This window comes from Desmodus rotundus, chromosome 3 (assembly GCF_022682495.2).
Source record: "Desmodus rotundus isolate HL8 chromosome 3, HLdesRot8A.1, whole genome shotgun sequence".
Lineage (NCBI taxonomy): Eukaryota > Metazoa > Chordata > Mammalia > Chiroptera > Phyllostomidae > Desmodus > Desmodus rotundus.
This window is the reverse complement of record NC_071389.1, coordinates 172,053,757-172,191,063: the sequence shown is the minus strand read 5'-3', so window position 1 is coordinate 172,191,063 and position 137,307 is coordinate 172,053,757. Positions and strand designations below refer to the sequence as shown.

Here is a 137,307-nt window from a genome sequence, read left to right as displayed (position 1 = left end):
CCAATCAATCAATCAATCTCTGTAAATGTTTACTGTTTCCCAATGGTCACCTCCTGGAATAACAAGGAAACAGACTCATCCATGTGGAGACAGATTTGGAAATTAGAGGAAAAACATGAGGATTTTTTTTTTCTAGCCCTACTATTTAACTTCTGTGAAATAATGGCATTTAAATGAGGAATCTATGTCAATTCAGTCAGCTTGTTGAACTCCAGTGCCAGCGAGGCCAAGGGCTTGCCCCAAGGGGCCAGGAGAGTCAAACAGAGGCAAATTTCCTCCCATCATTAACACCCAACCCCACTTTGCCATCTCAGAAATGACTGCTGTAAGTTCCCGAGGGCTTTCGAGGAGGCAGTGTAGGTGGGGCCTTTTCAATTTTCCTGGGCAAAGTGTGTCCGTATATATTTTTTAATGAATCAGTAGCATCATCTTTATATTCAAGGGATTGCTCTACCATAAAAAAAAAAAAGCAAAAAACTGGAGAGGCTTATATTAAGTGGATAATGTTGAAGTTCATGTTCAAAGGCAACATGCCTCTTGAGAAAGGAGACCTGGGACACGTTAAGAGCCTCGCGTTTGTAAGTGCTTTAGATCCCGATTTCCTCTAGGTCACAGGTCTCTCTTCCCTTGCCAACCTCATACATAATGCAGTGGCATCCGCTTTTGGTGAAAGCTTGATTGATTTCTTCTCTTACAAAAGCAATCACGAGAATGAAGCAATTAAACTTAATAACAGTAGAAAGAAAACAACTCTGTGTTTCAGTCCTTCCTCAGGAAGATCATGGAGCTTTTGCATAATTTTAAAGAATTTTATGACAATAGTTATGTGGGTTTTTTTAATATCCTTAATTGGATCAATCTGTTCAAACAGCTCACAATTTATGAAGTTAAAGTGTTCTTAAGTAATTAAATGGAAGGTTTCTTAGGATTTAAAAGGCATTTCGAGTGGATAAGGATGGTGGTGTAGGTGCGGCTCGGCTCGGACTCACCTTACAGCCTAGTGGCACAGCCCTCGCCCACTGAAACAGAGCAGTAAACTATTGTCGTTCATGTTAACCAGCCAATACTGGTGAACTTCCTGAAACATTCCTTCAAATTTTTAATTAACGTCCTCATTTAGATTTTCTTACTAACTGACCTGCAGGTATACGCAGTAAGTAGTTCTTCCTTGTCCTTTCCAGTCTGCCTATATTGTGCTTGTTACAAGAACATAGAGAATACTTGTGTATTAAGTGAAGCCAAATACATAAAAATCTAATCTTATTTCTGAATCTAATTTTACTCAAAGTTTTAGAAGTTTGGAAGTTCACGTGTCCCGCGGGCCCGACTGCAGGTCTCTCCTTGCGGCCCCAGCGTGAGAGCAGAGTACGTACTGCGGTGGCCGGAATCATGGCAGGACAGGCATTTAGAAAGTTTCTGCCCCTCTTTGATTGTGTACTGGTTGAAAGGTGTGCTGCAGAAACTGTAACTAAAGGAGGCATTATGCTTCCAGAAAAATCTCAAGGAAAAGTATTGCAAGCAACTGTAGTAGCTGTTGGATCGGGCTCCAAAGGAAAGGGTGGAGAGATTCAACCAGTTAGTGTGAAAGTTGGAGATAAAGTTCTCCTTCCAGAATATGGAGGAACCAAAGTAGTTCTAGATGACAAGGATTATTTCTTATTTAGAGATGGTGACATTCTTGGAAAGTATGTAGACTGAAATAAGTCACTATTGAAATGGCATCATGTGACGCAGCCCATTCCTTTGAAGTACTGAAATCTTTCATCATGTAAATAATTTCCGTGTCTCTTTTATAATAAACGAATGATATCCAAAGTACTGACATCCAGTGTCTTTTAAAATTTAGTTTCACTGTACTGATATAAACATTTCCAAATAAAAACATATCAATAAATGGTTAAAAAAAAAAGTTTTAGAAGTTTGGATTTGGGGTCTTCCTACAAGGGAAACGCCTTAGTTCTTAACTCTGAGTTACTTCACATACCTTACCAATATAATTCATCCATCTAGGCAGAAGATTTAAAAATGTCGAGAGGTATTTCGGCCATTCTAGTGGGTGAGGAGCAGCGCTGGGGCGGATGCGGAGCAGCAGAAACCCTCACTCGTTGCCGGGGGGCGTACAGAGTGGGATAAACACTTTGGAACATGGGTTGGCTGTTTCTCACAAAACTGAACAAACTTTTACCATATGATCCAGCAACTATACTCCTTGGTATTTACCCAAATGAACTGAAAATTTATGGCCACATGAAACACTGCACATGGATGTTTACAGCTGCTTTATTCATAATTGCCAACACTTGGGAGCAATCAGGATGTCCTTGAGTAGGTGAATGGGGAAGTCAACTGTGGTGCATCCAGACAGTGGGATATGATTTGGCACTAAAAAGAACTGAGTTTTCAAGCCATGAAAAGACATGGACAAATCTTAACTACTTACTACTAAGTGAAGGAAACAAAACAAAAAGGCTACATACAGTGTAATTCTAGAACAGGTAAACTGTGGAGACAGTAACAAATGAGATTGGCGGTTCTCGGGGGTTAAAGGTGGGAGTGAAGTTCGGAAAGGCAGAGCACAGAGGGTTTCAGGGCAGTGAAACTACTGTGTGACACTGTAATGGTGGACACATGTCATTGTACATTTGTCCAGATCTAGAGAATGTAAGCACAAAGAGTGAACACAGATGTAATACAAAGATGAATTAAGACAACACATCAGCCTTTAAAGAACTCCCAGGCTTGCCTGACAGGTGTGGCTTAGCGGGTTGGGCATCGTCCTGCACACTGAAAGGACACCGGGTTCAATTCCCAGTCAAGGCACATGCCTGGGTTGCGGCATGTGCAGCCAGGACCCCAGATGGGGGCATGCGAAAGGCAGTAGATCGATGTGTCCCTCTCTCTCTTTCTCTCTCCCTTCCTCTCCCTGTGAAAATAAATAAGATGTTTTTTTTAAAAAAGAACTCAGTCTTGTAAGGAGACAGACCCCTAAACAAACAAACAAACGAAAAAGCTCACTCTCTAATGGAGTGCTTGGTGGTGCTATGGTGGAAGTGTGTCCTGAGTATAGGGAGAACCAAAGATGATTTTCTTCCCTATGGGGTGGGGGCGACAAGGCAGTGGCAGTGAGGTTTGGTGATAGGGCGATGGTCAGGGTTCTCTTCCTCTGCGCTATAAGCAGACACCAAAGAAAAGATTCCCAGTATTATCTCTTCTCTTTTCCCTAAAAAATGTGTAACTGAGTGGGAACAAGGGAGGTAGGCATACCAACTGATGTTTTACTGTCTATTATGGCCAACTCAGGATGAGATCCAAATAATCGTTGAAAATATTAGAATATTCTCTTCTTATTCAGTATGTTTTAGGCACCAAATGACCAGACCGGAAGAAATCACAATTTGGTCAAGTTTATGAACTAGATGATGAACCCATGCTTCAGCCTCCAGATGGTCTCGCCTTACATTGTTCCTAGGTGATCTTGAGAATATCTCTCAGCAGAGATATCTGGAAGTACATTGTTGTCTCAGAGAGGTAACTGCAGATGTTTGTGTGACATCTCCACTTGAATGTCTCAAAAGCACCTGTCACATAACGTGCTAAAAACTGAATTCACACACTTTCACGCGAAACCTAGTCCTCCTCCGGTTCTTACCTCATGACCAGCAAGCATTACTGCCCTGGTTGCACAGACAGACCTCAAGGAGCTGGCTTTGCCACCCCTCTTCCTGCCTTACCTCTGGTGACATCCAAGCCACCTCCCGCTCCTGCTATTGTATCTTCAGATTCCTCAAGTGTATGCTCTTCTCTCTGTCTCTTTCTGTATCTCCTAGCTCAGGCAACCATCAACACTCACTTTGTTTCTCTCTCTCCTGTCTACTTTCCCACCTGCAGAGGAATAGTTTCAAAAATGGAAACCTAAGCATATCGTTCCACTTAAAACCTCTGGTATCATAAAAGATAAATACTTAGGCTTTGACCCTGGTGTCTGGGACATAGTTCCTAAAACCTTTGGAATCTCTGGAGAGAGATGCATGTCCTTTGGGTGCTGTTGGGGTGATAGGTGCCTGGGGGCTCCTAGATAACTTCAAGAGAGAGCTGTTCACCAGAGAGATCAAACCATTTGATTCGAAGGTTGGAACTTTCAGCCCCGCCCCCTGACCTCTGGAGAGGGGAGAGGGGCCTGAGATTGGGTTCAGTCAGTAATGGTCAAAGATTGAATCGGTTATGCCTATGTAATGAAGCCTCCCTGAACGACGAGGTTTGGAGAGCTTCCTGGTTGATGAACACGAGCTTGGAGGGTGGCCTACCCACCCAGAGAGAACATGGAAACTACGACCCCTGCCCCCATACCTTGCCCTACGCATTTTCTTCATTTGTCTGCTCCTCAGTTCTAGCTTTTTTAATAAACCAGTAATAGTAAGTAAAACACTTTCCTGAGTTCTGTGTGTCCTCCTAGCAGATGATCAGACCTGAAGAGGAGGTTGTGGCAATCCCCATTTTATAGCCGCGAAGATATATCTCATAAGAAATTTTAAGTTTTCCTACCAGTAGGAATAACTATTCAAAAGTTCGAAAGAATATAAGAAAGAAAGATCTGGATCACACCGACAATCTAGTCTCTAAAGTGACTGGAAATAAACTTAACAAGACATATAAAATATCACTGAAGGAAATAAAAGAAGGCTTAACCAACTGAGGAGACATACCATAGTCCTAAATTGAAATACAGCAGCTGTCCCTTGCAATCAGTCTATAATCCAGGGTAAGTCTTCATCATTTCTCATTATGATTTTTTATGCAAATCGACTAGCCGACTCTAAAATTCACGTCGTAGAGTAAAGGAGAATGAATAGAAAAGCAATTGTAGAGAAGGGAGACTGTAAAGTAAGGTTTGCCCTATTGGATGGTGCAGCACTCTGGCACTAGAGTCATTAAAACCGGAAGGGCTATGTACTGGGTATAATGACTTGCACCCACGAACGGGAGCAGCATCCAGGAAGAGGGAGCCTTTTAAATAGATAGACAAAGGGCCTCCTATTACATAATATTGAAGGAAAGATGGTTATCTATTTCTCACATCTTTTCATAGTTCTAGAGCTCATTTTTTTAAAGTTCTGAATAACATTCCATTGTCTGGATGCACCAGAGTGTATTTATCTATTAACCTACTGAATGACATCTGTTTGCTTCCAAGTTTGTGCTATTATAAAGTGGCTATGGATATAATACTGAAAGAAAAGTTATCTCTTTCTCACATTCCCAAAATAAATTCCAGATGGATTAACCAGCAAAAAGTTAAAATTGTACAGAGTAGGAAATATAAATTACTCAAAAGAGAAATTTTTTTAAAAAACTGAGATAACACTTTTTGAGCCTATCAAATTGGCAAAGATCCAAACATTTGATAAAACACTGTTGTGAATTTGTGGGAAACACACAGAACCTTTCATATTTTGCCAATAAGATTATAACACAACCTTTTGCGGAGGCAATTTGATAGCACCTATAGAAATTACAAAGGCACATTATTTTAAAAACGTACATGTACATGTGTGAAATGACATGCATTGCAACAATATGGTTTGTAACTACTGTAAAACATTAGGGGGAAAAAGCTTAAACATAAGTGTCCTTTGATAGGAAACCAGTCATATAAATCATGGTACGTCCATAGTGTCAATGTAAGAAATGGCCAAACCGGTAGAGAATTTTTAGAAGAGTTTATTTGAGCTAAACTCACCATGTATGCTGGGGGGCAACATAAATACCGCAGAGAATAACAGGTTTGCAGTTGATTTTATGCAGTTGAAATTCAGGAGGGGATGTGAGAAAGATTGCAAGTAAGGGGGAGAAAACAAGGCAGGGATTAGATTTCAGGATGGTTACGACTATTTGCTCTTTTGAGGGGGTTGCGTTTCAGAAGAAGTCTCAAAGAGTGGTTCACGCTTTGGAAGTAGGGTCTAAGAAGATGCACTTCAAAGGAGTGTGAACCTAGATGCACAGACACAACTGAAGGGGCTGGCTTCAGGCAAAGGTAACCCTTTCACTAAAAAGTTACATGGCACCCTGACGGAAGCCCTGGCTGGCTTGGGCCCATTGGTTGGGCATAGTCCCACAGAGCAAAGGGTCGCCAGGTTTTGTTCCCGCATGCCTGGGTTGTGGGTTCAGTCCCAGCTGGGGCGTGAATGTGTATGAGAGGCAACATATCGATGTTTCCCTCCCTCTCTACCTCTCTCCCTTACCATCTTTTTAAAAATAAATAAATAAATAAAAAGCTTTTTAAAGTAACAAGCTATATGCCTGGGGAGTGATTACCCACCATTACCTGTGCGTTTGGGAATTTATGATTTATTACTTCATTTTTTGAGCCTATCAGATTGGCAAAGATCCAAACAGCCAAAGATCCAGACCCATTTTTGTCCACGATAGTGTAGAGCTACCAAAAGGACTAAAAAAATTTCAAAATACTAGTACAGAAATAGCTCCAAGCTATATATTCTATTCTTTTCTTTGGTTAATCTTTTTAAAAAGATTTTATTTATTTAATTTTAGAGAGAGAGTAGGGAGGGAGAAAGGGAGAGTAATATCAATGTGTGGTTGCCTCTCATGTGAGCCTCCACTGGGGACCTGGCCCACAACCCAGGCGCGTGTCCTGACTGGGAATTGAACCGCACATCCTTTGGTTCGAAGGCCGGTACTTAAGCAACTGAGCCATGCCAGCCAGGGCTCTTTGGTTAACTTTTTTAATAGACTTCATTTTCACATCAAAATTGAGTAGGAAATACAGTGAGGTTGTGTATCCTGTCTTTCCCACACACGCCCAGCATCCCCCACTCTCCAGCACCAGAGCGGTGCCTTTGTTTCCTCGTGACCTACACTGAAAGTCCACAGTTCACATTAGGGTTCACTCATGGTGTTGTACACGCTATAGATTTGTACAAGTGTATAATATGCATTCACCATTATCTCATACAATGTAGTTTCACTGTCCTAAAATCCTCTCTGTTCTGTCTATTCATCCCTCCCACTCTCCCTCCTCTAACCCCTGGGAGTCAGAATTTTTTTTTTTTTACGGTCTCATAGTTTTGCCATTTTCAGAATGTTCCATAGTTGGAATCATATAATATGTAGCCTTTTTAGATTTTCTTCTTTCCTTAGCACTTAATTTTCCTCTGGGTCTTTTCATTGTTCTAGAGCATATTTCCTTTTAGTACCGAATAATATTCCATTGTCTGGATATAACGTGGTCTATTTATTCATCCACCCATTGAAGGACATCTTAGTTTTTTCCAAGTCTGGACAATTATGAATAAAGTTGCTATAAACATGCATATGTAGGTTTTTGTGTAGATATAAGTTTTCAACACATTTGGGTAAATACCAAGGAGCACAATACTGTATTTATTATATGTGTATGTTTATTTATTTTTTCAGTTTTTAAATTATTTTATTGTTGTTCAATTACAGTTGTCTGCATTTTCTCCCCACCCCTCTACCCCACCCCAGCCAAACCCACCTCCCTCCCCTGCTTCCACCCTCCCCCTTGGTTTTGTCCACGTGTCCTTTATGGTAGTTCCTGAAAACCCTTCTCCCCACTATCCCTTCCCCCCTCCACTCTGGCTATTGTTAGATTGTTCTTAACTTCAGTGTCTCTGGTTATATTTTGTTTGCTTTTTTCTTTTGTCGATTATGTTCCAGTTAAAGGTGAGATCATATGGTATTTGTCCCTCACCACCTGGCTTATTTCACTTAGCATAATGCTCTCCAGTTCCACCTGGCTTATTTCACTTAGCATAATGCTCTCCAGATCCATTATATCTGTGTGTTTAAAGAATATGCTTAATTTTGTAAAAAACTAAGAAACTGTCTTCTAAAGTGGCTGTACCATTTTGCATTCCCATCAGCAATGAATGAGAGTTTCTGTTGCTCCATATTTTGCCAGTATTTGGTGTCGTTAGTGTTTTGGATTTTAGCGATTCTAATAGTTGTACAATGGTATCTCATTGTTTTCATTTGCAACTCCCTAGTGACATACAATGTTGAGCATCTTTTCATATGCATAGTTGCCATCTATATGTCTTGTCTATAAGGTGCCTTTTCAAGTTTTTCATGCATTTTTTTAAAAACCAGGCTGTTCATTTTCTTGATGTGTGAGTATTTCCCCCCTGACACCAAGCACATGGTGTGTTTTCAACACCAATCAGTTCTCAAATTGTCTGGCACCAACCAAGTATCCAACAAATCAACTGACTTCTGGCACCATATATACCTGGAGTCAGTCTCAGATGTCACAAGCTAAAAGGCTCAGTCTCAGAAGTCTGCCCCCACTTCAGAGGCCAACTGCAAATGAGGTGCCCAGCCCCCCACACTTTTGCCCAACAGCTATAATTCAGGGGGTTCCATGAACCCTTCTCAGGTCCAGTGATTTGCTAGAATGGCTCACAGAACTCAGAAGCACAGTTATGTCTTTTGCAAATATTTCCTCCCATTCTGAGGCTCATCTTTTCTTTCTGTTGTCAGTCTTTCACTGAGCAGGCTTTTTTATTTTAATGAAGATGAGCTTATCTATTATTTTTCTCATGGGTTGTGCCTTTGATGTTGTATTTAAAAAGACATCATACTCAAGGGCATTTGGATTTTCTCCTGTGTCATCTTCTAAGAGTTTGATACTTTTGAAACTGGAAAAGTCACCTACCAGACCCAATAAGCAGAGACAGGGATTGAATCTTTGTGGGCACTTTATTCAGATGGTCGGCAATCTAAGAAGATGGTGGGTTTGTACCCTAACAGACCATCTTAAATTCCATTTTAAACTGACTCTTTTCTGAGAAGAAAAGTATAGGTAAGGGATTTGAAATTCAGGGAAAAGTTAATCCAATGAAAGCTGCAGCATTCTTTCACCTGTGCCCTGGGCGGTGGTCCTCTCACCCTGGAGCGCAATGGCTCAGATACCGTCTTGAATTGCTTGAGTCCTCCTGAGGCACAAAGGTGGGACTGCTTTTGGTTTCCTGGAATCAGGGTGGATCTACCTTCAGTTCCTGAAACAATAGCTTTTTAGATGCATTGATTGCTAAACTCATTAGCCATTACCTAAAAGTAAATTTTCTAGCATTTGAGTCCCCCATCACTTTTGCATTTTACATTTAGGTCTATGATCCATTTGAGTTAATTTTTGCAAAGGTTGTAAGGTCTGTGTCTAGATTCTTTTTTTTTTCCATGTGGATATTCAGTTGTTCTAGCCTTTGCTCCTTTGTCAAATTTTATATATATACATTACATATTATATATAAGAAAAGTATTTTTATGTATAATACATAAACATATAAATATATTTATTATTAAATTTTATATGTATAACAAACAATAATAAATATATTAATTTATATATAAATATATGTGTATATTTATGTATTAAATATATGTGTGTATATATTGTAAATATATACACATGTGTAATATATATATAGTTTAGTTTTAAAAAGTTAGGCACAAACTCACTACTATCAACAACTGAACCCAAAACAACAAAAACAAAAAAGAACTAAGCAAACACCTAGAACAGGAACAGAGTCACAGAAATGGAGATCACATGGAGGATTATCAATGGGGAGGGGCAGGAGGAGAATGGGGGAAAAGGTACAGGGAGTAAGAAGCATGAATTGTTGGTACAGAATAGACAGGAGAGGTTAAGAATAGTATGGGAAGTGGAGAAGCCAAAGAACTTATATGTGTGACCCACAGATACGAACTGTGGGGGGGGGGTGATGGTTGGGGGGGGTGGGTACAGAGCAGGGGGAATAAAGGGGAGAGAAAAATGGGACAACAGTAATAGCATAATCAATAGCATATATTTAAAAAATAATAAGTAAAAAAGTAAGGCACAAATAAATATTTTACTATGCTATTCTTTGTATAAAAATAAATATTGGGATTTAGAGACTATATACATGTAGTTACTTAAATATCCATAATGTTTCTGTTAAAGGACAAAATTCCATGAGTAAATTTGAATGTCTAATTGGCTTTATTAAGGGATTCATGAATCGAGCAACATCTCATTTAGCAACTAGAAGGGCACTCTGAGGAGCTCTACAAAGTGGAAGATTACATCCAAACCTGCACAGAATTTTTATGAGTTTATTTGAGCCAAGCTGACAATGACTGGGAAGCAAAATTTCAAAGGATTGGGAAAATGCTCCAATCCTTTGGGAGAATGGCAGTTCTGCTGCGTATTTCATACTTCAGAATCAAAAGAGGAGAGATAAGGAGGGTTACATGAAACCCACTGATGGTATATTGGGGAGGTGGGAGAAAGCAAATTGGGGAAATCTCTGGGACTGGATAAAAAGTAAAATGGAGAGACACACACTTCTTTTACATTGGTGGGTACAGGAGAGTTAACGATGCACACTTATAGCACATAGAGATGCTATTTGGAAAACAGGATGTCTATTAGGTCTAATTGGAGATGTGCCCTTAGGGGTCTGGAAAAAAAGAGGGCTGATACCGCAAAGGTATGTAATCACAGAAGCAAAAAAGACAATAGACAGGCTCAGTGAAGGTAAAGATTGACCTCGGTCAAGGAAGATTCCCACCTAGGATGTGACTACCCACCATGACTCATGTTTAGTTAAAAGATTTTTTAGTTTTTGTTTATTGTTTGTTTAAGAGAGAGGAGAAGGGAGGGAGAAAGAGAGGGATAGAAGCATGGATGTGTGAGAGAAACATCAATTGGTTGCCTCTGGCCGGCCCCCAACATGGGACCTGGCCCCACAGCCCATGCACCGCCTGCCCAGAATCAAACCGGTGATCTTTAGGTTTGCAGCACAGTGCTCAACCCGCTGAGCCACACCAGGCAACACAGTTAGAAAGTTTTAATTTCAGTCCATCCTATGTGGTTACATCCAGTCGCTGAGTTTTTAAGGCCACGATGTATGCCTTCCCTGAGCTTGTCAGGTTTAGTATGTGGCCCCTTTTTTGTCCACAATAGTCAGAAAGAGGGTGCAACAAAAAAGTTAGAAGAGTGGATTATTTCAGGCAAGGACACCTTCCCTTAAACAGGGATGTCAAACTCATTTTCACTAGGGGCCACATCAGCCTCGAGGTTGCCTTCAAAGGGCCGAATGTAATTTTAGGAATGTACGAATGTAACTACTCCTTAATTAGAGGCAAGGCTGCTGGGCCCTGCCGCAGGGTGGAAACAAAGGGATACAACAAGGCGGAGGGCTGGATTTGGCCCTTGGGCCTTGTGTTTGGCACCTGTGCTTCAGAGCAAAGCAGGGATCTCATCAGGCAGATCACCTCACCAGGGCTGATCAGAAAATTCCAGACTGATTTGTTTAAAAATTCCAGTCCTGGGAGAGTCTGAAACTGTCCTTCGGTGTCATTAGGTTTTGGTTTGGTGACCTGGCTTAGACCGACTGACTCCATTTTGAGCTGTTCTTTCTTTTTTTTTTTAATACTATTTCTGAAAAAAAGAAAAAAGTTACACTTTTTTCAGCAACAAAAACAAAATAAAAACAAGCAAAATATTAGTTGCTTTGGAAAAGAAACCTGGGCATCGGAGGGCTAAGGGTGGAAAGCCTTTTCCTGTATACCCTTCCTCAGTTTGGATTAATGTGAATAAATTACCTGACCTGTCAAATGACAAAACTGAAACAATTTAGTTATGAGTTTGGGATTCTTTATTCAAGGGAAAATAGGCTATGAATTGGGGAAATGCAATGCCTGGAATGCAGTTGGACATTCTTTCTGAGAGATTTTAGGCAACAGCAAGTCTTAGCATTTTATAGAACCTTAGGACAGGTAACAGGGAAATGGGGCATGACTAGCTAGTTGGTTAGCATTTCCTTATAATCCAACAGGTCTCATTTTCTAGGGTGAAGTAAGGTAGCTAAAGCTGAGTTGGAGGGTTGTGACTATGACGGGGGACTCAAGAGTTGATAATTTTTTGCTCTGGGTGGTGTGGCTCAGTGGATTGAGGGCCAGCCTGTGAACCAAAGGGTTCAATTCCTTATCAGGGCACTTGCCTGGGTTGCGGGCCAGGTTCCTAGTTGGGGCATGCAAGAGGCAACCAACTGATCGATGTTTCTCTCCTTCTCCTTATCCTCTCTCTAAAAATAAATAAATAAAATCTTTAAAAAATGGAGTTGGAAATTTTTAGTTTATGTAATAGCTCATACGCTTAGTCATCAATGCATGTAAAAAGCTGTTCCTGGAAAAGTTGTTCCAGGAATTGAAGGTATGACCCACCTGGACTCCAGAAGACCGTAAGCAGTTCCACCTTTGTGCCTCAGGAGGACTGCAAGCAATCAAGATGGTATCTGAGCCATTGTGTTCCAGGGTGACTTGTCTACCTCCAGGACATAGATAAAGACCACCTCCCAGGACACAGATGGAAGAATGCTGCAGCTTTTATCTGATTAACCTTTTCCCTGAATTCCTAACCCCTTGCCTATACTTTTCCTCTCCTTATAAAAAGGGTCGGTTTAAAATGGAATTTAAGATGGTGTACATAACCCGCTGTCTTCTCAGATCGCCGACCATCTGAATAAAGCGCCCAGAAAGATTCGATCCCTGCTTGTGCTTATCGGGGCTGGTAGGTGACAGGCAGCAGACTGCTGCTTTTCTGGCTTCACTTGGTGTGTGTTAAGTCTCTTGACGGGTGTTTAAGTGTAGGCTGACTTAGGTTGAGATATGTGACAAGGGCTGGGCCCCTGGGGTGACCTCCATTTTATGGGTCCCAATATATGGATTTACTTTATCAGTACAAAAACCCAGAAGATATGAAAAAATGCAAAAATTAAAGTTTTTTGTCTTTCTGTTTTAGAAGATATATTTTATGCATATGTAAGCAAATACGTATATATCTTTTCTACCCAGAATAGAGTTTGGCATTGGAAAGGGGGAGGGCAATAGGCAATGGAAATAAGACATACCCCAAAGAATCCACCTTGACTATAAAGCTAGCAGTCTCCAACTAATAAGCTGATTTTTAATGAGCTTACTTAATTTTGCAATACAGAAGCAAAAAAAAATCTGGTATTATTTAATCTATCTGCATTGCTATTTCTCTGGCAGGTGGTGGCAAAATCCTATTTCTTCAGTTATAGAACTTTGCATTATATTAGACACAATTCTTCCCCTTGGGTCCTAATTAAATGAGGTTGAATCAACTTTCTGCCTATAGCATTTGTGCTTTAAAAAACAAAAACTATTGCATTATTCTGCATACCCTTGGAAAAAAATTTTTTTATGCTTTATTATTTCTTTTTTAAAAATTTTTGTTGTTATTCAATTACAGTTGTATGCCTTTTCTCCCCATCCCTCCACCCCACCCCAGCTGAACCCACCTCCCTCCCCCACCTCCACCCTCCCCCTTGATTTTGTCCATGTGTCCTTTATAGGGAAAATTTTAAAAAGAGAGAGAATAAAAAGTCTCTCTTAAAGGGTTAAATTTAGAAAAAAAAAATTAAACCCACTGGAAAATGGCTTTCGCATTCCAAAGGATGAGGAAGGAAAACTATGAAATCATTTTGAATGGATTTGTTCAGCAGGGGAAGAGCTGGCTCATTTTCCACGTGGGTTGCCAAGTTCACCAGACGCAGGGGGAAATGATTTTACTCTTACTTTCTTACCTATATACATGTTTAAACTGTAGTCTTATGGAAATGAAAATCCCACTTGGAGATCAGATTTTTCAGATGGGTTTAATTTGTATACCATTTGACCAAGTCAATCAGAGCAGACTTAGTAGATGGCTTTTCTTATTATAACATTGTGGGCTTTGCTTAGGGATCATTTTTATCAGTTACAGTGAATCAGTTTAGCAAGCGCTGCCTCTGATTTAGGCTTTGTAGCTAATTATCTTTGGGCTGCATTAAAATTTTCTCTTGAGCAATAATTATATTGCCTCTCTTTAAAAGCAAACTTTCTGAATCATCATCAGATTTTACTTCCTAAAACCTAGAGTTTCCCCTATATTCATTGGTAGCTAAATATGCTCAAGGGAACTGATTTCAGCCTGTAGCTTGTTTGTGAGGTTGTCAGAAATGTGCAAGAATGGAGCAGACCAGGGCAAGGAAATTGTACATTTACAACCTCTCTTCTCAGAGATCAGACTCCATCTCAGTGTAAGACATGGCCCAGTGTCTTAACTTCACTGCTCAATTCCTTTTGCTCATTGCTTGAAAATATAAGTGAATCATTTACTCTGTTTTGCAGAGTTGAAGCCTGTTGGATTTAACAGACAATTGTATGCCAGTATGTGCACCCACACTTAAATATGCACCCTGGCACTAATGAAAGAAATTTTCACTGCTATTCTCTCCCTTCAAGGGAAGCTGAAGTAAAGCAGAACTCCTGCCACTTCATTATGTCAAAGGTTAGTGTCTCCCATTAGTAAATCCACAGAAAGCAAGGGCTTCCTGCCAGCCAAATGGTGTGGATGTGTTGGCGGCAAACCGCGCCAGGTGTCAGACCGGTGGTGTCAGACCAGAGCTTGGTTCAGCCACTTCAGTACTTGAATTCTGGCTAAAAAAGAATTCAGAGCCAAGACTCGAACTATAAGAGCAAGTTTATTTAGAAAGTCACAGGGGGGGAAATGATTTTTTAAGAAAGGGAAAAAAATGGAAAAAAGGAAAAACCTAATAAATTTAAAAAAATAGAAAGTCACAGAGGTAGAAGAAGCGAGCCATAGAAGAAATGGGCTCAGGAAACAAGTCCCAGAGGCTAAAGAAGGGTCCTTCGAGCTTAAGAGAAACAGAGAGGCAAGGAAAACGCCCTGGTGTAGGAGGTGGGGAAATGCCCTGGCTGGAGGGGATGGGAGGGAGGCTGCCATGCTCCAGGGATGGAACCTCACTGGGTCCTCCCCTTGAGGGTGTTTATCTGGAGGTCTCCAGGGAAGATTCTGATAGAATATTCATCAGCTTTCCAGGTGTGTCCCTTCAGGGTTATAGTCTCTACTGACTGGTCAGTACCAGGGCAGGGATCATTAGTCAATGCAGCTGGTCCTGGTGTCAGCCAAGGCATTGCTTGTCTGGTTTTGCTGCTTTCCTGGGCCTGGAGCTGAAACACAACTGAGGCCTAGATGTTCTTGATGTGGGTCAGAACCTCATTATCCTGGGGGCTCAATGCTTAAGGGCTGTTCTCTGGCCCCCTTGTTCCTTCCAGCTCTTTGACTAGCAGCACGCCATGGGAGGAAAGGTCAGGGGAGGTTCTGAGCCACATGACCACTGATACGAAGGGTCAGGGAGTCTACACCACATGACCTGCGATATGATGGGGAGGGAATGTTACCCTGGGGCGGGGTCCTTGTTTTGCCAATTTTGCCTGTTGCTAGGCACCTGGGACTTTCTGTCCTGGTGACCTTCTGTTCCCGGCCCATCAACCTTGCTCTGCTCTTGTCTAACTGCCGACCACAGATGGACTGGATTCAAATATCTGAGACAGAACCTGATTGTGCCTGGTCCTTTATAGACAGTTTCTCTAGCTGAGGGAGTCAGTGAGAACTCCCCCACTCTCCACAGCCTCCCAGTGTTTCTAGGAATTGCTTCTCCCTGTTTCCAAACTTCATCCATCCCTTTCTGCTTCCCAAAAAGAATTCTGAATTCTTCAGCTTTTTTTGGCCAGAGACCCTACAAATCCCAGCATATAGTCGGTGTCCTAAAAATATTTGTGGAATAAATACAAATACTAAATTATGGCCATATGTGACCTGTTTGCCAGACTGTTGAAAATTATCTGACCTGTTTCTGCCCCCGTGGCTCTTACAGCTAAGCATTCTGGGGCGGGAAGGGTTTTGGAGACCTCTCATTTCTAGATGAGCTTCACGACATCTGTCACTGGCATGCCAGTACATGTAAATAGATGCATTTGGGGCAGAGGAGGGAAAGGTTACTATGCTTTACAAGTGCTAAAGTGCACTAATTTGTTATGGGCAAACTAACTTTTGTTTCTCTACAGTTAACTGCCATATCAGTGGCAGAGAACTTGATGATGACAACAAAGATTAGGGTCACTGAAAGCTCTCAGGAATGCTAACAGGTGTGAAACGCACACCAGTTTACTGACAGATAAAGCCCTGGCAAGGCTATTGGAAAATGATCAGAAGTCAGTGTGTGGGAGCTTGGATTATAATTTGGGAGTGGATCTTCAGAAACTAAGTCTGCCCAACAAAGCAACCCACCAACCAGCCTACTCTCATATTTTATAAAACACAAGGGAGATCATCTTAGGATATCGAGTTCAGTATTATTAGCTCAAGTGTTAAAATGCCAGTGCAGCTTATTTGAGAAATCACAATATTAGAGACTCGCCAAGGGAGAGGATGTGGCTCACGATCAGCATGGAAACCCCCTGGGCATGCAGTGTGGGTGCCCTGACTGATGGACCCCTGCTTGGGGAGCCTCAGGCTGCCCAGATATCCGCATGGACTAGAGATGGACTAGAGAATGAAGAAAATACAGAGCAGACTGGGGGCTCCGTGGGGCCTGACCCAATTCTCCCTCTACATAGAATCTTGGCTTTTACTTGAAGAGACACGTTTGGGCTACCTGTAGCTACCAAAATGAACCTAACGCCTATGCATACCCAAACTGGCTCAGGTTAGTTTACAAGGTAGGATTTGCCCCTATTAGGTTCTCAGTATTTACATATTACATTCACTCTCCAGTTTTGAACTTTCTGCTGCTGTAAACAGTCCGCTGTTTTAGCTATCTTTTCAAAACTGCAGTGTCTATTCTCTTTCACTTACCATACATTCCAGCTAAACTGATTATTCAATTATTGGCTAGAAATTCTAAATACCACCCCCATACAAATTTCCTTTATGTGAGATGAAGTGTTATACATAACGTAAACACCAATGAACACCGTGATGTCCCTGAAGACCCATTCTGTCCATGTTTCTCAGAAGTTGATGTCAAGGATGCATATTTAATTTTCCTTGCTATTATGAGTAGGAAAATCACACCATGTTTTTCTTAAATCTCACACCCACAATACTTCTGACACCAGATGTGTGAACCAATTCTCCAACACCAGCTGGGTGTCCTATAATTCACTTCAGCTCTGACCCTGTCTAACCGGAACTAGAGTCAAATCCCGCAAGTTAAGGGCTCAGTCCCACAAGACTACCCCCACTTTGCATAAATAAGTGGAAACAAAAAAATCAATGTTTATCTCTCTCTGTCTCCCTTCCTATCTCTCTGAAAATCAATTTTAAAAAATATGTTTGTGAAACGTAGAAGCTCTGGGCAACCATACTCCCTGCTATGTTGTTATATTGCATCTGTTATAATTTACTTTAAAATACTTCCTTATAAACAGTGTAATGTGCTTTGTGTAAATTAACTTTAATCTATACTCCGAGGGAGGTTACTTATCATTAGAGTTACCTATTAGGAATTCACACTCTAGGGGTGGTTAGTTGGAACCTGAAGTGCCCTAATCAGAAATCCATACTCCCCGGGTGGCTACTTAAGTATTTCAAAGATTTTTATTGAGATTTATACCAGGAGGTTCATTAATTAGCATAAAGGATGTTAGAAATACATTTTCATTAGTGAAATAGTGTCCCAGGTACATGGCTAGCTAAAAAGGTTTCACAACCCTATCACTCTTATGTGAATGAGGTACAAGAACATCTGACTAGAGTGTAACTTCTATGAGATCAGGGGTTTTATTGCCTGTGCTCATAGCTACGCATCCAGTGCTGAGAACAGGGTCTGACACGTAATAGACACTAAATATATCCCATATATGACAAATAAGTTGCTGGAAAGTCCAGCAGCCTACTACCTTCTCAGTCTGTTTTATTTGATTCTGTGTCCACCTCTCCTCATTACCTTCTATTCAATTCTTGGAGGCATCTACTGACAGACCTGAACAGAAGTTTGGCTGATTGTGTTCTCTGGATAGTGCTGCAGCTACCTCCGAGTGAACCTCTCATACGAGATGCTGGTAGGCATGCTTGAGGACGAAGAGTGAGAACCTTTTTACACTAACATGAGTACGTTATATGACTTTTTCTGCCCACTTGCTAAAAAAAGTTATATATTCGGAAGAATGTGGACTAAATCTTGCTTTCCTTGTAACCTACCAACTGATATCAATGTTGGGAGCAGGGCATGCTTAGCTTCTGCCTAGTCCAATCAATGGATGCTATTGACATATCCTGAAAGAACCTATCAGTTGCTTAAGACTGAAGTCCAATTGCAATAAATACATGAGGAAAACTGTGAGACAAAAACATTTAAAACAGTGCGTATTGGTGCCAGTAAAAATTAAGGGGTGCCAGTCTTCTCTGGCAGTATAGAGGGGCTCTCAGCAGAGATCAGAATCAGCAGAGTGGATGCTATTTACCAGGAAGACCTTGTAGAACAAGAAGACAGTTGGCTAAGAATGTAGACTTGAAAACCACATTTAAAAAACAGGGAGATAAGAAGAAACCATGAATGACATGAACAATCTAGATAAGTGTGGCATCCCATAAAAAAAAAAAAAAAGAGGAGAGGAGAAAATGCATTCTGCAAATGCAATGCAGATTTTGGTCTGAGGCTTATTTTCACTGCATTGTGATCACAAGTTTGTAAGATCAGGACTGAGTATCTTCTAGATTTGGCACTTAATGAGTTTATTGAGAGTAATTTAAAAAAATGTAGGAGAGCTGGATATGATTCTGTAGTACCGAGACCGTGCATAGGAAGTGGAAAAAGTGGAAAAAACAAGTATAGTTCATATTTTTAGCAGTTTGGAGGAATAAGGAATCTATTTTGTAAGGATGGAAAGACTTATGTTGATGAGCTGGAAAGAGGGAGGCATTGTACAGGGCGGGATTAAAGACACAGAAGAGGAACTATAAACTGATGTGTCAAGATGCAAAGTTTTGTTAATTTCAGTAAAGGCTAAGTTGTCCTAAGAAAGAACTAGCTTAACTAAGATAGAAGTTTACTTCTCTGCCATGTCACAGTGCACCCGGTCAGCTCTCAGAGATGCATCTTCTCTCTGTGTTAGTGTTTCGCCGTAACTACATGGTGAAGGTGGGTCAATGGCATAGCTCTGTTCTAGCACCTGGGAAAGTAAGTCAAGGACAAATTAAGTGGAAGTTGTACACGTAACTTCTCATATTCTTTTGGTGAGAATTTAGTCATGGAATTACCATTACGTGTTAAAATTTCTGTAATCCAGTTTAAAAATACTGTATTTCAGTATAGTTAGTATGTTTTGTATGTACCAACAACGTAAATTTTAAGTCTTTATTTTAAATTAAAAAAGAAATCTTAGGGTCAATTAACATGCTAAAGGAAAAAAAAAGCCCCGTTTTGCAGGCTTCAACTAGCATTAGATCAGAAAAGGACATATGAGGTCTATCCGGAAAGCATCCAGCCATGTAATATGAAAAATAGAGACATTTATTGAAGAAGACACAAGATACAAGAAATATGTAGGACAGTGAGGCCTCAGTCCCCTTCAAAGTAGGCACCTTGGAACCTCACACAGTTCTCCTGATCTCCATCAGCTCAGTCATTTTGAACGTGACAGCCACACAGTACACATGCTCACTCAACCACAACTACTGTTCCCACTGACTAGTACAGTGACGTCGTCATTGTTTACCTATGCACATTCCAGTCCACTCTCCTTGGCTGCCAGGTTCTATCACCGTCACACAAATCACTCTTGTTATATTGAAACAGCGGATGGACTTTTTCTGGACAGACCTCATACTCCTGAGGTTGCTGCTAACACAATCTTCTATTATCGATATCTCCCTAAAGCCTTGCTAACTGGCATAATGAATGTAAAAAATGGGTTTTGTATTGGGGCAGCTAATGATTTGTTAAGCAGTATGATGAATGTTAGAAACAGTGAATTTAAATTTATTCAAGGTATGAGGATTGTCTATAATATCCTTATCTTTGCATAAACACTGAGTTCTGTTGTTACCTGGTACCTTGGGGATGCCTATGATGCTTGATTCCTGAGCCGTCCAGTCCAGAGCTATCGGGATTTCTGATTCCACCGTGGTGACTGGAGGGCACAACATTCTGCCTTTGAAATGTTTTGTTTGTTCGTTCATTTTTGTATCTGTCCTGATGCATCTTTCATTCACCAGAGAACCTGACAGGACAAGTAAGCTGGAATTTCACCCCATTTACATAACTGGTTTAGTCACACTTCTTTTCTTTTCTTTTTTTTTTAAATTATTTTATTGTTGTCATTCACACTTCTTTGATAGCTACTAGTCCCTTTCCAAATGAATCCAACACCTGGATTGACCAAGTATGCTTAGGGAGCATAAAAGAAGCTGGGAAATGTGGTCTCCAGCTAGGCAGCTGAGTGCCCAAGAAAAAGCGGGGGGTACATATATGGTTCTTTTTCCTTTTTTTTTTTAAAGGACATCTAAGAGTCCACCATAGTACAAAGCTTAGGTTGCATAGGGAAGGAAAAAGAAGTGGGAATATATTATAGATGAGTTTAGAGTTTATAGATGGAAAGGCAGGAAATTGAAATATATCATTCCTGAGGGCCTCAGATTTCTGAGAAATAGGAAACCATGTTTTTCTGCTGGTTAATTTTACCTGCATTAATTAGGATGTTGATTTGGCTGGTGTAGAAAAGACCAACTAGGTAAAAGATTTCTTTCTGACTTACACAAAAAGTCTGAATTGTTGGACCGTGGGAGTTAGTGTTATTGCAAAATGAGGTCATCTGGAGACGCAGGCTCCATGTAGAATTGCTTCTCAGTGCTAGAATTCCCCTCACACAGAATTCAGTGCTATACGCTCTTCAAGATCGAGTGGCTCTGTCATCCTGTGACGTGGTCCTGGTCCGCAGGGTTGAGACTGGCTCCCCCTGCCCATCACGTCTGTGTGGTGGCCCCAGTGCAGGGCACAGAAGGAGTGAGAGAGGGGGGGCAGGCCGCTTCCCAGGAGGACGTGACGCTTTCTGCTCACCCCTTGATGTGGTCGGAACTTAGACGGCCAAACCTAGCTGTAAGTGATGCTGGGAGGTCATTTGCCCAGCAGATACACGGGGGAGGAGGGAGGGTGGAGGATTAGCAGGATCTGCAAAGGCAGAAACAAAACAACTCACTCACTTAAAAAAAATAATTTGTGGTAATATACCAAGATGTGTAAAGGACCACAAAGTTTATAAAAACAAGTAATGAAATAAGGGTGAAAGGGAAGAGGAATGGGGGGAAAGGGTATGAGGAAGGTTAGTAGTTAAAATAGATGCCATATATACTTCAAATAAAGGAAGAGGGTAGGTTGCCTTTTCTCTTTCTCTCTCTCTCTTTTTTTTTGGCTTGAAATGAAGGTAATTTATCCACACTGCTGACATGCCTTTTAAAATATTTCACCCATTAAATATTATGTTTAGATTCTTCCCTGACTTTTTTAGAGATTAAAGTATTAACTGAAATTGCAATTTGTATGCTATAATAATGAATCAAATTCAATTTTCATAATGGAGAGTTTTTTCAAAAAGATTTTATTTATTTTTTAGAGAGCAGGAAAGGGAAGGAGAGGAAGAGGGAGAGAAACATCAGTTGGGATTGGTTGCCTAATCGCTTACCTTTTGCTTGCCCCCATCTGGGGACCTAGTCAGCAAACCACGCTGGGAATCAGACCAGTGACTTTTCGCTTTGCAGGTCAACACTCAACCCACTGAGCCACACCAGGTACGGCTATAATTGAAAAAAAATTATTTGGTTTGCAAGTCAGATATAAACACACGAAAGGGTAAAAAATGTGGTGTGTGTGTGTGTTACTCACCTTTCACATTTTATGTACCCTTTCATGGACAGTTCATAGGAAAAGCATTTACTAAATTCACAACAAGACACTCTCCCAAACATCAGACATGCACATGGTGTACTTACCATGGAAAGTTACCAGCCAAAGTAGTAATGTCTCAAAATGTTTGTAGTGACAGGAATATTGATAACTGAAAAACTTAATCATTATATTGTTGTGTTTTGATTGAATTGCAATCTACCAACTGGGAAGCTTTAACTGGATTTCTGGTTCTTTCCAGCTTTAGGATCCTATCATTCCACCTTTCTGTAAGATGCTGTCTTTTCGTTTGTACTTTCTTCAGACTGCAAGTCAATTAGAGAATGAGGTCGTTATGCTGCTATTCACCCTACTCAGTATGGCTGTATCAAAACGCAGAATGAGGAACCTGAAATATAGGTGCAAAATGTGCTATCGCTGCATATTTTAGAGAAATTTTCAGAAGTACCTCATGTGTGGTGAGGTATCTCACACGTGGTAGGAATCTCAGCTTGAATCTAAACCGGGTCTGTTGCTGGGATCCAAGTGTGTTTGGGCACGTCTGGCAGACTGTGAGTCAGGACTGAAGGAAACCTGCTGACACGGGGGCTGACTGCTTCCTAGAACAGAGCTCAGTTTAGTGGTAGAGAGAATTAGACAGAAAAGCCCTATAAGAAAGACTCAGTCATTGGATGGGGAGTAATAAATACAGCTTGGGGCAGCTATTACTCAAATCTGTCGCCAATCTAGGCCCATGAAAGCATGTCTGGGTTCCTAAGAGAAGTGGAGCTCTGAGTAAAAACATAAAGACCTGTTTCACTGAAAACTGTGTATGATCTTGGGTACAAGCAGTCTGCTTTGGGGTTCCCCTAAAAGTCAACACAGTGATCTCCATTGCTTCAGGCTACACCATGGCTTTGGCTGTTTTGTTCGTATCACAGGTCCAAGTCTGCAGTACCTAGAAGAGCAGAACAGGAGGAGGGGGCACAGGGGAGGAGGAGTGTCTGAGCATATGAGGGCCCTGCCCCCCCCCTACCGCTCCCCACTGCAACTAGGGGATCTCAGAAAGCTGGAGGTATCCTCACTAAGGTGGTAGGCTTGGTAGGTAGGAGAACCAGTGAAATTTGGTAATTGTTGCTCTATCTGACCCATTCTTGCTGAAGTCAATGAGTCTAAATGCTATTCCTAATCAAACAGCTCTCATTCAATGATATGTTATTGGATAATTTATAATTATGCATGGAATTACAAACTCTCCAAGCCAGAAGGAAGGAACTATAGAACAGTAAATCTCAGTCTATGAATAACAAGTTTTTTAAAAAATTTTCCTGTGGGCTGGTATTTTTGCAAAATATGTACAAGTGAGCTACCACAATAATAAAATAAACTAATGAAATAAAAAAAATAAGCCCTGATTTTTATTAGATTCAACGGACATCAAATGACTCTGGCAAGCTGTGCTAAACTGTTTCAATACATACCTAACCTCAGACCCGTGATGAACGTCCCTGCGGGCGCTGGTCTGCAGACCATGCTTCCTGCACTTTTGTGAACTTCTCACCTGGTGCCACCTGGAAAAACTCTGTCACCTGGAGGTCCTGCCTCTAGTCACACATATTAGTGAGTGGGATGAGGACACTGTGACACTATGGGCACGCAGGAGAATACTCTTGTTCTAAAGAGATGCGAGCAGAATAAGATGTCTGCAACTAAATGAAGAGGGTGGGAGAGGGGCAAAGGGAGAGTGGGGAAGAGGAAGGAGGGGGAGGCGATTCATGCAAAACCTTCAGGACAAAAAAGAAACAATTGACTGGAGAAAGAATGGGTTAACATATCCTCTCATTAAGTCATGTGGTTTTCAGTTCTTATTTCAACAAAGTTGAAAGAGAACCTATTGAGAGTTGTCATTAAAAGTATTTTTTCTTTGTTAGCTCTTTATGTGATTTTTTTGGCATATAATTTGGAAGGAGTTCAAAGAATGGCATTACTATAGCAAAACTCCATTCTCGTTTACTTGTTTTCTTGGACAAGTTTTCTCAATGCTTATGTCCATCCGTAAAATTGAAAACTTTTTAATAGAGTTGATGCTGAACCCATTCTCATTCTAGTAATACTCATCTACTGATAAAATAAACTGGTTGCAAAAAACTCATACAATTCCATCTCTGTAACATGCATCTCCAACAAAATTTTATTTTTATGTTTAATATTTACTTCCAAATACTTGCAATATATTTGTTTTATCACCTGAAAAAATAAGACAGTTTTATGATCAAAGGTAGTTTAAAAACTACCCTTAAATTTCAATTTATATACACATTTACTAAAAGGAAATATAAGATAATCAATTAAAACAGTTCAAATATAAAATATATTATTAGGATAAAACTCTGGAGGGGACGTGGAATGTAAAGGTCAGTTCCAGAAGATAAAGGATGAAAATTGACAAAGTATAAATGATTGTATTTTAAAAAGTAGGTATTAGTGGTTAATAAATCTCTATGGTACTTAGAATTCATTGCCTACACGTTAAAAAGTGTGGCAGTTATATTTATAACAAGCTGGAAAAAATGTAGATGTCACTTTAAACTGTGTAAAGATGTCCAAAATTATTTTAAAGGGCTCCTGAGCCAAAAAGTTTGAAGACAGAGAACATTGAAGATGTGCTTGCTCTGAGACCGTGATTTAACTATTCCCTGCGGGAGTCAAAGGCAGGTTAGAGTAAAACCTGTGGCTCAGTGTGGTGCATGAGGATTGAGTACCTTGCATTGTGTTATTTATTGTTACTCATTTTAATTGCCTCCCCTCGTAGATTGTAAGCTCTCAGAAGACCAGGGACTTGTTCGATTTCTGGCTCAGTGCCTGTCCACTGGGGACACTCCCCAAAAGCCCCCGGAATGAATGACTTTGTCGTGAGAACTCGGAGGGCTGTTAAAATCCCCGGCTGGCACTCAGGTTTTCGTTCTGCGTGTCCCGCCCGCTGCCAGGCCGGGCCGAGCGTGGGAAGGCCCGAAGGAAACTCTGAGCACTCGGCAGGAGGGGAGGGGTGGGGCGGGGCGGAGGCCGAGCCGCGACCCTGGTGGGGGCGCGGGCGCGGAACCCGCGGCCGGGGGAGGTGCCACTTCGCGTCTCCGCGCAGGCGCGCAGCTGTCTCTGCGTGAGTGCTGTCCCCGCGCGGGCTCCGTAGCGCGTGTGCAGGCTGACGCAGCTCGCGGGCCCTCCTCTTGCTCTGCAGCGGCGTCGGCGGAGTTTTGGGCGTTTGGGAGGGGGCGAGGGAGCCAGAGTCGAGAGAGGGAGGCGGCGGCGGCCGGGAGGAGGAGGAGGAGCAGGCGCCGCCATGGCCGCCGCTATCACCGACATGGCCGACCTGGAGGAGCTCTCCCGCCTGAGCCCTTTGCCCCCTGGCAGCCCCAGCTCGGTGGCTCGGGGCCGGGCTGAGCCCCCCGAGGAGGAGGAGGAAGAGGAGGAAGAGGAAGAGGAGGCGGAGGCCGAGGCTGTGGCGGCGCTGCTGCTGAACGGCGGTGGGGGCGGTGGAGGCGGCGGCGGAGTGGGGGGCGGCGAGGCAGAGACGATGTCGGAGCCGAGCCCCGAGAGCGCCAGCCAGGCTGGGGAGGATGAGGACGAGGACGAGGAGGAAGACGAGGAGGATGAGAGCAGCAGCAGCGGTGGTGGCGAGGAGGAGAGTAGCGCTGAGAGCCTGGTGGGCAGCAGCGGCGGGAGCAGCAGCGACGAGACACGCTCGCTGAGCCCCGGCGCCGCCAGCAGTAGCAGCGGGGATGGGGACGGCAAGGAGGGCCTGGAGGAGCCCAAGGGACCGCGGGGCAGCCAGGGCGGCGGCGGGGGCGGCAGCAGTAGCAGCAGCGTCGTCTCCAGCGGTGGCGACGAGGGCTACGGGACCGGGGGAGGCGGAAGCAGCGCGACCTCCGGGGGCCGGCGCGGCAGCTTGGAGATGTCGTCGGATGGGGAACCCCTCAGCCGCATGGACTCGGAGGACAGGTAGGTCCCCTGAAGCGTTTCCCTTCTCTTGCACTCCTGGGCCAAAGGGACTTTTTCTGCTGAGATCCCCCCTGCTCCCCGAATCCTCGGCCCCTCCCCCAGGCTCTCAACTCGGAAATCTCTCCTTGCCGCCCCGCCCCTCTGGCTGCGGATAGCGGCTTCAAACTCTCAAACCATTTTCCCCCCAACTCTCCTTTCCGCGCCCTCTTTCCCCTTGGCTCTGCAGTCCGCACCGACCTAAGGACAGCTCTAACTCGGAAACCACCCCCCCAGTAGGCCCAGAGCCTCTGTCGGAGCTGAAGAGGCCCTTGATGTACACACCTCAGTACACAAGGTTAGCTTCCACCGTGTTCGCGAACACTTGTCAGAACTAGGATTGACAAGTGTTTTCCAACATGGCTGGTCTCGCTTGGATTTAACAGAACTTCCCCGTTCAGGGAGGAGACCCCAACTATCACTCTTCTCTACTCGGGAAAGACTGTTCTTTTATAATTAGTGTTTCCAGAATTCCTCATGTGTACTCGTTAGTAAGGTCTCCAAAGTGATTTAAATAACTTGTATTTGTTTTGTGATCATATCTGAGAGAAAGTTTAAAACGAACAAATCATTGTAGAAAAGAAAAATGAATTGATGGCTTTTAAAATAACTTTGCGGAATGAAATAGAGTCGGAATCGGAACAAAATACAGTCTTGAAGGTACATCGTAGTATGTGGTTTAACGTCTGTGTAGTAATGCTTCAGTGCGAGAGTTATGATTCGAGATGATAGTATTTAAAAGTCATGTATTGGGGAGAGATGTCTGAAGGAATTAGCATTTTTCTGAAGTTCGTGGAGGCTGACAAATGCGCCTCATTTTTCCGGGACATTAAAATTTTGCACTAGTATGTTTCAATTGTTACTACTACTTTTGATCTCTTTGGAAAACCTCATACTTTAATTGGTTTTTAATGTACTTTGAAAAAACTACTTGATGCATATTATACTGCTAAAATATAATAGCATTTATTTTGTTAATGTTTTGATGAACAGAATTTTCAGCAATTGATACTGCCTTGGATTGAAAAGTTTTAAGTATTCTGAAGTGCTAGGAATTCCGGTTGTTAGCTGATGAAAATGAACACTTTGGTTTAAATTGAATGTAGTAATATGGAATGCAACGCCTAAATATTTGGGAAGTACAGTACTAGAATCTGACACTCTAATGTCTAGTTAAAACATCTGGGATGGGGTAACATGGACTGTATGGACCTTAGAAGAATTGTACTGAATTACGTAGGCATGGCAGGAAGGAGAATGCCTTTAAGAAAATTAAAAATTGATGTGAACTGTACAGTGAAGCATGTGTTATCATTTTATTATGTCCTCCTTCACTGGTACCGGTAGATATTTGAAAGCTGATACAGTTTCCACAGTTCTGTTTACTTAGTGTATATACACACATTTACAAGTGTTTAGCACTGCACAGTTTAAGTGTTGCAGTCATTTCATTCTCAACTGTAGTGCAAGATAGCTATTATTGATGTTTTCCATTTAACAGATGAAGAAGCAAGTTGAGTGTCTTCCTAAAACAGTAAGTATAGAATGGTAGTGGCGAAGCTGAACAAAGGTTCTTATGTCTCCTGATATTTCCACTTCACAAGAGTTAGAATAAGTCACCTTTAATAACATGCTATGTGTCACTTTTTATTGTTTCAGTTAGTATCTGCCTCCTGCTTCCTTTTAGGAGACAATGAATTATTGGACAAGTAATATTTTAGGAAGTGGAGTTTTGGCTTCATTTCATATTTATTAGATATTTACTCGAGTATCTAATTTTTGCATCATATTCAGAGTCAGGAGTAAGATATTTGTGCCACAAGTCCAAATAAGGTTAAAACTTGATAACTAAGCACACTTGATTTCCTTAATGCTTAAGCATTAGAGACTATAAAATATCATAGTCATTTTACCATTTCAGAGTGATAGATTTATCATTTGTATGAAAAGGCTCACGTTCCAGAGAAACTGGTTGTGGTCTTGATAATCTTAAATCTGTAATGTCCCGTAATGCTCCTTGCTGCCTTTGGAGGTGTGTTTTGTTTTTGTTTTTGTTTTTTTAATTTTAAATTTGGAAAGGATTTATAATTCTTACCAACTGCCCTGCAGATTACACCAATCTATCTGGATTTTATAGATTGATTTTTATGGTAGGAAGTCTTTATTTTTGTAACTGATGAAAGGATATTGTGGTTTTAAAGTGCTTTTAAAAAACTCGAGGCAATCCTATCACAACGATTTTATCGTACTCTGTTTCTTTAGGATGCCTGTTCAGGTTTTTTCTATCACTTTGAAATTAGATTGTACCTTTGAGTTTAACATATTTTTGAATTTGTTGAAATATCTTAAATATTTTTTAACCATGAGCTTCTTTTTAAGAAAGAATTAAACGTAAAGACTTAGATGTTAAAGCTGGTGATCCAAGGTGTCACTTTATAATCATGTATCGAAGTGTTGTATGGTGAAAAAGTGACTAATTTATAAAATGATTAAATTACACTTGGTACAAAAAACAGTGATTCTTTTCCCCAGGAGAGAGTTACTCAAAACCAATGTTAGTGTATTAGTGTGTTTATTTTGGTGAAGTTAGAAAACCCTCAAATTGATAGGTAATTTACTCTTGCTTTGGTTATACAGGTAATTGAATTTTCTTAGGGAGAAGATATTTAGTGGTGCAAGAACACTAAAAACTAGTTTTACTTTGAATCTAAGCTTAAGTATTTTTCAAAAAGTTATCTTTTAAGTTAATTACAGAGGCTACAATTTTAGAGTTTAAAATGCCTCAGTTTTTTTAGTTTTCAAATTAGTTTTAGTTATTGAATCATTATATAAAAGAACTCTTAGCTTTTACCTATGTGAGTCAATAATAACCACCTCTATTTTGTGGTTGTCTCTTTTTTATATTTTGTTCCCAGCAGCCCCCTACTAGCATATAAGCCATGACTTATTTAGAAACAGCTAAGACCTCTTTCAGCGACTTTTATCAGCTTTTCTGGATAAATCTACTAGTCAAGTGAAAAGTGCATGTAAGGATGGAGTGATAGGGAAGGGTATATAGTACGTATTTTAAATGCTCAGCAAAGGCCACAGGCCCTTAAATTTTTGTGAATCAAAATTTGGACTTTCAACCTTTTGGGTTGCAAACTTAGAGGTATAATTAAGATTGCTTTGACACTGGGAAGACAGACTTACATTGCCCAATTTCCCTAGATTGGGAAGATCTTTTTCTAGTGTAGTGGCCAAACTTTTAAATCACATTAATTTGGGAAGGCTGCATGTTGAGATTATTGTGAAGATTTATTAAGGATCTGTATGTTTGACGCAGTAAAATACTTTTATGTGAAGTAATATTTTACTCATACTTAATAAAACTCCTTTTTACTATTTGCCCCTTTCATCTCTGAAGCAGTCAGCTCTTTATAGTCTCCAGCACTCCTCTTCTTAGCTACCCTTTTGATCAGGTTTTGGGAAAAGCTTCTAATAGGTCTCTGTTTTCATGATAATTATAATTACCATGGAACATTGTAATGCTCGGTTAAGGATGGTATGGCAACAGTAAAAAACAAACAGATTTGGGGACTGAATCTATATTGAGAGATTCTAAGGGGTCATTTTACTTTAGGAAACATTGAAAGCACTTTGTTGGGTCAATTGGGGGATCCTGTGTGTATTTACTATGTACAGGACTCTTTAATGGACATTGTGGGAGATAGGAAGACAAAATGATTCCCTCTTCATCCATCTTGCATATTGCTGTGAGGCTTAATGCTGAGGTGTAAGCTTTGCTGTAGCTCCTGGCACAAAACTTCATTGATCTAATGTGAACAAAGTTAGAGATTTCACACCTTGCCTGTTGTATTATGTATTATTGTATAACACAATGTGCTAAAATTTAGCAAATTAAAAGAACAAATGTGTGTGGGTTTTTTTTTTAAAGATTTTATTTATTTATGTTTAGAGAGAGGGGAAGGGAGGGAAAAAGAGAGGGAGAGAAACATCAGTGTGAGCTTGCCTCTCGTGCACCCCTCACTGGGGACCTAGCCTGCTGCAACCCAGACATGTGCCCTGACTGGGAATCATCCAGAAACCCCTTGGTTTGCAGGCCATTGCTCAGTCCACTGAGCCATACCATCCAGGGCTGAACATTGTTACAAAGTGGTTTCTGAGAGTCAAGAATGGAGAGACTTAGCTAGGTGGTTCTGGCCTAGGGTCTCATGAGGTTGCAGTGAAAATGTTGGCCAGCACTGCAGTCATCTGAAGGATTGACTGGGGTTAGGAATCCTTGCTTCTGGCAGGAGGTCTCAGTTAACTAACCAAGTCCATATCTCCTTAGGGCTGTTGGTTTGACCTTATGGCACAGCTAGTTTTCCCCAGAGCAAGTTAACCTGAGAGAGAGAGCAAGGAAGAAGTCACAATGCTTTTTTACAATCTAAATATACCCGCATACATCTTCATTGAGCAGATTTTTTTCTTATTTTTCTTTTCATTCATACTCTGATACACAGTAATTGCTTCAAAAAAATTTTACCTACTTTTAGAAAGAGGGGAAGGGAGGGAGCAAGGGAGAGAAACATCAATAGGGTTGCCTGTCCTGCGCCCCCAACTGGGGACCTGGCTGGTAACCCAGGCACGTGACCTAATTGGGAGTAGAACTGGCGACCTTTTCCTTTGCAAGACGATGCCCAACCCACTTAGCCACACCAGCCAGGGCTAATGGCTTCAGATTTTTGATGACTGAGACAACCTTTCAAAACCCATCAAAATGCCACAATGAATCCTTTTCTGGCTTTTAAAACTTGGCTTTAAGTTTTTCTTCTTTTTCATTTGTATTCTCTATTTTTCCTCTCCTTTTATGGCTCTATTCTATAGCTGGAGGGATGTAGAATATTAATATAAAGAGCCTGTAATCTGGAGACAGGGCACAGTTCAAATTTTAGTCTTGTCTGTATTATGATTTTAAGTAATTATCTTTGAGCCTTAGCTCCTCAACTGCAAAACGGTTAGCTTTTACAGTTCTATGGTCCATATGAATTTCTCCAAACTACTCCTGAACTGCTGTGAAGAATCCATGTTATTTGAATGCTTGCTTTGCCCTTTTGCTTGTAGAATGGTACATCTTTGAGAGCACGGGCTGTTTAGCTTGCTGAGAACTTTGCAGTATTTGGCACGGCCCCTTGGATAGGGTGAATACTCAATTACTAGATTTAGATCGAAATACCAGCAGTATAATTTCTATAAAGGGGACTAAATTAGGGCCAGGAATGGGTGCCCTTGGTTGGATCATTCATTGTATCTGGTATTGATGAGTTTAAGGACAGCTTTGCATGTGAGGTTGTATGTAAAATTAAATACAGATACTGCTCTGAGAAGATGTCATCAACTTTTATCAGATTTTCAAGAGTTGGTCTAAGAACTACCTATTTGGAGGGTATACAGAGGAGCATAATAGATGTTAAAAAGATTGGACAACTCTGAAGTGGAAAGTTTCCATAAAAAGCATATTTTAAAAACACAGTATGGAAATCTGAAATGGGTAGTTGCCAGAGGATTTTTAAAAAGCCATTGTTAGAAGCATTTACTGTTTTACTGTATAAAAATGCTTCATGTTTTATCAAAGTTACATGGAAAATTTGAAGTTGAGGGAGAAAGTATAGGGAGAGTAGAAGTTAAGAGTGAGATATAAATCAGAATGCTTGGATTTAAAATTTACTTGAGCTGGGTGACCATGTGACAGTTGCTTAAGTTATTTAATGTCTTAACTGCTATTTCAGGTTTCTCATCTGCAAAAGGGGGACAGTAATAGTTCCTTCCCTGTAAGATTGTTGTGGGGGTCACATGTAGAGTATTTGACATGCAATTGATTAAGCATTTACTATGTGATAGGTATTTATTTCACAGATGTACATAGAACCTCCGTTTTGTGCCAGGTACTGTTCTAGATGCTGGGTGTACAGCAGGAAATAAAACAGATAATCTGACCTCCTGGGTGGGAGAGACAGACTGTACAAATGAACTGGTAATAGCTAGTAATGGTCTGCTGTTGTTAGGAAGCAGTGTAAGATCTGAAATGCCAAAAAGTGCTTTATCAACTGTAAACGAGTCACAAGTATCTGTGAGTGCTGCAGAAACTTGCAAAAGGGTATGCTTGATCAAAATATTTCATGCAAGAAAATCTGTTTTAATCAATTATTTTAAACATATACAGGGTAGAGCAAACATATACAGGGTTCACAGTTGTATGTGAAACAGTTTATTCTTGTATTGTTTGTTATTGTATTATTTTCCATAGGAAAAACTGTAAATGTACTTTTGCTCCACCCTGTGTATCTGTTCTGTAGTTAACCTAAAAGGCCTCATAATACCTTTTATTTTTAAGTTTTTAATACGTAAGTGAAGCTACTGATCTATTAGTAAAAAGCTTTGAGGTATGTTTTCTAGTAATGGTAATGGATTTGCAGTTATCTAACTACATGTTAAGTTCATTTTTAGGAGTAATAGTTTGCATTTGTGGAAATAATAGTTATATTGACCTTAGAACTAAATGGATAATTTAGGGCATGGGTAGGAAATCAGATGCGTATTTGTATGTTTAAAAATCATGGTTACCATTGTTCCCTGTTCAGTGATAAGAAAGAAATGTGATGGTACCTCTCCAGAAATTAAATTTTTTAAAAAAAGTCTAAAAAAATAGGATTCCATTATTTACTAGTTCATTTGTAAATTTGTGACACAGTACTTTAAAATTAAAATGGGGGAGTATTGTAATGAATGACTGAAGTTTTGGTGGGAGTGTGGAAGTGGATTTTATGGTTAGGAGAGTGATGAAGAGAAATTTCTAGAAAGCCTAAATGAAACATATGAAGAAAAGAGTATAGCATGCTCTGGAGACTTTCCTGCCTGATCAGAGAATGTGTGTTGGAACTGTGAAATAAAGAATTAATGGCTCAATGGGGACCTTTCACACCAACACAGGTGCACATGTTTCTCAGTGTAGGTTTGTGCATTAGATTCTTTTGCCTCTCTGCTATTTCTTTGTAATTCATAGTCACGTTCAGGTCTTACCTTGAACATTTTCTCGGGCAAACTATCCTTTGTTAGATAAATTGCCAGCACTCTTTAAGTTCTTCTTTGTCCTTCCTCCAATTTGAATAGTTATGTCTTTCTATCCTGCTATAATGTATGTTCCCTGAGAATAGGAACGTGTCTATTTTGATCATGGCTCTGTCTGCAGTACCTGGCACAGTGCTCGACATTTATTTTAGGTGTTCTTAAATATATTCTGAATGAGTGATGAAACTTGTGAAACAGGAAAGTTAATTATACGTGGCAAAAGTAGAGAAGGAAGGTTGAGCTGGGAGACCAATTAAGAGGCTAGAGAAATAGTGCAGGTGTTAAATGAAGAGACTTGAGCTAGGGAAGAAGTTGGGGAAAAAGTCATACCTTTTCCCCCAACTTTCCTTTGACTCAGTTTTAGAAAACTGAGTCAAAGGAAAGAAAAGCTAATTTCCTAAGTTGTCTCTAAGACAAATACTCAGACTATTTCTGAGTAAATGTTTTACTCAGATTATTTCTGAGTAAACATTTTTTTTCTTGGGGATTTAATTGTACCAATATCTTACCCTTTTTTTTCCAGACTCATCTATTGCTGAAATAACTAAAAGAACATTGGGTAGTAAAAGAACATGAGCCTTAAGTCAGAAAGACTTGGGCTATTTATTTTTTATTTTTTAAATAATTACTCAAAGATACGTTTTTATTGATTTTAGAGAGAGAGGCAGGGGTAGTAGAGAGGGAAGAAATATCGATTGGTTGGCGCCCATATGCAGCCAGACTGGGAATGGAACCCACAACGTTTTTGGTGTACAGGATGGTAATTCAACTAACTGAGCCAGCCAGCCTGGGGAAGACTTGGGTTATTTTAATTTAACTTCTCAGAAATATTACTGTAAAATAGGAGAAATATCTTAGTGTTATGAGTAAGTGAGATGGAGTGAAAGGGCCTAGGGCTGTATTTAATTCAGAGTCATTTACTCTCCCATTTCTCGCGCATAGACTTGTGGAAGGAATAGTGGGAATAAGTAATCAATATTGTAGGACTGGTTTTACTAGATCCTGCCTGCAGGAAATTTGGCAGATCATTTCCTATCTCTCAACTTCAGGTTCTTTTTCTTAAAAACGAGAGGTTCTGAGTAAACAGTATAATTTGGAGCTATCCTTTGGACAAACCCGGAGTATTGCACATGTGCCTTTGTCACATTCAGGGTTTCAAAGATACTTGAGTTCAAAAATCACTGGAATTCTAATTTATATTGATGGTATTATATGGGAATATCCATTTCTGTGTGTCTTCTCTGGCTGTAACACTTTTAAGATTAAAATCAGGTCCTATTTATCTTTATACTTCCAGCACATACTGCTTACACTCATCTATTACACTGCCTATATTAATTCACTAAGTCAGTGCTTGGTTGACTTCAACTGAATATCGATGTACTTGATACGTATTTATTCTTTCTCATTGCCATTAGTGTGGCTGCATGAAACAAGGAAAACTATTCTTTGCTTTATGTGTTCCCCCAGTTTCTTAAAACATATGTGGAAACATTTGAAAAAAGTTGTGATTATTTGAATAATTTTAAAAAGCAGGCTTCCCCAACAAAAATTTTGCATATTATTTTAGGCGAAAACTACTACCTAGTTTGCTTAAGACTCAGACTCTAGAGCTTATTGACAGGATTTTAAGAAGTGCAGTTCATTGCATCTTCACATGACAACAGCCAGTGAGGCCAGGAAGCGCACAGCGATTATAACTTGCCCAAGTTACACAGCTCCTTGAGAATGTGCTGTTCTGGCTCTAAATGTGTGGTCTTGGCTACTGTACTGCCTTTGTGACTGTTTTAACAACCTCGACCGGGGAAGTTTCATTCAAATCATATAAATAAGTAGCTACTTAAATTTTTAACCTTTCTCTTTTGCAAATTATATATTTGACCTTATTTTCATTTCTAGTATTTATATATACATAGATTATAGCCTAGATTCCTCTTAAGACTAAATTACAGAAGTTAAATTTTAAGTGTTGTAGTTATTTAGTCTTAAGGGGAATAAAAGTCTTTATTGACATTTTATTTTTGGAACACTTTTTGAAGTCCCTGACTTGCTTTCTTGCTTTTCATTTCTTTTTGAGATTCTAGAAAGATGAAGTGTTACCAATTCAAGAAAACACATAGAAGGGTATTAGTATATCTCAGTAAGTACGTTTGCTAGTTTGTTCCTAAATTATGAAAATTTTTGCCATTACTTTTTGTAACTATCTGTTATGGTACTGAGAGTGAATGAATCAGCAATAGACTTTTTAGTGCTTTCAATTCATGTTGCCAGACATTCGAACAAGTGTTGAGGTGCTGAGCCTTGCTGCAGTCATTAAAAAAATTTTTTTTCACCTTCACCCAAGGACATGCTTACTGATTTTAGAGAGAGGAGAAGGAAGGGAGGGAGGGAGATAGAGGGGAGGGAGGGGGAGAGAGAGAGAGAGAGGGAGAGAAAAAGAAAGAAAGAAACTGATTGGTTGCTGGGATTGAACCTGCAACCTAGGCATGTGCCCTGATTGGGAATTGAACCCAAGACCTTTTGGTTTACAGGACGATGCTCCAACCAACTGAGCCACACTGGCCAAAGCTCCTGTAGTTGTTTTTGTTAGAAATATTTTTATAATTTAACACTAACTTAAAAAAAAGCGAATATATAATTGCTTCCTTATAAAATGGGAGTTGTGCACCTTTCCTTAGCTGCACTAAGGTGCTCCCGACTTCCCAGGAAGCTAAGGCCGTGTTGGGGTGAGGCCTTCACTTCTCTTAGCGACTAGCACCACTTCTGGCAGTGCTTGCCCAGCATGCACCCACACCATGGCCTTCGTCTTAGACTTGCCTGCAGCTCACCTGCGTCTACTCAGCCCTTATCCTGCAGGACGATGAGGTGATGGTGAGGTGATGGTAACCAAGGATAAGATCAATGCCCTAATTAAAGCAGCTGGTGTAAATGTTGAACCTTTCCAGCCAGGCTTGTTTGCAAAGGCCCTGGCCAATGTCAACATTGGGAGCTTCATCTGCAATGTAGGGGCTGGAGGACCTGCCCCAGCAGCTAGTAAGGCACTAGCAGGGGGTCCTGCCCCCTCCACTGCTGCTGCCCCAGCTGAGGAGAAGAAAGTGGAAACAAAGAAAGAAGAATCTGAGGAGTCTGAAATGACACGAGCTTCAGTCTTTTTGACTAAACCTGTTCTGTAATACATTTAATGAAAAGCTAAACTCTATTAAAAAAATTAGTGTTACTTTTCACGGCATACTTTTTTTTTTAACATACCATCTTTGCGTGTATAGGCATTTTTCTGCAAATCTTTTTAAGAAGGTAAAAGATAACTCCTTCTGTATAGTGTAATTGTACTGAAGTAAAATGTTTCTAGTATTACAGTCTTTTGGAAGATAATTGCTTGCTGATCTGTTATGCTGAATGAAAAATGTGGGTGGAGTAATCTTAAAGGGCAATAGACTAGAGATGAGAAACAAATTTCAAATAATGTGTACAGTGCACAGTGGTGATAGAAGAATGCGACCTACTTGTTTTCCATAGGCTGTCTTTCATCACTGTTGCATAGAGTCCCCGCTGGCCAATTTAGTGAAAGCTCCTGGGTCTTGGGGGAGGAAATCTTATGTCTTTATTCACAGAAATAATTGTGGGGATAGAGAGTAGTCTTTTTCTTGATTAGAAAAATCCATTTTCTCTTTTTAAATTGCAGTGATAATGGTTTGGAATTACAGTAATAATAGTAATAATAATATTTTGGTTTTGACTAATGATTTTTAGTGTGCCTCCAATTGATTTTGATGATTATCTCATGCGACAAAGCCACATATTTTACTTCCCTTAAAAATTGTACTTTTATTTGTCACTAAAAACTGTTTGAACATACCATGTGCAACACACTAGCTAGATTTAGGAGTTTACTCTAAATGAGATATTTATAGGTGATTCATAGTACAGATGAACCGGGTCATAAGGAAGCAGAATTCCTTCCACCTTAGTGGAGTAGGAAGGGCCTTGGGGAAAGTTGACTTGTGTGTATATAACACATGTAATAAAGTAGGCATTTTCTCTTTACTTTTTTCCCCCCTAATTATCTTCCAGTTTAAAATCCCATTGCACCACAGCATTTTGGAAGGCAAAACCAGTTTGCCATATAGAAATCTGATCTGGCCTTAAATTCCTTAATCTCATTTAAGGCCAATTTCATAAGTTAATTTTGTTCTTTGTAAATAAAAACTAAAGTGACTGCTTCTTTATCTCTGAAATGAATATTTGGAGTTGGATTTTAAGTTGACACTGTTAGGCTCAAGATCTGTTTCAGTTCTAAATCTGGGACAAATTCTACCTCAGGGTAATGTTGTTTTCTGTGACTGACCTTGAATTAATTTTTTTATGAGGCTAAATGGCTTGTAGGCGTCATGTTTAATAGTTTATCTTGTTAGTAAAACTATGTGCCCAGATAAGTCAAATTATATGTAAGTGCTAAATATTGTTTGTGTGCGCACCATTGATGTGCAAAAGGAAAGAAAAATTTCTGGTATGTGCGTACCAGATGAAATTGAGTGCCAGTTATTTCGATGTATAATATGGGCTGCATTTCAGTATTTCTTAAATACCCACCTTTATAAATGTGGCAGTTAAGTTTTTTGGCATTAGTGAGTTGTTCTTGCATGACTTTGGGCAAGTCACATGATTTTTGTGTCTTAGTCTCTTTCATCTCTTTTGGTTGTGGTAAACATTAAATGCATTAGTGCATGTTAGGTATTGTTCCAGTTAGTATGGCTGCGTGACAATCAGCTGTGACGTTTAATGGTTCAAAACAATGATTTTGCTTACAGATCTACAATCTGAGCAGGGTTTGGCCTGGTTAGATCGTTCCTGCTTCACTTGGTGACAGCTTGGAGCAGCATAAAGGCTGGAGACTGCAGTCACCAGAAAACTCACTCGTGTGCCTGTCATCTCTGTGGTTGCCGGGCTGAGAAGACTCAAACAGCTGGGCACTAGAACAGCTGTGGCTCCCCTGCATCCCTCTTTATCTCTGTGTACTTTGTTTACAGGATCTCTTCTGCCTGATGGCTTCAGAGGAGTCAGATTGCTTTACGTGGTCGTTCAGGGCCCCCAAATTGTGTGTTCCGAGGAACAGCCAGGCTGAAGTTGTATTGCCTTTATGACTTAGCCTTAGAAATCTGGTAGTACCATAACTTCTGTAGTAGTCTCTGGCCTGCTCTGGTACAAGGGGAGGCAATATAAACTCCCCTTGATGCCATGTTGTAAGGAGATGTGGGAGGGTGTAAATTATTGGTGTAGCTATCTTCAGAAAATATAGTCCTACCTAAGCACATAGAACAGCTCAGGAAATACAGCACATAGTAAGCTGCTATGATATAGAATGGGAAGTCAGCCCAGAGTGGTGTAGCTCAGTGGGTTGGACGTAGTCCTGCAAACTGAAAGGTCAAAGGTTGTGGGTTTTATTCTGGGTCAGGGCACTTGCCTGGATTGTAGACCAGATCCCCATTTGGGGGTGCGAGAAGCCACCAATCAATGTTTCTCTGTCTTTCTTCCTCCCTCTCTTCCCCTCCCTCTAAAAGAATAAATTAATTAATTTAAAAAGAAGAAGAAGAAGAAGAATGGGAAGTCAGATTAAAATGTCTTTTGTGATACACATTTTGATGTAGTAAGTTATATCATCTCTCTTTTTCCTTAAGATAAAGTCATAAAATGTAATAGGTAGGCAATTTACAGTTTCTTGAAGGAACCTGTTTCTTTTAATGGTTAAGTTTTAGCTTTTAATTCCTTTGCCAATGCCTAGAATAGGGAGCAGGACACAAAATGACTGTCCACTAACAACAGCAACAAATGGGTGTGAGAAATGGAGTGGATAACTCAAGTAAAGAGTTTCACACTCAAAAGTGTATAATATCTGGTATACAATTTCACACTTTTCAAAAATATAAAATCCTCTTAAATGCTTTACGCTGTTTTGAATTTTAACCTTTAATAATTTTGATTATAAGTATATGGGAAAAACAGAATAAACTTCTGAGTAGAGGGTGGCAATTTTTAATGGATGAAAGGAACATTGCCTGTTAGCTGACAAACAGCGTATCTTGGTATATGATTAGATTAGGACTCTCCTGTGTGTGGTTATTTTGTTTACCTACAATTTGATAAATACTTTGAAAACTATAGATAGTATACTTCTACCACAAGCTTATAACCAGTTACAAAACTAATTTTATAATACCCTGTTAAGCATTCCTTATACCAGTAGAGTTATTGTCCCCTTATTTCATGACACGTTTCTTCATTCTGGGTGGAAGACCATGTTCCATTTTTTTTTAAAGATTTTGTTTATTTGTTTTTAGAGAGAGGGGAAGAGAGGGAGAAAGAGTGGGAAAGAAACATAGATTTGGCTGCCTGTCATACGCACCTCAACCAGGAACTGAGCCTGTAACCCAGGCATTTGCACTGACTGGGAATTGAACCGGCAACCTTTCACTTTTCAGGTCGATTCCCAACAAACTGAGCCACACCGGTCACGGCAACCATATTCCATTCTTAAAGCATTAGAATTACAGAGTATTTGCTTTTATAATAATTAAGATAGAAATTACGAACTGAAGACTTCCTAAAGGTTATGCTTTTCATTGATAGAACAAAATAAAACAGCCTGCTCCATTAGAGATTAGGGAGGTTCTTCTGTGGAACCTCAATAACTTCCAGATCCTGAAGACAGTGGTTAGATGCCATGCTTACACTGTTTTCCTATTACCTTTGTTTATGGTACATTTTTTCTTTCTGTCACTTTGTATATAAGGTAGCTAAGTAGTTTCTAAACTTTTACTGTCAAAGTGCTATCCATTTCATAGTAGTTTGGCAATTTCTAGGTCTGTGGCTGAGAAAATAAAAAATCTAAAAACCATTTATAGACTTTGAGTAGTCAATGAAACTTTTTCTCAAATGAAATTTTATATGGAACGCCAATGCAGGAGGCACGTTATATTAGTATTTTTATAGGTTTAAAAATTTAACATAGGTTTATAAAGTCAATCAGAAGAGTAAAGCTTTTAGATGAATTTAGATTTTATTTATTTTTTAGAAAAAAGGGAAGGGAGAGAGAGAAATATTGGTATGTGAGAGAAGGTTACCTCTTGCATGTCCCCAGTGGAGGGCCTGGCCTGCAACCCAGGCATGTGCCCTGACTGGGAATTGACCTGGCAACTTTTGGTTCGCAGTGCACTGAGCCACACCAGCCAGGGCTCAGCTCTCCTTTAAAGTTAGACATTTCACTAGCCTAGAAATCATTTCAAAGCAGGGGGAAGATGAGAAGGACCAAGAAAAATTCACAATACAAATGAATTTCCTCACAGATTGCAGATAAACCTCTCTACCCATTTGACTTCAGGATGAATTTCCAATTCAGCAATTAACCTCAGAATAAAATAAAAATATTTCAGGTCAGAAATACACTTTCTCCAATTCAAGAGACATTTAATCTTTGCTCCATATGTAGTTTAGAACAGTGGCTCCCAAACATTTTGCTGTTAATGATACTTTCTTAAGTATTGAGAAATATCACTTATATATCAATAAAGCTGTTAAAAAAGTTACTGAAGAATCTAAAGAGCTTTTGTTTATGTTATGTTTATCACTATTACAGGATTAGGAATTAAAACCAAGAACTTTAAAAAACATTAATTAACTTAAAAATAAACCAATTATATGTAACCTAACACTGTTCTTTCTAATGTAAAAATAAAATTTGCAGTTAAAGATATAGAAGTGACATTGTTTTATATTTAATGCCTTTAAGATCTGGCTTAATAGCTAGTTGCTTATATATGTGCTTCTGCATTCAGTCTGTTGCAATGAATTAGGTTGGTTGAACTTTGTGAAGAAAATTTGGCCCCATACAGATACTTAGTAGAGAAGGAAAGAGTATTTTAATAGCCATTTCAGATAATTTTGTGGCTATTTGATAATATGCCAAAACTCGACAAGTGATATCTGCAGTGTGGAATCCGAAATTATATCAATGATATTTTCTTTATTCTGCTAAACTGAGACCATGGTCTTGTCCTTCTTCATCATGATAACATAACATCCGTGTATTATTTCCTCTGGTCCTGTATGTCATCATTTAGCAAGCAGGTTTTTTTTTTTTTTTTTTCTTTTTAACGATTTTATTTATTTTTAGAGAGGGGAAAGGAGGGACAAAAAGAGGATGAGAAACATCAACGTGTGGTTGCCTTTCATGTGCCCCCTACAGGGGACCTGGCCCACAACCCAGGCATGTGCCCTGACTGGGAATTGAACCAGCAACCTTTTGGAACATACTCTGGCACTCAATCCACTGAGCCACGCTGGCCAGGGCAACAAGCAGATCTTTACTTCTCAATGTTGGCATCCTTTTCAGCCATGGCCAAATCTACCAAGCAGATGTTTCACTTGGCAGTAATTTGAGTTCTTAAAGAAGTGGCTATTGTTGTATGTATGAGTGAGTTGGCCCTTAGTTGGTTTCCTAAGGGAAACCATTTCTATAAATTCCATATAGTTAGTTATTCTAGATGTTGGGGTAGAGACCTCTGGTCTGCCAAATGGTTTCATAACAAGGTCCACGGGAAAGTGGAGAAAGGGAATATTTAGGAAGGGACATGAAAATATCTCATGTCCCTTCCTAGATATTTCATTGGATTCTCTAACAGTGTGTGTGCATGTTTGTTTATTTTTTGAAACTTACGGGTTTTCTGTTGTCAGAGAGAGTGTGTGTATGCAAATGCTTTAGTTTATTATTCTATGAGATAATCCCTTAGTTTGGTTAGTTTCAGTTGGATAATAATAGTGAAAGAGATCTTTTAGAGTTTGCTACTTAAAATGTAGCAGCAGCATCAAGCAGATGCTTGTTAAAAATATATTATGTTGACCAAAAGATCCATATTTTTTTTGCCATAAAATAAAACGCATTTTTCATTTTCACCAATAACTTTATTGATTTGGATATTTTGAATATGTTGGTTATTTCTCATTTGGTATAACATTGATTGTTCTCAATTGTCTTGAATTGATTGCTGTCAACTTCAACTGGTCTACTGGATCTGGGGCATCATCATTCAGCAAGAAATCTCCAGCACGAAACTTCGCAAACCACTTTTGACATGTTTGATTGGTCACAGCACCTTCTCTATACACCACACAAATCTTTTTTTGCATTTCAATTGCACTTTTACCGTTCTTGAAATAATAAAGCACAATATGCCAAAAATGTGTGTTTTCTTTCATCTTCAATATTAAAATGGCTAACAGTAATTTACCAATTTTGATGTTTTTTAATGCTGATGTGATGGCTGTCACAATACAATTTAACAAAATTGTTTCGAGTGAAGTTAAAGACAACAAAGTGCTGCTAGAGCCATCTTCCCTGATGAGCTTTTTGGCCAGTCCAGGAGTATCTCAGGTCCTACCCCAAACCCACTGAATGAATCTGCAGTTAAGAAGAAGACCTCAGGTGATTCATGTGTATGTTAGTTTGAGAATCACCGTTTTAGATTATTGAAACTATCTGAACAGTGTGAATGCTTTTTCTGGCTTAGGTTTTTCCTCCAAATACCAGGCTGCTTTTGTTCACATTTTACAGAATCAGTAAGTGTTCACTGGTAAAAAGAACTGAGTGAAAAATTTTAATATCTATATGATCCTAGAAATTTTATAAGGTCAGGTGAAACCTTACTTTCTAGTTCATCTCATCTTGTTATGTTACTGTTAGAGGAAGAAGGACAGACACTACTTTCTATGAAATCTCTGTCTAGCTTAGTATCTGGTCAAAATCAGAAATTACCTGCAACTTGTCTCCTGTGCTCCCCTGTCTTAGGACTGTTGCCTTCGTTAGTCTGTAGAATGGAGGGAGTCGCTGATTCCAGCATGGATCTGAGGCCAAGAAGGAGCCTTTGGGTATAGGGTTGGACACTTCCTAGAAGCTGGAGATTTTAAGAGGGGATGTGAAGCAGGACTGCAATTGGTCCTGCTCAGCTTTGGGAAGCTCTGTGAGGAGGCGGTACATAGTGTGAAGTGTTTGTCAAGTCTTCCAGGGTATGGGACCTGCCCCTTATCTGTGCTATTGCATTTGTACCTTAGTTGCCAATGATCACAGAGTTCATGCTCTTAACACCTGCATTATACTGTCCTCTCTTTTTTTATCCTCACCTGAGAAAATGCCCATTGATTTTAGAGAGAGGGGAAGGGAAGGGAAGAGAGAAACATCAGTTGGTTGCCTCTCATACACACCCCAACTGGGGGCAGAACCTGAACCTAGGCTTGTGCCCTGCCCAGGAATCGAACCTGTGAACTTTTGGTTTACAGGATGATGCTTCAACCAACTGAGCCACACCAGCCAATGCTATACTGTCCTGTTATTAGGATGTATATTCAAATGAAGTACTGTTTTTTTAAGTGAGTGAAATTGCACATAGACTGATTAAACAATGCTTTAGTGTTCATAGATTTTTTTAAAATTGATTTTTATATATATAGAGAGACACCAGTTTGTTGTTCCATTTATTAATGCATTCATTGGTTGATTCTTGTATGTGCCCTGACTGGGGATCGAACCCACAACCTTGGAATATGGGAATGTCACTCTAACCAACTGAGCAGTGTGGCCAGGACCTTTTCATAGATACTTGGATTTGTAAGATTTCCATTCAGTGGTAAACCCAATAAGCAAAAGTATGCTAAGCACTATGTAGATAGGCTCTATATTGCTAGTCAGGTTTATCGTAAGTATGTGAGTCTTTTGACCTTGCATTACTTTGTTCAATTTAAAGATAATTGATTTGGTTTCATTTTTAATTCATTTTGAACTTTTAACTACAATTAGTATATAGTTTTGTGGTTAAAAATGATACAAAAGGATATATATACACAGTGAAAGGATATGTACAGTGAAAGTTTCTTTCCTATGCCACTCTCCCAACCCCCAACATCTGTGTTGTGTGTATCCTTTAAAAGAGAGTTTGCCTCTAGAGGATAGTTGTATCTAAATCTATCTTCTTCTTCCACTTAGGTATGCAAATTGGAACCTTACCACACTGCACTTATGTGTGGATGTGGGTGTTTTGGTTTTTTTTTTTTAAAGATTTTACCTATTTTCAGAGAGAGGAGAAGGGAGAGAGAAAGAAGGAGAGAAACATTGATGTGTGAGGGAAACATCGATTGGTTGCCTCTTGCTCGCCCCCAAACTGGGGACCTGGCCAGCAACCCAGGCATGTACCCTGACAGGAAATTGAACCAGCGACCTTTCAGTTTGCAGGCCGGTGCTCAGTCCACCGGTGCTCAGTCCACTGAGCCACACCAGCCAGGGTGGGGTTTTTTTTGTTTGTTACTTTTTAACTTTTACTTTTGAGATTGTACCATAGTAGGTCACTGAGATTTATTGCTTTTCCCAAGATTGTTATTTATAAATTGAGTGTGATTGGTTTTTAAAGTTGTTAATATTTTATTTACCTATAGTTAATTAGTATGGCTTACAAAAGTATGAGCTTAATGTTAAAATGTTTTAAAATATATATTACAAGTGATAAGGAAAATAGATAACCATAAAACAGTTAAGGGCCTCATGAACTTGAAATTTCTAGGGCTTAGATAAACATTTGTATTTTATTTTTTTAAAAAAAATATTTTTTTTAGAGAGGGGGGAAGGCAGGGGAGAGAGGGAGAGAAATATCAATGTGAGAAAGAAACATTGATTGGTTGCCTCTCGTGGGGACCCAACCCACAGCTCAGACATGTGCCCTGCCCAGGAATCAGCTGGCTACCCTTAGCTTTGCTGTACAACGCCCAGCCATCTGAGCCACACCAGTAAGGGCAAAAATTTGTATTTTAGTATAGGAAAACTGCCATACTCACAGTTTATTTCTGCAAAAACAATTTATGAATAAATATTTGATATTCAAGAGCTTTTTTGTATTTGAGAGTTTTAAAGAGAATGAAGGTTTAGAGTTGCAGTTCGACTTTGTATATTGACTGATGGACAGATATCCAGATGAACTTAAATACGTGAAAATCCTTTAAAGGAAAATCTGAGACATTTTTGATATCTGAAGCATCATGCAAAGACATTTTTGCTAGCTTTTGGAATGTATTTGATGTTAGGCACAAATCATTAGGCTTACTTAAAAGGTTCTAATTAAGTATAATTCTTAGGTGTGAGAAAAGTTTTTTTTTTTTTTTAAGATTTTATTTATTTTTAGACAGAGGGGAAGGGAGGGAGAAAGAGAGGGAGAGAAATATCAATGTGTGATATTGCCTCTCACACACCCCCCACTGGGGACCTGGCTTGCAACCCAGGTGTGTGCCCTGACTGGGAATTGAACCGGTGACCCTTTGGTTCACAGGCTGGCACTCAACCACTGAGCCACACCAGCCAGGGCAGCAAATAAGTTTTAAATGGTATTGAATGTTCTTATTTTTAGAAGGCATGTGCTGAAATGTTTGCGATTTGAAGTATGTTTGCACCTTGCAGACGATTGAGCAAAACAAATTACAAACAACTAATAGGACAGCATATACTTATTGTTCAGATTTAGATAAACTTTCTGCATCTTTGCAATTTTCTGTAATAAAAACTTGGTAGGGAAACATAACCCTAAATATAATATAATTTTTATAACTTACTGATATTAAATTACAAGCTGATATAGATAGCTTTTGATTTAGCCCGAAAACATTCTTCCTGTTGACCATTCTGTAGCTGAAGCTACTTCCATGTAGTTTCTCTGTTGGGAAGATAATTGGAGAAAAAACAGTAAATTGCTTTTAAAATGAAGGCAAAAGTATGTTAAATTTCATTAAGTGAAATTTTGAGCAATAACTTTTATTACTAATGCAATTTTTCACAAAGAGGTTACTAATTGAAATACTTTGCTTAGTAAATAAAAAGTAAAAGGGATTGATTGGCATTTCAGTCTTGGTGTGGATAGAGATTAGTTTAAAAAAAAAAGACATTTTATTTGGACTTGGGTAAAATCAGAGAAACTGTTCTCTCTTCTGCTTTTTTATTTAGAGGGGAAAATACAGTGAAATTTCCCAACTTACCAGAGATGGAAAGAGGTAGGATGTGGCAGCGGGTGTATTCTCAGATTAGTGAATAGACTAAAAGATGACGGGTCAACTGTGATTTGCAAACTGTAAAGATAATCTTTTGATTCTGAATTACTTACAGCTGGAAACTATTACTTTATCCTACTTGGACTATGGAAGGGATGAAATGTGATGACCTGTGTGTGTGTGTGTGTGTATGTTTTCTGTAGGGTATAGTATCTGGGAGTTCATGTCTGCCAAAAGTTGCTTAAATTATTCCATACATATCTGGCTTTTGTACTAGCATTTTTTTGGCCTTTATTTGCACTTCATTGCCAACTAAATTAAGTTCAAAGCAGTGTTATTTTGTAATGGAAAATATGGTAGTATACTTTGGAGCACAATATCAGGTGATAATTTTAATTCAATATTTATAAGATCATATTCATGTTAGTGAATTTCTAGGAATAACACAGCCTTTTTTCTTCTTTTGTAGCATAAGCAGTACTATAATGGATGTAGACAGCACAATTTCCAGTGGGCGTTCAACTCCAGCAATGATGAATGGACAAGGAAGCACTACTTCTTCAAGCAAAAATATTGCCTATAATTGTTGTTGGGACCAGTGCCAGGCTTGCTTCAACTCTAGTCCAGATCTGGCAGATCACATCCGTTCCATACATGTAGATGGTCAGCGAGGAGGGGTTGGTTTTATCATTTCTTTTTTTTACTCCCTGTTTTCATTAGTTTTATTAATTTATAATTGTTAGTTAGGCTTATTTTTTTCTCAAAGTAATTTGGGATTGTTTTTACACAGGCTTTATTTTTTCAAATGTTTTTTTTTCCCTTTTATTTACAGATTCCCACATAGTTGATGGAATCAAATTAAATAGAACATATGATGTGTTGGACTTTAATTTACTCTTAGGTATATTACTTTGAGGAAATACGACTTCCTAAAATATAGTGGGAATATTATAAGTGAATACAATGTATTCCAAGGTTCTGAGGTTTCCAGTTGAGGATGTTTAGGAATTCGTACTGTGTAGGATTTCTGTTAAGAGTAGTCCTACATTACCCCTGCTGCTGAAATTAACTGGAGAGACTGTTGGTACCAGGATTAGTATATACAATCCTATTAAGTGACAACCTGCACTCATTATTTGTGAGTTAAAATTGATCATCTTTACCAGGTCTTGTCACAGCTGGCTTAGATAAGAAGTTTTGATTAGTCAGTGTTAGCCTATAACCTTTCAGGAATACATTTAATATGTCAGTTCATATAGTTAGTGAATAAAGAGCTAAGCAAATTAGGTGAATCAAAGTGTAATAGACCAAGATATTTATAATATTATTTATAATAGTTATAATTTTTCAACTTTAGGTTTGTCCTGAACAGTTACCACATTCATTACATTTTCCAGAAATTAATGTCACATTGTAAATACAGATAATTTATCAGGCCACACATTTCCCGTCTTCCTGCCATCACTGTTTGAGATATACTAGAATGGCTAAAATCATCAGGGTTAAGAGAGTAGGTGACTGTTTCCAAGGTTGTATTGATAATTAGAATGTATTATTGATCTTTAAAAAACAAAACAAAACATGCAATCATATAAGTACCCCTAACATTTTAATCCTTGGTATTGCATTTAAAATTTCTTTTTAAGAAGTATTTGCTGTTGTCACAAAATGTTGTAATATGTCAGCAGTTTTTTGATTACTCAAACTCGATAAGTAAACATTTGTCTTATTATTAGACTTAATATATGTGGTGTCTAGGTTGATATCAGATGGTGTATTAATGCATTGTGTCCAACATACGTTTTTGCACTGTATAACCCATCTCAGTGGCTAGGCAATTTTGGTAACACTTGCCCTGCCTTCCAGTCAGGTTTTTGGTGTGCACTTAGTTAATTAACCATGTTGGTTTCCTGGTCATTACCGAGTTGCCCTCTGTCTGTGAGCCGGTGATTGAAGCCACTTGTTGTGAATCACTGCAGTAGTCTTTTGAGCCACTGCATGATGCTTGACTTCGCAGCTGTTGAATCACGGGCTATGCAGAAGGTCTCTGGGGTTTTCTTCGAAGGCATGGGACAAGTCCACATTTGTAAGTTGTGGATCCTACAAGTTGAGTTCGCACATAGCCTTATGAGAATGTTTTCAGCTCTTTATAAGATTTGTAGAAAAAAATGGAGTTACAGACTGAATGTGGCATATAATCACTGCAACTACATGTACCTTATTGGTAATACAGAGCTAGACTTGAAGTCTTGCTTATTTCCACAATAAGTGTGAACTTGTGGAAATGAAAACCCCTATGTAATTTCTTGAACCCTTATTCAAAAAATCACTTTATTACAAATAAGATTCTCTGGCTAATTTTAAGAGTAATGCTATTTTGACCACAGAAAGGAGTCCTCATTTTTTGAGGACATTGATTGAGAAATGAAAGATGTATTGGAGAAATGTAGAAAATATATCCCAAGTATTTCTACATACCAATCATTGGCATATAGACTAAGCTTTCAGAATGCAAGTATGAATGAGGATTTGAAAACCTGATACTATATAGCATAGGAAATCTTGATCTGGTTTTGTGCTTTAAAATAGAGTAGTTGTTGGTTGGAACTTTATTTTTTTAATGGCCTCTTTGAAGTTTGGAACTTTATTTTATTTTTCTCTTTTTAAAACCTTTTTACTGTTTTTTCTTTTTTTTCATTACCATTTAGTCCCCTTAACTTCCATCCCCCACCCCTGCAATCACCACACTGTTGTCTATGTCCATAAGTCCTTTTTCCTTTTTGCTCAGTCCTTCCACCCTCTTCCCCTTAACTGTCATCCTGCTGTCTGTGTCTATTTTGCTTGTTCAGTTTGTTCATTAGGTTTAGCTGTTTTTAAGTGTATAGTTCAGTGGCATTAGCATGTTTGCATTGTTGTGCAGCCATAACCATTATCCATCTCCAAACTTTTTCATTATCCAAAAGTGAAATCTGTACCCATTACACAATAACTTCCTTATCCTCCCCTCCCCCAGCCCTTGGTAACTGTTACTCTACTGTCTTTGTATAAAATGACTTTTCTAGGTACTGCATATAAGTGGAAAACAGATTTTGGTGACATAATAATCTTTTTAGATGTTTAAATTTCTTTTTTTCTACCCTAAGTGTTAAATATTGTAATGGAATGGAAACAAATGAGGAAAAAAATGGTAACTGTAGAGGACTTGGTGCTTCTAATTATTGAAAGATAGCAGTTTTTTTTAATTGGAGCAGTAGTTAGCAGTAATATAGTTAAATACTACATTAATTCCAATTTTTTTTCATCCCATTCTGATCTTCACCCTGGAAAAAAACAAAACCATCATGTAAGAGCTTAAAAACTTCTTTACCTCCTTTAAACTATATGTTGCTATGTCACGTGGACTTTGTATTTGTAGGCTAAAGCAGGTGGAGTTAGGTTTTCCTAACCTTTTCATGTATGAAAGTGGTTAGGTACTTAGCTCTACATTAAAAGTTATACTAACCACTTAAGTACCGAATTATGAATATACATTTTTTAAAAAAGAATCACGAGAGTTTTCTCTTATTTAAAAAATAAAAACAGGCAAAAAATGAATCTTTTCTGTTAAGTATAATAAGAGTTGTGTTTATGGGTCCTTACTTTTATGTGTGACTGCATTTCTAAAAGTAGACTGAGCTATTTCACTAACTAAATTTCAACCCCAGCGTCCTACTAATATGCACCTAAGTTTTGGTAGGTGGGGAACTTCATCTTCTAGGATTTCAGTGGTTCAATAAGAATCATTAGTCTTTTATTCTTTCTGTTTTAACTATTTATTTAAAAATAGTTGCTAGAAAGACATATGTTCATGTTCCTTGATGCAAGAGTTATTTTACATGTACCATTTTATTATGTTTACTTTTGTATACGTTCTTTAGTGTGTTTGAGGGGAGAGGGGCTGAGGGAGATTGAGGGTGGGGGAGTCGTAGAGTATTCAAAGACTTGAATGAGACCAGTTAACTTTATGTTATATAAAATGACATTTGTAGACTCTCAAGGTTAAATCAGACTGTTGCTAGGAAGTGAAATCAGTCTTAGGAGGTCACTTTGCATTTTGATTGCCAAATATTTTATTACTTTAATATTATGGAGAATATTTCATTACTGTAATTTGAGGTTTTTAAAAAATTAATTGGTTTTTAGAGAGAGGGATATCTTTTTGTGTCATATTTTATTGTCAAAGGAATTTAATTTAGTAGTAAAACTAGCCCCTCCACCCCTGAATTTGGGTATTGTAACTTATACTGCTTGCTGACACTGTATTTAGAATATATTTGGCTGGTTTTTAATTTACTAATAATCACTGAGTAATTTTCTTCATGCATACATAAACTCTGTCAGGTTGCATTGTATTCTCTGAAGGAAAAGCTTATCTATTCTGACAGTACTGAATTAGATTTTCTTATTTATTTACTTCTAGAGAGAGGAGAAAGGAAGGAGAAAGAAAGGGAGAGAAAGAACAATGTGTGAGAGAAATGTCGATAGGTTGCCTCTCACACGCCCCTAACAAGAGACCTGGCCCATAACCCAGGCATGTGCCCCGACAGGGAATCAAGCCAGCACCCTTTTGGTTCACAGGCCAGTGCTCAATTCACTGTACCACATCAGCAGGGATGAGTACAGTTTCCTAGAGGAGTTCCCAACAGAAAGTATCCCTGTAACATTGAAATTGTTGACCTGTACATCTTACAAGTTATGTCCTTATATATTATAAGATGTTTTGGTAGTTTGAAAATACTCTTTTAATGGTTGTGTAGTGCTTTTTTAAAAAAAATGTATTTAATTGATTTTGCTGTTACAGTTGTCCTGATTTTGCCCCCTTTCCTCCTTCACCCAGCACCATCCACTCGGTCAGACAATCCCACACTATTGTTCATGTCCATGGGTCATGTTTATGCGTTCTTTGGCTACTCCATTTCCTATACTGTCCTTTACGTCCCCATGTCTATTCTGTAACTACATGTTTGTACTTACTTTTATTTATTTTTAGAGAGAGGGGAAGTGAGAGAGAAAAAGAGGGAGAGAAACATCAATGTGTGGCTGCCTCTCCTATGCCCCCTACTGGGAACTTGGCCCTCAACCAGGCATGTGCCCTGACTGGGAATCAAACCAGCGACCCTTTGGTTCGCAAGTGGATTACAAATGGATTGAAGCTGGCACTCAGTCCACTGAGCCACACCAGCCAGGGCTGTTTATACTTATTAATCCCCTCACCTCTTCATCCATTCCCCCACACCTCCCTCCCATCTGGCAACATCAAAATGCTCTCTGTATCCATGATTCTGTCTCTGTTCTTGTTTGCTTAGTTTAGCTTTTGATTCAGTTGTTGATAGATAATGTATTTATTGCCATTTCATTGTTCATAGTTTTGATCTTATACGAGTTCCTTTAACATTTCATACAATAAATGGTTTGGTGATGATGAACTGCTTTAGTTTCTTTTTGTGTGGGAAGCTCTTCATCTGCCCTTTGATTCTAAACGATAGCTTTGCTGGGTAGAACAATCTTGGATGTAGGTCCTTGCCTTTCATCAGGTTGAATACTTGTTGCCAGTCCCTTCTTGCCTGCAAAGTTTCTTTTGAGAAATCAGCTGACGGTCTTATGGGAACTCCCCTGTAGGTAACTAACTACTTTTCTCTTGCTGCTTTTAAGATTCTTTATCTTTAAGCTTTGGCATTTTAATTATGATGTGTCTTGGAGTGGGCCTGTTGGTATCCATCTTGTTTGGGACTCTATGCTTCCGGGACTTGCATGTCTATTTCCTTCACCAAATTAGGGAAGTTTTCTTTCATTATTTTTTCAAATAGATTTCTAATTTCTTGCTCTTTCTCTTCTTCATTCAAGTTTTCCCAGAGGCTGCTTGTACTATCCCCATTTTTCTTTTTTGGATTCTTTTTTCTTCTTGTTCTGGTGGGTTATTTTTTGCTTCCTTATTTTCCAAATCATTGATTTGATTCTTTGCTTCATCCTCTCTACTGTTGTTTCCCTGTAAATTGTTATTTCACTCAGCGTATTCTTCATTTCCGACTGGATCTCTTTTATGCTGTTGAAGTCCTCAGTAGGTTCCTTGAGCATCAGTATAACCAGTGTTTTGAACTCTGCATCTGATGGATTGCTTCTTTCCATTTTGTTTAGCTTTTTTTCTGGAGTTTTGATCTGTTCTTTCATTTGGGCAGTGCTTCTTTTTTTTTTTTCTCCCCATCCCTTAGTGGCAGAAAAATCTGGTGGTGGTTATTTTGAGAAGGGTCTCCAATATCTAATGTAAACACAGTTTTTCTGCTTAGAAAACCAGTCTTGCTTTTAGAGAATATATGTCATTTTGCATTTTTATCATGTTTTGGAGTTACAAAAAGTGCTCATAGTGTCTGTTGTGATTTCCCCAATGTTACATAGCTGGGAAGTGTGAAAGCTGGATAGAATTTAGTCATTACTTTTGTTCTTTCTGTTTCTGTAACATCTAATACAACCCAGTTAATATAACTCTATCGTGAGAGCCTGAGCTAGGAACCTCTGTACCTCAATATTCTAATCAGTATAGCTAGATTTTAGTTCACTTTAACATAGTGTAGAGGAACCATGAGAGATTTTGTTTTTGAATAATTCCTTTTGTATTTGGGCTTAATTCCTATGGTGTTTGGTTTTCAGGGTGTATTTTACAATGAGAAAATTTTTAAAAATTAGGGTATAAAAATGTTTTTCATGTATTGGCATCAAAAAAGACTGAGGCTTGAATAAATCCTTTTGTCAGATTTTGGCCTACCTGTTTTATCAAAGGATTTTTCTAATATATATTAGGAAAGAAAATTAAAAATTTTGCGGTTTTTGTGGATCCTTGATGTGGATTTTTAGTGCCATTTTGTGTATCAGGAATATCCTTGTGCAACTTTATTGCTTCCTCCTCCTTTCCCCCTAATTGTTTTTCAAGTATTTCACAAGTATTTCACCCAAATACGACTAACCATAGTTGGCTTTGGTCTTTTTATATTTAACTTCATTTCCTAAAATATTCACTGAGTTGAAGGTTGTGGTTTTTCTTTGAACCTGAAGGTGTTAACCTAATAGTGTTACTAAACATTACTCCATCTAGAATCTGGACAATACCTACTCACAATTAGGGCTATTATCTGATGAAATTACAGGATCTGCCATTGCCTGTGTATTACGTTTTTTCGTAGGAGATTTATGGTTTCTCTCAAATGTAGGCTAGTGCAGAGTTTGAGTATTTTTCTGATTTTTTCTTGGAGGGTATTGTAATTCAGCACAGGGGTCACTTGAGACTACAGCAACAGAATTCTATAAAAGTTATTACATGAATTATGATAATTTTGTTCCCAAATACTTGTTTTAAGGCATTTTTGTTTTGGGGTATGACTTGGGAGAATTTTAAACCAAGCTCTTTGATTCCTGTTTATTACTTGGATGGAAAATTTAAGACTTTGAGAGTCTAGTAAGTCATGAGCCAGGAAATTGATAGACAGCATTGATGACCTGTATGTGATTGTCAAATCTTACTGAATTAATTTCCATAACATATATGTGTAGCTTCACAGTTTTCCTCCCTTAATTCATTTAAAAAGTAACTTTTAATTTTTGCAACTTCAGGAATTATTTTACAAACATGTACTAGGTCAGGAATTTTAAGTTATGAAGGAGGAAATGTTAATGACTTTTATATCTGCTTAACTTAAAGAAACTAGGAAATCTTTTGTGGAACAGGATATGCAAGAACTTTCTCTAAATAGTCACGTCAACCAGCAACAATAGCAGTGTTGCCTGCTTAGACCTGTCTGATGTAAAATGGCTTTGTTTTTTTTGTAAAAACCCATCTCAGTTTTTTTAGATCATTGATTTTTCTAGACTTAAAAAAAAATATTTATTTTAAACTGACTTTAATGATTTTTTTCTTAGTTCTTCATGTCTCTTCTCTGTGTTCTATAATATAGTTAATACATTATAGTCTTCAAAGTGTGGCTCTATTTATAATTGTTCTTACCCCAGAAAAGAACAGAGGTGTAGGAATTGTACCTTGAAGGTGATGATTACAGTAGATTAATATTTCTTTTGCTGATGTTAGGGATCCATTTTAATGTTCAGCTTGATGGAAATAGAATCAATTAGGAAATTGATGTCTCACTAGTAGGGAAATGATGAAAGATTAGATTGTTAGTTGACATACTTGTGCTTTTCCAAACCCAGTCGTAGTTGCCTGAACCCCAGAATGTGTGTCTACTATAATGATAGAGTAGCTCATGCCCATTGCTTTTGCAATGGTATTAATTTGACTTTTTGCATTAGATTTTGGTTCCTATTCAAGGTATTTGAAAATCATATTTAATGAATAGACTAGTATAAGAATAAGTAGCGTGCATGTGAGAATAGGCGTTCAGGAGCAGGGCAGTTGTAATTTCATAGTTTAATTGCATTACTTCTTATTTTAGGACGAAAGTATCAGTATCCACTAATTAACGTTTATTAGTTCCTTATTAGGGCATGGACAACAGCCTTAAAGGGGAAGGGTGAAAACGGCCCCTCATACTGGAAGTTCAGAAAGTTTAACATTAAGCATTTGATTGACTCATACATTAAATGGCTCTTTTTGTCAATTGAAGACTAGCAACATGTTCATTTGAGGTTCAAGGAATAAAACTTCGTTGAAATAAGTAATGGAAATTATTATGGCTCTTCTTTTAACAGGTATTTGTTTGCTTATGGAAAGGCTGTAAAGTATATAATACACCGTCAACCAGTCAGAGTTGGTTACAGAGGCATATGCTGACACACAGTGGAGATAAGCCTTTCAAGGTAAGTACACATATGTGACTCTTTAAATTTCAACTGGAAAAGTTTCTTAATGGGCATACTTTTGCCTTTCTAAACATTCTGAGAGAACCATTCTGTTTTAATGTTCCAGTAGATACATGGAATTTGAAAGAACAGATGGGAGAAGGGAGATTTAATGCAATTATTAAAATTCGGAGAACAGAAAACGATGTCTCTGAGGGCAGGGCCTTGACAGTAGTGCATGGATGAGCAACTTGAACGTGTGTGTTTAAGTTGGTTGGCTGGTGTTAATACCTTGTGCTCTGATTATTCTCTCTCTCTCATTGGTTTCAGCCTTTTTTTTTATTAGCCAACAGTGATCACTACCTAAGAAAATGTAATTGTAGAACATTAAGGGACTTGATTCCTTTCAATTTTGAAGTCATGCACTGAACTTAGTTATAAATTACTGGGTCCAATACATGTACTATGGACAATCTGTATAAAGAACAAGCTTTTATAAAAACCATTTTCCTTTTTATCTTCATTAAAAATTAAACAAAATATTTGGTTTGTAATTATGAAAAGCATACAGACTTCAAGTTTAAAGAAGTTTAATAGTTTTTAAACCCATGATATCTGCTGCTATGAAAATACTGTCCTAGAAACTTTCCTTGAGTTTCATTAGGAGATAATTCTTGAGGAGTTGCTTTTAAAAAAAATTTTTTTTCTTTTGGAAAAGACAGTTTTTAACAAGTTTTGAAAATGTGTGAAGAGTCCGGGCTGGTGTGGCTCAGTGGATTGAGTGCTGGCCTGTGAACCAAAGGCTTGCCCCTTCAATTTCCAGTCTAGCTCGCATGCCTGGGTTGATGGCCAGGTCCCGGGGGAGGGGGGCTCCATGGAGGGGGGCATGAGAGGCAACCACACATTGATCTTTCTTTCCCTTTCTTCCTTCCTTCCCCTCTCTAAAAAATAAATAAATAAAATCTTTTAAAAAAATTATAATAAGCCATGACTGCATGACACGGTTCGAGTATTGTCCCGGGCACTGAGAGGTTGCTTGTTTGATTCCCATTCAGGGCACATGCCTAAGTTGTGGGTTGGATCCGTAGTTCGGGCCTGTACAGGAGGCAACCAGTCAATGTTTCCCTCCCTCCCTTCTCTCTCTAAAATTGGACACATGTCCTCAGATGCAGATTAAAAAAATGTATAAAGAAATAATTTACACTTAAAATCTTGCTTTCTTTTTTGTTCCCTTATCCCTTCTCTCACAAATAACTGTTACTAGTTTCTAGTGAATTCTAGTATTTCTTTATGAAGCTACAAGCAGATAAGCCTGTAATCTCAATTGTTTTTCCTTTCTATCAGAATTTAGTAAACTATATACTATCTATACTTTTTAAAATAAACTTTTTATTTTAAAGCAGTTCTAAATTTATATAAATATTACAAAGATTATAGTTTTTCCAAATATACACCAAATTTTCCCATTATTAACATTTTTATTGGGTGTATGTGTACCTTGCTGTTTAAAAAAACATACTTTATACTAGAGACATTTCTGTATTTGTTCATAGAGAATATTCTCTTTTTCTTTTTTCAATAGTTTCATAGTATTTCATTGTGTGTGTCTCTGCCAGTTTATTTAACCAAACTTATAGACACTTCGGTTGTTTCTGGTCCTTACTATTATAAATAGTGCTGTAGTGATGAATTTTTAAACATATCATTTTGCATATTTATGCTTGCATATGGAGGGAAAATTTCCCAAAATGATGTGAGTGGGTGGATCAAAGGCTATGTAAAAGCATTGGTAATTAACAAAATTTTTTTAAAATTTATTGATTAGCGAGAGAGAAAGGCAGACTTAATGTTCCACTTATTTATGCATTCATTGGTTCATTCTTGTATGTGTACTGACTGGGGATTGAACTCACAAATTTGGTGTAAGGGAATGGCAGTCTAACCGGTTGAGCTACCTGGCTAGGGTGAGCATTGGTAATTGTGACTGATACTGCTAAGTTGTCCTCCCTGTGCATTGTGCCCTCATCAACAGTGTTAGAGCAGCTGCCTTCTCCATAGCCTTTGTAACAGGATGCTGTCAAGCTTTTGGATTTTTGCCAATCTAATATATGAGAAGCTTTATCCTAATGTAGTTTTAATTTGCTTTTCTTTGATTATGAGTGATGTTGGACATCTTTTCTTATGTTTAACCATTTGGATTTCCTTTTCTCTATTTAAAAAAAAAAATCAGTGGTCTCATTGAGCTTTCGGCTGACACGTGGGTCCTATAACTTTAACACCCTAGTGTTTCCTTTAGACATGCTGCAGATCTTGGCCCTGAGAATTACTGGAAGTGTGTAACCTGGTGCAGGTTTTTAAACTTTTTTCTAATGTGTAGCTGGTAATATAATAGTTACTTCATAGAGTTGTGCACTGTATGTATCCAATAAATGTAAGAAGTTATATTTGAAGTAAAAGAATAATTTACTTTCTAATAGTGTGAATTTTCATATATTTTTCTTTAAGGCAGCAGTTTATTGCTGGTTGATTATGATGTGCAGGTTAATTTCGAAGTCCATACAAATGAGTTTTTCCCCAAATCCTCTTTTTAGAAACTATAGATGATTCCCATTAGAAAGGGGGGAAGAAATTGTTGCATAAGAAAGGCAGGCCTGTGCTCTTCTGGGAACTTACATTCTTTAGGTTTATATAAGTCTAAACAGGTTTGAGTAATGAAAAGTTTTAAGTGGATTAAATTTTTTTTAAAAGATTCTATTTATTTTTAGAGAGAGGGGAAAGGAGGAAGACAGGGAGAGAAACATCAGTGTGTGATTGCTTCTTGTGCTCCCCCGACCAGGGATCTGCCACAACCCAGGCTTGTACCCTGACTGGGAATCGAGTTGGTGACCCTTTGGTTCACAGGCCGGCATTCAGTCCACTGAGCCACACCAGCCAGGGCTATTTTGAGTGTTTTGAAAGTGACCTACAAAAGAATCGTACGCTTGGTGCTTGAACAACATAAGAGTTGATAGCTGTGCATTAGAAACTCTTTGTATAGCTGTTGACTCCTTCAAAACTTAACTGCAGTGGGCTCTCAGTTTCTGGGGAGGATTGGTTCCAGGGCCCCCAAGGACAGGAAGGTCTGTAGATGCTCCAGGCCCGTGTGTCAAATGGCGGCGAGCAGTGCTTGTAGTCTGCCTGGCTTTCCATATCCACATCCATGGATTTCCAGCAATGATCGGAAATACTGGTTTTGCTCTGCAGTTGGTTGAATCTGTGGCTGCAAAACCCACAGATATGGAGGGCCGACTGTATTTATTGAAGAAATCTTTGTATAAGTAGACCTGCACAGTTTAAAACCATTGTTTAAGGGTTATTACGCTGTGTAATAGGAGCTGGGAAAGAGGAGAAGTTGCGTGTAGTTGACTATGTGTAGATGGGAATGATGAGGTGATGATGTTTTGGGGTGAGTGTCTTATTTTGGGGGGAACAAAACCCAAAATTTTTTTCAAAAAAAAGAGGATCTCGACCCAAGAAGCAGTGTTGTATATTATGTAACAACTAAAAGGTTTTTTTCCAAAAAATAAGCCTTATTCCAAAACATCACCACCTCATCCCCTTAAAGTGCAGTTAACTGTTCCACAGTTTAGAGATTTGTTTTCTGTGTGTGCACCTGTATAACCACTACGATGAAGAATATTTTCAGTGAAACAAAATTTCCAGTGTCCCTTTCCAGTCTATCCCTTGCCAGTCCTCTCCTTCACCCCCCAGGCCATATTAAGATTGAATCAGCCTTTGTGTCTGGCTTTTTTCACCTAAGAAAATAGCAATGAGGTTTTCCTTGTTGTATGTACCAGTCATCTTTTAAAAATTGATGTGTAGTATTTGATTGTACAAATAAATCATACTTTATCCATTCTAATGCTGGTGGACATTTGGGTTGTTTCCATTCTTTAGCTACTGTTAATAAGCTGCTTTGTGCATGTTCTTCTACATGTCTTTTGATTGCATATGTGCATCCGTTTATCTTGGCTGTATACCTATGAGTGGAATTGCTGAGTCCTGGAATAGGGCATTTTTAGCTTTCAGAAGGTGCCAAACCCATCTCCAAATTGGTCATATTTTTCACATTCTCTCCAGCAGCAAATGAGAGTTTTAGTTGCTCTGTATCTTGATAGTATCAGTCTTTCTAATTTTAGCCATTCTGGTTGTTGTGTGGTGTTACCCCATTGTGACTTTAATTTTTATTTCCCTGGTGAGTTCTGAGCACATTCTCATGTACTTAACAGCTATTTGGATTTCCTATTTTGGTGAAGTGCCTATTCAAGCCTTTTATTATTTTATTGAATGGTTTGTCTTTTATTATATAACTTTTTAGTATTTTGGGAATAAGATCTTCGTCAGATATATGTATTGAAGTACATTTTTCTAGTCTGTTTTTGGTTCTTTTTACCTTTCCTAATGGGGTCTTCTCATGAATAGCTTTTAATTTTAGTGAAGTCTGATTTATCAACTTTTTTATGATTAGTTTTTTTTGTTATTCTTTAAAAAAATCTATGCCTGTCCTCAGTATGTAAAGATGAGAAGCATCTTACAAAAAAGCCAAGAGTTTTGTTTTCTGGTGTTAGATCATTTCAGGCATCTGTAAGTATATATATATTTTAAATATAATTTACATAACATAAAATTTACCAATTGTACAATTCAGTGTTTTTTAGTGTATTCACAGGGTTGTACAAACATGACCACTATCTAATTACAGAAATAATGTGTTTTTGAGAAAAAAAAAAGAAAGCATAAAAGAATAGAATAAGTGGACAGTTGGGTAATAGCATGTAGTTTCAAATACATATGTGATACACAGTCCACTAAGCCACAGCAGCCAGGGTGGGTTTTTTTTAAATGCACACTGATATACAGGTGACACAATACAGTCTAGTAAAATTGCTTTGAATGAAATTAAAGACAAGTAAGTGCTACTAGACAGAGCTGTCTTATGGGAAAAAAACCAAACATTTTGGCCAACCCAGTACGTCTCTCCATCTCTCCATCTGTCTTCCTCCGTCTCTCCTCCTTTCTCTTTACCTACCAGTATAGTACACACACACACACACACACACACACACACACACACACACACACACACTTTTTGGGAACCGTTTGAGAGGAGCAGTGTACCTACATTCTAAATTCATTGTGTGTATTTCCTGAGAACAAGAACATTAATTTACACAACCCTAGTACCATTGTCAACATCTAGGAACTTGAGGTTATTGGCTATTCAGATTTCATAAATCGTCTCAATAATAGCTTTTATGTAGCAGGTTTAGTTTCCAAATGAGGATTATGCATAGTTTTTATGACTCCTTTAATCTTAAAGTTTCTTCAGCCTTTCTTTATCATTCATGGCACTGATATTTTTGAAGAGTTTCAACCTTTTATTTTGCAGTATGTCCCCCATTTTGGGGTGGTTTGGTGTTTTTGTAATGACCAGATTTTAGTTTAGGCATTTTTGCATAAAACAACAAAATTCTCACTCTCTTCTGAGGACACTTGATGACAGTTTGTTTCCTCATATGTAGTTACTTAGCATAACTTGGTTAAGGTGGAATTTGCTAGGTTCTCTACTGTAAACTTATTATTTGTCCCTTTACAATGAATAGTTATTGAAGAGATAACTTTGAACTTACATAAATGTGTATTACCCATTAGAATCAGTTTTAGTCTCTATCGATGATTCTTGCCTGGCTCAGTTATTACTGTGAGGGTTGTAAATGAGTATTTTTCCATTTTCCCATCTAACTTTGCTGGTTGGTATTCTTTTTACATAGCATTCTGTTCTTTGTCTGTCTAATCTTTGGCTTATAATCCATGACTGTCGTCATTTTGATGCTTACATAATATAGATTTTTATATATTGAACTGATCGGTTTTGCTCGTGCAGCTTCTGGGACAACAGGTTAAAGATTTGAGTGGTGAGGGTCTGCATTAGAGTGTCGGTAATGAAACAGGCTAGAAACCCGAAGTCAGTGAGGCCTGGCTAACTTCATGTGGGAAATGAAAGCATTGGGTGTTATTTAGGTTTAAGCTTAGTTTTATGGTCCCCAAATTTATTTGTCTTATATACTTAATGATAGGAAGGTAGGTAGTATCATGAAAATAATTATGTCAGCTCATTATGAAATTTTACTTTTGTAATATCATACACACTCCTAAAATGCAAATATAGCTTCTTTGCCAAGGGTTTTTATAATATTGCCTGTGATAATAAAAGTGCAAAGATTATTCCCAGGTAAGCCCTCTCCCCCACCTAGCGTTCACTTCGCCATGTAAATACACCTCTGCTTTGTGTGTAGACTTAGAGTTCGAGGGAAGGGGAGTTGCTGTCATTTTGTTAAATGTAATAAAACATTTTAATTATTAAAGGTTTGAAAAACATTACTTGTGTTGATAGTACTAGGATTTGGGGATTTTTAAAACTATTTTCTTGGCCCTTTTTTGTGTGTGTGCATTTTGGTTCTGGAGGTTTTGATTCTTCTCAGTCATCAGATATTAAGCATTATCACGGCTAAGTGGTTTCAGCCCAACCTTGCTTACAAATATTTTACTTAACTGAAAAAAATGAAAATTAGATCTGTACAGCATGTTTGGTGATTGTTTTGATTTCCTTTTTCTTTATTGCCAATTAGCAGTGGTTTGGGTAAATTTGTATGTGTTTGTTTGAAATTGTGTGGTTGTACTTTTCAGGTAAGCTCACTTTCTTCACACGTTTCTCCCCTAGTCTGATATTTCTGTTACTTTGAACACAGTGTTTATAGTTATTTAATTGTCGTGGGTGAATTTATTAAATGTAACGTTTCCTCAAGAACTAGTCTTCTGTAGGTCAACATGATGGATTCCTTTCCTAATACTGTCGTTGGGATACCATCTCATTGTGATAGAGTAGCACTCGAGAAACTCGGGCTCTTTTCAAGTCCGAGACAGCTGATCTTTTTAGGTGTTTTGGAACCAAGAACCTAGTTTAAAAGGTTGATTAAGAGAAAAGAAGTTTTATCAATCCAGACTTAAACTATTGTATCCCCTGTATAAGGTGGCTTATAGTTGTGCATGCAGGCAAATCCTGGTAATTTGTTACAGGACACAGTGAGTGATACTGATATTACATCATTCACTGTGATGAATGATTAAATAATTTCTTTTTTTAGTTCTTTTATGATCTGTTTCCTAATGGTAGTTGGTAATTCTAATTTAAAAATATTTTACTCTGTTCAGCTTTATTGAGGTACAATTGACAAATAAAATGGTAAGAGTCTTAAAGTATATTGTGATTTTACATATGTATACAGTTGTGAAAGGATTCCCTTTATCTACTTAATTAACAATCTATCACCTTACACATACACACTTCAGTGAGAATCTTTGGCTTTTCAACAAACATTCTCTGTAATAATACAAAGCTTTAAAGAACCTGTTCTGCTATCTTTCATTAGTTCTTCTTTGCCATTTGTAGGTCTGTGTGTCTGCGTTTGAAGCTCCATGTTGCCTAGCCCTGGCAGCCAGTTTTTAGGAAGCTCCCATTCACTGAAGGGTACAGGTTGAACATAAATAAGGATAATAGCTGCAATGATCATCATGATACAAAAAACAAAAATGATCCCCCCCCAAAGAAGGAAAAATGAAATGGTCCCTGTTGGAGAATAGTAGGGGTTTCATTATTTGGAAGGAATGGGGGTGGGGCCTTATAAGAGAAATATCACTTAGTTCACCCAGTGATATAATAACTACTACTAAACATTTCGCTGGTAAATGCAGTTACAGTTCAGTGCTCTGTGAAAGGGAAAAATGCATAGAGGAAGAGAGGTCTAGGCTGTATTTACTGTGTGCATGTTGTATCTGGGATTTTTATTAACTTACACTTTCCTCTCTAGGCCTCCTTCATACCCCATTTGTTTTTCCTGCCACCCCTTCTTCCAAGCTTGTTGATTGCTCCGTCTGGTCTGTTTTGCTGGCCTGTGCTTTCTGACTTCTACATGTTGGAGAGTGATCTCTTAAAATTTCTTGCCCTAGGTGTTCTCATCTAGTCCTTTGGCTTTAAATACTACTTATGTTGTGATTTCTCTTAGATGTGTATCTCTAGCCCTAAATTTCCTTGGATTCCAGAATAGAGTATTTACCTTGCAGGTCTAATAGAACATTTTGAACTAATTAACATGTACAAAATCTTGGTTTTTCATTTCAAACATGGTTCTACTAGAGATTGTGTAAATAGTGACATCATCCATCCAGTTACTCTAGCTTTAAGAGCCCTGTATTACTTTTGATTCCTTTCGTAGCTTCACCTGTACTCCCCCTAAATGCAGTAGCAAAGCCTGTCAGTTTGACCCGCAGTAAATTTGAATATGACTATTTCTCACCCTATTCTTTTATTCCCGTTCACCTGTGTTTGTTAGTCGCTCTACTGTTTACAATTCTTGGTAACTCCTCACTCTCTCCAAATTAAAATTCACATTTCTTAGCATGATGCATAGTAAGGTCTTCATATGTGATATTTACCTGCCTCTCTGTTCTCATTTGTTCCCTTACTAATACCTTTGTAGGAAATTGTGTTCCAGCCATACTATACCATTTATAGTTCTCAGATGGATAACACTTTATTGAGGTTTTGTATAGGCTGTACTTCCTACCTGGAGTTTTAAAAGGCTTTTTACTTTGGAAAATTGTTAGATTTTTGGAAAATGGTTAGATTCACAGACAAGTTTGAAGATTGTTAGGTTTATGGACAAGTGGTAAAGGTAGCTCAGAGAGCCCCGCTGTACCTTCACCCAGTGAGTTCCCCTCATGTCATCATCTCACGTTACTGTGGCTCATTTGTCAAAACTAAGAGACCAACATTTCTACCTGGAATTTTTGTTTTCCTTTGGATTACCTACTAATAAATATTCCTATATCTTCTGTGAAACTGGTAATTTCTGCTTTATGTTTCAGTAACTCCTTACACATTTTCATTGTACTTCATAGTCTTTGTACTAGAAAAGACAATCTCAGTATTGCTTCATTTGAATAAGTCTGTTTGGGGAGGAAACCCCCCAGTAATTCCATGTTTCAAATTTTAGAACAGCTGCTTCACCACAGTGGTAGACATCAGAGTGTTTCAGTGGATGGGGGAGATAGAACATTTAAAACATTAACATATTAAAACATAAAATAAATGTTCAAAAGCCATTTATTTCCCCTAATTGTTGAACAGGGTGCTTATTCATCAGAACAGTGTGTGAGGTGGCTTAAGTTCAGGGGTCACTGCTGCATGCGTGGGTGAAAACGTGAATATGGGAGAGCTCAGACACGCTCAGTACCATGAAATGCTCGTGTGAATAGGATGACGGTACTACGGCCATTTGAGGCAACAGCAGACTTGTCTCTCACCTGTTCTCTGAGGTACACATTGATGCACTCATCATCTGTTGATTAGATGACACTTAAAATTACTTTCTCCTTTACGTTAAGAGGAATGCATTTAAGTGAAATGTGTGTACTTGTGATTCTATTTCCTTTTAATAAATGTATTCTTTCTCTAAATTTTTATTGTACATTTGTGTTTTCTTTTTTAGAGTTGTTTATAATTCTTAATTGAGGAGTGATCAAAATCAAAGAAAACAGCCCTGGCTGGTGTGGCTCACTGGGTTGAGCACTGGCCTGAGAACTGAAAGGTCGTTGGTTTGATTCCCAGTCAGGGCACATGCCTGGTTTGTGGGCCAGGTCCCCAGTTGGGGGTCTGTCTTTTTCTCCTTCCCCCTCTCTCTAGAAATGAATAAATAAAATGAATAAATAAATGAATAAAAAAATCAAAACAATTTTCTATTAGAATTCTTGTTACTGATTTTATTTTCATTTAGATCTTTGAATCATTGATTTAATTGTTGATTAAAATAAACTTGTGATATTTACTTGCAATTTTAGATGCTACAAGGGCCTATTCTTTTCAGTCTTGAGGGATCCCAGGAGAAAATGAATCCGCCAAAGCCACTGGGACCCTTGTAACCAAGGATAATTCTGGTGGAATCACATCACAAAATCCCTTTGAATTTAAACCCCAAGGGCTTGGATCTAAACTGTTATTGTCATTTCTGCCTTTTAATTATGAGTATAGTCAAGTAGCTATTCTAAAATTTGAAATGTGGAGTTTTTTCAGCACATTTGTTTGAATAACCAATACTAAACTGGCAACCCCAGGGCAAAGACTGCCTTATTTATATTAGATTCTTTGAAGCATCTAACACATTGGCCACAAAAGATGCTTATTTATTGTATGTTTTTAGAGTAGGTGTTAGGGGGGAGTATAGGGATGGTATCTTCTTGGAAAGTTTAGAAAACTAAGTATCGTATGCTTATTCTGTGGCAATACTGTGTAATAGAAATACGTGTAAACCAAATAGGTCATTTTAAATTTTCCAGTGCTACATGAAAATAAGTGAAACAGGTGAAAATAATTTAAGTAATATCTTCGAAATAACCTACTATATTCTTTCAGTATTTCATCAATATACAGAATTGATGAAATATTTTGCTTTTTTTGGTACTAAACCTCCCAAATTTAGTGTGCATTTTATAGCCACATTTCAAGTGCTCGGTAACTATTTTGTGTCTAAAATGTACCAGATAGTACAAAACTAACCCATTCTACTTAAAGTAGTGTCAGTTCAGGTTCTAAACAATTGGTCTTTGTTTAGATTTTACAAAATTTGCAGTTTCACATGCAAAGTGTGAAGTAGGTTTACATACCCACGTGTTCCACATACATGTGAAGTAGGTTCACATACCCAAGTTGTTCCAAACATATTTAAAAGTTTTTCAGTACTTAAGTATCATGTTATAAATTAAAAAATAAAATGGTTAAGAAAATTCAAATAACCATAAAGGCACTATTTCTTACTAGGATGCTTTTAATAAAATAAAAAATAAAATTTGGCAAGGATGTAGATCTGATGTTTTTATAACATTGTAAACACACTAAACACCACTGAACTGTACACTTGAACATAGCATGATGAATCTCACCTCAATAAATATAAAAATTAATTTAAATAAAATTGAAAATTTGGTGTCTCAGTTATAGTAGTTTTGCAGTAAGTAGCAGTAGTTGGCTCTTGGCTCCCATGGTGGGCAGTCTTTTCACGGCAACATGGTAACCTACAGAAGATGGAAACTTTCAAAAGAATTAACTATTTTTTGGTTCTCAAAATATGTGTAGTAAATTTAAATTCTAAGAACTCAATAACCATTAGTTGCTAAACTTCTCATGATCAGAGTCTGTAGCTAAATGTTGTTGATGCAGGCTCTCTGAGGACCACACTAATCGGACCCTTGTAGGGAGTAAACAAAATATTAAGTTTGAAGTACTGGATATGGCTAATCGCTTCTTCTCATGGCTCCCATAGCACTCTATGCTCTACCCCTGATTGTGGTCCTTTGAAGTTGTCACTTAGTATGTATGTCTTGCTGACCGCATGTAAGCACTTCCAGGGTGGGAATTGTATCTCAGTGATCTATACTTGTAGAATCTTGCATCATACTGAGTGTAGAATAGATAATTATCTGAACTAAAATCTTGAATCATTCCTTCGCCTCTTAACTTAGTGGGCACTCTAGAATGGGCGAAGATTTTTATTAGTAATGCTGAGTGCCGTTAGAGCCCATAAAATTGTCACTTGCATATCCAAGTAAAAAGAATAATTACTAATGACATTATATAAGGAGTTTGCTGTGAAGTGTTTCAACCAGCATTGGTTTTATCAGATTCTGTAAACAGGTCAGTAAAAGTATGCTCCTGCCTTCAAAATGCATGGAAAGGATGAGTTGGGATAAACATTTAGATGTGCAGTGAAAGAGTGAGGCTCTCAAAGGGAGATAAGCTCCTTTTCACTTAGGCAGTTTTAGAGAGAGACTTCGTGCATAAAGCTAGGATCTCTACTAATAAGAGGGTTGTATTGTGTTTTTAGAAGTTTAAAGTGGTAGAATGCCTGTTAAAGAAAGACCCTGGAAGCATGTAGATTTTTTTTTTTTTTTGAGGTATTAGCTAGTTAGAGTGTAATATAAATTGAAACACCTAGGAATACTCTGATGGATGTAATTGTGTTTAACATAACAACTTTGCATGGTTGGAGTTTGATTGTCAGATCAGAAACTAAATAAAGTGGATACATTACTAATAGAAAAGACACCAGCAATTTAGCTGTGGATTTTTGCTGTTCGGGGATCATTTTGAAAAATGGTGTTTGTTTTTTTTAGCTTTTTAATTTCTTTTTAATGTGTTGATTTTGAGAGCGAGAGATCACTTTGTTGTTCAACTTATTTATGCATTCATTGGTTGGTTCCTGTATGTCCTGTACGGGGATCAAACCCACAACCTTGATCTATTGGGACAGTGCTCCAACCAACTGAGCTACCTGGCCAGGGCAAATGGTGCTTGTTTTAATTAACATTTCATTTATTAGAAGACCTGCAAATATTATTTCCTAAGGTCTAACTTAGAAATTACATATTTGTACCTTAGCTAGTTTGTATATTGTAATTTTAGTGCTATCCAAGCATTCTACATTTATTGTTGGAATAGCAGGTCATCCACCAGGTTGACTTAAATAGTTAACCCTTTGTTTTCTCAATCTTGAAAGTGCGGAAGGCTAGAGAGGCAGTATTTAATAGAACTTGTAGAGGGTTGCGTAGGCCAATTCTGAGCATAAGTCTTCTCTGAGAGGTTAGATCTAAGAGTTTAAATTATTAACTATATTTGTTTTCTGTCCACTAGAACAGTAGGGAGGCTGCTGGAGATTTTGAAATAGCATATATTGTAAGATAAAAATAATTTTAAAAATCCAGGAATGCACGTAGTTGTCAGGATACCTAATTCTTTGATGTAAAACAGCTTACTGCTTCTCTTTAAAATGTTTAATTCAAAACCAGATTTTTGGGGAAGAAGACTCCATTATGTTTGTCTTGCATATCTGAGGGAAGAGCAGTGAACTGGGGAGGCTTGAAACTTGTTTTAATTTTCAGCTGTGCCACCGCTTAATGTGTATTACTTTGGGCAATTTATAAAATGAGAGGGTTCTGGAATTAGTTTTGTAGCATTACTGATTTACTTCTGAAAATAAATACTCACTCATATTGTGCTTGTTTCCTACTTAGCATCCCTGACATCCTTTTTTATTTCTATGTAGTGTGTTGTTGGTGGCTGCAATGCCAGCTTTGCTTCTCAGGGAGGGCTAGCTCGCCATGTACCCACACACTTCAGTCAGCAGAATTCCTCAAAAGTTTCTAGCCAGCCAAAGGCCAAAGAAGAATCCCCTTCTAAGGCTGGAATGAACAAAAGGAGGAAATTAAAGAACAAAAGACGACGCTCCTTACGTAAGTGTTTCATTGAAAACCTGTGTGTTACCACGCTTTTGTTTATATCTTGGGCTTTTATGCAAATTCAGTTTTTACTGTTCTTCAACTCAGCTTATCTATTTTTGTTAACACTAACAAACAGGATACCTGTAGGACAATGTGAGAATTCAGGGATGAAGTTTTACCTGTAGTAGCTAAGGGAGTGTGAGTATATATGGTCTTAGAATACAAACTACATAGAATCAGATTGTGAGGGCCACTTTGATTTCGTCCTAAATTAAAATTTAAAACACAGTAGTGTTGGTGTTTCAGACATTAGTTTGGAATTGAGCATGCTAAAGGTAGAAATCAAGTAAAGGTTACGTAACCTCTCTGCTCTGAAGTGATGTGTGTGAATAGCAAAATTACGCGCAGTCTGTGTTTCAGCACTTAATAGTCTCTTGTAACGCATACAGTTGTTACGTGCTTAATTACCAGGTTGCAGGTGTATCCTTGATAATTAGGATGGAACACAATTAGATGATAAGACTTGTAAATGTTGGGAGCAGGAACTGACATTGAAACTCCAGAGCCTAGCACTGTGCCTGGTTCTTAAGGTTGACTGGCTGATGAAATATACCTAGAATGAAGAAATATGATTGAGCGAAGCTGTCATTGAAAAGGGAGGCCACTCCCAAGAGTGAAATAGGAAGGGGAAAAAATTGCATCTTTCTTTTTCTCTTGGGATTTGAATAGAGTGTAGAAGAGACTCCAGACACTAACTAATCCACACTGTAAAGGAGACAGTTACCTCTAAAACATTGCAATTTTTTTGTTACTGCAAAGTTACACTGAACAAATGAACAAACCATATGTGAAAAATAAACTTTCCTAGTTGGCTACTGAATGGTTGTAGATCCATTTTCCTTTTGATTATGTAGCTCATCGGTTTAAAAAAAATTCTTGGGCACCCAGTTCTAACATAGGTGTATAGTGTATATCGGTGATATCCTTCATGCACGTTATCAAACAGTTACCAAGAGGAACTATTGGTAACGTAAAGTTGATAAGTGATACTGTTTCTTCCTTTAATCTAATGGATCATGACACCTGCTTTGGAGACTGTTGTTCAAGTTTCATATTCTTGATATTTTAATGGTGGATATAACATGGTTAAGGTCTGAGTAGAATAGAATCTGGCGTTTGAGGGCTTCTTTCATTATTGTGAACTTAATTCTAGTGATAACATCTGTGTTTGAATCTCGAATGCAGAGTGGTAGACTTGAATGATTCACAGAGGTTAGTTATTTTTATTTTCTCTAAGTGCTTATGCTTCTCAGAAAAAAGCATATTTGGAGAGCATGGAGAAAGTAGTCACAGCTCTAATAGGAAGGGGATTTGTTTCTCACCATTAGGTAAAATCATGACTTTTTTCTCCCATAAGTTTTTTTTTCTTACTGATTTCCATTGTCATTGTATTCTTAGTTTTATGGGTTCTGCTAGTTTGTTACTAGTTGGCATTTTGCTTATTTCCTTCTGAGAAAAAAAATGCAATGATAATAGAGGTATCTAGGTTATTTTGTATATGCCAACTTGTGAAATCATTCCCCTACAACAGCTCTCGTGGATTTGAGTAGATGTTCTGACAACTCCGTGAATGGTGGAGGTAAATTCATTCCACATAATAGTAAATCAGAGTAGTGTGCCAAATCAGAGACATGTAATTCAGAATGTGCTGTGCCAAGAAATTAAGCCTTTTCTTCTATTGTCAGTAAAATTTAATTTTTAATTACAGATATTATAAGATTATATGTATTAACAAGCTCCACAGTTGTAAAACAATGAATTTGTTTTCCTTTTTTTGGACAATGTCCCAGTTAAGAATAAAAATGACACAATTTATAATAATATTAGTGGGATTAAAATTAAAAATTTAAAAATGTTCTTACCAAATTAAATCTTCAATGTATAACTTTGTTGTGCTTACCCTAAGGGATTGCCTACTCTAGGTTTGTGAATTTATTATTTTTTAAAATGGTATATGCTTATTAGTATAAACTGCTTTATGACTTAATGAGGAATTTTTTATAGGCATTTATTTTACTTAATCATAATCTATAGATGTTTTATCTCCATTTCACAAAAAAGGAAATAGGCTAAGGTAGATTTAAGCAGTTTGCCCAAAATTACACAGCTGATACTGGAGGAGTGGAGTTAGAAAGAATTTTTGATGAACTCATTGACGTTCAAAAATGTATTTATCATTTTCTTAAGATTGTTTTTAGAAGTTATTTATAATCAAGGAAATACTTGCAAAATCCCCAAATAATATTACCAGTGTTGAATTTGGAAAGATTTTGATTACATACTAGTATAGAACGTTCACGAAGTGCAGTCCATATGTTTGGTTGTGGTGAATGAGATCTCGTGCCGCAGGCGGGGATGGTTGCCCGGTTGGTGAGTGCTCTCAGGAGAGGTGACGGAACAAAATATGGAACTACAGAGATGATAGCAGCTGAGATGTGGAAGCATAAGGTCTGAAGGTAGAACCTCACCAGGGCCGCATTAACCCACATTCACTCATTAGTTGGAATTCACCTTTTGTACATTCTTAATCTTGTCAGCTAGACTCCGTGTTTTGAAAACAAAGAAAATCTTGAATTTTAACAGATTGATAGTTGATAATTATTTCAGTCTTTCTTACTACATATTTTTGTGGAAAATAGACTACGTAGCTGTTTGGCAGACTGTTACATTTATTTGAACGTTCTTTCTTTCTTTTGTATTTTTAGCACGACCACATGATTTCTTCGATGCACAGACACTGGATGCGATAAGACATCGAGCCATATGCTTTAACCTCTCAGCCCATATAGAAAGTTTAGGGAAGGGACACAGTGTTGTTTTTCATAGTACTGTAAGTATTTGATTTTTTAAAAAATTATCTGTATATGTTTCTGAAAATGTGTATTTTGACTTTCATAATCATATTTCTAAATCGCTCAAAATCAAAAAACATACAGTTTAACAAAAAAACAACCTTTTGCTTTATCAGTGTTTTAAAAATTACTTATACTATTGGTTTATAAAGCAAATATTTCCCACAGTTGGACATTTTTATGATTAAATTAAATGTATTTATTTTCAAATAAGCTTAGGGTCCTTTTTATTTTTATATTTTATTTTTAATATTTTTCTTTTTATTGAATGTATTGGGGTGACACTGATTAACAAAATTATACAGGTTTCAGGTGCACAATTCCACAACACATTATCTGTACACTGTATTGTGTATTCACCACACCAAGTCAGGTTTCCATCTTCACCATTTATCCCCCCTTTATCGTCCTCCACCTACCCCTCAACCCTGGCAGTCACCTCAAAAACTGAATATTTTAGCCTTTAATTTGAACTATTTGGGACTCTTAGTTTGGCAGTTGGGCCATTAGGCATAGATGGTGTCTTTTTTTGACCTGGTTTCCTTGTTTGTAGAATTAGAACATTAGACGCCTTTTAGCTCACATCCTATGTGCTACGTGTGCCTTCCTTACACCAACAGAAATAAGATAATGGCTATCAAATTAAAGGTTCGTGAAGGAGGGACTTTGTTCTGTTTTGTTCTGCTGATGTATCCCAGGTTTCTAGAATTGTCCCTGACACGTACTAGGCTGATTGTATTTGTTGAATGATTATGTTGGTTAACATAGAAAAAGAAAAGCATCAAATTTTACAAAGCAGTGCATAGGGCATTTTGGGGTAAGTAGGAGTTACTAGTTAATAAAGAGTTCTGTCTTCATATGTTCCTTGCCATTCTATTATCCAGTTATCTTTAAATTGCTGTAGTTTGGCGAAGGTAAGTTACTAGAGAGAGAAAATTTTTTAAGACCAGACTCTTAGTAATTTGGATCCCTGGAAAAAGAGATTGTTTAATTTTGCCTGTTGAAATAGCAAATATACTAAATTAAAGTTTTATTTATTTATTTATTTATTTAGTCCATCGATAGATTATTTTATTGTCCTTCTCCTTTAGAAATGGAATTCTCACTCACTTATACCAGCGCCAAATTCCAGTAGCCACAGCAAAGAATATGGGAAAAAAGGAATGTGTCTTTCTGATTATCTCTGTAGCAATAAATTAAGGTTTATTTTTTAGTTCAATTAAAATTCATGAGAATGTCAGTACAAAAGGTTGATATTGATGTCAGTATCTACTGGTTTGAATCTGTATTTTTTTCCATCCTCTGTAATAGGTTTTTGGGGACATACTTCTTCTTCTATGTACTCGTGTTCTTCCAGTTCCAAGTTTCCAATTTTGATTTTGATTTCCCAAATTAAAGGCAAGAAATGAAAAGATCAGACACAAAGGAAAGAAAACCTTTTCTGAGATTGAAACATATGAGGTGTGAGTTTGGGTTTGAAGAAAGGTGTAACATACTTACAATTTTCTAAAGAACATTGGAAATATAGCTGGCTATCTAAGTAAGAATGGAAGGGTTGGAAGGAGAATGAGAAGATTTGAATACAAGATAAAAGTGGGTACACCTTGCTTAGCAGAGATGGTTGGAAGTCCTCCTTTGAAGTTTGATGACATAGGTTTATAATTTTAAGTCTATAATTGTTCAATAAGATATGCTCACCAGACCCAGAGTGTCTGGCATTTGGGCTAATTTAAGTATTGAGTGCCTACTATGTGCCACATATTACTGATGTAGCAGTGAACAAAACAGGTTAAAATAAAACAGTAAACCATGACTACCCTCTAGTAGAAGAGACGTGATAAACAAGATAAAGTAGTAGGATTTTAGGAACCCCAAAAAAGTGAGGAAATAAGGCATTCTGTTATTAGGGGAGGAGCATCATAGCCAGTGGGAAATCAAGTACAAAATCCTTAAATGGGAATATGCCAAATACTTGGAAAAACAGTGAGGAGGCCAGTGTGGCTGGAGGAAGTGAGGCACAGAGAGTAGCAGTTAAGTCGGAGAGGTAATAGGGAGAACCTTGTTGGACTAAGTAAGACCTTGGCTTTTTTCTGTGTGTGGTGGGAAGCCATTCAAGGAGTTTGAGCAGCCATGGTCTGGTGTGATTTTTAAAATAATTTTTATTTAATATAAATACTCAAAGTGTATAATTCTGTGAGTTTTGACAGTTCTGCTTAATTGTGAAACTACAACTATTACAGTTAAAATACAGAATATTCCCATCACTCAAATCTTGTCTGTTGTAACGTTAGTTCATCTCTGCTGCCACCTCCTGCCCTAGAAAACTCACTGGTCTGATCTCTTTCTTCTCATGTAGGTTTTAATGTGCTCACTTTGGTTTTTTGTGTTGTGAGAACAGATTGTGGGTCAGAGAGTGGGTAGAATGGGATCAGTCTTTCCAGTAACCCAGGTGAAAAAAGGAGACTGGAATGGTTCTAGTGGAGATGCCAAAGAGGTTGGATTCTGGTTCTTTTGAAAGTGTTACTGACAAGGATTATGGATGAATTACATGTCAGATTTGATAATGAGCAGAAAGATGACTTGAGTTTTTTGATCGCAACAACTGGCCAAAAAGGATGTGTAATTTATTTATTCATTTTAAAAATTATTTTATTTATTTATAGAGAGAGAGGAAGGGAGGGAGAAAGAGAGGCAGAGAAAACATCAATGTGAGAGAGAAACATCGATCGGTTGCCTCTTGCACATCCCCATCTGGGGACTAAAACTGCAACCCAGGCTTGAACCCTGACCAGGAATTGAACCCTTGACTTTTTGCTTTGCAGGATGACCTCTAACCAACTGCACCACACCAGGTCAGGGCTGGAGTTGACATTTAAAATAGAGGCTGTGGTGATGAGCGTTTCAGGGGGAAAAGGGAGTATTAAGAAAAGGTAATTTCAGCACTTTTGGTAGAGCTAAAATAGTGCCTGTGTCATGTAGGGAGTTTGAGCTCAGACGATAGGTATGGCTACCGATTCAAACATGGAAGTTTTCAGCATATTAGTGGCATTTAAAGGTATCAGACTGGATAAGATCACTTTGGAACTAAGTATAAATAGAGAAGAGAAGAAATTTAAGGACTGAGCTTTGGAGCATCAACATTTAATAAGCAGTAAATCTGATGAAATAATGGTCTAGTAACGAGCAAGTATCTGATTAGGGAATAGTGAGTGGTGACAGTGATAAAGAAGGGTATATTTTAAAAAGCAAAGCCCTGACTTTCACACGCTTTCATTAGAGTAGCTCCTTGTGATAAAATCCTTAGGTTTGCCATGGGAGGATTTGAGATGATCCAAAAAATAAAAAAGAGAGAAGGAACTAAAAATGGTTGTGGTGATATAAGGAGTCTGGAGGAGAATTTAAAAATTTAGAATTAAAATAGTCTGTGATGATGAAAATAAGTTCTCTAGCTGTAGAAAGCATCTGAGAGGATTTAAGAACATGAAACCTATGTTTGTCATAAATTAAAAAACAGGAATGAGTGACTTGCACTCCCAGGTGACATTGCGGAGGCAGAGGTAACCTTGACTGAGGAAAAATCACAAAGGGTGGAATGTAATCTGGAGAATGCTTTTTCCTGGGGAAGGTGGAAGGAAGAGACATCTGTAATGGGAAAAGTTCTCTGTTGGACACACTAGAAAGGAGAGGAACTAGGTGAGCAAGTTCTCTGAAGTTCTATGGCTTGGGAAGGTTTTGTGTTAAACAGAATGACTTCTGTTAGCAGTCAAAATGTTTAATTCCAACTACAAATTTAAGTGTTCTAGTTACCAAATTTTTATAGGAAATATACTGATAATGAAACAAGTAGCAGAAAAACATACATTTCTGTGAGGTGCTATCCTATGCAGTTTGCCTAATTTGTCTTCTTTAATTGAAACATTTTCTTTCGAGCCTTCTCCAGAAGAGGTCAGCAGATTCTTAGTTACCAGTCTGTTGGCTTGTCCGGCTTGGTTGGTTTGCATTGTTTGCAGATCTTTGTAGAGGTATTTTGTTTTAGCATCTTCAGATCTGTCTTTGGGCTTTTTAATTAATCTCATTGTCAAGTGGATAATTAGGGTACTTAACTACAGATTTTTATGTAATGGAGATAGAAAGTGTTCTATATTTGCATAGAGTGCTATTGTTACTTATTTCTAATATGTTTTGAGGATGACGTAGTTTTGTGGGGCTATTTGGAACTTGGTAAAAACACTGATGTTTAGATTACTAAAACACTGAAGTGCTAGTTTTGTTAATGTGGAAGTTGCAAGATTTGTAAAATATCACTGTGACTTAACTTTTATTTATTTAAGTATTACATTAATTTTCAGAATCTGGTAATGAATGACAAGCATATTGTTTTTCTTATGCTTCTATAGGTCTTTTGTTCAGGTTGATCCACCCTTTAACTCAGATAGATTCTTTAAAATTGAACCTAAACATAGATTGGCCAATGTTTCATTTACAATAAAACAAACCAACCAACAAGCAAAGAAGCCCCCCAAAACAAAAAAAATTCCTTAGTTGTAAATTATAAACTTTTCCCTTCTCAGAAGTATTTTTTCTTTACTGTGTCTTCTTTAAAAAGATTCTAGCCAATGTGGATTCTTGGTTAGCCTTCCTGTTAATCCACAGACTTAGGAGATGTAAAATAAATAGTGTTTTCAGTACCTTAACAAAGATAATATGGTTTGTCTATTTGGCTGTACAGACCTTCTTCAGTTCCTTTTTTCTGTTTTGTGAAAGTATGTGATTAAAGGTGAAATCACTACAAAATAGGGCAGAACAAGATGTGGTAGTGGTAATATCTGGTCTAGGATATGAACATTTGAAAGTTCTTGATTAGGATTAAACGTGCCTTGCAGTGATATATTAGAATAATGTGTTACAAATAATTTTTATGATTTCTTATCATTACTAGGTAATAGCTAAGAGAAAAGAGGATTCTGGAAAGATAAAACTTTTGCTTCATTGGATGCCTGAAGACATGTAGGTATTTGGAATACTATGTGAAATTAATAGACTAATGTCTTTTATTAAAATCTTATACTAAAAAATTACTTACATTGTTGGATTCAAAGATAAATGACTTACAGAAATGAAACTGAAGTATTTTGAGGTTGTCAGGATTAATGACAGAATCTCTGAAAGCCCTTTTACAGTTCCTGGCTAAAGGTATAAGCTTTTAAAATTAGCTTTTTATTGTTTTTAATAAAAGTTGTAACGATTTGTAATAGAATGTGATTATTTTTAGGATTTTTAATGACCCTCAAGTAGTGTGCAAGCAGCCTTAGTGGTCCTTTTGTTTGAATCATTTATTTAAAATATTTCTAAACATGTGTCCAGCACACAACTAATGTTATTTTATAGAAAATGCAATTAACTAGCTTTCCAGTAGCATTACATTTTTCTTTGAGTTTTAGTACCTTTTAGAGCACTTCTGACCCAGATGCTGCTCAATTTAGAATTTCAATTTTAGTTTTTTTAAGCATATTCTATTATGTTATTACAGTTGTCCCAATTTCCCCCCCTTTGCCACCCTCTGCCTGCTAACCCCTCTTCTCTCCAGCAGTCCCCCCTACACCTTAGTTCATGTCCATGGGTCAGGCATATATTAGGTTTGGCTTCTCCATTTCCTATACTATTCTTAACCTCCCCCTGTCTATTTTGTACATACCAATTATGCTTCTTAATCTCTGCACCTTTTCCCCCCATTCTCCCCTAGTCTCTCTTCACTGATAACCCTCCATGTGATCTCTATTTCTGTGATTCTGTTCCTGTTTTAGTTATTTGCTTAGGTTATTTTCTTTTAAGATTCATTGTTGATAGTTGTGAATTTGTTGCTTTTTTAATGTTCACAGCTTTGATCTTCTTTTTCTTAAATAGGTACCTTTAACATTTCATATAATAATGGTTTGGTGATGATGAACTCTTTTAGTTTTTACCTTGTTTACTTTATCTGCCCTTCCATTCTAAATGATAGCTTTGCTGGCTAGAGTAATCTTGGGTGTAGGTCCTTGCCTTTCATCAGGTTGAATACTTGTTGCCAGTCCCTTCGTGACTGCAAAGTTTTTTTTTTGAGAAATTAGCTGATAGTCTTGTAGGTACTCTTTTGTAGGTAACTCTCTGCTTTTCTCTCGCTGCTTTTAAGATTCTCTCTTTATCTTCACTTTCGTATTTTAATTATGATATGTCTTGATGTGGTCCTCTTTGAGCCTAACTTGTTTGGGACTCTCTCTGCTTCCTGGACTTGCATGTCTATTTCTTTTGTCAAATTAGGGAAGTTTTCTTTCATTATTTTTTCAAATAAGTTTTCAATTTCTTGCTCTTTTTCTTCTCCTTCTGGCATCGCTATGATTTGGATGTTGGCACATTTGGAGATGTCCCAGAGTTGTCTTACACTCTCCTTATTTTTTGAATTCTTGTTCTTTTCTGTTCTGGTTGAATGTTTATTTGTTTCCTATATTCCAAATTGTTGATTTAAATTCTGGCTTCCTTTCCTTCATTGTTGGCTCCCTCTGGATTTTTCTTTATTTCACTTAGTGTAGCCTTTATTTCTTCCCTTATGTTGTTGCCATACTCAGTGAGGTCTCTGAGCATCCTGATCAGCAGTGTTTTGAACTCTGCATCTGATAGGTTGGCTATCTCCATTTTGTTTAGTTCTTTTTCTGGGGTTTTGTTTTGTTCTTTCATTTGGGCCATATTTCTTTGTCTCCTCAACTTGGCAGCCTCCCTGTATTTGTTTTTATGTATTAGGTAGAGCTGTTTTGACTCTCTGTAAAAGGCACCTGCAAATTGTGTGTGATGGAACCTTAGGTAATTGCCAGGGCAGGACAACCTGCTTCACTGTTTTGTGGCTCTGTGTGGGGGGAGGGCTCAGAGAGGGGAGTGTGCTGCTGCCTGGCTTCTGGAGGTTTTCCTGGCACTCGTCCCGATTCCAGTCACTTCACCCACATTCCCCATATGCGACTAGCTCCCTTCCAAGCTATTGCCCTGGTGTTGAATCCCAGAGTGGGAGGGTTTGCGTATGTTTTAAGACTATGAGGACCCTTTAAGTGATGTTTTCTGAAAATCATGGTAGTTTCTTCTGCCAACCCAATCCCCACTGGTTTTTACAGCCAGAAGTTATGGGGATTTATCTTCCCAGTGATAGAACCCTGGGCTGTGTGTTCTGCCCTGGGGTTGGGATTGCTAGCTCCCAGTGTTATCTCCCAGTTTTTATTTACCATATGGGAATGTGGGACTGTCCATGACAGTTCAGCCTCTGCCTCTCCGCCTGGTCTCTATCTCTTTGCCTCTCCTACCTGTCTGGATGATTGTCGCTTCTTTAATTAAATCCTTGGTCGTTGGGCTTCCATATAATTCCATTTTCTGACAGTTCTGGGTGTTACATGTTTTGAGATTTAGTTGTAATTCTTTTTCTGGTTGTGTAAGGGGGCTAAGCATGTCTACCTAAGCCTCCATCTTGACCAGTATCCAATTTTAATTTTAATTTTTTAATTAAAATTTTTTTCTTGTTACAATAGGTAATAGAGGTGTATTGTTGATATTTTGGATGAAATTGATAAGCACCGAGAATAGAATAAATTTAAATGAATAGAATCAAAGTGTGTATACTTATTTTTCAAAAATTGGCAACATGTAGTTAATATTTGTTCTGGATATTAAGTAATGTTTTTACAGTTTTCTTCTCCAGACTCTTTGAATGTGATATGAATTAAAAGTTCTTAAATAGATTTGGGAGTTTACAGTGCATATTAGTATATTGATATGAAGAAGTCTATTTAGTTTTTTAAAAGTCCTGTGACTATTAAACTTCTGTTAGTGTAGAATATATATACCACCATTCTCTCCCCCTTTCCTTCCAGGTTTTATGGAAATGCTTCTGTAAGACATTTTAAAATAACCCTGTAAAATTTATTTAATAAGCTGCTTTTTGTTGAACATTGAGGTTGCCCATAAGCTCATCGTCACCAAGCCCTTATTACATGAAATTTTAAAGGGACTTATCTAAGAAAAAGATCAGCCCTGGTTGGTATGATTCAGTGGATTGAGTGCTGGCCTGCGAACCATTGGGTCGCCGGTTCAATTCCCAGTCAGGGCACAAGCCTGGGTTGTGGGCCAGGTCCCCATTATAGAGCACATGAAAGGCAAGCACACATTGATGTTTCTCTCCCTCCCTTCCCCTGTCTAAAATTAAATAAATAAAATCTTTAAAAGGTTAAAAAAATCAAAACTATGAACAGTAAAATGACAACACACTCACAACTGTCAACAACTGAACCTAAAAATAAAAAAACAAACTAAGCAAACAGCTAGAATAGGAACAGAATCATAGAAATGGAGATCACATGGAAGGTTATCAGTGGGGGCAGGGGGGAAATGGGGAAAAGGTACAGGGAATAAGAAGCATAAACGGCAGGTGCAAAATAGACGGGGAAGTTAAGAATGGTATAGGAAATGGAAAAGCCAAAGAGCTTATATGTATGACCCATGGACATGAACTAAGGTGGGGAATTGCTGGACAGAATGGGGTTACTGGGTGGAGGAGGGCAAAGGTGAGAAAAAAAATGAAACATCTGTGATAGCATAATCAATAAAATATACTTAAACACTAGAGGTTTTTCTCTACTGTTAGATATTAAAATCTATTAATGTACAAACTATGCAAAATGTTACAGTTTTTGATAGGCATTGCCCTCCTGAGTTTTTACCAATTTCTAATCCCATCTATTATATTAGGTTATTTCTTTGGTTTATTATCAACCCTGGCTAGCATCTTTCTTATTACATTTGTCATTTCTTTGATTACAAGTAATACCATTTTTAAACTGTTCATATCTTTGGTGGATTGATGGTGGGTGTGATTTATCTGCCCTCTCACTTTCCCCTAATGAGTGCTCACGTCTTTGTACTGATTTGTAAGAACTATGTAAGGTTGTAAACATACAGAGTGGGATGAAAGTAGCTTTACAGTTTTGAGTACACAAACAATTTATTCCTGTATTATTATATTACTTTTCACACAACTTCTGAACCTGTTTTTGCTCACCCTATAGTTTTGACACCTAATTTCTTTATGAAGAAATAAGAAGTAAAACTCCCCAAGTTACACTTTAAAAAAAATTACATGTAATTAAAATTCTGAAATCAAAGAAATTTGTTCCTATAAGAAAATTCAAATAAAAGTATTTTTATATTTGGAATTACCAATTTCCAGAATAGTAAGAATACAGACATTTAAATATAATTTTTTACTTCTTATTTTTTCATAAAGAAACTCAGTGTCCGATTTCCATCAAGTCAAGCTCAAGTGAATTTCACTCAGCAAGCTAAAAGGCAGTGTGTTCTAATAGGTGTTTCTCAGTATGAAATGGCTTTGCCACTAAAAATTCCTAGTGCATCCCCAAATTTGTGCCTAAAATTTTACTCTGCTACTTCTCCCCATTCCACCATCTGGATTGCTGAGTTCCCTTGGTTTCTGAGAAACTTGTTAAAACTAGATGGCCCTATCAAACTAGCAGATAAGGCTGGGTGATATGAAGGTATATGAGGAATAAATTTAAAATTAATGTTATTTTATGTATGACTTTTTTTAATTTACAGTTTGCCTGACGTGTGGGTGAATGAAAGTGAGCGACATCAATTAAAAACTAAAGTAGTTCATTTATCAAAGCTACCCAAAGATACTGCCTTGCTTTTGGACCCAAACATATACAGGTAATTTAGTTCTTGAGTTCATGTCTTTTTTTTTTTTTTTTTTAAGATTTTATTAATTTATTTTTAGACAGAAGGGTAGGATGGGAGAAAGAGAGGGAGTGAAACATCAGTGTTGGTTGCGTCTTGCATGCCCCCCTAATGGGGACCTGGTCTGCAACCCAGGCATGTGCCCTGACTAGGAATTGAACCAGTGACCCTTTGCTTTGCAGGCCGGTGCTCAGTCCACTGAGCCACACCATCCTGGGCTTGAGTTGATGTTTTACTTTATGAATTGTAATCTTTAAGTCTCTAAATACTGGGTGTAAGATTAGGATTTATTTTGTAAGGACTGAATTCAATACCAAACATCATCTTGTTTTCTAGAGCTTTCTATATATGGCAATTACATCACAAAGATTTATAAATTACAGAATTGAGAAAGATAACATTTTGATAACGTTTATGTGCCGCTTTAATTCCAGTTTTATGTTAAGTAGTTTAATTGTAATATACATAGTATTTTGATAATAAGTGCCTTTTATTTAAGTATATATTACTTTTTGTAATATCAGACTTTTGTGGACCTGGGAATGGTATTATTGCATGTTCCCTAAATACCATAAATGATTGTTTTTTTAAACTTAGACTCTTCCCAAACTTTTCAAAACAACAGTTTATACATTACTGTTTGTTTTTGAGTGATAGCTCAGGCCGTTTACACTTCTAATTTCTGATCTGGCCTTTGTTTTAGTATGCCGTGCTTATGAAGGTATGGGGGGGGCGGGGAGAAGAGGACCGGATCTCTGTGTGTTGAGTCACTTTGTTGGGTTCTTTACATGTACTTCATCCTCACAGCAGTCCTGCCAAGTAGGTGTTGTTATCTCTGTTTTACAGATTGGAAAACTGAGGCCAGAGGTTCAGGTGCTTGCCCAAGGTTACACAGATACTATGTGACTGCACTCCATACTGCTTCTATCCAAATGACATACACTAGGGTGATTTCAAAAGCGGTGAAAATGCTGAAAAGTCGCTCTTAATGAACAAACTTTCTGTATTTTTAAAAGAAGTGTTAGTATGTATTTTACGATAGGAATAGGTTGGATAAGAGTAAGATAATCCCATGTGAATTTTACTAATCTATAAATGAACTATGTGCTATGCCAAATTTTGAAACCATGAACACTTTGAAGGTTCTGCTCATTTCATGGCTCAATTTTTTGGAATATTATTCAATATAATAGGATGTTTATAATTTGAGACATCTGAGAATGAAATTCTAACATAACGGGCCTTGGCAGGTGGAAACATTTGAGAGTCTTGAGTTTCTCCTACTCCAAAAAGAAATTTTTAAAAAATATCTTTTGGTGAAAGTTCTGAGTACAATAAAATCTTATTTTTTTTGTGGAATGAGCTAGGTTATCAAGAAATTAACCAGCATAGAGAACAGTGAAATGACCATTAAGACGATTTAGGGAAATCCGCTACCACAAATACAGAAACGTCACTATTCAAGAAGTAATGGAGTATTCTTTGTTTACTGGTACCTAATTTAGGGTTATTTCTGCTTGCTTTTTGAAGGGAGTAATTAAAATTAGCATTCTGAAAGAATGATGTTTTGGGAGAGCCACCCTGCTATTACTGCTGGTTGTAAACATCTCTTAGGCAGAGAGTTGACAAAGGGGCATGAATCTTAATTACAAGATTAAGACTAACTCCAGTGTTTCTGCCCTGCATTCTACTCTTCCCCTCCAAGGGTCTTCCTTTTTCTCAGAACCAGCTTGGTTTTTTTTTTCTCTTCTTATGCTATATAGGAAGCAATTTAGATAATTTTGTGAAAGTGACATAAAAAGTCATTCATGCTCAGAACTGATGTTCTTAAATGCATTGGAATTGCTTGTCTCATAGTGTAATTCTACAATACTTAAACTGATTTCATTCTTGAGTTAATGAAGGTGTTCTTAAGACATGTAGGTACTTCTGTGGAGGTAATTTTTTTCTTTTAACTGGGTACCTTCCTTTCCCCCCAATCTTAGCATTTAATTTTGAGTCTGAACTTTCATGTGTTCATGCTTCTGCTATTCCACCAGAATTTAGTCTATTCTAAAGTGGTGCCGAGTAATAGAACCCCCTACATTTGCCATGCTGTAGCATCTTAACAGTGTTTGAGATTTTGATAGAGAAAAGTTGTGAAATTAAGTAAAAAGGGAAAAAGCAATTCTAACGTTTTAGGAGAGAAAATTTGTGGTTTATGCACATCTCAAAATAAAAGCATGGCAAACTTTCTAAAAATACCTTTTCAAGAATCTATTTGAGAATTTTAACATCAGATTTTAAAGTATTGGTTAAAATGCCTGTGTTAGACATGAGGGTGTTTTTAAGAAACACACTAGCAGGCTGATATAAAAAGGAGTAATTAGAAGGCTATACCATGGAACTAAATTTGTGTCTACTATGAGTGAATGAATGCTTTGGAAATAAATTTTAATAATCAACGATCACATTGCCCATATTTCATAAATATTTTTAATGTCTCTTTTGAAGTACCTAATGTGTTTTTGATACAGTTGAATGAAAGAATATTCCTTTTTTTCTCTTTTTCTAGAACAATGCCGCAGAAGAGGTTGAAGAGGTAAAAATAAATAAATACATAAAAAGCAAACAAGCGGGGACACCTGCAGTCTTAGTCACTGACAATGGGTTTTAGTACAAGTTGCACATTAGAGTCAACCCCTTCCTTTTTTTTAATCCAGTTTTTAGAATAATATTTATGCTTAGTGTAAACATTCTGTGAATGGAGTAGGCTCTTCTGTGGAATATATTAATATATTACTGTATATCCACATTTTCATGGAATGGTACTGTGGGAGACGGAGCAAACACTCTTCTGGCAACTTAGTGGAACAACTTCTTAAAGGCTTTGCATGCTTGCTGCTTTAAGCTGCTTTTCCCCCTATAACGATTACAAGTAGTTTATATTGGAAAGAAAAATAATTGCAATGTGTGCCCTTACAAATACCAAAAACACTGTAAGAATATTTGTCTTGACAGTGTTTATTGATTTGAAGTCATTAGGAAATACATAGACAATGAAAATTATCAATTATGATAATTAGATGTGATTGGTTGCCATTTGTGTTCTTTTGCAGAACTCTGATAAGAAAAGTGTTCAATTTGTATTTAAGCAAACAGTGAAGGACATTTGCAATCAACTAAATATTCGACTTTCTCGAATTAGGGCTGAAAATTTCTGTTAAAGAGTGTTGCCGTATGTCTGGTGGCTCCCTTTTCAGGGTTAGGGATTTCTCGTGGAGTACAGTATGTTAATATTTACCTATATAACTAATCTGTTAACGGTTTTTGAAAAACCTTTACTTCAAATATTTGAATAATCCTCATATTTTCATTTTAACCTACATAAGCCTCTAATTTTTTTTTTTTTTTTTTTTGAGGAAAGCATTTGGTTTATTTTTTTTTCCTTAACGCAAGAAAAATTGTATTTTCTTTTAAAGTGTCTTCAAACTGAGTCCTTTATGCACCAAAGTTGGTTTTGAAAAGGAAAATAAAATCACTTTCTTGCTTGGTTAAGCAAGAAGCCATATGGATTTTTTTTAACTTACAGAAATGGAAATATGTGTAACTTGTTAGTATTGTATCAAACAAATGTTCCATAGAAATAATAGAACATTGCTTGTAAATAATTCAGCAGATTTGTAATATATTTTTATATTATGAGATGTACTGTAGATGTTTTTCTAGAGGCATGAAAGTTAAATGTATATATTATGAGTAGAAATAATATTGAAGGATATTGTAATTCACTAGTGCTGCCAGACGAATTGTTAATAAAGCACCTTCTTTAACAATAAATGTCTTTTTCAGACTTAAGGAACTATGTACTACTGTTAATATCTTTAAGAACAAAACACATTGAACATCCTTCCAGAAAGTCTTTGAGGGAGGACCGGTACCCGTAATAGAATGATGGCACTCATTTCTGACAGTGACCGTGAAGTCAGTCATTTCCTTACTGTTGGAAGGACATACTGTAAAGTATGTGGCTATATGCAGTCAAACTGCAGAAGACACTCCTGATTGAGGAGTTTTCACTTTACTACAGTACTATAAAAACCAGCAGTTTTTACACTAAATTTTTTAAAGAAAGAATAGACAAAAATATAGAATTAAAACTTTGGTTCCAAAATGGGAAAGTTCCATGATACATAAATCATTTCTCATTTACTTTAAAAATATTTAAAAATAAAAACTATGGGAGACTTTATTCGTTAACAATGGGGTAAAGAGCTATATACATGAAATGAGTCATATAAAATTAAATGAAGTGCAAATAAAAGCACTGCTACTATAAGACATTCTGGAATGGTTGTTTAATAGGGTATTATCCATATGATCTGTAGCAAATGTGATTTTATTTTTAAAAAGAAAAGCAGTATGTTTTCTTACCTTATATTGTTCGCCTTTGCTTAAGCACTTCATTAATTGCTTTATTCTGTATCTGCGAAGTAATCTGTAATCTTCTTGTTCTTTTAAAATTTTGATTTGTTAAAAAATTGCCAAATAGAAGTGTTCCAGATATATAGTTTGTACCTGTATTTTTTATTTTATTGCCTCATGTTCTTGTAAGTCATTCTTAATTGACCGATGATTGTAGACCATGACTGAGTATTTTTTCTAATAAAACAAAAGCAAATCACATTTAGCTTCAAAATTGTAACAGTTCAATTAAATTTTTAAAACAATACCTGAAATATACACCTAATATTTTATTTCAGGGCACTGCAAATAAATGAGTTTTTTCATTGTGTAGAAATACTCAGAATCAAATTTAATGGCTATTGACTAGCCTCTGAGCAGTGAAACACTCATGATACTTTGCTGCTTATCTGACTTTGGTCCCATACCGGTAACACACCAAAAAATACGGAATTAAAATGAAAGAGTATTTAACTTGTATGCAAACATTATTACACACCAGCACAATTATGAGTGACAAATGAGTGTGAACATTTTAATTTATAATGTTTATTGAGTGATTCTACCCATCTATATTGTTCTTCCTAACTCCCATATATGACATACTTGTAATATGGTACCTGAAATATAATTAGTCTCTGACTCCAAATCCATTGTCTGGGCCGGCAGTGGACAAAGCCACAGGCGTACCCGCTCCTTTCTGTGCTGTCTGTGACTGCTTGCTCCCTGTAGTAGCAGAGTTGGGTAGTGAGACCTTTTGGCCTGCAAACCTAAAATATATACTCTGACCTTTTAAGAAAAAACTTGCCAATCTTTGGTACAGCTGATAAAATTTTTGGAAAAATAAATCCAGACCACATAACTTACATTTTAATATAATAGTATAATATAATCCTGGTAACATTAAGTGTCAGTGAAAGCTGTTTACTGTACTTTAAATGTTGCCATATTAGGTACCTGCAACAAATGGTGTTGTGTTGCTGTTACACTTTTACGAAGGATTTCTTAATAGTTACTGATACTGCACCATTTGTGTTTTTGCGTTTTGTTTTACTAAATAGGACTAAATGAGATTTTGTAAATCAGATCATGTTTAAACCACAAGGTACATCTTGCTCTAAAAGAATCTTAGAAGTGGAAAGTATTGTAAAACTTAGTGTTGTTTATTTTTTAAATAAACTTTTCATATATAAATCTTCCTTAAAGTGGACACACATGACTTCTGAGTGTCAGATGAGAGGAAATGAAGATGGGGAGTAATTAACTATGAATGCATATTTTTAAATTTGGTGTATTCTCATTGAAAGCAATGATAATCATGTCAGTAAATATTTGACTGTAAAACAACTTTCACAGAAGTGTTTACATACTCAAGTATTCTTAAAAGGTTAAAATTTGCAGCAGTTATTTAAATTACCTTATTTGCTATTTGAATTTTTAATATATGACTAACAAAACTATTAGATATTTGAATAAAATATAAAAACGGGAAAATAACAGTTGAAGTCTTTAAAATGGTTTGGCGGGGGGGGATTTCTATAGTTACAACTTAAAAAAAAAGGTATTCAGTACCTCTGCAAAGTTCTCTAAGAGGCAAACAAATTCTTATATTGAAAAACTGATATATTTATCTGTATAACAAGGCCTAGGGGTTGCAGACTCACAGGAAATGCTAATATTTTTAGCCTTTTTTAAAAAAGGGGAGTTAAATTATATTTATCATTTGAATGTGTTTATTTTTTTAAGAGAATTACATTTTAGGGGATAAATGAAAAATATTTTTCCATTCTAAAAAATGTAGAAACTAATTTTTTACAAAGTATAAAATCTTGTTATAAGTTTTTTTATGTATATATTTTTTAATTTCTAAAGAATCTTTCCCTGGCTGATGTGGCTCAGTGGATTGAGTGCTGGCCTACGAATCAAAGGGTCGCCAGTTCAATTCCCAGTCAGGGCATATGCCTGGGTTGTGGGCCAGGTCCGCAGTGGGGGGGCACATGAGAGGCAACCACACATAGATCTTTCTCTCCCTCTCTTTCTCCCTCCCTTCTCCTCTGTAAAAGTAAATAAAGTCTTCAAAACAAAAAGAATGTTTGACCTAGTAGAGCACATTTTGCAATTTCAACACTACAGGTTTAATATAAATTAAAGTCTACAGAGTTATGTATGTATTTTTGTCATTTCTAATGGTCCTGAGCCTCAGTAGCCTTTAAAATGTAATGAAATGCTGTATTCTTATTTTTAATTTATAAAAATTAAAAAATATGGTTACACAGTCCAGTTTATTCTTTGAATCAGGTTTGCATGGTATAACACATGGTTCTTTTACTCTGAAAATTAAAAAGCACTTTTTAATTTAAGCAGTTATAGCAGGAATTGCACCCCGTAGTTTTTTCTAGATCAGTATTCTTTCTGCTCTACCAAACCGCTTTTCACAGTGCGAGAGGGAATCTTGTGCATACTGTAATGCCAACTATAAAGTAGTTTCAGTGTTTCTGCCATAGCCGGTTCCTAGCTTGATACAAGGCACAAAATGGCCACTGAAATCCTTGTTGAATGAGTATTACAGGTAAGTACTTGCTATAGTAAGATATTTTGGAGAGTTGTGGTCATACTACACCACTGGTTGGATGGAAGCAACCTGCCTTAAGCCTCACTGTGATAATGTTACGTAACTTTTCGTACGAACCTATACTTGTTTGTCTGAATAGTCTCTATGTAAGGGATTATTGATGTTACATTTTTATATACTCGGTTTGTAGCGAAACCATTTTTGGTTTGTTTATGTGTTCCTGTTGAAGAAAATTATTTCAGAAATTTATCTATATCTGAATCCCCAGTAGGTCTCGCATAAGATTATTATACACTCTGGGGGGTTTTTTCTTTTAGGAAAGTGTAAAGTTTTGGGGAGAGTGCGTAGCTAGGGGAACAATGACAACAGAGTGGAAAATATGGGCACGTACTCTTGATAGTGGAGCCCAGTGCCAATGTCCATGGTTTAACGCACGTCACTGAGCATCGCAGAAGAGCGGGTCAGATGATTCCAAACTTCCATCTTTCTGAATTTTCTAAGTTAAGAGAGCCTAATTATTTTAGTACGTGGTTATCTTTTTAATGCCTTTAAAAGATTACCATACATGTCATTTTTTTGTAGAAGAGAACTTAAGTTCCTCTGTATCTCTTATTTTTTTCAGGGGGTTATAAGGAGGATAAACAGTAATGGGTAAAAATACAATAAAAATGTAATACAGAATAGTTAGCAGTTCATTGAGAATCTGTTTAAAACATCAGCAGTAATGGCTTTCTAGCCAAAAGTAAAATTAAAAAATAATTTAAAAATATTTTAGTTTTCTTGTTAAAGTTCTAATTGCTGAAACAAAGTAATAGTATAAAATAGGGATAAGAGTGAAAGTAATCACACAACGGGCCACACTTTCCTTGTCTTGAAATTAATATTTTGTTGAATCCTTCTTAAACATTTTTTTTGTGCTTACTCGTTATATACCCAATTCTAGGATTTGGCTTTTACTCAAGGCATCCATATACAGGGCGTGACAAAAGCAGGTTACAGTTGTGAGTACATGAAACAGTTTATTCTTGTAATTGTGTTATTTTCCATATAAACAACTGGAAACCTACTTTTGCCCCACCCTGTAGATGCAGTATACCAATAAGCATTCTGTGTTGGTTGACATTGAGATTGCTTATGAGTGTTCTGCCGTAAAATTTATACAACAGCATCCTTGAAGATATTCTTGGAGAGAGATTTCTATAATGTAGTTTCCTGGAAGGGACTATTAGCTAGACTTAAAAGTGTTTGTGAGTTGTGTCTATTGCAAATTTTGGTATTGCCAAAAGATTTTCTTGAAACGGTGGTGCCAACATAAACTCCCATCGCCTTGATGTGAATGCTCTGTTTTTCCCGGCACTGTTCCAGTACTTAAATTTTACTCATTAAATTTTACTCAATCTAAGGTGGAAAGTCCATTAAGAGCTTGAAGTGCCTGGGTTTAATTCTCAGGTCAACTGAAAACTGTGGTATTGGAAAGTTTTACTTAAAACTCAAAGCCAGTTTTTTAAATTTGTAAAATGGCGTGTTATTACTGCTTACCCACCAGGATTTGTTGTGAGATTAGAAGAGACGGGCGCCCGTTGTTCTGAATGAGCATGGCTTGACGCACGCACTGAATCTTTACACTTTATGACCCCTTCAAACCCACTCTGCATGTGGTCTTCTTGTCGTTGGAAGAATATCATGTAGGTTCCTTAGTTTTTCTGATTATCCTTGGGTAGTAGAAGCCCTCCAGTCCTGTGTAGTAACAGAAGTAATTTAACACCGTATTTCAGTATCTCCTAATCCATTTTAATTGTGCAGTGAAAAGAGTTTCGACACATGCAGGTAATCACGAAATCACCGACACGAGATGAAGAACATTTCCATCACCTCCCGCAAGTTTCCTCATGCTGGTTTGCGGTGCTCCTTCCCTTCAGCCCCAACTCCAGCCCCAGGCAACCACTGATCTCCATGCAGGCTGGTGGGCATTTTCTAAAATTTTATAAATGGAATCCTGTAGTACGTACTCTTGCATGTCTTTCACTTAGCATGTTTTCGAGATGGACCAGTAAGTACTGTGAATAAATACATTTTTTGCTTATTTAATGATGCTGAACATATTTCTGTACGTTTTGGCTATTTGTGTTTTAAGTAGGTATTAGGGATGCTAAATTGTCTAAACTCTTCTGGCTTAAGGTTAAGATTTACTAAAATACAAAAGGACTTTTGTCTGGGATATGATAGGGCACCATTAAAGACATTAAGGCATTTTAAAAACAAATTATATGTTTAATCATAATTTTATAATTCAGTTTGTAAGGTCATGTGACTTAAAATGGAACTTTTAGATATTTTATACTGGAAATACTAGACCAGGTATTTGCAGTGAAGAAATTTGTTGCTGTTGCACTAGAAATGTTAGGAAGTTCACTGTCAGCCTAAATTAATTAGGATGTTAATGGAAAGATAATCTTAGCACCTGCAAGTGCAAGGTGCTGCTCTAGATACTGAGGATTCAGCAGTGAGCCAAATAAACATTCGTCTTATGGGACTTAGAAATGATAGGCAGAGTGCAGACAAGTAAAATGCACAGTGGGCTACTTGTGAATGCTGTGAAGAAAAGGGGGGAGGACTAGGGGTAGAATTCACGAAACACTTTAAGTGGGGTAGTCGTAAGGCCTCATTGACAAGGCGACACTGGACCAAAGCTCTGAAGGAGCTGAGAAGTCACGTAGGTATATGAGGGAAGAGCATTCCTGGTAGAGAGTACAAGTATAAAAACCCTTTCCGGCAAGGCCTTTTATTCAAATATGTGTTAGGTTCTTACACTTGCTCGGCATGAGCCCAGGAGTTGGGGATGCTGCATTGAACAACATATTTAAGAAATTCCCGTTTCTCAGTGTTCATATTTCATCATGCTTCGGTGTATAGTAGCTCTGGGACTGACGTGAAAGAGCTTCACCTTTGAGCAGATGGGAAGCCACTGGAGGGTTTTGAGCAGAGAGAAGTTAAGATCTGAATTATGTCCTAAAAATATCATTGATGGCTTTTTGAAGAATTGACTCTCAGAGCAAAGGCAGAGGTAGGAAGAACAGTTAAAAGGCTATTGACATAACCAGTGACTGGACCCAGAATGCATTGGGTGGTGGTCCAAGTTGAAACTTGGGTATTTGGAGGTAGTTTTCCTGGGAGTTTGGATGTAGTATGAGTGATAAGAATGGCTCCAGGTTCTTTTGTGGGGGGAGGGTGTGACTACTGGTAGCATGGTATGCCATCCCAATAGTGATGGGAAGACTGCAGTGTGGCCAAGGGTTGTGAGAGGTGAATTATGCTTTGAGTGCTTTATATCAGAATGTTTATTAGACGTGCAGCGGGAGTGTCATGAGTCAGAGGAGTCCGTAGTGGAAATGATAGGAGGTAGAAGACTGAATGCAGTTTACATACTTTGAAATCTGGGTTAAATTGTCACACGTTCATAAAAATGAGTATCATTTCACCTCCAGTAAAGGATTTTTGAACTTCCTTGTGTGTCTGGCTTGAGCAAGAGCAGGACCCTGGGCACTGTGAACAAGCAGCAAGCAGCGGAAATTCAATCTGAGACTTGGTGGGAACAATTTCTGTTAGGTTCATCAAGTGTCAAGTGGTGGGACAGAACGATCAGTGGCTTGAGCTGCTTGTGATAAAATATTTAGGAACAGAGAGATGACTGTCTTTTATACCTTTTATACCAAACATCGATTTAAATGGGTCTTCTTAAGTCTTTTCTGCAGTAATGTGGGGTAAGTAGGCATTAACGTTAATCACTTGAAGGAGTGGACATTTATCAAACGTCAAGTGCCAGGCTGCTACGTTAGCTCATTCAGTGCTCGTAACTACGAAGCTGATACTACTCCATTTCACAGCGAAGGAAACAGGTGCAGAGAGATTAAGCCATGTTTCCAAGATCACGAAGATAGTAAGAATTTGGAAAATCTCTTGGAGAATTTGTGAATGATATCCTAGAGGAAGTGCCTTTTGGACTTGATGTAGAAATACAAGGTGAACGCCAGAGGAAATGCCATGTGCCAAAAAGGCAAAAAGTTCAGTCCAATTGCGTAGCTACTTAGTACCTGGCATGTACTTGGTATTTTGAATAAAAACAAGGTGGTGTGTTCCTACTTTCCAGACTTGGGCATAGTGAGAGTACAGTGACATTTCTGTGCAGTGTGAAGGGCTGCGCTGGAGATAGGCCTGCAGTGCCGTGGAAGCACAGAGCACTGGGCCAACGCGGGAGTGCAGCACAGGCTTCTCCCAGGAGACTCAGGGTTAACTTGTGAAGACCGTGTGGGACTTAGTGCTGGAGAACAGAGGGGAGGACGGAGTAGTGTAAGACAGGGATCTCCGTGTGCCGCGTTGGGGCACAGCCTGGTGCCTAGGTGAAGCAGAAGGCGGAGAGTGGTTGGTGGTGAGTGTGCAGAGGTTGGGAAGATCCTCTGTGGAGGGCCTTCCTTCCACGTGTCACGGTTTGGGCTCTGTGTGGGAGACGGATGGGAAGCGATGCAAGGTTTCAGGGGGAGCACCGATGGTGACTGCCTAGCAGTAGGTGTGAAGCTGGGTCAGGTGGAGTGGTTGCTGGGGAGATAGGTCAGGCGGCTGCTCTTCCTCGCTCTCCGCAGGGGGAATTAAGAAAGGGAACAGATTGTAATTTTCAAAGATGTTTAGTTTTATTGAAAAATAATTTCCCAAGGTTTAAAAATACTGGAATTCATTCCTGGGGAACTTAATACATTTTCTTAGAGTTCTTCATCAAATGTGTTACCTGTTAAATAAGATCACGCTTGCTTCCAGGTGTGAGGTAGGGGCTAGGCTAAGTGTCCTTTTTAGCTCTACGTTGTTCTGACTGTACCGTTACATGCTTTCTTTCAAAGTGAGATGTAAAAAAGTACTAGAGTAATACAGAGTACGGTACATTGCCCATTTTATCTGAGAGGTAGAACATTAAAAATGCCCTTCAAGCAGTTAAAAGTGGTCTTGCCTTCATGGTCTGTGATATTCAAACTGGCCGTTCTGCGTAGATGTATTTCCATATAGTGAAAAGCAGACTTCTTACCATGGGACTGAGTCAAAAATTACTATTTTTTGTCTTCAGCATTATGACTTATTTTGCGACATTGTGCAAATCAGGAATTAGCAACATACAGAATATTTTCTGAAATAGAGAACTATAGAGAGGTTAGTTGATATTTACAGTTTATAAGGACATGTGGACATAAAACAGGTATTCAAGGCAGCTTTAGTAAATACCAAATAATTGAAATTTAGCTTCTTCACCAGACAAAAATAAAGGGAAAAGCAAAACACAGAAGTGAATCATAACGAGCAAGAGAGTGTGTGGTAGGTGCTTTCTGTGGCTGGGAACATGGGCAAGCGGGTCTGCCTTGGATGCCACTCCGTGAAGACTGGGGGTTGAGGTACTTCTAGAAGGCACTTTTAGGGTCGTTTCACCAGCCCTTGGAGGAAAATATGAAATTGGTTTACTCTACTTTTTTATTTCCCTTTTTGTTCCAAAAGATTTCATCTTATGAAATAGAGGAAGCAAGACATTTTTAAAAACTGATAAATACAAGACACGGGAAAAATTTAGGGCACACCTGGGGTGAGGTCCACAAAATGCATGCTCTGACATTTTATGCATTGACTAGAGGTGGGCCATGCACTTGGTAGCTCTAGCTTATTTATCAAGCTAGAGTAAAGAAGTTTCAAAATTCATTTGTGCTTATGGCTTGTCATTAAGCATTTAGAAATAGCTGGATATGTGGTTTGGTGAATTTACATACGGCTCACATTTAATTCATACAGTTTACATAATGAAATGTGGGTTTCAGTATTTTTGTTTTACAGACGAATTACTCAGGTACCTTTCCCAGGACTGTACAGCTAGCAGGTTGCTGAGCTGGGAGTTTGAACCAGTTCTTCCTGATCTTACTAATCACTGTGCCTTTTTGATAAGTGGTTAATTATTTGAATGTATTTTGCATGCTGTGTAAAAGGATAAGCACCCCTGAAAGAATCTTGGTGTCAAGGAAATAATAACCATGTTTTGCTCACCTGTTTTTTTTGTCTGATTCAAGCAATTCCACTTACTGCTAGTGCTTTTATTGCCTAGTGATTGAAATTCTAATTTACGACAAACAGCAAGGTAAATATGGTACAAAACCATTTGAAGCATCTTATCCTCACTTAGTCCTTCTCTAATGGTCTTCTTTTCTTTATGTAGATCCTGATGTGGACAAAAAAGGGGCCATATGTTAACCCTGACAAGCTCAGGGGAGGTCTGCATGGTGGCCAAAACTAACCACACAGGATGGTCTGAACATTGAACTTCCTAGCCAAAAGCAAGCCATGGCGGGTAGTCACATCATAGGCCTGTAGCTTCCTTGAGAAAGGTCAGCCTTTACCTTAGGTGAGCCTGTCTGTTGTCCTTCTACAGCTAAGATAACATATTCTTGCAGTGTCAGAGGAAACCCCTTATTCTGGGCCCCTTGGGGTTCACCCGCCGCACCAGAGCAGGAGACCACAGAACCCTTCGTTGTCATCTTGTTCTTCACGTACCATCTCTGTGCTGCAGAGGTTACTTGGTAACAGTCCTGTGCCCACCAATGTAAAAGAAGTGTGTCTCTCCGCTCTACTTTATACCCAGTCCCAGAGATTTCCTCGCTGTGTTTTCTTGCGGCCCCCTAATCTACCAGCAACGGGTTTCATGTAACCCTCCTTACGTCTCCTCCTCTGATTCTGAAGTATAAAGTCAGGTGCAAAACTGCCATTCTCTGGAGCATTTTCTCAATCCATTGAGATTTTGCTTCCTGACAGTTGTCGGTGTGACTCAAATAAACTCAAAAATTCGCTACCGGTTTGGACATTTCTTACATCGACCCTGACCTGTATCATTTTCTTCTCTCTGAAGAACTTAGCGTTTCTTGCAAGGAGGACCTACTGGCAACATACTCCCTCAGTTTTTGTTTGCTGAGAAAGTGAAGGGTAATTTCACAGAATAAAGAATTCTAGGTTCGTGTTGTGTTTTTTTCACTTTCCTTGATTGCGTGGTTTATGAGGACCTGTCTGGTGGTGGTCTTATCTCCCCTCCTCTGTAGATAAGGTGCTTTTCCCCTCTGACTTCTTTCAAGACTTTTTAATCTTTGAGTGTCTGCATTTTGAATATGATATACCTAGATGGAGGGGTTTTAAAATTTTATTTAGTTTTATGTTTTTGGCATTCATCCTTGTTCTCTAAGCTTTCTGTGTCTGTGGTTGCTGTCATTAGCTTGGGGAAATTCTGTCTTCACTGCTTCCGGTGCATTACTTTCTCATCTGGTATTCCCTTTGCACTTAGGCTACACCTTTGTAGTTGTCCTTTGGTTCGTGCATATTCTGTTCCTTTTTCTTTCTTTTTTTTAATCTTTTCAGTTTTGGAATTTTCTTTTGATATATCCCCAAGCTCACAGATGCTTTCCTCAACTATGTCTCATCCACTAATGAGCCCATCAAAGTCATTTTTCACTATTACAGTGTTTTTTAATTCTAGCATTTCTTTTTGATTCTTTTAATTTTCATCTCTGCTTACATTAGCCGTCTGTTCTTGAATGTTGTCTACTTTTTCCATTAGCGCATTAATAATTATTATCCTAGCATATTGATCTAATTATTTTAAATTCCTGTCCTGATAATTCCAATAGGCCTGCTGTATCTGGGTCTGCTTGCTCTTTCTCTTTAAAATGTGTTTTTTGCATTTTAGTATCCAAGTAGTAATTGTTGAAAGCTGGATGTGATGTCTCTGGTAAAAAAGAACTGCTGTAAATAGGCTTTTATTTATTTATTTATAAAATATTTTATTTATTTTTATAGAGAGGGGAGGGGAAGGGAAAGAAAGGGAGAGCAACATCGATGTGAGAAAAACATCAATCAGTTGCCTGTCTTGTAAGTGTCCGGACCGGGGACCCAACGCTCCCCAACCGAGGACCAAACCCGCAACCCACAGCTGAGCCACATTGGTCAGGGCAAAGAGAGAAACGTATTTGTTGTTCCACTCACTTGTGCATTCATTGGTTGCTTCTTGTATGTGCCCCGACCGGGGATGAAACCCGCAACCTTGGCATGTTGGGGTGATGCTCTAACCAACCAAGCTACCTACTCAGCACTTGCTTGCTGGCTTGTTTTATTTATTTAAATTTTTATTTATTGATTTGAGACACACACACACACACACACACAGCAATTTGTTGTTGCACTTACTGATGTATGTGCCCTGACCAGAAATCGAACCTACCACCTTGATGATGTGCTAAGCAATTTAACTACCTTGCCAAGGCTGTAAATAGGCCGTTAAGTGATGTGGTGAGGTGTGTGTGGGGGTCGGGGTGGAGGTGAGCCTGTGCCCCTGGGCTGTGACGTTCACAAGTGCCTCTCAGTTTTTTCCCTCCTTAGGTGGAACAGGATGGCTGGAGGAGGCTGTAGTTGGGTACTTCCCTTCTCCCACCTGGAAGACTTCTCCCAGGTCCGTTAGGCCCCTATAAAACTCCAGCGAGGATTGGCTCTGGTTAGAAAGTTTACCTAGAGGGCAGGCCTCGTTGAGAACTGCAGAATGCTGTGGGTATCTTTGAAAATGGCTACTTTCCCCCTCCTCCTCCCAAAAGTAGGAGAGGACTTTTCCCTGTCTTCACTGTGAGAATCTGATAGGACTCCCTGAGGTAAAACTCACAAGTGTGTGTGTGTGGCTGGGGGGAGTGAGGAGTGGAGGGGAGCTAAGACTGGGTCCCTTTGGAGTTTTTAACTCAAACTTGTCCACACTGAGCCTTCAACAATTCGCCAGTGATAGTTCAGGTTTTCCTACTCCAGTACTGGTTCCCACGGGGATTCTGGTCTAATGAGTGGTGATTCTCTGTATCTGCCTGTGTCTCTAGTTTGGGGGATGGTGATTCGCCTTGTGGCCCCAAGTTTCCAAGGCATCTAGGAGAAGGGATTGATTCACAGTTCAGCTTTCTATCTGTTAGGACAGTGACTTCTAAGCTCCTTGCATTCCAGACCAGAAACCAGAATTTCAGACCATTACGAATAGTAATCTGCTACCGACTCATCCATTGCTCTGACTTCGTCTCTGTAAATGAGAATTAAGCACATACAAGGATCAGGGATGTATTTTCAGGCTGCGATGTAATTTATGTCATCTTACATTAAGCATTCTCAGGCAAAACTAAAATACAGTATTTCTGTTTTCCTGATATTTAAGTTCTGTTTTTCCTCTACTTCACTCTATTCAAAATAGAGGGACTTGAAGAAAAAGGAGGAATCTCAGGAGCAAAAATGGAGGGATCAAATGAGGATCAAGAACATGTATTAATTCAGTACTGACTGAATTCTGGGGACACAGGAATGAGTAAAACAAAAGGCCCTGTTCTCATAGAACTTACACTGTAGTGGGGAGGTGAGTGATGAGACAATAAAGGAAACCAGAATTTTTTGCCCTGGCTGGTGTGTCTTGCTTGGGGCATCACCCTGTCACCGAAAGGTTGCAGGTTTGGTCCCCAGTCTGGGCGCCGGCGTGTGCAATCCCTGGTCAAGGAACAATCTATCCGGTCCCCGGTCTGGGCGTGTAAGGGAGGTAGCCAGGCGATGCTTCTCTCTCTCTTGCTCTCTCCCTTTCTCTGTAAAAGCAATGAAAAAAATGTCCTCAGATGAGAATTAAAAAAACAACAACAATAATTTCTGTATACAGCTGTAATTTGTACAAACCGCTCTGGTCGTGTGCTTACACGTCTTCACTCTTTCAGGAGCAGGACCTGAATCAGTTCTAGGTGCCGTGGAGCTGGCTGAGAAATACTCCCTTGGCCGTGATTAAGAGGAGAGATTTGGGATAACTTGTTTTCACCCAGCTATGGCCAGACAGAAGGAAGGAGAAAACATAGGATAGTATATGGGAAATTGGGGAAGAGACCTCTAAGTTGTTTCCAGTCTTTCATGTACAAAGTAATGAATAGAAGATTATTTCAGCCCAGAGTCAGCTACTGTTTCAGTGACAAGACCCAGCCGGACTGGTCAGTCCTGGAGGAGCCCGTATACAATGTCTGCAGGAAGCTTTCCTCTTTGGTCTACAGGATTACCTAATTTAAAAAGAGGAAATCTGTATAAAATCTGGATTTAATTTGTATAGTCTTTTTTGGAGAAAATGGGAACAAATTTCAGAAGAAATTGCAGCACTCTAATTGTTAACATTTTATTTAATAGCTGGATAACATACAAGAAAAAGGGTGACTTCGTTTTTAGCATCAGTAGTTTGCGTTTCTGTTTACTTGAAACCCCTTGGTAAAAGAAAAAAACAAGTAGAGTAATTCTTTGTCAATGAAATATATTTCCCTTGAAAATGTTCCAAATATGAAAGTAGCATATTCAATATAGAGAATTTAGAAAATTTGGGCAGAAATAATTAAACTGAAATCCAATCATATTTTAGAGATAGGAAGAGAGAGGAAGAGAAACAAATCGTCTGCCTCTTGTCCATGCCTGGACCAGGACTGAACCTGCAACCCAGGCATGTGCCCTGACTGGACTCGAACCCATGACCCTTTCGTCCACGGGGTGACACGCCAACCAACTGAGCCACACTGGCCAGGGCAATGCAATCATATTTTAAAAATCACTGTTAATATATTAGATAGCAATGTATGAGGATATTTTCTTCTACCTATAGAGACGGGGTTTTCTTCCAGATGGGGTTACGAACATGTCATGTATACGCTCAGCATCTCTCCATCGTTGGCCTACCAGTGCCGATGTGATATCCCCCAGTCTGTGCCATATGTTGCCAGCTGCCCCCTGTTGTTGAGCATGTTAGTTTCCAGCATCTCACCGGTATAAATAATGCCTGTTCAACTGAACACTGGGAGTGTGTTTTGTTATTTGCATTCTACAAATGGTATGTGGCGTTGTGCCCTTTCAGTCCTGAAAACTGTAATTAAAGTGTAAAAATTAAGTGTAAGTACAGCTCATTGTTTTAATTTATACACTTATTACAAGAAAGCTTGGGTATATTCTTATGCTTATTGCCAGTTATGTTTCTTCTTATTCAATTATATAAGAATATTTTCTTACATGTCACAAACAATGTGTAACTTATTATTTTTATACAGATTTTTAATCAAATCTCTCAGTCTTTTTCACTATGGAGCTTTTCTTGGTTAATGTAGACAAAGTCCTTTCTCATTCAATGTCCACATAAGTTATTTTCAGATTATTCTGTGGTTTTATTTGTTAAAACACTTTGTAAAATGTGAAGTGCACTTAAGAATACAAAGAGGAGCTTAATGAATAAACCCGTGACCCCCGCCACATCTTGTTCCATCTGTATCTGCCCCAGTTCCTCTCGGGATATTTGGAAGCAGATCTCAGATGTCTGAGGATCATTCGATCTGTTGATATTGGGATTGTATCAGTGAAGATAAGGATTTTACTTTTTAAAGCATAACTACAGTACTATATCACATGTAAAGAATTTAGCAGTAATCCCTAATATCGATTATTCAGTATCGTTTTCCTAATTGATTTAAAATTGTTCTTAAAAGTTTGAAATTGGGCCCTGACTGGTGTGGCTCAGTGGATTGAGTTCCGGCCTGTGAACCAAAGGGTTGCCAGTTCACTTCCCAGTCAGCGCGCATGTCTGGGTTGCAGGCCAGGTCCCTGGTGGGGGGCGCATGAGAGGCAAGCACACATTGATGTTTCCCTCTCTTTCTCCTTCCCTTCTCCTCTCTCTAAAAATAAATAAATAAAATCTTTAAAAAAAAGTTTGAAATTGGGAATCAGATAAACCCGTTCATTGCTTCTGGTTGATACACCTTGAAGTTGCTTTTAATTTGTAGGCACCCTTCATATTATCCCCTTTATTCTTTTTTTCTCCCTTTCCCCCCTCATTTTTTTGTTGAAGAAATGGCTTAAAATTTTTTTTGACTCTGTAATACAGTGGAAATTATCATTGTTTTTTGATGTATACTTTGAAGCAGAGGTCTACCTCTGCCCCTGGCTTCTGACAGTTCATCAGTACTACCTAAAATGCAATCTTAATTCTTCATTTATTTAAAGTGCTAATTGTATTATATGCAGTGTTATATGAGAATTATTATATGATGAAAGGTGACATTTCATATTAATGGAGAAATACAGTGTTCTTACTATATAAAACTCCTTTGGTGTTTTGATTGGAATTGTAATAAATACATTTATTTGTAGAGAGTTGACATCTTTTTTTTTTTTAAAGATTTTATTTTTATTTATTTGTAGAGAGAGGGGAAGGGAGGGACAATGAGAAGGAGAGAAACATCAGTGTGTGGTTGTCTCTCATGTTTCCCCTACTGGGGACCTGGCCCACAACCCAGGCATGTGCCCTGACTGGGAATCGAATCGGTGACACTTTGGTTCGCAGCCTGTGCTCAGTCCACTGGGCTACACCAGTCAGGGCCGAGAATTGACATCTTGACAATACTGAGTTTTCCACTCAGGAACATGTTGTATCTTTTTAAAATTATTTAAGTGTTCTTTTGTTTCTCACAAAAGAGTTTTGTTTTTTCATCCTATAGGCCCTGCATGTTATTCATAAAATTCACTTCTTGAATCTCAAAACTTCAAATTTTCCAGTATCCTATTTTCAAATATTTTACTACAGTGTTCCTACAGACTGAATGTAAACTGTATTTATACTTCGTGGCAAATGAGGTTTACGATAAAACGATTCCCTAACATCCTGACCCTTAGTTTCCCTCCTCATATTTAAGCACTATTAACAATTTCTTTTGTATTCAGAGAATACCCTGGCATATTCATAATATACATTTACTTCCTCCTACATTACTTTTCTGCCTATCCAGGAACTTTAGAGATGTTTCCATACCAGCACATGCAGATCTAGCTTACTTTGATTGGTTGCTACAGAGCATCGAACCGAAAGGGCGAAAGGGCATGTGGTAGTTTATTTAACCCTTTTCTTATGGATAGGCAATCAGGGCCTTCCAGACCAGTGCGGCTCAGTTGGTTGGCTGTTGTCCCACAAAGTGAAAATCATGCTGTGGAGAAAATGCTTGTATGTGTATCTTTGTGCATGTGTAGAAATTTTTGCAGAATAAATTTTAGAAGTGGAATTATGGGACAAAACTGATACATACGGTCCTGCAAAGTGACTTCCAAAATGGCTACATCAACATGTAATCCCAGCAAAGGTATATGAGAAGATTCACTTTTCTACACTTTCATCAGTGCTGGATATTACTACTCTTTGCAGGGCGGGGGGCAAGGGGCACATAGGAGGGTCATAGATTTTTACTCTTTTATTTTTTCAGTTTTATTCACATATAATTGACCTACACAAAGAATTGATTCGATATACTTAGTATATTGCAGAATGATTAGTAGCGCTAGTAAACACTTCCGTCACCTCACATCATTCCTTTTTTTGTGTGGTGCAAACATTTAAGATTCCCTCTTTTAGGGACATGCAGGTGTCAGTAGCTACAGCCACCGCGCCGCATGTTAATCCCCAGAACTCACTTGTCTTAGAGCCAGAAGTCTGTGCTCTCTGACCACCGTCTCCCCATTTCCTTCACCGCCCCGCCCTTGGTAACCACGTTCTCCTCTCGTTTCTATGAGTTCAGCTTTTTTATTTTTATTGTGTTTCACTTTTTTTAATGTTGATTTTTTTCAATTATACTTGACATTGAATATTATATTGAGTTCAAGTGTACAGCATAGTGGTGAGACATTTATATAACTTACAAAGTGATCCCCCAGATAAGTCTAGTACCCGCCCGGCCCCAAACATAGTTCTCACGAGCTCCACTTTCTTAGGTTCCACGTGTGAGTGAGACCTCACAGCACTTGCCTTTCTGTGACTTACTCCAAAATGCCCTCAGGGCTCACCCAGGTTGTCACACGTGGCAGGATTTCCTTCTTCCCATGGCTGGACAGTATTCCCCTGTGTGTGTGTGTGCAGTTATGTGTCATTAAGGACAGGGTACCGTCTGAGACGTGCATCGCTGAGGCAGTTTCACCGTGGTGTGAGCGTCGCCGTGTGCACTCGCACAGACCTGGATGGAACAGCCGCCTCTGCGCCTGGGCGGTGGTCCAGCTACTGCTCCTAAGCTCCAGACCTCTACGGTACGTTACCGCACTGAATGCTGTGAGCAGCAGTAATGCAGTGGTGAGGATTTGGGAAACAACATTTCTAAACACGGAGAAGGTACAGGAAACATGCAGTGTAGTACATTTTAAAAAATGGTCCCCCTATAGGGCACTTCCCATGACTGGGTCCTTTAGGACTGGAAGTTGCTCTGGGCGAGTCCGTGGGCGGAGAATGAGTGTGAAGGCCTAGGGCGGCGTGAACACTGCTGCAGACCTTCCAAACCCTGCGCGCTGAGGCTACGCTCCATCTGTGGCACCAGGAGAATAATGCGATGGAGACTCAGTAAGCACAAGACACATGCGGCTCCTGTGGGGGTGCCAGCGTGCACTGTTTCACAGCAGACCTGTAAGTAGAGTACATTCTAAAATGAAGATTAAAATATAGTAAATACGTAAGCCAGTAACAGTTTATTATCATTTTCAAGTATGTACAGTGCATAGTTGTTTGCGTTATCCTTTTATATGACTGGAAGTGCAATAGGTGTTTTTTAAAATGTTTATTTTTAATTACAGTTTACTTTCAATATTATTTCGTATTAGTTCCAGATGTACGGCATAGTGTTAGACAACCAGACACTTTCTCTCTCGTATTTCCAGTACCCACCTGGCACCACACAGTTATTACCACATTATTGACTGTATTCCTATGCTGTACTTTATACCATCCCCGTGACTATTTTATAAACAATTTGTACTTAATCCCGCCACCTTTTTTACCTAGTGCCCCAACTTTCCTCCCCTCTGGCATCCATTAGTCTGTTCTCTGTGTCTGTGAGTCTGTTTCAGTTTTGTTTGTTAGTTTATTTTCTTCATTAGATTCTACATATGAGTAAAATCATATGGTATTTGTCTTTCTTTTGACTGGCTTATTTCACTTGGCGTAATACCCTCTAAGTTCACCCATGGTGTGCAGTAGGTGCTTTTAAAAAATTGTTAATGAATTAATTTATTTTTATAGAGAGGGTAAGGGAGGGACATGAGAGGGAGATAAACATTGTTGGCAGAAAGAAACCGATAGGTTGCCTCTCACATGTGCCCCCAGTCGGGATCAAGCCTGCAACCCAAGCGTGCACCCTGTCTGGGAATCAAACCAGCAACCTTTTGCTTTGCAAGATGATGCCTTTTACTATTTTGTAACCAATTTGTACTTAATCCCTCCTTTTTTAAAGAGTATTTACTTTTAGGGGGCGGGAGGAAGAAAGAGAGGGAGAGAAGCAACAGTGCCAGTGAGAGATTGCACACTCCCAACTGAGGACCTGGGGACCTGGCCTGGGTTGCATGTGCCCTAGACTGGGAATCGAACCACCAGTGCTTTTGTTCGTAGGCCAGACTCAACCCACTGCGCTGCACCAGCCAGGGCTGTCTAACATTCTTTTTGTGGAGGAGTGAAAGTACTTTAAACAGTCTGACAAATCCCTGGAGAACTGCATTTCTCAGTGTTTTGCGTCAAATCTGTTGTTTGACCTCAAAAGCCTAATGATGATTTGGGGTGAAAAGCAGGAAAAGGGAGGGAGGCATTGGCACGGCTGTGAGCTGCCACGGATTTCTCTGGATCTCAGGAAGTGAAGAGAAAGGGAACACTCAGATTTTCGGATGTACTGACCCCAAATGTGCATTTTAACAAGATTCCCAGGTAGCTAGTGTGTCCCTTGAATTTTGGGAGGCATGGCTTTGGCATATTAATTAAACCACAGGCAACTGAGGGGATCTAAGGAGAACTCTTATAAATATTTATTCATTCTTCCACACAACAAATATCCTTTAAGCATGTAATTTTTATGAGGCATTAGTGGTTTTGGCAATAACAATGACAGGAATAATATAATGAGCCAGTCACCGTATTTTTTATTTTAAAAAAGTTATTAATTTCTGTTTCATCTTTCTTGTATTTTTTCCATTACCATTTAGTCCCCTGTGTCCCCCCTCCCCAGCAGTCACCACACAGTTGTCCATGTCCATGAGTCCTTTGTCCTTTTCACTCAGTCCCTCTACCCCTAACCTCCCCTCCCCCACTCTCTTAGCTGTCATCTGCGTTCCATCTATGAGTCTGTCCCCTCTGTTAGTTCAGTTTGTTCATTAGATTCCACATATGCACAAAAACCAGGCACTTTGTATTATTTCTAATTCTCACAACCTTGAAAGGGAGGTGACACTAGTTCCAGTTTACAGAGAAGTCGCTGGGGTAGCATGCCTGTGAGAACTCGGCAAGGGTAACGGGGAGCCATGATGGGAGCCTAGTCCCTGTATTTCTACCAGTTCTGTCCTAAAACCAGAAGGTATCAGATCTTGTACTTTGAAATGCTTGATTAGAGGATTTTATTTATTTATTTTTAGAGTGAGGGGGAGGGCAGGAGAAAGAGGGAGAGAAACATCAGTGTGTGGTTGCCTCTCCCACACCCCCTAATGGGGACCTGGCCCGCAACCCAGGCTTGTGCCCTGACTGGGAATTGAACCAGCAACCTTTGGGTTTGCAGGTTGGTGCTCAATCCACTGAGCCATACCAGCCAGGGCAAATGGTTGATAATCTTAAAGCTCATTCTTGGTGTACCAAACAAAACAAGACAAAACACACACACAAAGTGGGAACATGATCTGGTTTCTTATATATGTTCAGTGCTGAAGCTTCACATGGAAAAGGAATGCAGATAGGACAAAGCAGAAATCTCCAAATGAAAATGTTAACGCTTCTCTGTCTGTATCAGATGTAATAAATGGAATAAAATACTTGTTTGTCTAACACTGTTTTGTGGAGAAGTCAAGTTAATTTAAACACAGTCTGACAAATCCCTGGAGAACTGCATTTCAGTGTTTTTCATGAAATCTCTTGTTTGACCTCAAAAGTCTAATGATAATTTGGGGTGAAAAGCAGGAAAAGGGAGGGAGGCATTAGCATGGCTGTGAGCTGGCACGGATTTCTCTGGATCTCAGGAAGTGGAGAGAATGGGAACACCTCTGTGCACGCCTCGCTGCGGAATGGAGCAAGAGAATGTTTCGTATCAATCACAAAGCAACTGGTTCCAGTCAAGAGAGTATGTCAGGGGTCCTGCTGTGCCTCCACCTTCTCATTTGCCTGGAAAGAGAGACTCCAGGGGCAGGCATCTGACGCAATGAAGTGCCCTTGGTTTTTGCGTGAGAGTGTGGGATCACGTGTGTTTGCTGGGCGGTTTGCCGTGTCACCGTCTCAGTTTCCACTTATGACTCCAGCACCCAGAATCATAGAAAATTGTTTGTTTGTTAGCCAAAAGAAAAAAAAAGGACTGTTACAAAATTGACTGATTCAGGCGAAGCAATGACGGCGTTTGGGGTGGATGTAATCGAAGCTTTCCTGAGGCTGGGGACTTGGGATACCCCCATGTAGCTTTGTTTAGAATTGGCATCAGTTTCAGGAGCTTGCTTTCTGTTTGTGAGAGGAAACTGGCCTTTTGAAGAAATGTGGCGCACACACTCTCAATATAACATGAAAGGAAAGGTTCTTCCTGCCAAGAAATCACTCACGTGAGGCGGAATTTTTAAAACAAATCTGGCGGCAAGCTTTTTCCTGCGAAAGCTTCAGGGAAGAATGAAATAATCTGCAACTGTGCTCCTGGCAGTCACCATCAGCCCTTCAGACAGTCGCTACACTGTCCGAAAGCACGAACACAAGCCCAGCTTGTAGGTCTTCTGTTTGCAGAGTGAGGTGGTGTGCAAAGGCTGCTGCTTCGGCTAATTGGGTAGCTCCCAGGCAGTGGTGATGATTTTTAGATTTATGGCAAGCTCTAGATCTGCCTAGAGACACAGCGTGTTTGAAAGGCAAGGTGTTAAGTACATCTAGAGGTGGGTCACCAACCGATGCTTCTCAGCATGAAGTTCAGGTTCAGAACTGCAAGGGCAGGCAATTCCACAACGAGGGAAACAAGCTCCTCTGGAAGGTTTTGGTTTTTGTTTTATTGTTTTTTCTATTTTCCTTATAACCAATGACTGAACAACTTTCCTTTATCACGTTTGGCTGTGTAACTTTTTCTTAACTACTGGCTCCATTGACAAGTAACGATTTGCTTAGGATATCTTGATGTTGCTGGAAGTTTAGGAACTTTCAGCCTTCCATCCCTGTGCCTCAGGAAAACTCTGCCCACCTTCGTATTTGCAAGCCTTTCCCCCCAGTCCTTTAGAATGGAAACACACCGGTTCCATCTCAGCCCTGATTGCTTGACCTTCAGTATCACTGGTGATTTGTACAAATAAAAAAGGCATTTCTGCCTCTGCATTCTTTTCCCAATTCCAGTCTTTTACCCATTTGGAGAGACTGGCTGCCTGCTGTCACAATGCCCCTTTGACCTTAACCTTTGGAGAGAATTCCACAAAGGCAAGAACTCAGCCAAAGAATTAAACTAGATCAAACTTCTGAAGAGTGTCCAAAACACAATGCTGAGGTTTCTATCGTCCTGAATAAGGACCCCAAGAACCCCTGAAAGTTACTTCCCTGAGTGACACAGCATGACGGGAAATATGAGGATGCTACTATTTTTATATTTCCTTTTAATAAGTAATATCCTAGGGTAAAGAAAGTAATTATTTTGTTCATATTGGAAGTGGTAGCATCATAAATCCCCCTTGTTTTCTTTCCTTTTTTTTTTTTTTGTGACTCAATAGAACACAATTATATTTGAAGTTTGTTTTTACTGTCATAAAACTCAGAGTTTAGCTCTCTAACCAAGTACATGGAAATTGATTTTAGATTTATGACAAATGCTAGACTTGTCTTGGGTAAAGAATGTATACTTATTTAAATATGAAAAGCACTCTCGAGAGCATTGTGTGGGAACCATGCTATTTAAATACACTTATGCTGGGAGGACTTCCTTCTGCAAATCCTGGCTTCCAGCCCTGGAGAATGGAGTCTCCTTCCAGAGGGACAGGAGAGAAACATTGGATTAAACATCAAGAGATGTTAAAGCCCTAGCTCAACATCTACTGCGAGTTTGCTTTGTCATCTCGGGCAAGTCATTTTTCTCTCCCTCCACACCCTAGCGAAGTAATCTGTAACATGATGGAGCTGAACTGAGACAGTGAATGTAAACGTTCTTTCATTTTTTTTCACTGCGGCGTCCTCCTATCAGATGTAATCTTACGTAGACTCCCTTACATAATATAATCGCTCTGTTTTATAAGATACTTCATGAATTCTATGCCAGATCTTAGCCAAACGGCTGAGAAGTGATTGATGAATTCTAAATTATAAACTTTACTGAAAAGTTAGGCAATGAGAACAGAGGCCATTTGGGTGTTCTTAAACCATAGAAATAGGAGTTGTGTGAGTTTCCTAGAGCTGCTGTGACAAACTACCACAAACTGGTGGCTTGAAGCAACAGGAAATTTCTCACTGATCTGGAGGCAGGAAGTCCAAAATCAAGGCATTGGCAGGGAGGGCCCTGCTCCCAGCGGAGCTCAGGGGAGAATACTCTTGCGTCTCTCAGTTGCTGGTGGCTCCAGGCACTCCCTGGCTTGTAGCAGCGCATCTCCAACCTCTGCCTCACTTTCTCGTGGCCGTTCTTCCCTCTGTGTTTCTCTCTGTTCTGTGTCTCTGCTTTTTCTTGTTATAAGAGCATTTGGTTTAGGGCCCATCTTAAATATGACCTCATTTTAACTTGATTCCATCTGCAAAGACTCTAGTTTTAAATAAGATCACATTTATTTATTTATTTTGAGAACAAGAAACACCTTTATTACATGAGCTAAGATAGGAGGGAGGAGGATTCATTTGCCTTTCTGGGCCTTGATTTTCCTCAGCTAGAACTCCAGCTCCTTACCCTCCAGAGCAGAGCCATCTGCTCGGCCACATGGCCCTGGTTTCAGAGCGATGCACACAAGAAGCTTGCCCTGGTGCAGCTGCTCCTCTAGGATACGGCAGACTTTGGCATTCTTTTTCCACTTTTGCATTCATTAGTTCATTCTTATATGTGCTCTGACTGGGGATTGAACCCACAACCTTGGCATATCAGGACAATGCTCTCTCATCAACTAAGCTACCCAGCCAGGGCCCTTGGCATTGTTTTTCCTTTCATCATATTTCTTCTGAATTTTCTTTGATCATTCTTTTCTTTAAATTCTCTTCCTCCTCAGGAGTCAGCTTGACCCCCTTCTTGTGGCCCAGGGGCATTGCATAGTTGCCAGTGAGCGTGACGCAGTTCTTTACTAGCACCTCGGTGTGGACCAGTTTGTTGCTGGATGCATCGTGGGCAACGTCAATAATCCTTGTTTTGCACATACAACACTCCAAGCCCCAGGAGAAGCTGCCCATGTCCAGCCTCAAGGCTCTGTACTTCTTGCTGCTCCCCCGCATTCAGGCCCTGTGTATATGGCGGGGCCAGTCCTATTACTGGTAGCAGGGTGCCCCAGCTCATAGCTCCGCCTCTTGTGATGGGGCTGCTCTTGCTCGCGGTCTTGCGGCGCTTGTGCCAGTTGTCCTGAGAGATGTCCATGGCTCAGCCCCAGCTGGAAAGAGCTAAATAGGGTCACATGCATAGGTACGGGGTGTTAGAATCTCTATGTATCATTTTGGGGGACGCAGTTCAACATTGGGAGTTGTAGATGACAGTGGCAGCGTTGTGTTAACACCAGTACCCAATGTATCTCTGTATTTTGTTTGGTAGCACAATATGCAGAGAAATCCTGGTCCACGTCGATAGGAAATTATAAGTTATAATTAAAATCTTTTAAAAATACGTCGTCTTGCAATCTTAATCTCCATCCCTTCAGTCAAACTGATCCTGAGATCCGAGAGAGCCACATTAGGGAATTTACTTGTCCGTGTGAAATTACGGAGAATGTCCTAAAAAAACAGCCTCCTTCCTTACTGGAGAGGCTTCACATTTTAAAAGGAGTTGATGAATGGACTCCTGAAGAAGCTTAAGTCACCATTCTATTTGGCTGACACGGTGTTTTTAAATGTCACAATACCCTGAATTATTCAACGGTGCCATTTGAAAACATCTCGTTAGCAGCGCGTTCAGTCTGACATCCCCTCAAAATTTCAAATGAGTAAAAATAGTGTTATTTTGTATTTTGAGTCTAAAGTTGGTTTCAATTTTGTTGCTGACACTTTCTCTGCTTTTCTGAGCAGCGATGCGGAGACTATGGACTGCCAAAATGAGCCCATTCAGCTGGTTAAAAATAGCATGTAATACTGCAGCTGGCACAACTAACTTACATTTAAGAGACGTTTAATTAGTGGAGTTTTTTTTTTAAAACAAAAAAGTTATTTGTATTTTTATTTGAGATATCTGTTCCAGAACCTTGTCTTGAAACTACTAGAAACTTCATTGTAAACATGTACTTTCTGAAATTCACCACCCTTATCATTAAAATAACTCTGAAAAGTCCCCAGTTTAAAGACTATGCCTTAATAAATTTGACAGTTTTTATGACTTCATCCAAATTCTTTCCCAACGCTGCACAGATAACTGTGTAACACGAGTACAATTGACCACACACGTTCCATTTCACCGACTCCTTTCGTATCAGAACAGACATGGCTTCATTTTTTACAAGTTATTCAATGGTATAATTATAATCTAATCTAAAAACTTAATTTTTTTCCTCCAGTTTTGTTTTATCTAATAAATCTTCCTTGGGGTCATTTGTGTGATGCTGTAGGAAAACAAGCAAAACAGAGCTTGGCAAACCTGCATTTTCACTCCGCCGAATTGTAAAAGCTGATCTTTAAAGGAATTCATCAGAGACGTATTTTGAATGTGTGTTTTTTGGGGTTTGGTCGGGGATGCCAACTAGTGTGGTATGGGCTCGCAAGGGTGGTCTTTGGAAATCTGTGGGGGTGTTTTTGGTTGTCTCAACCCCTAAGGGTACACCTGGCACTTAGTTTCCTCCAGCAACTTGCACTGTCTCGTCCTAAGTGCCAGCAGAAAAAGAGGGTAATTATGTTTTTGTAAATGCCTGTTTATTTAACATGGCTCAGACTTTAATAAGCTGCTTCTGATAGAATTTGTCGTTTCCTGCCTTACAACCTTGGACGGTCCCGTTAAAAAGCTGTCCTTGAGAACTTGCAGGCAGTCGCTCTCACTTCCCGTGCTGCAGCTGCCGCGGTGTGGTTGCTCGTTCACGGGTCAGTGCGAAATTGGCACTTTTCGTGATGAGGCAATCTACTTTTAAAGATACTTACTGCATTTCGCCAGAGGAATTTTTTAGAAACCTAAACAAAATTACCGAAAACTTACCTTAAGACTTAAGCTTACGCTTAAGTGTCTTACTTGTTTACTGAATGGCTTTCTGTGGCTTTCCGACCAGAGCAAGCACTGAGCACAGGCAGCTGAGCCTTATCTGGCCTTTGATGACCTGGATGCATGTGATCCAGGGCACAGGTGGCAAACACACGGCCCTCGAGCCGAACTACTCCACCTTGTTTCATCCGGCCCGGCACTCTGTTTCTACCCGGAGGCAGCGCCGCACTCCTTGCCCCTAGTTAAGGAGTAGTTACATTAATACAGTCCTAAAATTATATTCGGTCCTTTGAAGGCAACCAAGAAGCTGATGTGGCCCCTGGTGAAAATGAGTTTGACACCCCTGTTCTAGGGTAAGTCTATTCCCCCGTATAATTTTTTTTAAAAGATTTTATTTACTTATTTTTAGAGAGAGGGGAAGGGAGGGAGAGAGAGGGGGAGACACACATTGATGTCAGAGAGAAATATTGATCAGTTGCCTCTTGTGGGTCCCCAACCAGGGAACTGGCCTAAAAAAACAGACATGTGCCCTGACTGGGAATTGAACCCGTGACCTTTCACTTTGTGGGATGACGCCCAACCCACACCGGTCAGGGCTACTTCCCTCATATAATTTTATGGGAGAGTCCATGTGCAAGTCTGAATTAAAAAAAAAAAAAGATCGGTGCAGAATTACTACCTACTAAGTGTATTACAAGTATGCTAGAGATGGCTAAAAAAGCTATAATTCAAGGTCTGCGGGCAAATGAAGGAACTCGATTGGAAGTTAACACATTGGTGGTTTCCAGTGTGTTCAAAGTTGGTGTTTTTAATAACATTTAAAAACTAGTTGAATTCTTTTTTTCTTTTAAATATTTTATTATTTTTAGAGCCGGGGGAAGGGAGAAGAGAGGGAAACATCGATGTGCAAGAGACACATGGTGTGGTTGCCTCTGGCACACCCCCAACTGGGGACCTGGCCTATGATGGGAATGGAACTGGTGACCCCTGGGCTCACAGGCCAACTCTCAATCCACTGAACCACACCAGCCAGGGCAGAAAAATAGTTAAATTCTATAATGGCTGATTTCTGACCACGGTGGCTCTCAGCCAGCCTAATGATATTCAGCTTGGTCCAGTTAGTTTCATCCTTTTCTTCGTAGTCCGATCTTGTCATTTCTATGTCAGCTTCAGTTTAAACAATTCCAGTGCAGACATGGCCCCTCTTCATGCTATTCTCCTTGTTTCTCGTCCAGGTCCTAATTCTAACCTCCCCAGGACTGCCACAGTTGCCATTTGATATAGCTGAGGAGGGAACACTTCCTGCCTTGGGCTTTCCCTGGCTCCTTTTAAATGTTATTAAAAACACCAACTATGAACACACTGGAAACCACCGTTGCGTTAACTTCCAATCAAGTTCCTTCATTTGCCTGCAGACCTAGAATTATAGCTTTTTAAGCCATCTCTAGCATGGCTCGTTTCACTGGTGTGTGTGTGGGGTCGGGGCAGGTGGAAATAGCAAGTCTGCCTGTGTATTTGATTAACACTGTACCGCATGGCAGAAATTATGGCTCTCCAATTTATTTGTGTCTTCTTTTACTTAAGTCAGGAGTTTCATGCCGTAGCTTTATCATATGTGTATCTTTGTCGTATGGATGACCTCCTGGCAGGTGGACCCACGTGGGGACTATGGAGATTTCTGGGTCTCCTCCATCCCTTTAGGAACTGCTCTTTGGTATGGATACATATTGCCAACTTCACTCTCTTGCCTCCTTATAACCTGAAGTGCTTGATGGCACTCAGCTTTCAAAATATTCCCAGTTTGGAATTGAACACATGTTCTCTTTACTTTTTGGGATTTCACAATTAAATATTTTTCATATATAGTCTTCCCTCCCTTGGTGACTGGCCACGGTGCTGCCACTTCTCAAAAAGTGTTTCCAGAACATCCAATCTAAATAATTTATCTTCCATCATCTTGCATCCTATTTTATTTTTTTAAAAGCATTATTTGCTTCTTAATACCGGAAATAATCAGATTCAGTTGTTTACTTCTTCATTTTCTGTATTATCTCCTTAATATTTAAATGTCTTGAAAATAAGATCTTTTTCTTCCTCGATTGACATTGTACCCTGGAATTCTAGAACAATGACTAGCACATAGTTGGAATTCAATAGATACTAGTTGAATGAAAATAGAGTATCAAATAGTTCTTTTAGGCTGGATTCTGAGTTCGAGAGCCTAATGTTTACTGGGCCACAATGTTGCCTGGTTATCTTTCCATTCCCTCATTGTCAATATTACCTTTTCCCTCAGTGACTGTTTTAAAACTTCCCAGTCTTTCTAGAACCCTAAGTACATCTAGCTCCCGTTCATTTCATGCCTTCTGAGATCTCTAGTGGCTTTGACAGTTTCTTAAATTCCCTTGTCTTTGATAAACTTGATAGCTTCGAGGAGTGCTGGTCAGGTATTTTGTAGAGTATCCCTCGCTTGGGTTTTTTCCTGATGTTTTTCTCATGATTGGATTGGCATTATGTTTTTTACCACAGAGGTAAAGTGTTGTTTTCATTTCATTGTGTCAACAGCATATACTATCAACATACTTATCATTGTTGATGTTGACCTTGATCGCCCGGCTGAAGCAGTGTTTGCCAGATGTGGCCATTGTTTCCTGGAGGCTCCTTAAAGCGGTTCATTCTCCTTAAAGGGCAATTTGGCAATAAATAATGTGCCTGGCAATAAATAATGTGCCAAATTTTAGTCTTTTTTTACCCCCGTAATCATAATTCTGGAATTGGTTCTACAGAAATAATTCCAGAGAATAAACTCATTTTAGAGAGATTTTCTTAAGCTCTCTATTTATTAGAGAAATAAAACCTACATCAAAAAGGGGGGAAATAAAGCCATTTATATTCTGCTTAGTGGAGTATTTTGTAATGATTACAAACGATAGTTATGGCCCTGCCTGGGTAGTTCAGATGGTAAGAGTGTTGCCCTGATATGCCAAAGTTTTGGGTTTGATCCCTGGTCGGGGCACATACTAGAATCAATCAGTGAATGAGTGCATAAATAAGTGGAACAGCAAATCAGTGTTTTTTCTCTCTCTCTCTAAAAATAAATTTTTTAAAAAAGAAATGATTGTTTTGAAGACTCTGTGTAAATATGAATTTTAAGTAAAATCTTTAAAAGTTAAAGTTTTATAAGTAAAGGTTAGGTTTATGTAAAAACAATATCTATACTTTGAAAAAGCCATAACAGTATAAACAATAGGACTTATAAGAGTTGGTTATCAGTACACTTTTTAAAAAGAAATTTTAATAAATCTATCAGTAAAAAGACTTATTACTTTGGTATTAATTCATGTTTTGATACAGATAAATTGAAGAAGATATTTTCTTCCTGAAAAGAACCCACAGATATTATAATGTCAACAGACATGATAGTGTCTGAAATAGCCAACTTGTTTTAATGAAACCTAAAATGCGTTTATTTAATTCTTTCCCCTTTTGTTAATCCATACATATTTCAGAGAAAAGTCCACTTAAACATTAGATTCAACTTTTAATTCATAAGAAGACTGACTTGGAAGATTTAGTGTTCTTTGCCTGAGTGTCTTGCTGCTTAGATATTCAGTACGCTCATGTTTTGCTAAGAGAAATCACCCTAAACTTCCCATGGTTATCGTTGGGAAGCCATGTCCCCTTCTCATGGTGACAAACATGTTATCACATCCTTTAAAGGCACAATATCCTGGCTCAAGTTTTATGAAGAGAAAAGGGACAGGGAGGGTTATGTAAGAAGACCTTGTGTGCAAAGAGAGTCTGAGATCGAGAAACCAAGAAAAACAAAAAGTCTAGGAGTTTACATCAACTCAGCATGGTGATACGGTAACATGGCAGTATGGCGATGTTTGGCTGGCGAAGCTCTCATAGTCATATATGTCTGATTAAAAAAAGGGGAGAGCAATAATTACTGCTTCATTAAAAATTTTTAAAAAGAAAAATTCCAAAACACAACTCATGAAAGCCTGTGAAGAATGAAGGAGGTAGTCTTTCAAGGCCATTTCAAGGGATGAATTCAGTCTTAATTTTGGCTTAATTAGCAATTAACACCAAATATTTACTTGTTGGCAAGAGGCCAAGGCAAAACATGCAATTTGTTCAAAGCCTGTAGTCCTTTTACTCTGGTGCAAATAATGGTGATACGAGTATAATTACCAAAGATAAAGATATCATTCTTTTAAACGTTTTATTTTATTTTGATACGTTGGCTAGTCATACTGAGCATGTTAGCTGAATACTTATATGACACATGGTATCATTTAAACTAAAAATACTGAATTTTGTCAAGTTTGAGAACCTGCAATTGTATGACAATGAAAAGTTCTTATTTTCCTCCTTTTAAGTCTCATTTGCTTAACATGTAAAATAAAATCAAACTTTTGTTGCCAAGTGTTTTTTCCTCCAAAGCTTTTAATGTGCATTTATTTAAAAACAACAACAACAATGCAATGTAAAATCCTTTGGTTTCTGCTCCCAAAGAACAGGATAGTTGTGAGAGAAATCAACAAACATGACAATTTACAAACATGACTTCATCTCCTCACTTTTGAGAAGACGAGGAGTTAATCCTTACAAAGTTTTGGGAGAAAGGGCGCCTGTTGCCTGGTCCTTCCAAGGGTAGGGGGATGATATCCTGGAGACTTCCATCTCGGGTTGCTTGAGTTGGAATCGCCACTCCCAGCATCACAGTTGTAAGGCTTCACTTTCCTTGAGCATTCTCCTCACCTAGAAAAGCAACATATGGTCTCCAGATCTCCTTGCCACCTGAAAATGACTACAAACAACAGCCAGATCTTTCCTGTTCTTTATGGAGAAAAATGTTTAGATGGACATTTTTTTCTCCTCCATTAACCTTTTCTCTTCTGAAGTTTTATATGAAGAGAGACGTTCTCTAAATCATTCATCTGAATAAATTGATCATATAGTGCTTCATACATATCACACAGCCATAGAAATGTCTTCTCAGAAACACATTGACCTCTAAGAAATTGCCGCCCTGCTTCTTTTCAAAAGACTGAAACAGGACTTAAAACATGTTCAAGAGTAGTTCTGAGATGTGGCTGTTATTTAGAGACCCCAGGTCTGCTCAGTGATTTTGCTTTAAGGCCTTAACAGATTGGTAAAGTAGGGGAGATGGTTCCTAGAATTGTCTCTTCAGGAACTCACGGTGTAGCTGCTTTTTCTCTCCTGGAGTGAAGAACGCGTTGGTTTAAAATAAATGATCTTCACAGCGTTTCCAGTCATATGACCTGATTTCATTTTCTACAGTATCCTCAAATCTATGCTCCTATTCCGTGTCACCTGAGAATTATTTCAGTTATTTATTGCTGCATAATAAACCACCTCAAAACTTAGTGGCTTAAAAAATATTTTATTATCACTCATGATTTGTTGGCTTCACTAGGATAGTCTGGGGGAGTCTTCGCTCCAGGTGATGTTGGTTGGGGCTTTTGGCATTTGAAGATTCCCACAGTCTAGAGTATCCAAGACTACTTCTTCATTGGTGCTAGCTGTTGGCCTGGAGCTCAGCTGGCTTGGTTGACCTTGATTGTCCTTAATTTGGCCTCTCCGTGTGGTTTGGGCTTCTTATAGCATGGTTCCTGTGTTTCAAGTGGAAGAAAGTATAATTAGCCAATTCTTTTAAAGCTGAAGCTTCTAAGTCCTAAAACATCACCTCTGCTATATTCTACAGTTGACAATAGGCACAGCCCTGGCTGGTGTGCCTCTGGATTGAACGCCACCGGCCTGTGAACCAAAAGGTCGCCAGTACAATTCCCTGTCAGAGCACATGCCTGGGTTGCAGGCCAGGTCTCCAGGTGGGGGCGTGCAAGAGCCAACTGACTGATGTTTCTCTCCCTCTCTTTCTCCCTCCCCTCCCCTCTCAGAATGTAAATAAATACAATCTTTAAACGATTATTTAAAAATAAGAAAATAGGCACAGAATGAGCTTAGATTCAAGGGGAGGGTCATTAACTTCACCTCTTGATGAGATGTAGCACCTGCACACACACAGGGAAGGAACTGATGGTGGCCATTTTTGAAACTATCGACCACAGTCAGTCCTCCGGAACAAAAAATCTCATCCCTCCTATATACAGAATATAATTAGCCTTCCTTCAGCACTTTCTTCTCATTACAACATGGTCTCAGATTTTAGCGTTTCTTTATCTGATTAGGTTCAGGTGTGCTATGGACTGACTTTGTGCCCTCCAGCCCCCCACATTCCTATTTAGAGATCTAATTCCCAATGCCATGGTACTGGGAAGGGGGGGCACTTGGGAGGTGATTAAGTCATAATGTGGAGCCTTCATGAAAGGGTTTAGTGCCTCTATAAGAAAAGAGGTCAGAGGGCTAGTGCACTCCTTTTCTGCCTTCTGACAACGAGAAGTCAGCTGTCTGCAGCCTGGAGGAGGGCTGTCACCAGAACCTGACATACCGGCACCGTGACTGGACTTCCAGCCTGTGGAACTGTGAGAAATAAATTTCTGTTTATTGGCCGCTGAATTTATGGTACTTTGTTGTAGTAGCTGAGCAAGGACAAAGTGTGGCTGGGGTTCTTGGGTGTGGTTCCTTAGGAGCAGAGCCCTGTAAACAAAAAAGACAAGTTGTTGGGTACTCACAGGTCCAGTGAATAATGATGAAAGAGGTTCTGCCTTCTGGTTCTGGGTCGACCCTCTGAGTCACACTGCCTTTTCCATAAGAAATGGTGTGTGCCTGTGTCTTACATTCTTGCCTTGATTCCTTGCCTAGAGGCCTCTTTGCCTTTTGACCATTTGACTGCCTTTGACCATTTAGTCCAAGCTTTTAAAAACTTTGTAGGCTTTCTACATACATCCTACATAACTCGTGTATCAAGTTATGATTTGCTCCTTTAGGTGAAAACCACACTTACCAATCCCCTCCTATTTGGGCCGAGACACAGGGTGCTGTGGGAGCAATGCTGCTAAGGTTTTTAGTAGTCCTATGGTCCATTTGAGATCTCCGAGGCACCAACTTAAATATTTCTGAGGCTTAACAAAGAATCTTAGAGCTACCCTTTTTTCTGAGGCATAGGGGCAAGGTTTATTGGAGCGAAAACAAAGTTGCCTTATGCCTCGTCCACGACCAGGTGGCTCAGCTCTGTCTCATTACAGCCACACTCTTAATCTGAACTTCACTCTGAGGCCGAGTTTTACTAGTAGTGTTAGCTCCACCTTACAGATGAGGAAACCGAGAAGGTTAAATGACTATAAAATACACATATGGCTACTTTCCTCCCTTCCTGGAATTCAGAATCTAGTGGGGCACCAGAAATATGAGTAAGTGAAAAACAAGGAAGACTCTGCCTCTAATACAAATCTGACATGCTGACGAGTGAGGGAAAGGCAGACGAGACAGACTTCCTGGAGCAGGTGGCACTGCATTTGGCCAAACCTGAAGAGGGGGAGAGAGGCATTTCAGGCAGAGAAAGCAGAGGGGAGAAAATGGAATGAGCTGAGAAGGAGAGTCTATTCTTGGAACATAGGGGACCTTTCTGGGGTAGATAGTGGTGAGGGTGATGCTGGTGAAGTGTAGTGAGAGATATAACTAGAAATGTAGGGTTGGGTGAATTTGGGAAAACTTGGAATACTAGAATGAAGAGTTTGGATTTAGGTGAGCAAGAATTGGGGCTTTTTCAGCATGACTCGCTAGTTCTACTTGTCTACATGATTATTCACATATTTTTGTATTTTCATTCTCCAGGATATTATTGTTCCTTTTATAGTTCACTCTGAACACTGTGTATATGAAAATGGAAGTTTAAAGTGGAATGGAATTTTACAGTTTAAGATGGAAGCAGAGTGGCATAGTAATTGAGATCTTGGATTGCAGAGTCAGGCAGACCTGGATCAAGACCCACCCTGACGCCTACCATTTGTGTGTCTTTGGGCAACTGTCTTAACTTTCTAAGCCTCAGTTATTTCGTCTTTAGTGAGAACACCTGTTGTAGAAGTTTGCTGTGAATGTCAAATGTGATGGTATGGATAAACCACTTAGTATAGATTAGGCCACGTGGTAAATTATCAGTTAATATTGTTATACATAATTATTATTAAAATGAAAAAATTACTGTTATTGTGTGAATTGTGTTCCCCCAAATCCATATGTTGAAGCTCTAACCCCCAATGTGACTCTCTGGAGAAAGAGCCTTTAAGTATGTAATTAAGGTCAAATGAGGTCATAAAGGTTGGGGTCCTTATTTGAGAGGACTGGAGTCTTTATGAGGAGAGGCAGAAATACCTGAGACTCACAGAAGAAAGGCCATGAGAGGACAAGTGAGAAGGAAGCTTGTGGCAGAAAGAAAGGCCTCAGAAAAACTCCACCCCAATGGCATGTTAGTCTTGGGCTTCCAGCTTCCAAATCTGTGAGAAAATCAATTTTTGCTGTTAAAGCTGCCCAGTTTGTAGTATTGTGTTATGCAAGCCCGAGCAGACTAATACTCTGCTTAATGAAAATGAGCTCAATAATAAACAATAAATTTAAAATCTTATTCTCTTGTATGCCACCAGGGCCGATATCATAGAAGTTTCCTTTCAGCAGATGATGAAGAATTTGTTTTCCAGTAGCCTAGACAATGATAGTTGAAACATAAAGTATTTTGTTTCAGCTCTGAGAATTCATCATCAAATCCGTTGGTAAGTTGGCTGTCGATCCGAGGTGACTGCCTCACATGTCTCTAACCCTCCAGCAAAATAGTCCAGGTTTGTTTGTGTGGTCGCAGAGTTCCAAGAGCAGCACAGAACAAACTCCAATAGAAATCACTTTTTAAACTTCTGCTTGCCTCACACTGGCCAAAGCAAGTCACCGGAGTCAAGTGTGAAGACACGGACTCTACCTTTTGGTTGGAGGGAAAGAATTTGAGGCCATTTTTGCAATTTATTACACCTTTTAAATTGCCTGCAAAACAAGACCTTCTGAAGTCTCAGCTGCACTGGCTCTGTTGCATAGCCCTAGAGCTGCATACACCCTGACAAGCCTTACTAGATTGTATATAGCTGTAAATCTTATTTTAAGCATGTCCTCAAATTTTCTTTTTACATGTCACGAATGCTGCAAATATTGTTGCAGCTTACCTTCTTGTTTACTCAGGAATTGGTAAGAAAGACCTAAAATCAACTTAGAAGGACCCATTTATTGTTAATCATGGGGATCCGACGCTTGTTTCACCAGCAGAGATAGTGGTAGCCTGACGAATACTCGCGGACTCCTGGAACTGAGATATCGGCCAGTTTCCTGGACAATACAGAAAGCACTTTCGGTTTTCTTCACTAAGAACATTTTAGAAGGGTCTTTTGGCTTCTGGCATTTCGGTGTAGCATCACTGAGCTGCAGAATGCCATCTCCTCCTGTATTCTGTGCAGACGGAATCTCAGCCAGGAAATAATACGTTCAGTTTTCCAAGAATTTTCCTCCCTCCAGTTACAGGGTAACCGAAGCCTTCCTGGTTATCTGTGAAGCTGACCTGCCATTGAGGGATTTCAAGACCTGGGGGGATTTATTCTCTCTTTTGAGTCTGGTGCATTCCCCGAGGGCAACAAATGGTTTAAATGGGATCATTGAGGCAACGAGCTTGCTGGAATGATTGGAGTTCAGATTTTATAGTGTATAGAAGAAAACTTCTTGATGCAAACACTTTGCAAGGCTAGATTTTTTGGGGAGAGGGGGCTGGTAAAGGCTTTATTGTTTTGCTTTGGCCACAGCTCAGGAGAGGTCTCCAGGGGGTTAAAAGGTTGTGTGGTGAATGCAGGGAGGGGCTCAGGCAGAAGCCTGACACCAGGAGTGGCAGAGGGGCCCCTCTAAGGCCACTGGGCCCCGAGGCTCCTAGTTGTGCTTGAGGTCGAGCCTTTCTAAAAGACACTTGCCCAGTCCTGCCTGGGTGCCGCCTAGCAGGCGGAGTGACTCAGGCGGTCCCCATCTTCTTGGTGAGTTTGCCCCTCACCCCCAGGAGGTGGCTCTCCGTCCCAGAAATCGGGAGGTGGGGGTCCCCGCAGACAGAACATGGGGCATGAGGATCCTCGAGGGTCTGGGTCCTGGTCTTCTCCAGGACAGTGGCTTCCTTGGTGTCCCGGGTTTTACCCAACTGTGGGTGGTCTTCTGCACCCCCTGGAAGAACACGAGGCCCCTGCGTGCTGGTGGTGCCTCGCGCTTCTCCTCCGCCAGCTCCGGGCAGCGGAAATAGGACCCGCGAGAGAGGCTGGTGTAGGGCGCACGTTGAGGCCGGTTATTCTGGCAGTTGATGGTGGCTTGCGTCTCGGTGGCATAATTCTGAGGAATCTCGGAGCTCGCGGCTGGTGGGCATTTAGCAGTTAAGGGCAAAAGACGTTGGCTGGTCCCGAGGCAGAGGGTTTTGGAGGAGATGGGCCTGGAGGTTGGCGCCGGGAAGGAGGTTGGAGGCTGGAAGAACGGGTGTCCTTGGGTATGTTCTGTCCAAACACTGTTGAAGCAAGAGAGATACTGGGAACCACTGGTCGCGCTGCCAGCTGGAATCATTTTCGAGAAACTTTCTCAGGACTGGTCTCCCAGAACAGGAGGTGTATATCCATCCAAATACTACATATATTTGGACAGGTTTCTGTACCCTTCAGTTGTAGAAGATACTTTCTTTAATTACTCAATTCAATCTTTTGGTTGGTTTGTTTTCAAGTCCTTTTTTTTTAATTGAATTTATTGGGGTGACATTGGTTCACAAAACCATACAGGTTTGCGGCCTTTTAACTCAGTGATCCCACTTCTGGGAATATATTGAAGAGACCCAAAACCCTAAATCGAAAGAATATATGTACCCCTATGTTCACTGCAGTGTTTTTTAAAATAGCCAAGACCTGGAAACAATTTAAGTGCCTATCAGTAGATGAGTGGATAGTTCAGTCATTTGTTAACGCTTTCAAACACTGTCTCTGCGATGGCTTTTTGAATGGTAAACACTCTTGCGTGGAAAACGCTATTTCTTTTTCCTGCCTTAAAAAGCGCTTCCACCTTCTTTTGAAGAGTTGTGATGCTGCTTTAGCCCAATAGTGGTTTGGGTGAGGCTAACTTTCTTTACTACAGGACAGGCCTCTCACAGCACCCTATTTTCCTAGCCAGAGTGCTTGATCAGCAGTGGGGGGAATTAGTTGGACCAGAGACTTTCCCTAAATGATTTTTTTTTTTTTTTAAATTTTGAACCATTTTATATGAGGGCATGAGCTCTCTTTTTCCCATGGTCACATAAGGATAGTGCTCGATTACAGTTGTGCAGCCACATAATGTCCAGAAACGATCTTTGTGCTCTTCCTCACTTTCTTATGCTACTTCCCCCACGATACTCTAGCGGGGGCGTCCAACCTTTTGGCATCTCTGGGCCACGCTAGAAGAAGGAGAGTTGTCTTGGGCCACATTTTAAACACACAAACACTAATGAAAACTGATGAGCAAAAAAAAAGGTTTTAAGTAAATTTACAATTTTGTGTTGGGCCTCATTCATAGCCATCCTGGACCGCATGTTGGACCTCCCAGTGACTAAGGCATCCTTGTTGCCTTGGGAAGATGAGAGCAAGCAATAACTGAATTTTAGGGTTTGCCCCTGCCCCTCGCTTCTTCCAAACAGGGTTTTGAGAGTCAAAAGAGAGGACCTAACAGAATTTAGACACAGAATTTGTACTTTAGCTATACAAACTTTCTCAAGTTTCTTTCTCTAGTTAGCAAGAAACTTGAAAGAGAGTAAGATAGCCTAATCTATACTATCGAGGAGACCAGAGGAGGCCACCTGGGCTAGGGGGGTGTGGTGTTGCTTATAGGCTATCAGCAGAGTTGGGGGGTGAGAGGCCTCACCTGGGGGAGGTCCAGGTGGAGATGAGTTGGGTCAGCACTGTGAGCGTGATGAGTTTCACGGGTGGCTGTCTTGGAGCCAGTGGGAGCCAAGCTGGGACTTGTAGCCTGTTCATCGTCCTTCAGCAACGCATCCCGTGTGGATCTCACTTCAGAAGGTCAGCTGCCCACACCCCGAGACCTTGACAAGCTCTGTTGAGAGGATCTAGTCTGTACAGGTCAAGGATCCAGCGCAGCTCTCTGTTTTTCCCTCTTTTCTCCAATAACACAGGGGAGAGGAATCTGAAGATCCAGGAGAATGAGTTTTTCCCTCCACACAGTGAGCAGTTTTCTCAACTCCATCTAATAAACAATCTGTTCCTTTCCCATGAATCAATTGCTGTCACCTATAAAATTCACGTGTAGAAATGGGCTCCTCTCTGGCAGGCCGCCATTTAAAATAAGAGGCTGCAGACTCCCCACATTTACCAGGAACGCTGCAGGGTGGAAGGAAAGGGAAAAGCTGCAGAAGCCCGCACGGCGGGCCAGGGCTGAGGCGGGCCATCGGAGCTGAAACTGCAAAGGTCACCAGCGGAGCCCACGGGGGTTTGGAATGTCTGGAGGACTGTCACATTGGGCCTTCGTAAACTCCACTGGACCTGGAGAATCCGGCGAAGCAGGCTTGTATCCATGCCGCTCAGTTAAAAAAGAAAAACAAGCTGGGGAAGAATGCGAGCAGAGCACGTAGGTTACATAGAAATTTCTGGATTTTTTGGAGAACATTATGGGTTAAATAGGATTTTATGAACCTACCTGGGAAGCTAATGATGATTTCTTTGAGAAAATGTATTCTGGTTTTTAACTGAGGATGTCTGGACCACGTCTCCCTTTGTCACCGCTCCGGACAGACTCCCGGGAATTTCGGTTGCCCCTTACTCTGGTCTGAGGTGGGAACTGTACCCTCTGAGCTGAGACTCACAGATAGAAGCAGGGGCAAGCCTACCCAAAATGCAGATGGTGGTGGGTGGGAATGGGGGCTTTTTTATGTCCGTGGAGAAAGGGAATTTTGCAGCCGTGAGAGTAGGGGCCCTGAGGCCTGGGTCACATCCATGCGTATCGTTGTGAAAAGTAAATAAAGCTTAGAAAACATGGAAACAGAGCCCAGAGTCCAGGACTTGGTGGGAAAGTAGGCCAGAGGGCGCCTTCCTGCACGTAGGCCCTGCTGGTCAGGGTGCCAATGGCTGATCATGCCACCGAAGCCTGGACCTCCTCAGAGCCTGCTTGTGTAGGCACAAAATGCAGTATTGATGGAGTGGTTCCTTTCCTCTTTGTTACACGCACAAATGGGATGACCTGCTGCTTGGGTATATATACCCTGCGAGCTTGGGGAACTGGACGGGGCTCAGCCTGGCCGGCACCTGACAGGTCCTCTCAGCCGGGGGCAGGGACCGCAGTGTTTCTCACTGACTTAATAGTTAAGAACACGAGGCTAAGGTCCCATTTGATCTGTCTTGCTCAGACTCGGTTCAGAAAAACCTTAAAAATATACTGAAAGTGGCTAAAACTTTTTCTGTCTGTTGCCTAGATGCAATAGTTTTTGTTGGAAAAATATTGATACTTAAGCACAGAGAAATGGAAGTATTTGGTGTTAGGGAAAAACAGATGGATAACCTTTCTCTCTGTTTACCCCACACCCCTCCTCTCTTTCTCATCCTTCATTTTCTCTTTTTAAAAGTTAATGATTAGATTAAGGGCATCTTTATATGAATATAACAATAAGGTTCATGCTTAGACAGGTTTTCCAGCTGGAATGCTGTGTTTAAAAGGCTCTGTTTTCATGGCCTGCGCTGTTTGTTTTATATTCCGAAATGCGGGCACATGGGAACCATTTGCAGGAGATATCTTTGTTTTCTTCTACGATTGATATAATACAGAAGCAGAGGGTAGAGGTTCAACAGGCTGCCTTTCTAAAGCCAGATGTATAATCTTTCCTTTTATTACTACTGGCAAGTACATTTATGAGGGGGAAAAAAGATGGAAGTTATGCAAAGTAATGAAGAGATAAATCCATCTGCAAATGTATGTAACACCCAAGACTTACAGAAAGAAGGAAGTTCTCCGTGATCATGAGAGCGGATTCTGGTGGAAATGCCCAGGGTGATTTCACCCACTTGCGCTGAGAAACAATCACCTATGACAGAAGTGTTGTGCTTTAGTTCAAATGCTCAGCACATCCACTACCAATGATGGGTGGCAAGAGCCTTCAAACTTGTCTCATGTTCAGTTTCAACCTGTGCTCCCCCCAGTCAAACCATCCTCTCTTCTGGCACCAGAATGGTCTTTGAAACTACAAATTTGGCCATTTTGGCTCACTTTAGTCTTAAAAATGTTATAATGGTTGCTTCTAGAAGAGGTGAAAAGTTGTGGCCTGTTGGCTAAAACCAGCTTCCAAGTATTGACCACATTCTGTGAGACTGAAAAAACATAGAATAGTTGCCAACATTTAAAAATTGGAAAATTTGACAGAATAATCTGGACATTGTGTTGTTATTAAAAAACTGGAAGCTCTGGTGGCAACACCAACCTTACATTTTGTGTAAAAGTAATAAAACTGTTCCATTTGGAAGGGAATAATATCCCCAGTTCCCACAGGGTCCTACACTCCCCGCATTTTTTCCTCATTTACATGATCACATTTCGCTCACTGACATATCTGTTTGGCACTTACAGGCACTTAAATTTTCAACTACTGAACTGTGGGCTCAACTCCAGCTCCTTACCTTTATGTATAAAGACCATCTGACTCTTACTAACTTTTTTAAGGCTCATTTCTCACATTTTCTCATCTTGAACTTTACAATTCAAAAATACAGTTTCCCTTAATATACTGGGATTTTTACCAATTCCAGGCCCTTCCTTCTATCTGAAAAGCCTTCCCCACTTACCAAACTATATTTTCTTTCTGAAAAATATTTTCCTGATATTCTTAACATTAACCATTCCTTCTTTGTGTTTTTTCTAAACATTGAACACAGACTTCCACGACTGCTTATATCTCTCTACATGTTACTTATTTGTATAAAATAAGGAGAAACTTTCTCTTATGAGGAGCTAGTATAAAATTCCTTTTGGGGGGGCCCAAGTCTTTGAAGAGAGATCACTTTGACAGGCTGGCTCCGGAGCTGCAGCCAAGCCCCCCGCTGAGGAGAGGGCAGTCCCAGGACTCAGAGTCCCTTCTAGAGAGTGGGGCCAGGGGTCTGCGTGGTGCGGCAGGAGGGAAAAGCTGACCAGGTGAGGAGAGGACACCTGACAGGAGGATTTCAAATGGAGGACTTTTCAGGTAAAAACCACCAGAAGAGCCAAATATAAAGTTATTTGAAAGAATTGAAAGAGGCCCTGGCCAGTGTGGCTCAGTTGGTTGGAGCGTGGTGCTGTGAGCTGAAGGGCCACAGGCCGGTCCCTGGTCTGAGGGTATCCGAGAGGCAACCTACCAGTGTTTCTCTCTCACATCTCGCATCGATGTTCTCTCCCTCTTCTTCCCCTCCCCTCTCTCTAAAACCAATAAGCATGTCCTTGGGTGGCCATGAAAAAAAAAAAAGAATTAAAAGAGGCTGATCCTGGAGAGTGGACTAGGTGTGGTAGGGGAGAGGCAGCTGCAAGCCTTCAGTAATTTTTGAGTTTTAAAAATCAAACGCACATAATAGTTTGATAAACTTTAAAAATTATACTTAGGAAAACATAAATGTAACAATTGATTCTATATGTGATGTGATCCCCTTCCAAGGTTGCATAAATCTCCGTAGACAATTTAGATCATCGCCAAGTTTGGAGTCGTTCTTTTTCTTACGGAACCAGGGAAGAAGCTGGACTCTTCAGTACTGGCTGTGGTCAGACAGGAAGTGTTAGCTTTTGAAGGTCAGAGAGCAGCTGATTTCTTAGCTACATTTATGGGTTTCTAAGTACGATGGTAAAAGAATTTATCAAGCTAATATGTGAACTTGATTTAAAAATATTACAGAAAGCTTGAGATTAAAATAAACAAAACAAAACGTAGTCCCCATCCTACTGTTTGTCAGTTCAGCTGCCATCCACCAGGGTCAACCTCTTTTTTTTTTTTTTTTTAAGGTTTTATTTATTTTTAGAGAGAGGGGAAGGGAAGGAGAAAGAGGGAGAGAAACATCAATGTGTGGTTGCCCCTCGTGCACCCCCCACTGGGGACCTGGCCTGCAACCCAGGAGTGTGCCCTGACTGGGAATTGAACTGGTGACCCCCTGGTTTGCAGTCCAGCACTCAGTCCACTGAACCACACCAGCCAGGGCTGGGGTCAACCTCTTAATCCTTTTAAACCAGTTCTTAGTTTACCTCTTCTTGTGCTTATCCTCATATCTTCCAATAATGTGTTAAGGTCACACAGAAGATTACATTTTCTTATTTATTTATTGAATTTATGGAGATGACATTGGTTAACAAAATTATGTATGTTTCAGGTATATAACGCTATAATACATCATCTGTATATAGTATTGTGTGCTTACCAGCCCATGTCTTCTTATGTCACCATTGGTACCCCTTTTACTGTCTTCTACCTCCTCCCACCCCCCTTTCCCTCTGTAACCACTGTACTGTTATCTGTGTCTGTGAGGCTTTTTTCCTTAATCCCTTTACCTTTTTCACTGTGCTCCCCAGCCACCCTCCTCTCTGACAACCGCCAGTCAGTTCTATCTATGAGTCTGTTAGTTTATTTTGTTCATTAGATTTCACATGTAAGTGAGATCATATGGTATTTGTCTTTCTCTAACTGGCTTATTTCACTTAGCATAATACTCTTCAGGTAGATCCATGTTGTGGCAAAAGGTAAGATTTCTTTCTTTCTTTTTTAAAGGCCGAGTAGTATTCCATTGTGTAAATGCACCACAGCTTTTTTTCCCCTTAAATCCTCACCTGAGGATATATTTATTGATTTTAGAGAGAGGAAGAGAGAGATACACAGAGAGAAACATGTTTGTGAGTGAGAAACATCTTTGTGAGAGAGAAACATCAGTTGGTTGCCTCCTGTACGCCCCCTTACGGGGGATCTAACCCACAGCCTAGGCATGTACGGTGACTGGGGGTTGAACCTACAGCCTTTTGGTGCCCAGGACGATGTTCCAACCAGCTGAGCCACCCGGCCCAGGCATGCCACAGCTTTTTTATCCACTTATCTACTGATGAACGCTCGGGCTGCTTCCAAATAAAAGGTTTTATTTTGTAAAGATAATCAAGACAATATATCCTTTGTCACAGAATTTTACTTTTAAATTTACTTTATTATGGAAGGAAAAGTTAAGATGAAATCTCCCCTCTCAACAACTGTTGAAGGGCACCGCGTACTGTCGTTGACTGCAAGGGCAGGGTTGTGCAGCCCGTCTCTAGAGCTTATTCCTCGTGCTTATTCCTCTTATCCCTTTAGGCCCATCGCTTAGTAATTTCTCACCTCCTCCTCCCCCAGCCCTGGCAGTACCATCCAGCTCTCTGATTCTGTGAATTTGACTATTTTAGGCACTTCATATATTCATGAATACTCCATATGCAGTGTTTGTCTTTCTGTGGTGAGCATATTGCACTTAGCATTTCTTCAAGCCATGTTGTTGCCATTTTCCCATCCAGAGGAAGAGTTGTGTCCTCTCCCCTTGAAACTCGAAGGGCTTTTTTTTTTTTTTTTAAATTTGGGGTATAGGGGGAATCCATTTTTCTTTCATTTCTTTAACTTCATAACTGAAATTTTCATCTGAATACAGGCGAGACTGTCACACACACACCGATGCCATTAATAGTTTAATTATGCAAACAAGTGTTCACATACTAACAGGTGTATTGTGATGCCTATAACTTTATAGCTGAGAAAATAAATAATGTAGTTAGCGTGTAACCAGAGCAGAATCCTCAACAAGTTCAGACTTGACCTTGCCTCCTACCCATTCAAGCCTGTGGGGTGGCAGCAAGCTCTTCCTTTAGCTCCCTGCCAACTGCTGCTTCAGATGTCAGAGTCACCTGCCTGAATCAAGGAGAGTCACTTAAGCACTGGAGCAGGGACACCCTGGCCATTAGCAGTGTGATTACTCTGGGAATTTAAACGTGGCACAGGGAGCTGTCGTGAGCTGGGCAGTAGCTAAAGAAAGAACGGGCTCGTTCCACTGGGGTGATGCTGACAGAGTAGGTCAGCGAAGGGAACTCAGTGCCCAGTACAATCTTACATGCACACTATCTTACATTAATAAATGTTTGCTTGTTCATCTACAGGTAGAAAAGCACACAGTTGATAAGCTCAATAAATTACCCCGGAGAACAGAGACCCAGGTAGGCACAACGCAGACCAACGAACAGGACGCTGTCTGCAACACAGAAGCCTCCCCGAAGCGTTCCCTGCAGTCTCCGCCTCCTTTCCCCCCCAAAGGTAAACGTTCCCCTCGTTTATTGGGTGTACAGCCATGGCGCCTCACACCTGGGAAACAATCAAATATTCCCACCCGTAGTTTATATTTTCCTGTTTCTGAACTGTAATGTCACAGCAGTTGTACAGTATGTATGTTTGTGAGATTCATCTATGTTGGGACATATATTGCAGCTGACTCATTTTTTTACCCATGTATTCAATTACATGCCTAAATCATGATACAGATACCTTTTCTATGGTTAAAATCCTTCGATCGTTTCCAGCTTTGGGCTGTTACAAATACCGCAGCCATCAGCATTCTCTGGCATGCCTTCCGGGGTGTGGTATATGTATGCCTGCATTTCTGTTGGGTATGTGTCTACAGTGAATCGATAGGTCCTAGGACATACGTAAATTGTTTACTTTTCCAGTTTTACTGAGATATAACTGACACATAAAACTGTGTTAGTTTAAGGTGTCCAGTGTGATGATTTGTTACTTGTATATATTACAAGGTGAGGACCATAACAGGTCCGGTCAATGCCTCTATCGCCTAGTGTAATTACTTTTTGTTTCTTTGGGTGAAAGCACTTACAACCTACGCCCTTAGCTCGAGTGTACAACACCGTGTTGCTGACTGCGGTCACCAGGCCCGGCGCCAAGGTGTCCCGGGACTCGCTCCTCTTACAGCTGTTTGTGCTCTCTGACCAGCACCTCCCCACCTCCCCACTGCCCAGCTGCTGGCAGCCACTTTCTCCTTTCTGTTCACGTGACAGCAGCTTTTTTAGATTTCACTTGTGAAAACAGGTACAGTATTTTACCTTTCTCTGTCTAACGTATTTCACTTCGCATAATGCCCTCAGGTGCTTCCATGTCGTCCCATATGTCAGAATTCTAGCCCTTCTCACGGCTGAGTAGTATTTCATTTTATGTGCACCCACCAAGTTTTTGTAATCCATTCACCCATTAACCAACACTTGGGTTTCCCCAGCTGTTGACTGTTGTAAGTGGTGCTGCAGTGAGTGCGGGAATGCAGCTATCTCTTCGAAATCGGGGCTCTCAGTCAGGCCGGGATGACATTTTCTGCAGATCTCTGCAATTACCTCCTAAGTGGTCTCCCAACTATCTTTCTGCCCGTTCTTCTGAACACCAGATTGACTTAAAAAAAAAATTAGTATGTCTGCCCTGGCTCACGTGGCTCAGTGAATTGAGCTCTGGCCTGTGAACCGAAAGGTCACTGGTCCGAAGCCCAGTCAGGGCACATGCCTGGTTTGTGGGCCAGGTCCCTGGTAGGGGATACGTGTGAGGCAACTGACTGATGGTTCCTTTTCTTTCTCCCTCCTTTTCCATCTCTCTAAAAATAAATAAAATGCTAAAAACAATAAACACGTCTTACCAGATCAATATCAAGGTCATGTCCTTCAGTGGATAAGGGCGTTAGTGGTGCATAATTTTCAAGGCCAGTCTAAATTAGGGAGGAGAGAGCCGTGTTCAGCGAGTGTCGGTAACTGACAGTGGGGGGGAAGGAACGAGGGCCGAGCGCGGTTATGAACACATTTGAAATGACCAAATTCCTGTCTCGTGCACGGGTCGGAGGGTGGTGTGGAGGAACAGAGGAAGAGTTTGATCTTGAGGCTCAGAAATGAAAAAGGTGAGATGAAAGGAACATGAGGTAAAGATTGGAAAGGGAAGAGAGGAAAGTAAAATTGGAATCATAACTCCTGTTTCTGTTGAGTTGAGAAGTAACAGAATTTTTACATTAATGGGAAGGAAATTATTGTATAAATGCCAGAAGTGTCTGTAACAATTCCCTAAAAAGATGTAAAGAAAGAGAGCCCAGCTGATATTGTAAAGGAGAGGAAAAAATGTAAATCAGGAAATGAAGTCGTGGTTCCTTTTTGAAGTGCAGGAGAGGACTTAAAAATGTTACAGAAAATTTTGCAGAGTTGCTTTTGTGTGCGTGTGGGTTTAATCTCAAGAGAGACACGGCCATTTTCAGGAGTCGGGAGGGCAGTTTCTGACGTCCTTGGATGAGGCCGAAACGGGAGCCGTGCAGGCTCGGCATGGAGAAGTGCAGTTCGTGAATTAGGTTTGCCTTCTAAATGCTCGACTCTGGTACATTCTCTATGTGAAAACAAGAGAATTAAATACCAGCAATTATGGAAATTTCACAGCTGATAGAGGACAATGTGTTCACATCTCTATTAGAGATATGAGAGGGGAGCCCCCAAACCTGGAATTTATTTATTAAAAATTGTGGATTTATTCTTACATGCTTAAACTTCAGTCACTTTCAAAGTACTCTCCTTTTGATGCAATACACTGATCGAAACCTATTTTCCACTGCTCAGAATAGTTTTTGAACTTGTCGATTTTGATGCCTTTTAGTGCTTCTGCCATTTTTTGTTTCACCTCTTACACATCAGCAAAATATTTCCCTTTGAGGACTTTTTTCATCAGGGAAACAAAAGTCACTTGAGGTGAGATCAGGTGGATAGGGAGGGTGGGACATGGGGGTCATGTCATTTTTAGTCAAAAACTGTTGAACACTCAGCACAGTGTGGGCAGGTGTGCTCATAAATCACATCATGAAACAGGTAAATGAGCTGAAAGAGTCTTCAAAAAAAAAAAAAATTCGCTGAAGCCAAACTCAGCCTCTTAAACAACACCAGCTGGTTCACTCATAGAGGTGGGTTCCTAGAACACTCACCTAGCAGGGGAAGCCTGTACTATAAGGGGACCGCCCTCCAGAAGATAATTCTGTTTTTTGGGGGCGGGGGTCCCCCCTCATAGCTATGCATTTACTTGTAAAAACCAAACAAGAGGCAAAGCAGGGAAATTTACCTGTTCAAGTGATGCAAGATTTATGGGAAAAAGGTTGTAAATCTGTTCAAAACTGCCTTGCCCAGTCCTATAAACCTTTGAAGATGGCAGTGATGGAAAAGAAAGTAACTAAGATAAAATAGCTATTTCACTGAGATATAGGTAAACATATTGCTGCCACCAAAAGCTTCCCCAATAATGCTTTGAGTTTAAATACATTATAAAAGGTCAAAAGCAAATCAGAAAAAGAATTTTTACAGTATAAAAATGTATTAGAATTAATAAATGAAGTCCTTTGTAATTTAAAGACAAAATCAACAGGAATTGGTGAACTTCAGTTTATAGATGGGCCATAACAAATCATACTGTGTGTGCCCACGTATGATTGGGTAGGATGTGCTTTGCACAGAGTCACCTGGCCAAGGTGACCTGTGCTTTGGTGGGCTAACCTCGCCAGGAGGAAATAGGGTCTTTTTTCTAATTTGTTTACTCAGAGGAAAGAACGTTTTTGTAAATCATCCACCCAGAGGGGGCGCTTTTTCCTAATTCATTAAAATTCTTGCAGAGAGTTAGTGTAACTAAAGACCAGGAAGAGTGCTCAGAGAAGTGTGATAGAACATTGGTCTGGAACTGTGTAGGCCCAAGTTTAAGTCCTTCCCGCATTAGTAACTGTGAGTGTGGCCTTAGCTTAGAGCCCTAAATCCCAATTTCCTCATCTACAAAATCACCTAGATTACCTCACAATGTTGATGTGAACTTTCAAGGTGATAACATACATAACAGTGCTTTGTAAGCTATAAAACGCAGTTCAGTCTTTGTTTGTATTCATATACTGGCACATACTTTGCGCCAGGTGCTTTGTTAAGCTCTGTGGATACAGGGCTGAAAAAAGCACAGTCTTTATCCCCCGGGAGCTAACAATCTATGGAAATGGCAGATAAACCCTTAGTTATAATGCATTATGTTGTAGAACGTAAAAAAAGCTATGGATTTGGAGAGGATTGAGGGACCCTCATAATGTAAGATCCCTGGACCCCTCGTGTGCTCAGGAAGAAGCTTATGCTTAATTAGATGACTTAAGATCTATGTATATCTGGGTAGGAAAATAAACACACAGGTAAAGGGCCAGCTCTAGCATAAAGTTTTCTTTGTGCAAATTAAATAGAGAAACCCCTGCTGGACAGATAAATTGCACAATATGTTTCCTCTCCCCTTTCAAAGACCAATCAGAAAAAGGCATCCTGGCCAAGTCAGCCCTGGACGCAGGAGGTTGGTGGTCATAGGGCCAGACTGGAGCTGTCGCTTACACTCCCCTGGCAAGGGGCTACTCTGTCAGACACAACCTGAATCATTAACTTGGTGATTGATTCAGGGTTTTGTAGTTCTTGCTTCTGAAGATTGCAATTAAAAAACAATCCAAGCAGGCTGTAGCACATGCAGCCATACACATATGCAATTTATGGGAAGAATTTAATTCTGTGGCTTACACAGACCTCCTGGGAAGGGTGGGAGCACTTTGCTAGCTTTCCTGTGGGAGCCTGTGCCGGTTTTGTAAAGGTGCATCAGAGCCCAGCAGGAATGCTGAAGCCACTCTGAGTGGTTAGACAGAGGGCGTTTCATGCGGGAGCTGGTCCCGAAGGTGGATGGAACTGCTGAGTAGTCAAACAGGAGGCAGTGAGCCAACCTGGGTATTGGCAATGGGTCCTAGGCTGGAATGACAAAAGGAGAAGCTGGTGTTAGGGAGCCTGGAGGCCAGCGTCAGTCTATGGAAAATGAAGCCACTGTGGGCCTGGGTGGCGTGAGATGGTGCCCCAGGGGGAGGACTTGAGGCCCTGCCAGAGAAGCTGCCAAAGGTGGAGAAGGACCAGGGTGGGGGTGGGGGTGGGGGTGGGGGAAATGGATGCCTTGGCTCTTCTTTCCTCTGTGTTTCCAATCTCTCTCTATACTTCTCCTGGCCAATTTCAGAGCCTCCAGCTACAGGGGAACCTTGGCAATGCAGCCCAGAGGAGAGGAGAGGCATGACCTCTGAGGGCCCACAGGCTTGAGTTCAGTACAAGGAGACAGAAGAAAACATAAGATTAAACAAGAACTATACAAAACTCTTTATAAAATAGTTGTTTGGAAAGAAGGAGCATGTATGAAGATGGGAGTAGGTTTGCAGGTAAAACATTGATATGCAGTGACTAACAAGTCTCTAAAATGGACATAAACATGTAAAACATGAGGCATGAACATTTTCCAGTAATATCACCGAGACTTGGTAAAAAGGGCCTGTGTGTTATGATGAAAGTGCACACGTTTTTCAGTGGAGAAATTTCTGCTTTCATTCTGTAACAGGTACCAGCCACGCGGAATAAACAGCCTGGGTGGAAGGTAGTCATGGTCTCATTCTCTCATAACTCAGACCAGTCTAGCAATGGAGTATGACAAGAGCCCCGCCCAGGTCTCTTCCTCTTGGTCAAGGGAAGGTCTCTCAAAAAATGCCTGTTAACCCTGGTGTGAGCCCTCTTGACCTTTAGTTCTTCTGGATGCTGTGGTGAAACTAGGTGTGCATCTTTTGGGCCTAGTGCCAAAACCAGTAATCCCGTTATCTGGGACTCTAGTGCCTTTCCTTAGCGCACCCATTTTGCTGTCTCTCAATGAGAGTATCTTCTAAGACAGTGCCGTCCAACACAATTTTCTGTGATGATGGAAATGTTCCATGTCTGTATTGTTCTAAAGGGTAGCCACTAGCCACATGTAGCTGTGAGGACTTGAAATGCAGCTAGTGTGACTGAGAAATTGAATTTTAAGTTTAATTTTCATTTTTAGAGTTTAAATCTCTGCATGTGGCTAGTGGCTTCCATGTGGGGCAGTGTGTGTCTATGGTGCTGAGACTGAGCCTTTGGATTATCTCGCTGGTTTATGCCTCATGGGGAAACAGTCTTTCCTCTGTGCTTTCCAAGGAATTCCTGGAATTAAGTTTATTAACTCAGACCACCAAGATAGCCCGAAATTTCACTGTGGCCTCAGACTTTGTTGATGATTCTACTGTTTATGTCCCCAGTGCCCCACGTCACCAGAGAGATTCCACGCCTCTCTTCCTGATGAAGTCAGGGGAGATGAAAAGACTTGGAAAAGTCCCTTGGCCAATGTGAGCCTAGGAAGAGAGGGCCAGAGGCAGCACTCCAGTTGTTCATGGCCACCAAGGGGTGTGGGAAGTTATCTGGAAGGTTTTTTTCTTTTTGGTCCTGAGAGAGCACAGAAAGACTGAGAGAGCTATACGACATCTCCCAGCGGATGCCACCAAAGAAAATAACCAATACCAAGCTAAAACTAACAAAAATAAAACCAGGATGAGCTATATCCCAGAGGATACCAGTGGAGGGCAGAGTACAACAGTGGACCAGAAGCCTCCCAGCCATACAAAATGATGACTGCTCATAAGGCCACCTGGACTGCCTCTCAGCCCCCACCCCCAATGAAAGAATCAGCAAGGAACATCCCCAAGTGACTGGGCTTAAATCTCAATGGAGAAAATAGAAAGTGACTAAAGTTCCTCCCCCAGAAAAGCTGAGTTACACAACAATCATTGAATGATTCTGAGATACACATACACACACACACACACACCATGGGCATGGTCAAACATATTTATAGCAAAAGCAGAAAAAGATTAAATTAACGCAAACAACAACGAAATAAGATCCCATCAATGGGAGAATAGGTTGTTTGTGGAATTGCCATCCACGCCATAGTGAAAATAAAGAAAGTACTATGTGAACTGGTGGGGAGGAATTTATAAAACATTCAGTGGAGGAAGCAAGTCATTGGAAGAATATATACATTATATTACATGAGATGGAAAACAGGCTAAACTGAGTAAAACTGCTTTAGGAATGCAGACGCAAGTGGCAGCAACTATTCAGAAAGCAGAGGAGAAGCGCAGAGGTCAGGAGAGTGTGTGGTTACCTCTGGGAGGACATCTGCTGTGGCCCCGAGGGGGCTTCCACGGTGTTGGTGGTGTCCTTCTTAACCTGTGTGGTGGGCGTGAAGCTGTTCACTTTTAAAAGTACTATTTTTAAAATAACCCATAATGTTGAGGGAACTGTATACACACAACGTGATAACATTTCTATAATGTTTAAAATCCTGTAGAACTGTATATTGTTTCTAGACTCATACTAAGAATATAAAATGCATTCCAAATTCAGGATGATAGTTAATTCAAGGGAGAGAGAAGAAAAAAGCATGCAGGGCTCAAAGGGGGCACAACTTAAGCAGTGATTTTCATTTTTTGTTGGCTGAGTAGTGTTTGTTATATTTTTGGATGCGTAAAATATTGCACCAAAATTATAAAAAGCAGAAGCCAGTGTGGCCTTCTTGGAGAATCTGTGGGGAGTGCAGCCTCAAAGAGCAGATGGACCAGAGGGGAGAGCACACAGGGAAAGACGTATGCCACATCACTTCTAGGCTCGTTAACAACTGCCAAAGATAGAAGTCTGTAGAAAACCTGTGTTCCAAGCAAGGAGAACAGGAAAGTGTTAGGCTGGCTGGCTGAGAATAACGTAGTGTTAACAGATGGCTGTGAGAAGGTGGAGGGTCCTAGTATTTCATTCATTCATTCAATCAACCCATTTTTATTGAGTTTCCATTGGGAGGCTTTGTTCTGCTCATCTGCCATTTTTGCCTCTTCAACAACTGGAACCAAACTGGAAGGGATTGAGATTCCAAAAGTAATCAGTGTAAATTAGGTAGGGGTTAAGAGACAATGTATCATGCTGTATCTTTTTTGTTTGTGTGTTTACCAGCACACTTTTCAGAGGAGCCGAGGATGGGTGTTAAGGGCATGGGTTTTGGAGCCAGACTGCCTGGGTGCAAATTCCACCTCCACCAGTTTCTGGCTGTGTTTTCTTCAGCCAGTTACATAACCTTTCTAGGCCTTAATTCTGTAGAAAAACAAGAATGACTATCTATTTTATGGGGTTGTGAGAATTAAAAGAATTAAGGTATGCAAAGATTTCAGAACTCATTCCATATAAGGGTTTCTTCTTCTTCTTAATTCTAACCCCCTTAAGTTTATTCAGGTTTCCAGGGCTAACTTGATCACTACCTTAAAAACAATGTCCGGAATTATCATACAAATTGGTTACTCAAGAAGACATGAATGGGGTAAGGTGCTGGGCTGAGAAAGGGCAAGAAGATAATCAGGTATGTCCAGGAAATGGGTAGACTACAGATAAAAATTTAGGGGTCATTAATATGCAGATTGAAATTAGTATGCAGTGTTTGATCTTAAAGGATTTTAAAACTTGTTTTCCCTCCTCCTTTCAGTAAATGATCCAATTCCCAGTCTTCATCACTGCCTCTCCTGTGGAACCGGGTTTAGAAGAGAGTAGAGTGTCCTACCCTGGTCTACGCTGGCTTCTGAATTTACCTCTGCTCCTAACTGTTCTATATAGGCTGCATTTAGACTTGCTTATGGCAGAGAAAGCACTTAAAAATGTTTTTTTTTCCCCGACCTGGAACAGAACTGCAACCCAGGTATATGCCCTGACTGGGGTTTGAACCTATGACCCCTTGGTTTATAGGGTGTCACTCTAACCAACTGAGCCACGCCAGCCAGGGCAAGAAGGCATTTTTTAAAAAGGAAACAAACTCAACCAAAGACATGTAAAAGCTACATATGCCTAAAAATGCTCTGAATTCAGGTTCCAGTTGTGGTAACAAAGGAGTGAATGAAACTCCTACTCCCACCCCCTTTAAAATATAGATAATTAAAGTGCCTTAGCATTTTTGCAACTGTCACCGCTACCGTAAGCTGGTTTACAGATGTTTTCCACCGAGTGTCACATGTGCTATAAAAAGAAATGCAAAACAAAAAAATAAAGTCCCAGATGACACTGGATACCCTTTATTATGAACAAAAACTTCCCAGGACTCTTCAGGTGAGAAGTTTTATCCTTGCTTCATTGCTGTCACTTAC

The 137,307-nt window shown here is 39.3% G+C and overlaps 1 protein-coding gene and 3 pseudogenes across 2 annotated transcripts; 3 read left to right on the top strand and 1 right to left on the bottom strand.

The window, feature by feature from the left end:
- Positions 1 to 1,321: 1,321 nt before the first annotated feature.
- LOC112318499 (10 kDa heat shock protein, mitochondrial pseudogene) lies at positions 1,322 to 1,895 on the top strand (annotated as a pseudogene).
- Positions 1,896 to 24,923: 23,028 nt separating this feature from the next.
- Positions 24,924 to 128,578, top strand: AEBP2 (AE binding protein 2). 2 transcript variants are annotated; one of them, XM_045184065.3, is made up of 9 exons: positions 24,924 to 25,772; positions 46,459 to 46,666; positions 54,723 to 54,830; positions 68,006 to 68,192; positions 70,946 to 71,070; positions 76,032 to 76,099; positions 80,717 to 80,830; positions 83,412 to 83,438; positions 128,387 to 128,578. In XM_045184065.3, exons 1-9 carry the CDS (start codon positions 25,114 to 25,116, stop codon positions 128,388 to 128,390), a joined length of 1,500 nt encoding a protein of 499 aa, XP_045040000.2. In that variant the 5' UTR covers positions 24,924 to 25,113; the 3' UTR covers positions 128,391 to 128,578. The 2 variants fall into 2 exon arrangements, with proteins under 2 accessions (XP_045040000.2, XP_024431664.2); XM_024575896.4 differs by lacking the exon at positions 128,387 to 128,578 and adding an exon at positions 83,956 to 86,132.
- Positions 31,876 to 36,989, top strand: LOC112318514 (large ribosomal subunit protein P1 pseudogene; annotated as a pseudogene).
- On the bottom strand, positions 107,781 to 108,799 carry LOC112318661 (small ribosomal subunit protein eS8-like; annotated as a pseudogene).
- Positions 128,579 to 137,307: the final 8,729 nt, after the last annotated feature.

Excerpts from the sequence above, each read along its gene's own strand:
- AEBP2 (XM_024575896.4), top strand. The coding sequence starts at position 25,114 with ATGGCCGCCGCTATCACCGACATGGCCGACCTGGAGGAGCTCTCCCGC. Across the intron at positions 68,193-70,945 it reads CAAAAGACGACGCTCCTTAC|CACGACCACATGATTTCTTC; the intron begins GTAAGTGTTTCA and ends TTGTATTTTTAG. Across the intron at positions 83,439-83,955 it reads CCGCAGAAGAGGTTGAAGAG|AACTCTGATAAGAAAAGTGT; the intron begins GTAAAAATAAAT and ends GTTCTTTTGCAG.